We start from the raw sequence: 144,179 nt of genomic DNA, 5'->3' as shown, positions 1-144,179 counted from the left end.
TATGGTCTCTCCTGTGAGGAATAATGTGTACATACATTTACATTATCCCTCGCATAATGCAAATGTACACATTTTTCCGCAGAGGAGACACCATTGAGTGGAGCTGGATTTCACATAGAGGCCATATGTTACAAGAACTACTAACAATCAAACAAAAACAGGGGGTCTGAGGAAGAGGGAACTCCTTTGCAAATTGCAAGGCATCAGCAACTAATCTGTAAGAGACGCTCAGTGCGCATGCCCAGGCACACGGGAAGGAATGTGCGAACGCGCATGCGCCAATGCGCGAATGCGCGAAGGCACGAACGTGCGTACGCAACGTGCGCACGCAATTGGCGCCAAACGGCCTATTTATACCAAGCGGTGACAGGAGCACATTGCTGAGTGGTCTTTCAGCTTGTGTTCCTGTCTACCTGTGCCCTGACCTGCTTGTGGATTTCCCGTTATACTGACCCAGCTTGCCTTTGACTCTCCTTGGATTCCTGCCTGCCTACCTGTGACCTCAGCCTGTGTTTGACCCTGCCTTGCCTTATGCCTTTGTACCTTGCTGCCAGACTGTGTACCGACTTCGGCCTGTATCCTGACTCCGCTTTTGCCTCACGTTCCTGTACCCGTGCTGTCCGGCTGTTGACAACTCCTTGGCTTGTGTTCCGACTTCGCTCCTGCCTTCTCATCCAGCATCACCGAGTTCCAGTTCCAGGTGTTCATCCGGTGATCCACAGCCATCAGTCTTCTGCCAAGACATCACCTGCTATACCGGCCCTCGTGCCACTCTGTGTCCTACACCGCCTGTCATCTCTATCAGGGGTGTTGGACAGGAGGTGCAAGAGAAGCCCCCTCTACAGCTTGGTCTCCACCAGGTACGTGATAGTACCACTCAGCCAGATGTCGGAGACCGAGAGAGGGGCTTCACCTCTAGAGACATTATGCCAGCAACTTGCTTCGCTTACCCAAGCAGTCAAATCCTTGCAAGAGGGCTACTTCCAATTAGAGGGTCGCATCCAATCCATGGCTTCTATCCCGGCAACCCCGGCACCTGGGTCCTCCGTGCCCGAACGGGCTCTATCCACACCTGCAGTAGTTTTGCCACCACCAGAACCTCGGGTACCTGCTCCAGAACGATTTTCGGGTGACCGACACAAATTCCGGGCTTTCAGGAATTCTTGTGAGCTATACTTTGCCCTGCAGCCACGGACTTTCTCACTTGAATCCACCAAGGTGGGGTTCGTGATCTCTCTACTTCTCGGAGAGCCGCAATCCTGGGCCCACCGTCTGCTGGAACAAAATAGTATAGCCCTGAACACCATCTCATCATTCTTCGAAGCAATGGCGCAGCTTTATGACGACCCCCAGCGATCTGTTACAGCCGAAGCGACCCTACATACATTACAACAAGGCCGCCGCCCTGCTGAGGACTATGTCGCCGAATTCCGCAGATGGGCTTCCGATACAGGCTGGAATGATGCAGCCTTATGGCATCAATTCCGTCTCGGCCTATCAGAGGGCCTTAAGGATGAACTTGCCAGAGTGGGTACGCCTGATTCTCTTGATGACCTTATTAGTCTTACTATCCAGCTTGACCGCAGGCTCAGGGAACGGAGAGTGGAAAGAGCTGGAAGTTCCAGATCTACCTGGATGTTGCCTCAAGTGCCGTCACCTCCGGCTTTTCGTCCACCTGTCTCTTTCCCCACAACCTCCAGTGTGGAGCCCATGCAACTCGGACTTTTACGCTCTCCACTAACCACTGAGGAGAGATTGCGAAGACGCCGGAACAACTTATGCCTCTATTGTGGGGAGGCCGGACATTACCTTCAGACCTGCCCGGTGCGGCCTAGTAAGTCTCAGTTTGCTTTTCCTTCTTACCTTGCAAACAGTTCCAGGAGGGATATGTCCACTCACATTACTTTACCTCTCTCGCTACAGATTCTCGGAAAGACCATCCGAGTCCCAGTCATTATTGACTCCGGCGCTTGCAGCTGCTTCATGGACAGTGACTTTGCTCAGCGTCATCAAATCCCTCTGCAAGCAAAGACCCGCCAGCTATCTATCCATCTAGCTGACGGATCCCATCTCAAGTCTGGGCCTATAACCCAAGAAACCTGCCCATTACTGGCTATCTCTAATAAAGGCCACCGAGAATACTTATGTTTGGACATTATCCCATCTCCTCTGTTCCCTATCATTCTCGGTATTCCATGGCTACAAGCACACAATCCTCAGATAAACTGGAAGTCAGGAGAAGTGGCATTTCCATCCACTACTGTCAACAAAACTGCTTCCAGCCCAGTCCTGGGAAACCTGCATCACTTTTGGGCCTGCAACCTGATCCCTCTGCATCCCAACTTGTGCCCGCAGCTTACCATGAGTTCTTGGAAGTCTTTGATAAACAGAAAGCAGACATCCTACCACCTCACCGGCCGTATGACTGCCCAATTGAACTTTTACCAGGTGCTGAGATACCGTTTGAGCGTATCTTCCCCCTCTCTGAACTGGAGCTCGAGGCATTACGCCTTTACATTGATGAAAACCTGAAAAAAGGCTTCATCCGGCCCTCTACGTCCCCCGCGGGGGCTGGTATTTTCTTTGTTGAAAAGAAGGATCATTCTCTACGCCCCTGTGTTGATTATCGGGAGTTGAACAAGGTTACTGTCAAAAACAGATATCCTCTGCCCTTGGTTCCTGAACTATTCCAACTTTTCAGGGCAGCCACGGTATTCACAAAACTTGACCTACGAGGAGCATACAATCTAGTACGGATCCGCGATGGCGACGAGTGGAAGACCGCCTTTCGCACAAGATTCGGACACTTCGAGTATCTTGTCATGCCCTTTGGATTGTGCAATGCTCCAGCCACTTTTCAGCATTTTGTAAACAACATTTTCAGAGACTTTCTTGATCTATTTATGATTGTCTACCTTGATGACATTCTTATCTTTTCAGATTCCATTCAAGTACACCGTGAACATGTCAAGAAGGTTCTCGGCCGCCTAAAAGACCATGGATTATACGCGAAGGCCGAGAGATGCGAGTTCGAAAAGGAATCAATCCAATTCTTGGGACTCGTCATTTCCACTTCTGGGATCTCCATGGACCCCCAAAAGGTCAAATCGATCCTCGAATGGCCCACTCCCACAGACAGGAAGAGCACACAGAGGTTCATTGGATTCGCCAATTTCTACCGCAAGTTTATCAAGAACTTCTCCGCTATTATCCTTCCGGTCACCCAGCTAACAAGGCAAGGTACCCGTTTCCAATGGACACCGGCAGCACAAGCTGGGTTTGACCAGTTAAAGGTCCTATTTACTACTGCACCTATCTTACAACACCCAAATCCTGCATTACCCTATGTTCTTGAGGTGGATGCTTCAGAAAATGCCGTTGGTGCGATCCTGTCACAGCGTTCAGGTACGAAATCTCTTCTTCACCCTGTTGCCTTCTTTTCCAGGAAGCTCAGCCCAGCAGAAAGGAACTACGATGTTGGAGACCGGGAACTACTGGCCATCAAGGTAGCCTTGGAAGAATGGCGCTACCTGTTAGAAGGAGCATCCCACCCTATCCTGATCTTTACCGATCACAAAAATCTGGAGTACCTCCGAACAGCTAAAAGACTGAAACCACGTCAAGCCAGGTGGTGTAACGCTCCTGCGTTTCTTATATGGTGTGGATTTTCAGCTGCAGAAATAGTTCCACGTCAGTAGTCATGTAAGAGATATGCTGAGATACCATTCCCAACCTCAATGACTCATCATGTGTGGAAGGTCTTATTTCAGCCAGTAAATACACACAATTAGCAAGCTGGTTCCTAGAGTGACTTTATATATGTGATAACACAATGATGAAGGTTGAGGGATAGGTTGAGTGGAGGTGGTAGGTGATAGACACTTGAAGGTGAGACAGTAGCAGATGGATGCAGGAAGGTTTAGCAATGTTGTATGATAGCAGATGATAGAATAGCAGGTGGACATACAAAAGAGATCAACCCAGTGCAGAAAAGTAGCAGTAGTCTCAAGAGCTAGCAATCTAGTTTATGCAGATGTGATAAACAGTCTCTACTATGCAGAGCTAGATAGTGTAAGCTTAGTATAAGTTTATAGAGAATTCCCCTGCGGGGTACTTAGCACTATTAGCGATACAGCCGAAGGGTGGTTCAGGAGAGGCGGATGATCCAGTAGCGGGATACAGGGATCAGCACAGCGAGGTTCCGTCAGCGAAGTAAGCTTGCAAGCATGGAAGCTTCAAGCAAGGTTAGCATCCAGATAAGGGTGTTTGAACGAACACATGTGAGTGAGAACCGACGCCTTAAATAGCCATCTAGTCCGGCGCTGAGTGATGACAGCTCCAGTCTTAAAGGTGTATGCGCACCTTTCCAAAAGTAAATGGTAGGGCGCATACACTTGTGGAAAGTGTAATTTAGGGTACCAAAGGTACCGGAACATTACAGGTGGGCACTGTTCTTTTCTCGTTTTATCTTCCATATCACCTACAGGCCGGGCTCCAAGAATGGCAAACCTGATGCGCTATCCCGCATGTACCCAGAGGACGAAGAGTGTAGTCAAGTAGACACAATCCTGCCGGCCCAAAGTTTTCTACTGTTGCAAACAGATCTGTTAACACAGCTGAAGCAGGCGTCCACAAGGGATGTTCTACCATCAGGTATGTGCCTTCAGGAACAAGAGGGACTTTTTTTTTACAACCAAAAAGTGTTCGTACCCCCAAGTCTACGTGCCAAGGTCCTCGGCCTGTGCCATGATCACCCCTTGGCAGGGCACTTTGGAATATCTAAGACGGTTGACCTGGTACAACGGTCCTTTTGGTGGCCTGGTCTGAGGTCTGACTGCCATAATTATGTTAGCACTTGTGGAATCTGCATTCGGAACAAGAATGACAAGGCCAAAGCCTGGGGTCTACTAAGGCCCTTGCCCATTCCCAAGAGGCCTTGGGAGATGATAAATATGGATTTTATAGTTGAGCTTCCTCCTTCTGAAGGATTCACGACCATCTTTGTGGTGGTCGACAGATTAACAAAGATGGCCCACTTTATCCCTATGTCAGGAACTCCCTCAGCAATGGAAACCGCCCAAACTTTTATCAAGGAAGTGGTTCGGCTCCACGGGGTACCTAGCAACATCACCTCAGACCGGGGGGTGCAATTTACTTCCAGATTCTGGAGAGACCTCTGCAGAACTTTGAAAATCGACACGTACTTTTCCTCTGCCTATCATCCACAAACGAACGGGCAAACGGAGCGTACAAACCAGACCCTGGAGCAGTATCTCCGGTGTTTTTCTTCATTCTCACAGGATGACTGGGCATCACTTTTACCCTTGGCAGAGTTTGCATATAATGACGCAGTGCATTCGGCCACGGGTCAAGCCCCGTTTTTTGCAAACTATGGGTACTTCCCAGCTTTTATACCTGATGTGATGCCTGATTCCTTGGTTCCTGCAGTCCAGGAAAGAGCCACATTTTTGCAAACCAACAACAAGCTATTGCAAGACGCCATTGTCAAAGCACAGCAAGACAACAAAAAAATTTTTCATAGGAAGAGAAGGGGAGATCTGAACCTCAGACCGGGAGACAAGGTTTGGTTATCCACCATTAATTTGAAACTGTCATGTCCATCTAAAAAATTGGGACCTAGATATATCGGTCCATTCTCTATTAAGAGACAGATCAATCCTGCTGCCTACGAACTTTCACTGCCGGAAACATACAAGATTCACCCTGTCTTCCATGTGTCCTTACTGAAGCCTACCAGACCCAATCCATTTCCTGACCGTGAGTCGGATCCACCCCCGCCTGAAATTATTGATGGCAACGAAAAATACGAGGTTGAAGCAATATTGGACTGTAGGAAAAGAGGAGGTACTGTCCAGTACCTGATTAAATGGAAGGGCTATGGCCCGGAAGAAAATTCATGGGAACCAGAAGCCAACCTCCATGCTACGGATCTAATACAAACCTTTTTTCAGTTTATCCTGAGAAGATGTTGCAGATGGGCATCCGGAGGCCGCCCATTGGGGGGGGGCAATGTAAGAGACGCTCAGTGCGCATGCCCAGGCACACGGGAAGGAATGTGCGAACGCGCATGCGCCAATGCGCGAACGCGCGAATGCGCGAACGTGCGTACGCAACGTGCGCACGCAATTGGCGCCAAACGGCCTATTTATACCAAGCGGTGACAGGAGCACATTGCTGAGTGGTCTTTCAGCTTGTGTTCCTGTCTACCTGTGCCCTGACCTGCTTGTGGATTTCCCGTTATACTGACCCGGCTTGCCTTTGACTCTCCTTGGATTCCTGCCTGCCTACCTGTGACCTCAGCCTGTGTTTGACCCTGCCTTGCCTTATGCCTTTGTACCTTGCTGCCAGACTGTGTACCGACTTCGGCCTGTATCCTGACTCCGCTTTTGCCTCACGTTCCTGTACCCGTGCTGTCCGGCTGTTGACAACTCCTTGGCTTGTGTTCCGACTTCGCTCCTGCCTTCTCATCCAGCATCACCGAGTTCCAGTTCCAGGTGTTCATCCGGTGATCCACAGCCATCAGTCTTCTGCCAAGACATCACCTGCTATACCGGCCCTCGTGCCACTCTGTGTCCTACACCGCCTGTCATCTCTATCAGGGGTGTTGGACAGGAGGTGCAAGAGAAGCCCCCTCTACAGCTTGGTCTCCACCAGGTACGTGATAATCCAGCTCCACTCAATGGTCTCTCCTCTGAGGAATAATGTGTACATTTGCATTATCCCACACAATTTTAATAATAATATATGAATCATATATTTTTATTAAAATTGTGTGGGATAATGCAAATGTATGTACACATCATTCCTCACAGGACAGACCATTGAGTGGAGCTGGATTTCACATAGAGGTCATGCGTTACAAGAACTACTCACATCATACAGAAACCGCCAGGGATCGAGGGATGAAGCAGGGATTGAAGAAGATGAAGAGGGCACTTCTTTGCAATCGCAGGCATCCAGGAACTTGTCTCCGGTGAGGTTAGCGACCGTTACCCGTATCACGGCCTGTGGAGGCGGAGCACGTCAACGTCACATCAGTATGCGACGCCGACACGCCCCCACACACAGGACACCATGGAAATACAGCGCTAGCCTGGGCTCCTCCTCTCACTGAAGCAGCGATGGCTGCCGGGCCCCTCCCCAGCTCCCCTCCTCACACTGAAGCAGCGCTGGCCGCCGGGCCCCTCCCCTCCTCCCACTATGTATCGCCGGGTGAGTTAATTCTGTACTGGGCAGCGGGCCCCCTTGCCGGCCGGGCCCTCGGACCACGTCCAAAGTGCCCGACCGCTCAGTCCGCCCCTGCTTGGAAATATTCAGAATCTGGAACAGGCACAATAACTCCTTGTGCTAACAGGTTCTGTACTGCCCCGTAAAGACCCTGTAGTCACTCTGGAGACAGGCATAAGTTGGAAGGAAAGAACCTTGCCGAGGGCAAGGACCGAAACTCGATCTTGTAACTGAACCAAATCAGTTTGTGGACCCATGTGTCCTGAATCAGCAAGATCCACGGACCCGGAAAGAAACAAAGACATCCCCCCCACCCCAGATGAGGATGAGGGCGCCCCTTCAGGCTGAGGAAGGCTTGTCTGTGGAACCAGAAGTGCCCGCTTTGGACTTACCATTCCGGGGTCTCTTGGAGTCTCCTGCAAAGTTATGGGTGGATCTCGAACCCCTTTTCTGCGAACCAGACGGATGAAAGGGCCGATTGTGAGCCGAAAAGAAGACCCCCTTAAGGCGAGGTTCCTTGCCCTTAGTGACCTGAGGAACTAAAGTACTCTTAACTCCCGTTAGACCCTTAATGATCTCTTCCATAGAGGCACCAAACAAACAGTCACCTACAAAAAGAAGAACATCGGTCAACCAGATCATGCGGCGAAGGATCACCACCATCACAGAAACTCTGCCGGCCAACGGGGATGTGATGCATCCAGGGATGCATCACAAATATACCTTTACCCGTGGATAAACTGATCCGCCAGGTCTGTCAGTTCAGAAGGGTGTTGACTCCCCTCCAGATCCTGGTGCAAAATCTTAGCCCATTCCGTTAAGGTCTGGGATACCAAGTTGATTGCAAACACCGGTCTCAAAATGGACCCAGCCAAGGTGAAGAGGTACCAGAGCCTTTAGCACTTCTGTCTGCGGGGTTCTTAAAAATGGGGAACCCTCCATCAGAAAAAGTGTGGCCTTATTTAGCCTGGAAACTTGAGAGTCCACCGACGGTGGAACGGTTCGTTTCTTTAGAAGAGACTCCTCAAAGGGATATCTTCTAGCAATACTTAGGTATACCAACCATGCCAGTAGGAACCCCACTGACTAGTAACAATCTTGTCAAAATAGGCAGGAAAGGGAAACCCCTTGTTGACCTTGGAAGATTTGCGGGTGCCAAGTTGCACCGGTGTAGACGACTCAGCAGTAGCCGAGTTCTCCAACTTTAAAGTTTCCCGCACTGATACAATCAGGGCCTCCACCAGCGCTTTTTCATGCACGGCTGCAAAGGCGGAGAACTCATCTTCAGTATTAGAGCACTCAGCGTGCGGGGATGCAGACCCAGTGGGCTGACTCTCGTCCGCAGTGTCCAAATCCACCTCAGAATCTGAGGAAGCAGAGGATACAGGTGAAGGCGGGTGGCGCTTCTTGCCGGGTCTCCTTTGCAGGGCCATATTTACTATGGCTACTAGCAACTGCCGAGCTGCCGCCATGGCTGCCAGGGCAGAATGAGACCCAGAGGGTCCGGCAGCTTCTAGGAGTTGATCGGGTGGTGAAACATGTTTATAGGCTCCATGACAATAAAGGGTTAAACGTAACCGCGCCGCTCAAAGAAAAAAATGTTTTTAAAAAAAATAAAGATGGGAGGCCCCTTCCCCCTGTGCACTGCTGGGGCACCACAACAATCAGCGCACCCGCGGCGCTATATACAGCAGAAGAAGGAATATATACCCACAGAGACTCACTACCCTAACTGGAGAGCGCCAAAAAATTGTCTGCGACACTGCAGGAAGAGGAAGAGGAATTGCTGACCTGACACTAGAGGCCCCCACAGCTTAGCACTGCATCCGACTACAAGAAAATGGCTGCCAATGAAACTCTATGGGGAAACCAAAAACATGGCCACTGGACTACACAAACATGGCCGCCAAAGCCAAGAATACAGAGACCACGGCAAAATGGCAGCACCACACTGCGCTGCACTGGATGCTGGACCCCAGGGAAAAATTAACAGATCCCCAAGAGGTATTTAAAAAAAAAAAAACTTTAACAGAGGCCCTGGCCTGGGTGGAAAACTTTATTATCAAACCCACTCTTCCACTTAGCGAAGGTTCTGGTTCTCTTATTTACTTACAGTTTTAGCTCAATATCCTATAACAAAATTCAAAAACTTGCGCTGTATATCAATCACCTGTAGCTGCTGCTTAGCAAGTGCTAAACCACTTTTGCAAGATTCTCAAACATTACCTTAGGGCATACTGTAGGTGCTGTGGTAATCTGTGAAAAGTAGCTGACCCTTTGCAGCTATAACAGCTTTAACTCTTCTGAGAAGGATGTCCACAAGGTCTAGGAGTGTGTCTATGGGAATGCTTGACCATTCTTCTAGAAGCACATTTGTGAGGTCAGGCACTGATGTTGGATGAGAAGATCTGGCTCACAGTCTCCGCTCTAATTCATCCCAAAGGTGTTCTATTGGGTTGAGGTCAGGACTCTGTGCAGACCAGTCAAGTTCCTCTACCCCAAAGTCGCTCATCCACGTCTTTATGAACCTAGCTTTGTGCACTGGTCTAAATAATTTGGTGGAGAGGGGATTATGGTGTGGGTTTGTTTTTCGAGGGTTTTTTTTTTTTTGCATGTGATGAAATGCATGTCATGTGTCTAAAACTCATATTACAGAAATGAATATCAAACTTTCCGCCAACAATTGCCCAATGGCCCGATGCAATCAATCTTAATTTATGAAGGGAGGACATACATTGACATACAAACATAGGAAATGCCTCAAAAATTTTTGGAAAATTTGATCTCAATGGCTAGACTCCAATTTATGTATGCATTCTGTTGTACATACCTATGATGCTGTGAAAAGTTAGCGGTGGGATATGTCTCTGGTCCAGGATGAGGGTTTATGTATGCCGTCACGGCGTAGTTGCTAAACTGAGAATATTTGTTTGTTTTATATTGTTGCCAATTTTAGACAGGAAGAAGGTAATCGTCAATCCAGTTATGTCAAAAGGTTTTAAGTGACAATGATTGCACAATCTGGAAGTGACATAATCTATTTAGGTTCTCTATCTTATTTTTCTTTTCTTAATGCTTTTTTTTTTTTTTAGTTCCACATCTTGTGTCTGTTTTAGTTTTGTTGTAAATTGTAAAAAAAAGTTCAATAACTCTTGATTAAAAAAAAAAAGAAGAATTAGCTCAATATCCTGTTTGGGGAGGGCTATTTCTCCTTATACCCCCCCCCCCCCCCCCCACAAAAAAAAAAAAAGAGGGCTACACTAGTGGAAGGTACAGGTAATGCTACAGCATTTGGATATTTTGGACAACTGTACTCTACCAACCCAGCAGTTTGGAAAAGGCCCTTTTCTGTGACCCCGTTGCACAAAGCCAGCTCTATAAATACTTAGTCTGACCACTTTGATGTGAAGGATTTCGAGCAGCCTGCACAGAGCCCTGACATGAACCCTAAAAAATACATTTGAGATGAATTTGAATGCTGATTGCAAGCCAAGTCTTCTCATCCAACTTCTCATCGATACTTGACCTTACAAAAGCTCACCTGGCTGAAAGTGCAAACAATCCAATATCCAGAAGAATGGAGACTTGTAGCTGCTATTAGGGGGCTATTCATATCTGTGTTTTTGGAGTGGGATGCCCTACAAGCTCCTATAGGTGAGTTGGTTAGCTGTCCAAAAACTTTTGACCATATAGTGTACATAAGTGACAGATGCTATTGTACAGCTGATAGTTTGGTTGAAGGGTCAGTATCTATCTATGTCTGGGTCCTACAGGAAACCTGGCCTTCAGCATCATATTAAAATATGGAAAAGCTTTGTCTGCTGCTGGATTGGTTCCTGTAGGTCAAGGATCCTCAAACTACGGACCTCCAGCTGTTGCGGAACTACACATCCCATGAGGCATTGTAAAACTCTGACATTCACAGACATAACTAGGCATGATGGGAATTGTAGTTCTTGAACAACTGGAGGGCCGTAGTTTGATGACCTCTGCGGTAAATGTGGAAAAGCATGAATAAATAAATTGCCTAACGCAAAACTGTGGGCTGTATTAGGGTCTTTTTATGAAGATGAGAACTTAAAATTAGGTTTCATTTTTGTTGTTTGGCTGTCGCAATTTTCCAACGTATGTAAAAAAATTACTTATATATTGTACATTGTGCTGATTTCACTTCCACATTCAATCCCACAAATAATGTGCAGCTGCCCAATGCACTTCATGGTATAGTGGAGTAATACAACAGAACTTTTAAACAATTTGAAATAAAAGAAAATCGCCATTCTAGAATTGAAACCTGTTCCAAATTTTTGATTCACATGATATTTGCGCAACGCAAATTTTCCAGAATATATATAATAAAATGAATGTCAGTGCAAAACCACGCCATATAATACCCATTTTCAGTTAAAATATAAAAGATGAGGTTGCATCGAGTAAATAGATACCCAACATTCCGTGTTTAAAAATTGTGTGCCCAGTGCTCTGTGTATTGTGCAGTCCTGAGCCCAGTGCTCTGTGTATTATGCAGTCCTGTGCCCAGCGCTCTGTGTATTATGCAGTCCTGTGCCCGGCGCTCTGTGTATTATGCAGTCCTATACTCTGCGCTCTGTGTATTATGCAGTCCTATACTCTGCGCTCTGTGTATTATGCAGTCCTGTGCCCGGCGCTCTGTGTATTATGCAGTCCTATACTCTGCGCTCTGTGTATTATGCAGTCCTGTACTCTGCGCTCTGTGTATTATGCAGTCCTGTGCCCGGCGCTCTGTGTATTATGCAGTCCTATACTCTGCGCTCTGTGTATTATGCAGTCCTGTGCCATTTTCCAATAAAAAAATATGTTCCCAGATTTCATTTTAAAAATATGGTCACCTTACTTGAAATGGTGTTGTAACTGAACTACAGCAGTTAAAAGTGTATCGCTTGCCAAAACCTTTTTAGTTTTGGATAGAGCGAGGAAGGATTTACTCCGTTGGAGAGATTTCTTCACTTTCTGTCTGGTAAAACAGTTGTCCCCAGGACAGGAAGGGAGGGAAAAACTCTCTATGCTACCACAGACAGAAGTAAAAATGCATTTCTTTTTAACCAGTTATGCTCCAGAGCAATGTTTTTCTTTGTCGCATACATGTTAAAATCCTAATTTTTGGCAATAAAATTACATGAACCCCCAGATCATTATATGTTTTCTGAAAGCAGAGGCCCTTTAGAATATAAAGGCGATAGTTGCAAATTTTTGTTTTGGAAGATATTTGCACAACGCAAATTTTCGAGAAAAAATATAATAAAATAATTTTTAGTGCAAAACCACGCCACATAATACCCGTTTTTGGTTAAATTATAAAACACGAGGTTGCATCGAGTAAATAGATACCTAACATTCCATGTTTTAAAATTGTGTGCGCCCACGACATCACCAAAAATGATGGTGCCCAAAAATCACCATAGGTGACTCTTTAAAAGTTGTTACAGCTCGACAATTTAGAGTTAACTAGGAATTCTTGTGCTAGAATAATTGTTCTCACTGTGATTTTCGTGGCAATATGTCACATCTATGGTGTGATGGCGGTTTACATACACATACATACCCTGGGCGTGTGCTGGTGCAGGTGTGCGAGGCAACAAGGGTTTTGGCAATTTTTATTTTAATGTATTTTATTATTTTATTTTAAGTTTTTTCTCTTACTTTTTTCATGCATCACATGGGGTTAAAAAACCCTTACTTAAAGAACAGGAAGAGAAATAGTGGGAAATCTGGACTCCCTATTTTTTCTATAAAGATCAAACACGTCTTGCTTCTCAACAGCAACAGACAAGTTCTTCTAGAACAAAATGATGGGAGGGACTCTAACCTCCTTTTACCATCTTCCTCCCCCCCCTCTTTTTTTTTTTCTCCCGCCCTCTTCCTTCCCTCTTTTTCTCTCTTTGTTTGGGGTTCAACATTTACCTCTCCGTAAAAAAAATAGATCCAAAACTGGGAGGATCAGTATGACCTGGCATGGAGGCAAGATGGGCTGCCTGTCCACCACCTTTTTGGGTCTATATGGTCCGTGGATCCTTGTCCGATGTAGGATTCTTGACTATGTAATGCAATCTCGCTTCTTATACAGTGGGGATCGAAAGTGTGGGCACCCCAGGTAAAAATTTGTATTAATGTGCATAAAGAAGCCAAGGAAAGATAGAAAAATCTCCAAAAGGCATCAAATTACAGATTAGACATTCTTATAATATGTCAACAAAAGTTAGATTTTATTTCCATCATTTACACTTTCAATATAACAGAAAACAAAAAAATGGCGCATGCAAAAGTTTGGGCACCCTGCAGAGTTAATATCTTTTACTGCCCCCCTTTGGCAAGTATCACAGCTTGTAAACGCTTTTTGTAGCCAGCCAAGAGTCTTTCAATTCTTGTTTGAAGTATCTTTGCCCATTCTTCCTTTACAAAAGTCTTCCAGTTCTTTGAGATTGCTGGGCTGTCTGTCACCCACTGCTCTTTTAAGGTCTATCCATAGATTTTCAATTATGTTGAGGTCAGGAGATTGTAAAGGCCATGGCAAAACCTTCAGTTTATGCCTCTTGATGTAATCCCCCGTGGATTTCGATGTGTGTTTAGGATCATTATCCATTTGTAGAAGCCATCCCCTCTTTAACTTCATCTTTTTCACAGATGGCATCAAGTTACCATCCAAAATTTGCTGAAATTGTATTGAATCCATTTTTCCTTCTACTCGTGAGATGTTCCCTGTGCCACTGGCTACAATACAACCCCAAAGCATGATTGATCCACCCCCATGCTTAACAGTTGGACAGAGGTTATTTTCATTAAATTCTGTGCCCCTTCTTCTCCAAACGTACCTTTACTCATTCCTGCCAAAAAGTTCAATTTTAACCTCATCGGTCCACAGAACTTGTTTCCAAAATGCATCAGGCTTGTCTATATGTTCATTTGCAAAGTTCATACACTGATTTTTGTGGTGAGGACGTAGAAGAGGTTTTCTTCTGATGACTCTTCCATGAAGACCATATTTGTACAAGTATCTCTTTATAGTGGAATAGTGTACCACAACTCCAGTGTCTGCCAGATCTTTCTGGAGGGATCGTGCAGTCTAACGTGGGTTTTGAATTGTTTTTCTCACAATCCTGCGAGCTGTTCTGTCTGATATTTTTCTTGGTCTTCCAGATCTCGCTTTAACTTCCACTGTTCCTGATGACTGCCATTTCTTAATTACATTCCGAACAGAGGAAATTGACATCTGAAAACGCTTTGCTTCTTATAGCCTTCTCCAGCTTTGTGAGCGTCAACTATTTTCAGTTTCAGTTTTCTAGACAACTGCTTAGAAGATCCCATGGTGGTGATGGTGCTGATTGTTGGGACAAGGTCAGATTAGTCTGGGCATTTAAAACCTTTGAGATTGACATCACCAGGTCTTCCCAGATGATGATTGAGAACAATCCATGACACTGGCAGGTTTCAGCCTTGCAAAGGGGGCAGTGCATGCTATAAATTCTGCAGGGTGCCCAAACTTTTGCAGACGCCATTTTTTTTTGTTTTCTGTAATTTTGAAAGTGTCAATGATGGAAATAAAATCTAACTTTTGTTGACATATTATAAGAATGTCTAATCTGTAATTTGATGCCTTTTGGAGATTTTTCCATCTTTCCTTGCTTCCTTATGCACATTAATACAAATTTTTACCTGGGGTGCCCAAACTTTCGATCCCCACTGTAAGTGTTATGCCTAAATGTTTTGACTTCAGCACTGTCATGCTGATTCTTCAGAATTCTTCTGATTCTTTCTAATAAGAAATAAAAAAATAAACTGTTGTTACTGGAAGAATCCTCCAGTAAGACAACATACCTCTTGTATCTTAGATTGTAAGCTCTAACGAGCAGGGTCCTCTGATTCCTACTGTATTAAAGTGTATTGTATTTGTACTGTCTGCCCTCAAGTTGTAAAGCGCTGCGTAAACTGTTGACGCTATATAAATACTATATAATAATAATAATAATCACAAACAAATGTGTCTAATAAAATGTATTGATTGACACAACATCAAACCTACTGGAAAAAAAAAATAGAGTTAACATAAACTTGAACAATATTTTGTCCTGTTTAATTTTCTTGAACAGTGGTTCTTCAACTATGGTTTGTGACCCAAGTTGGGCTGTGGACCTGTTTTGGGTTGGTCACCACACTGGGCAGGAAGGACACATGTCAAACATCTCTTGCCTGTACCTCAGGTGCCAAGAACGATGCCACCTGCCATGTTTTTTTTTACATGCCTTCCTAATCCTAGTTGTGGAGGTGGAGCAAAATGTGATTTTTGACTTAACTGTAAAATCCCTTCCTGGGAGTACATCATAAGACACAGGAGAATTCCCAGGACCATTGGGATATGCTTCACTTCTACCTCCACTGGCAAATAGTAAAGATTGACACCACCCAACATAACTCCTTCCACTTCCAGCATTGCCTTAGTTTTATCAGCAAGCAATATTGGAGTGAAACCTTTCTTAGCCTATTGGGACATCCAAAAGCAGTCCCATGATGGACAGTCAACAGAAAACAATTGTTAACAGGACCAACATTAACAATAAGATAATCTTAAGATAACAAGAAAAGGAACAACTGAGGCCATCACAAGGCCACTTGTAGGACTTTCCAACTGAGATTGGTATCCACCAAGGCCTGAACATCCGCCTGGTAAAATTTAACAAATATATGAACAGAGTATCAGAAACCAAGGCCTGATGTTGAAAGGCCCACAAAGCATCAACACTTCTGGTAGTGGGGGCCTTCACAGGGGAAAGGGAGGAACCTTACATTTCAGGTCATGTTTCTACGCAATGACTTGCTTAATCCACCTAACAGTTGTGGATCAAAGGGCAGCCTGTCCCTTCCAGAAGCCTGCAGCCAACAAGAACAAGACATCAGATTGATGAATCTAGGCTGTGAATGCATGGTAGACTTGCACAGCCCTAACCACATCCAGGCAGTGGAGAGAAATCTTCTTAGGATGTTTTGGAAAAAAAGCAAAGGGAAGTATCATTATGTTCTAATTCAAATGAAATGCCTGGATCATCTTAGGCATGAAGAAATGATGTGGTCTCAACACAACTTGTTCTTGTGAAGCACAACAAAAGGCTCCTTACATCACAAAGCCACAAGCGCAGACACCCTCCTAATCTAGGTAATAGTCACAAGAAAGGCAACCTTGTATGATAGGAAAAGGAAAGAAATATCGCAAATGTATTTAACCAGTAGCCATAGAGCTAGAGGAGAGCACACTGGTGGAACAATGTGAGCCACTCCATGCACAAAGACTTCCCCTTGACCAGGGAATGGAATGTCAACTGTCTGGAAAAGAGCACCTCCAAAAGCATAAGCCTGACCATTTATAGTCCCTTGGGATAAGGACTTGTATAGTCCTGACTGTAAAGGATAAAATTTTTGGAGTATTCCTGTGGTGAAGCTTTCTTTTTCACACCAAGCAAAATATGCTTTCCCTGTGTGGTGGTAAACCCTACAAGAAGAGGGCTGTCTGGCTTTCAGCAAAGTAGGAGTCACGGCATCCTCAGGACTTGGAGTTCCACAGCCAAGCCATGAAAGCCAACGACCATGAAGCAGGATGCAACATGGAACTTTGAGGAAAAAGGTCCTGGACTGTTTGGTTGGACCCACGAAGAGTCTGTTAAGAGTCTGACTATGCCCAAAAACGTTGCCCTCCTGGGCCAATTCGGAGCAATGAGTATCACTGGAAAGTATTTCCTCTGTATCCTCTGAATCAGATAAGGTAAGAGCTTACGAGGGGGAGCACATAAATCAGGTTGAACTGATTCTATGGAGTGACTAGGGCATCTACTCTGAAAGCCTGAAGATCCTTGAACCTGGACATAAACCTGTCCAGAGTCTGGGCTCTAATATAGCTATGTTTGGAATCTCCCACCAAGGACAAAGTGAAACACCTCTGGGTAGAAGGACCACTCTCTGGGATCTTTCTATTAGTGAAATCTGCTTGTTCATTTTCTACACCAGGAACGTGTATCGTGAATAGAACATGTTGTTCCACCCATGTAAGACTGACCTCCATTTCTGGAAGAGCACCCTGACTTCTGGTACCGCCTTGGTGATTAATGTATGCCACAATTATGGTGTTCGAAGACTGGACCCTGACAGGCAGTCCCTGGAGCAGGTGGGGGGGGGGTCCAGTGCTGAAGCGCAAACCAAATCATCCTGAGCTCAAGGATGTTTATAGACCTCCACGCTTCCTCGGACGACCACGGTCCCTGGACAGCCAGAGTCCAGGACTCCTCCCCAACTTTAACAGGCTTGTGTTCATTGTCAGCACTTTCCACATCACGGGAGAAAGGGCATTCCAAGGATAATCTGGTTTTGGTGTTCAAAGACAAGGGGTGATCCAAGGACAGAGCCCTTTTGTTATGCACGGTCAGAATTTTGAGTTGCACAATCTTAAATGAATCTGCACATATAGGACTGGCTTGAATGAACCTCAGCACCCTCATGCAGAAGCAAATTGAAAGGGCGTTATAGGAAACTCAACTCATACACTTTGGACAAAAGGCTTTTCCTGGGGGAAGGAAATCTTGTGCCATGGCATGTCCAGGAAAAAGCCTAGGTATTCCAGGCAATGGCTCCAGGGTTGACTTTTTGAAATTAATTGTTAGGCCTGCCAGAGACCCCAATCCTGACCACTAGTCTTGTTATCCCGGTATCAGGTGGAGGAGCGGATAGGGTCCTGCAGCCAAAATATCGGGACCACAAATGAAAGTGCAACCAGCAACTAATAAGAAAATTACTCACGGTTTGGAGTAGGTTGGGAGCCAGACCCCAAGGGAGCAAAGTCCAGAAGAGTAGTCAAGAGCAAGCCAAATTCGATAGCCAGAGCCAGCACAGTCCAAAAGGGGTGATCCGAAGAGAGGTCAAGGTAAGCTGAGGTCAGCAACGACTTCTACAAAAGGTAGAAGATAGTGAGAATAAAGCCCAGGAATCACCCAGTGGCTCAGTCAGAAGGGAAACGATCCACAACACATCAGACCACAAGATCAATTCCCAGCCAAGGTGTGACATTAAGGACCCCAACTGTATTCCAGCTGAATTGAGAGAAGGCCTCAATTCCAATTTGCACCGCCTGCGGCACATTGGAATTTAAGCCTTCTCTCAATTACTTCTGCAGCAGTAGATCATCCACATACCCCAGAATGGAGGTCCCTCTGGCTCACAGAAGAGCTAAGAATGGGGCTAGAACCTTTGTGAGCACTCGTGATGCTGTGACTAGGCCAAAGTGTAAATGTTGTTCCCCCACCACCTTGGATTCCATACAGGACTTTTGAACACATAAGAACCCAGTCAAGAACCTCAGATCCAGAACTGGTCACAAGTTGCCATTTGGCTAGGCCAAATGGAAACAGGTGCGATGACCTCCTAAGAGTACAGCTGGTCCAATGCAGCAAAAAGGTTGCTCTCTTGTAGGATGCAGTGGGCACAGTTAACCGCATGAAGCGTACAAGAACAAGAAGCAAAACTCCCATCTGTTAGGGTCTGTATGCCATGTTTTGGAACCATACATCAGAGTTCTTGGATCCATACAGCTGCAAAGGCCGCCAAGTGTGTCCCATCCCCAGTTTGCAGAAGCTGGTTCTTCCCATCTTAGAAAAGATTTGATCTCTATTATCCTATTCATAGTAGGGTTTTGCCGTCGTCCCTGGGTAAATATTGTATAAAATTGTTGGTACCTCAAACCAATGTTGGGTGGGACTTTAAAGGCAAGTATAGAAAGATTCAACAAAGAATGTGTAAAGAAAATAAAAATAAAATGTAATGATAAGAAAACATGTACAAGGTAAGTACAAAGGTGATGGGGTTATAGACCCTTGTGAAGGGGTGAAATAGATAGAAAGTTGTGACACGTGGTAAAGGTGACTATTAGGATATCTCTCTGTTATTCCAGGCCTTCTGCTTGGACTTTCAGAGAGTGTCTCCTATGTTCCCAACGCGTTTTGGCTCATATAGGGCCTTTCTCAAGGGTGTCAGTCACCAGTTCTGTAGGTTTAATACAGAGGTGTTAAATAACTCAAATTTGCACCACCTGATTTTATTCAATGTGGTGAATGCTTTAAAAAAAATTATACATACATATATTTGTTTTTAAATCCTAATGTGTTGGGGTGGTTCCCTTCTTAGCACAACGAGAATCATTGCGGCTTTCTGAAAACATATATTGTAAGAACATATATCAAATGTAAGGATTTCGTTTTTCTTGTGGTGGTGTGTTTATTTAAAATTGGTCAAGCTGTACTTACATATACATATGGTTCTATGGGAGAGAAGTGGGTACTGCAAGTCTCACCAGGCGGTTGTGTAGGTCAGGTCATATTCCTGGATCTATCCCTCATAGTAGGGTTTTTACCACTCTGATTGATAGGTGAGTAGGTTCAGCCCCTTTCTGTATAAAGAGTGTGCATAATTTATGTGTCATAATTAGTATAAGTAGTGTGGCTTTCCCAGACCTTTTGCGGTGCCACAGTATATGTGTGGAAAAAGTACCTTATCTTTTCCCGGGTTGCACGTATTTCTTGGAGGGTGACCAGAAGTTTCCCTTTCAGTAAGATCGGGTTGAACGTATTTCCTGGAAGGTGACCAGAAGGTTCCCTTTCAGGAAGATCCCCGTTTTCATAAATTTGCCCTTTTGAAATGGAAGGTTCTTCCCATCTTTGGAAAAGTTTATTGTACCTCTTACTGAGTTTGAGGCTCCAGGTTTTCTTCTGAAAAGAAGTTTTCTGTTTTGCCCCTAAGTTTGAAAATAATGAAAGGACCCTTGTTAGTGTCAGGACCTCCTCTGTCAGAACATTTACCCAGAATCATTGATATAGAGAATGAGAGGCCTGGGCATTCTCACTTCGGATGAGACCGCTTCCTCAGGCCCTGCCTCCTCCATTTCCCCCTCATCCAACCCAAGAAAGGGTAGGGAGGAAAGCCACAAATCTAAGTTGGGGACAAAGAATTTGACATTTTACAGTCATCTCTCTGCAAATCCTTATGAATATAATCCATCTATTCCATCACAGTGGACAAGGCATCTAAGAATTTCTCTTTGGACACGAAGGTCCCTGAAGACCAACCCCCTGAAGGGGTTAGTGAGAAACCAGATGTTGCCTGAGAGCCAGAGATGGTTTGATGCCCCATAAATTAATTTGTAGAAGGAAGACTGACAAAAGGGAGCTCAGTCCACATGGTTCAGACCCCCCTAGAGCCAGATTTGCCATGCATGCAAGGCACACAGAGGGACACAATACTCACAATCCTGAACAACAGCATTAATAAGAGAAAGGGTAGCCTTGCAGTTTCTCACCAACTGAAGGCATTAAGGTTCCTGGTCACACAATCTAGAAAACTGCCACTGCAAAAGAGCACTAAGGCTGAACAGAGGAAGGCAGTTTAAAGAGAAATATGAGCAATAAAGCAGAATAGGCTCTCTCAGCAGAGAGAGACAGATACGGCCCTTCATCTGCATATTCTAGCAATGCTGAAGTAGGAAGGGTTATGCTAGGGAACGTTAAAGCGTTTGTTACCCCAACACTTCATATTCCTGATATATGACTGCGGTAACATGTACTTGTATGAGAAAGTGTCCTGTTCTCTTTGTATTGCTTCCTTTGTGTGAAATTCCTGGTGTTCCGGCCAGTCCCTTTGCCTTCCTATTAAAAAACTGACCACACCATGCAGGAGAACACACCATAGTCAGTTCTCTAGCTATGTTGGGAACTCAGACTGCTCTCCTCCAATGAGCAGACTCGTCCCGACATGCCCCCTGCTGCACAGCCATTCACTGGGAAGCTCAGTGTGCTGCTGCTTCTCCTTCCCGCAACTCTTATGCAGCTGAGAACAGAGGGAATGTGATGAGTTGTAAAAAAGTAAGGGGAAAAGGGTATTTACAATGTATTTTGGTATCTATATAAAAATGATTTGCCTTTCATTTCTGTTTTAAACTGAATGGTTTGTTTACAAGGTGATAATTTACAATCACTTTAAGCTTTGCTATTTGACAGCGTCTCATCCTAGAGGTGCAGCAAAGGACAATAGTCCAATAATTACCTCTCCTGTGTCCTGTGATGTACAATTAGGTAGTGTAGGGGCATAGACAGCCACACATGCCTTTTATAGAGATGGCTTTTGGGAAGGACGGGAGATAGCAGAGGTGAGTACTGGCGTAAGAGGGGTGCAGGCTGGTGGATAGGTGAGTGCCAATGTATAGCTTTTGGAGAAGAAATGCAGGATGTTTGGAGGGGATTGGCCAATGTATATCTTCTCTGCTTGCCTTCTTTATAGCTCACCATTTTTTGATAGCATAAATATTAAAGGTAATGTCTTATTTGAAAATAACTAATATTCATTTGAGTTGCCTAAGCCTGCTAGCTGTGGTGGAAGGAGGTGGCCAGTGGTGGAAGTGGGTTGAAAGGATGCAGAGGTACGCAGTCATGGAAGAGGAGTGCAGAGGTGAGTCAGAGTGATGGATGAAAAATGCAGAGCTGAGCCATGGATGAGGGTTGCAGAGGTGAGCGGTGGATAAGGGTTGCAGGAGGTGCAGAGGTGAGTTTTGAGCAAGGGGTTCAAAGGTAAGCAGGGGATAAAGTATGCAGAGATATAACATATGGGGGGGGGGACCGCTACTTTATGTTGTATGGCTCCAGACAGCCATGTGCAAAAAACAAATATGTCTGAGACTTTCATTTATGGCACAGTAATTAAAGTCTGCTTTGTGTTTACAAGGACAGTGACACATGTGCACTGTGTTTACAAGGAATAGGCCCAGGTTTTGCCTTTTTAAGCAGTATTCTCTACACTCCCTGTATCGTTGTTCTCCTTAAAGTGGACAGGGATGTCCCAGGTCTTCCACAATCCTATTGGAATAAAGCCCAGAAATATATTATGGTTTATGCACATGGCCGCCTGGAGTCATACTTGTTAGCTTGGCTCAACCAAACATATATGTTTATTTTAATGGGGGGACCTGGGGGCGATGTTAAGGAGACCAGTGTCCTTAAACAAATAAAAATTTTGATGCAGAGAAGTTTTATAATTTGTAGGTTTGTTTTGTTTCTCCCCAATATCAGCCATCCGGCATACCAAGAATGCACAAATCAACTAACTACCGTCTCATGTCTGAGGGTTAGTGTTAGGGTGAGGGATAGGGCTAGGAGGAAGGTTAGTGTGAGGGTTAATGTAAGGGACGGAGTTAGTGTCAGGGTAAGGGATAGGGTTAGTGTTTGGCATAGGGTTAGCAGGAGGATCGAATTTAGGAACTAGAATAGCAGGAGGGTCAATGTTAGGAGTGAGTGATAGCATTAGCAGGAGGGTAATGTTAGGGATAGGGTTAGCAGGAGGGTTACTGTTAGAGATAGGGTTAGCAGAAAAGTTACTTCTAGGGTGAGGGTTGGGTTAGTGGGAGGGTTAGTGTTAGGGCGAGTGACAGGGTTACCAAATAAGGTTAGTAGGAAAGGGGACCTTTAAGTAGGATGTAGAAAGCCACACCAGTCTCAGACAGGGAAAAAATTTTGAGAAGATATCATCACTTCATTTGCCCTTCAACTGTAAACAAGAGTGGTGAGACAAAAGGGGAAAAAAAACATTCACTTGTTTATTGATAGGTTAAATCTTTTAGGTAAATAAACTTTGCAATAATAATAATACTGTGTTTCCCCGAAAGTAAGACATCCCCCGAAAATAAGACCTACTAATAGTTTTGTTTTGCCTCTCGCTGAAATATAAGGCATCCCCCTGAAAATAAGACATCCCCGATAATAAGGCCTCCCCCGAACATAAGGCCACCCCAAGCTTACCAGTACCGTAACTCTGGACCGTAGCGGTGGGCGCCGCCGCGCAGCTCGCTGTAGGCCGCAGCACAGCCGGAGCAGACAGGACGATCAGAGAGTCCGCACTACCGCCTACTGCTCCCTCTGCCCTGACAGTGAGTCGCGCGGGGCACAGTGTGTGGACACACAGTCGGGCACTGGGCACTGGTGACTGAGGTAGGAAATATCTGATTAAGGTGTGGGGGGGCGATGACTGGCACAGGGGTGGGGGATCACTTACCATAAAATGACACAGGAGGATCAGAGGGGGCAATCAAAATGACACAGGAGGATCAGAGGGGTTAATCAAAAGGACACAGGAGGATCAGAGGGGGCAAATCAAAAGGACACAGGAGGATCAGAGGGGGTTATTAAAATGGTAATCCCCCCTCTGATTCTCCTGTGCCATTTTGATTCCCCCCTCTGATCCCCCCTGTATCATTTTAAGTGATCCCCCTCCCCCCACCCTGATACCCCAGTGCCAATTTTTTTTTTTGAAGAAATAGGTGCGCAAACAAAAAATTAATCTCCAGCAGCAACCGAAACTTTAACCTTGATAAAGTAAACGTGTGATGTGCAAAAAATGGGTGTGCTAGATGTGAGCAATGTGTGTTGAACCAAAAGGGAAAACATAATGAACAAAATACTGTACCTAATGAATAAATATACACAGATATTATAAATGGTGCACAATGTGAACAAAAACGTGCTATGGAAATATGAGCAGTCCAAAACAAGTCCAAAATGAAAAAAAGGCTGAAATCTTCTTGATGGTGAATAAAGGTGAAGAAGAGGATGTACAAACACCAAATCCCTCTTGGCACCCACGTTTAAAAAGAGAGGCAATACCCTTACCAGCTCAACATAATAAAACACTTGAGAATGAGAAAATGACACCAGCCAGTGTAATAGATATGAAGTCCCAACCTTTCACTCCTTCACCTGATATGTGTTATATCAATACTCTTACCAAAGGCAAGTATTTCACAGGTCAGATGGTGAGTGATAATGTTCTCCAAATCATCAGGCAAACTATCCAGACTAGCAGGCAGTGAATTTCCTTGTAAATCTTGTTCCGACTCCTGTTGCTGTATGGGGGTTGGTCTCTCTCCTATACCCCTCACACTCAGTGACAGATAGTGCCCAAAAAAGAATGGAACAGGCAATAGTGCATTACCTCTTAAGCGACTTTATTAAAAAAGGTAGAACACTTACAGTTAAGTTAAATAAATAGGCGAATGCAAATTCAAACGTGGCCGCTCTGCAGCACGGACCACGGGTGGTGATGGCGCAGGCTTCTCCCCCCGATGCGTTTCCCCTGATGAGGCATCGACTGGGAATGGGGATAGGTTTTTTTTTTTTACCCCTAGACAGGAGCGCAAAGAAAAAGCTACTCCGTGGAGTACAAGAAGGGAATCGTGGAAGACTCTTGGGGCCAAAATCTTACTGCTTTCTGCAAAGAGAAGATGTTGAGTATCCGATTGGTCCGAAAATGGCGAGCAGAGTATGGTAACCTCAATGAACAAGTGGACAAGGGAAATGCTAAAAAGCGCCAGTGTGGATCAGGACGGCAACCATTATTTTCCGAGCTGGAAGACCTGATCTGTGAATGGGTTGTTGACAGGAGAGCAAAGGTTTTGGTTGTGAATAGTGCTCAGATTCAAGAATTTGTCCTTGCAATGGCACCACAGTTTAGCATAGCCCCTGAAGACTTCAAAGCATCACAACACTGGCTGGATAAATTCCTTCAGAGAATTGAACTGTCTTTAGGAAGATCCACAACATTGTATAGGCTGGAACATGCTCAAGTTATTAAACGAGCACTTGCATTCAAGTCCTTTATTGATGATGCTGACTTCTCTAAATACACTCTTTCCAACATGATTGCTATGGATGAAACTGCAGTGTTTATGGGCCAATCATCTCAAACAACAATTGAACAGGGGGGTGCCTCCTCAGTGTACATTCCCTCCACTGCTTATGAAAGTGCACGTGTTTCTAAGGGCAAGAAGGAAAAGATTGAACGTGTTTTGGGCATTTTTATTCTTGAAACTGAAAAAGCCTGGGCCACACAAGCAGTTATAAGGAAGTGGGTCGATTTAATGCTGCTGCTTGTTATGCGAGGGAGCCAAAGAGGTCTTCTAGTGTGGGATGCAGCACACACCTCGCTAAAGACATGAAGACATTTCTTCACGAAAGAAAAATAGATCAAATAATGATTCCTGCAGGAATGACGGCCTATCTCCAGACTCTTGATATTGCAATAAACAAGCCATTCAAGGACGATTTGCACATGTACATTAATGACTACATTGAAAATAGAATGGAGAGAAATCAGTGTGGAAACTTTGTGAAACCTAAACTGCAAGAGGTTGCGACTTGTGTGAAGAATTCATGGGAGAAAATCACTGACAGTTGCATTGCAAATGCACTACGAGCAGGCTACCTTGACAAGAAGTACTCATTTAAGGACAGTGCTATTGCTTAACATGAGAGATTTGGTCCACTGATTCTGAAAGAAATGGAGTCACAAGAAATTCACCAGGAAATTCAGAGTTTGGATTGTTATGATGATGTTTCAGAAGAAGATGACATGACTGTCATTGAATAAATAAGTAAATGTTGTAGATTGTTGTACATAGAAATAATGGTACCATAGTAACAAGAAATTCTTGATAGTGTAGGATTCACAGTTTTTCTGGTTATGCAGGTTTGTGATGACAACTACTACCGTACCGTATACAGGTAATACATTTCATTTTTTTTTTGTTCAATGTACAATAAATGTGTACCCTATTCTTCTTCATGGAAATATAAGACATCCCCTGAAAATAAGACCTAACGCATCTTTGGGAGCAAAAATTAATATAAGACACTCATGGGCATCCGCAGAACTTTTTTCAGGGGGGGGCATCATTTTAAGGTCACCCATGCTCCGCTCCTTTTTAACAATGTCATAAGGAGGAGGGGCTTAGTCTTTATACTTATTATTAGTATTCTTTTTTTTTAAGCGCAAACAGCAGCATTTATTTTTAAAGCATTTGTTAACCTAAAAAAAAAATTTATCCTGTTCCCTTAAAGCATGTTATACAGCACAGTGCCCCTTCTATCACCTAAAATACCTGGTTGATTCTGCCTGGCTATGTTCTCCCCTCTGTAAACTGACCACGGTATACCATGGCTGCTGAGCCCTGACACTGTGGTCAGTTTACCTCCATCATCCGCAGCCCTCCTGTCCTCCTCTGTCCTCTCTCCCTGCTGTAGTTTAATTTAAAGTTTCATATCCTGTCTACAGTCTGTTTAATAATCCTGTGTGCCCCTGTGTCTGCGTTTTATAAAAATAAGCCATTCTTTACAAGTTTTCAAAGCGCCACTCGCCGCTCACATGACCCACCGCCTCTCTCCTCCTCCCAACTAACATCAGTGAGGAATCCTTGGCCCTGCCCACTGCAGGCAGCTGTCAGACGGGAAGAGGAGAGTGCCGACGGGTCACGTGAGCGGTGCTTGGCCCTCTGAAAACTGGTAAAGAACGGCTTATTTTTTTTAAAAACACAGACACAGGGGCACACAGGATTATTAAACAGACCAGACAGGATGGTATAAAGTGGCTTAACAATCACTTGAAAGGAGAAGTTGAGATTCCGGGGGGGGGGGGGGGGGAATTTGACCCCCCCCCCCTGCCCCTACCTGCGGATGCCCATGAAGCAAGGGCTGCTGGAAGTTGAATCCCCATTGGCTGCCCTGAACTTGCAATTACCCCCCTCCCCCCCGACACCGCTGGCACTCTGGGTTTAGACATACTTCAAGCAAACATAAAATGCAAAGACACCAATAATTATTAAGATTTGCAGGTTAACACTTTACTGGGAGATTAAGTCAACCAGACTATAAAGGTTACATGTATAACCTGATTTGAGTGATATTGCTGTAGAATGAGATCACAAGAACGCACAATTAAGTAACAATAGCAGTAAGTCAAATGGCTATAATAAAACAGGCTGAAACTGATTTATGACCCAAGTAACAGGAGGGGGAAGATAAGACTTTTAGTCAATCCACTTCCTCTAAGCCCTGACACCACAAGAATTATGAAATAAACAATGTATAAGGTTTGTGTAGAAGTTTATATCAATAAGGAGCTTGTATTTTTGCCACAGGTTCTACGTGCAGAGTCTGTTGATGAAACAATGTCCTTGATCTTCAGCTAACTATGGTGAGGCCCAGAGATGTTACATTCAGCCAATGAGGCTAAATGTAATAGATGTTGTATTTTTCCAAGCAAAGACCCTCCAACGGGTCAGGTGTAAAGGTGGCTTCATGCAGTGTCTTTAGGTAAAATTTCAGATATAATGGGCTTCTGCCCGCCCATGAGGCCACCCAGGTCAATCCAATTTATCTGCTTGCCCAGAATTCCTTTAGTCTTTCAACACCTGGAACTTGTACATTCAAACAGTATGAAGTCTAGGGTAAATCCAGACAACCTGACTACATGTCCCACAATCCTCTGCTATCAGTGAATGGCTTTTTCTCTGCATTCAGAAGTGGTGTGATTATTCCCCATGTTGAGCACTAGAGGGAAAGTGCTCCATGTATAGCACACAAAAGGAGTGTCCCCTGAGTGAAGGTAATAACACAGCCAGCACTTGGCTACATCAAGACAACAAAACATCTAGAGTGCATGTACCTTGTGGTGTCTGAAAGTTTCTGTGCTAGTCTTCAATCCATGTGTTAGACTGTACACAAGTCCTCAACCCCGAGTCAACATTAAAGCAATGTAAAGTCAGAAGGTTTTTTTTTATCTCAATGGATTCAATGCATTAGGATAAAAATCCTTCTGTGTGCAGCAGCCTCCCCAGCACCCCTAATACTTACCTGAGCCCCATCCCTATTCAGCAATGTCCATGAGTCCCTCTACCATCTGGGACTCTCCCTCCTAATTGGCTGAGACAAAGCCACCTTGAAACTGGCACCCGTGGCTGTCAATGAAAGTTAGCGAATCAGGAGAGAGAGGGGGCGGGGGTGGGGCCAGAATGGCAGCTCCAAGTCTGAATGTATGCACGGAGCTGCAGCTCGGCTCGGGTGCCCCCATAGCAAGCTGCTTTCTGTGGGGGCACTCGACAGGAGTAGCCAAGAAGAGGTTCTGGGCTGCTCTGTGCAAAACCACTACACAGAGGAGGTGTGTATAACATGTTTGTTTTTTGTTTTTTTAAACTAGACTTTACAATCACTTTAAACTCAAACCCCTAACAATGCGAAGTCCTTCTCTCGATCATTCAGCTGTCAAACTTTAGTGGGCAGTAAAGGCTCTGGCATTTGTCAGGTAGATGACAGGGCTTAGTGTTGGGACAGAGTGGAGTTTAATCTGGACTTGGTCAAAAGTTGAGGCCAAATGTACAGACTGGGCTGAAAATCCAAAGATTTTCACACAAATGAACACAGATGCTAGCGAGCACCACTAGGTGCCTACACTCCATCATTGCTGCTGCTACCTTTAGAAGTAAGGTTTCTAACCCAGTCTATCTGGTAAACCCAGATTTACTGCAGCAGGCAGCCGCTCCTAGGCAAAGCGATCTAGATCTATGTCGCTCGCTCTCAGGAGGCTAGGGGGCTAGGGCGCGCCGCCTGCGGCACGCTCCTGCCCGTTAGCGTGGATGCCGATGCGTGTGTCAGGAAGCTCCGGTTGCCACCTGACACACGCAATCGTTCCCCGCTGAGAGAGGAACACGGTGAGCTGTTGTAAACACAGCTGGCCATTCTTCTGCCTGCAATGATCATAGAGCCCATGTGATCCTTCTATATAGGATCATGTGTCTCTATGATCATTTCAGAAGCCCCACCCCCCCAGGCTTACATTTAACCCCTGGATCACCCATAAGGTTAACCCCTTCCCTGCCAGTGTCATTATTACAGTAACAGTGCATATTTTTAGCACTGATTATCGTAATAATGTCACTGGTCCCCCCAAAAGGGTCAAAAATATCAGTCAGGGGTCCGATCTGTCCACCGCAATGTCGCAGTCATGCAAAAAAAAATAAAAAATAAAAATGACAAATATTTCCTGTAGTTAGTAGACACGATAAATTTTGCGCAAACCAATCAAAATACACTTATTATTATTTTTTTTACCAAAAATATGTAGCAGAAAACAAATTGGCCTAAAATGTTAAAAATTTTGATTTTAACATTTTTTTTTGAGAATGTCATATAGCCAAATGTGAAAAATATATATTTTTTTTTCAAAATTGTCGCTCTTTCATAAAAAATAACATAGGTGATCAAATACCACCAAAAGAAAGCTCTATTTGTGTGAAAAAAGGACGTAATTTTTATATGGGTACAGAATCGCTCGACCGCACAATTGTCTGTTAAAGTAACAGTGCCGAATCGCAAAATAGGGCCTGATCATTAAGGGGGCAAATCCTTTTGGTCTTAAGTGGTTAAAAGAGTTAGAAGTGGTAATGTAACAGCAGAAGCTGTAAGCTCACACCTGTCCCTGATTTGTTTTCAACCCACAGCCCTCCCAAAGAAAGTATGAAAATAGCGACTTTCCCAGGGTCACTATTTGCATAACCATAGGCATGCCCCAATCCCCCATTGTCCATCTCCATCAAAGTGACATGGCCCACAAAGCAGTGTATAAAAATAAGTACATGTTAAAATGATCAGAATCATATAATAAATTGAGTTAAGGAATTCTGGAGTGGCATTAGAGGAAAAGGTAAAAAGTGGATTTTTAGAGTCTTAGGTTTTGTATTTGAGCCATACTATGTAGAAGGAAAGGCAAACAACAACAGCTGAAAGTGCAATAACAAGAGGATCGTGCAGGTTGCTCTCCCTGGGCTTTTCTTCTTCTTGATTTGCCTTGCTGTCACTTGTTTCCCTGGTTTCTGAGGTATTCATTGTTCTCTGTTCCGGCTCATTGTTTCCAGACAGGAGGTCCACTGATGGGTCTTCATTGAACTTAAGTCTGTAGTAACTCAAGTCGTTAGAAAGCTCAAAGCTGTTCTCTTCTGGCTCTTGTCTGTTTGGTTCCCTGCTATGCACAGACCCAGAAGCTCCTCTAGGACCTTCATTTTCCTCTGGCCTCTTTTTGGGAGTGCTGCCTGAGCTTGCATTCCTAGGTGTGCTTGTTTTTAGCACGTCATGTGGCGTGGGACTTCCCTTTCTGGCCCTTGCGTCAGGTGATTGGGAAGAATTTGAATACTGGGAACCCCCATTGCTCGATTCATCAACACTTATCTCAAGTTCAGGCACCCTTGATAATGGAGAGACCTCGTCAGTTTCTCTTGTGACATCTACAAAACCGGCAACAGACTGCAGCACTCCTGGTTTGTCGACATTTGTTGGTCTACATGATGAGGGCTGCACACTCTGCAAATGAATCACACAATTACATGAGCAGATCTTAACATTACAAAAGCCAGTTAAACCACATCTGTGCTTACATGTAACAAAGGTTTGTCAAACTTTGATGAATACAAGAAAAAAAGGCGCAACTGTTCAGAACATGACAATAACCCAAACACTGTTCAGGGCATGGGATGACAGGAATGTGTGTAAAGATACACCAAAACATAGTCCCGCATCTACTGTGGCTACTGCCAAAAGACCGCCCCGCGATCCTGTGTCCCACCCTGTCCCTGTCTCTGGGGATATGGGACCGACTGGCGAAACGACACGGTTTCAGGTCTCCTCATGCCCCATTGGCGCCCCTACTGGGCAATCCACGGTTTCCCCCGGGCTTCTGTCCCCTAGCCTTCACTTGGTGGACCAATAAGGGTCTTCTTCGTCTAGCAGACTTATGTGATAGTAGGGGTATTCTCTCCAGAACTGTAATGAAGGACAAATACTCTCTCCCGGAAGGGGAGTTGTACCGTTATACTCAAAGCTCTCACTATATTTCCTCTCGGAAGAGCCTCAGCGATATAACTACCTCAACTCCTCTAGAGTACCTTTGTACCAATATTGATAGACAGAAGGGATTTATCTCTACAATATATGCAGTGTTACATGATGATGATGTTAAATTACCATATATGGTCCGATGGGAGGCAGACCTGGGGGGAGGAGATGGAAAGGGTGGAATGGAACCAGTTGGCGGTATTGAACTCAAAATCCCTAATCAATACCTCTCTGATAGAGGCCAATTATAAGGTTCTTCTGAGATGGTACATGGTCCCTGTCAGGCTGGCAGCGGCGGTCCGAGAGGCCTCTCCCTTGTGCTTCCGGGGCTGCGGTCAGTCTGGCACGGTCATGCATATCTGGTGGACCTGCCCCAAGGTCCGCAGATTCTGGATCCGAGTATACAATTTCATATATTCTCTTACTGGTGTTAACCTGCCTAAATCCTCTATCCAAGCACTTTTGAGCTTAACTATGGCCCCGAAACACACTAAACGTTTGGTTGCTCTCATCTTTACAGCAGCCAAGATCACCATAGCTCGCTCATGGCGATCCCCAGTGATATTACTAGAACTGCTCAAAGCTAAATTAACCTGGATCATGGTGAACGAGCGAATGGTGGCGATCCTCCAGGACAAATTACCCCTATTTGAGAAAACCTGGGAACCCTGGATGAGGTATCTGGCGGGACCCCAGTAGCATGAGAGGCTCTCATGGTAAGCTCCTCTGGGAGCTGCCCTCCACGGCTAGATGGTTTCTTGTGGCAGACCTGGACACCACCCTCCCCTTGTCCCCATCCCTTACTCTTTCTCTCTACTTCCTCTATTTTCTTTCTTCCTCCCCGGACTTTCTTATTTTCTCTTTCTACTTTTCCTTTTCTTTTCTGTACCTCCGTGGATCTACACTTTCACGGATGCGGTCCCCTTGGGACCCCGTTGGGTTGGACAGTGCCGCCTGGAGCGGCCTTGCTATGCACTATAGTTCTGTCTTCTGATGCAATACTGAGACTACATGGCTATCCTGGGGCCGGGGGTTGGTGATGGGTGGGGGTCTGGACAGCCGCCCCCCTCCATTCGGCGCAGTGTGTTCCCCTGCGGGGCGCCGAGAGGGGGCGGGTCCGGGCCTGGCCCGGACCACCCGGTCGGGGACGTAGCAGACAATGTATCACCTAGAACTGTTGACTATTATTATGCATCCCTTCGGGGACGGTATCACTAGTTCTGTTTTCTAAGTTGTACCTATGTATTTCACAACGGAAGTCTTCTACACTGTTTTATTGTGTACTCTTTTCCTTTGCATTTAAACCAATAAAAACTTATTGAAAGCAAAACATAGTCCAGTATTTCATAGTCCATACATCTAAGGGCAACCATCCACTTTGTAGAATACATAATTAGAGAAATAGACAGGCTAAAATAATGGGATTTTTGACTTACCATAAAAATCCATTTCTCTGATGTTCATTGACGGATACAGCTCCTGGTATTCATAACCATTGGATTATACTGTCGCCTACAGGAGTAGGACACAAGGCAGAAAAGAATTATGGCTACACCCATGGGCAGTCCCTGGGGATATACTCTCTCTCTCTGCTATAGCAACTCAGTTTTGTTACAAGCAGTGTCAGGAGAATAACACCACCACAGAGGGGTGGGTGCTGTGTCTGTCAATGAACATCAGAGAAATGGATTTTACGGTAAGTCAAAAATCCCATTTTCTCTTTCATTCGTTGACAGACACAACTCCTGGTATTCATAACCATTGGGACATCCCAAAGCAGTGTTAAACATGAGGGGTGGGAACAACCAAAAATTTACTAAGGATAAAACATTGGCCAACCAGGCAACAGTGAACTTCTGAAAATTCAGAATACAGCCAAGCTCCCGCAGAGTTCATATTGTAATCTCCAGGATTTCCACCAGAGCAGAGGGAGACTCCGCTCGCAGAAGGAAATAGTCAAAGTAACCCAGTACCCTGATACACCATTCGCATAGCAAAGCTAACACCAGGGCTAACACTTTTGTGAAGACCCAAGGAGCAGAGGCGAGACCAAAGGGTAACGCCACAAACTGATAATGCTCCTCTCCCACAGCAAAGCGGAAAAAAAGCTGGTGACTGGCACATATTGGAATGTGAAGTTAGGCTATCGATAGGAGGCGAGGAAATATCCCTGACGCAGGGATGCCACCACCATTCGAACAGACTCCATTCTGAACTTCTGTACCCACACAAAGCAGTTGAGCGCCTTGAGGTCCAGGATTGGATGCACTTTGCCTTCCTTCCTGGGGACTGTGAACAGGTTTGAGTAAAAACCCTGAAAACGTTCCGAAGTCGGAACCAGGACAAATACCCCTTGAAGGAACAGGTCTCGTACCGCCCGAAACAGGCCCTGTAAGCGGTCTGGGGACAGGCACAAGTTGGAAGGAAAAAACCTTGCCGGGGCACAAGAGCGAAACCCGATCTTGTAGCCGGACCGAATGACTTAGTGGACCCACTTGTCTTGCACTAGGGGAAGTCCACGGGTGTAACGCTTCTGCGTTTCTTATATGGTGTGGATTTTCAGCTGCAGAAATAGTTCCACATCAGTAGTCATGTAAGAGATATGCTGAGATACCATTCCCAACCTCAATGACTCATCATGTGTGGAAGGTCTTATTTCAGCCAGTAAATACACACAATTAGCAAGCTGGTTCCTAGTGTGATTTTATGTATGTGGTAACACAATGATGAGGGTTTGAGGGATAGGTTGAGTGAAGGTGGTAGGTGATAGACACTTGAAGGTGAGACAGTAGCAGATGGATGCAGGAAGGTTTAGCAGTCATGTATGGTAGCAGATGACAGAGTAGCAGGTGGACATACAAGAGTGATCAACCCAGTGCAGGAAAGTAGCAGTAGCCTCAAGAGCTAGCAATCTAGTTATGCAGATGTGATAAACAGTCTTTACTATGCAGAGCTAGATAGTGTAAGCTTAGTATAAGTTTATAGAGAATTCCCCTGCGGGGTACTTAGCACTATTAGCGATACAGCCGAAGGGTGGTTCAGGAGAGGCGGATGATCCAGTAGCGGGATACAGGGATCAGCGCAGCGAGGTTCCGTCAGCGAGGTGAGCTTGCAAGCATGGAAGCTTCAAGCAAGGTTAGCATCCAGGTACGGGTGTTTGAACGAACACATGTGAGTGAGAACCGGCGCTTTAAATAGCCATCTAGTCCGGCGCTGGGTGATGACAGCTCCAGTCTTAAAGGTGTATGCGCACCTTTCCAAAAGTAAATGGTGGGGCGCATACACTTGTGGAAAGTGTAATTTAGGGTACCAAAGGTACCGGAACATTACAACGGGTCCGTAAACCAGCAAAGACATCCCCCTACCCCCGATATGGGTGAGGGCACACCTTCATGCTGAAGGAGCCTTGTCCACGGTTCTGGAGAAGCCCAATCTTGGCTTGCCAGACCAGGTTAGTTTGGATCCTCCTCAAGAGGCCCTAAAAGGCTTTGAGCCCTTGTCAGTCGACCCTGAGGGACAAAAAAAAAAAAACTTTTGGGAGGTGAGAAGGAAGACCCACGTTCACAACGAGGTTCCTTGCCCTTAGTAGCCTGAGGAAGAAAAGTACCATTCCCCTCAGTGAGATCTTTAATGATGTCATCCAGGGTAGCTCCATAACAAGTCACTAAAAGGTGGAACACAACATTCAGTAAATGTATGGCTATAGAAAACTGTCAGATTGCAAGCATGCTATTGGAGTTGTTGGAGATTAGGGATATACAGTACTTTAGGAGACAATTATGAAATGGAGACAAATTACATGAGACTGATCGAGATCACTAGGGCTTCTATATAACTTCTGTCACAATTGTGCATCGAACAGCTCCCTTAAAATATCAAAATTTAGAGGAAAGAAAAAAAAAAAAAAAGGGGACAGAGCTAAAAAGACAGCACTGCAAAAATGTAAGATAGTATTTAAGCACTATTAGAAGCCAGTTTAAAAAAAAAAAAAAAATACTTTTCTCACTGGCCTTAATAAACACCAAAATTAAGACTAATGGGACCCCAAGAGCGGCACAACAAGTGCCAAAAGGGCCACAGGTGGCCCATTGGTCGCAAGTTGGGCACCAGGGCTCTAAAGTGATAAAAAAGCTGGTGAAAAAATCTCCTAGTGCCCACCTAAAACCTCAAATTCTAATTCTGGGTAGGGTATGCTTTTAGGATTGCAGCAAGGATAGGCTTAATATTTCACTATAGAATAAGGGGACCATATTTTTCAAATAAAATCCGGGACATATTTTTTTTCTTGGCAAATGGCACAGGACTGCATAATACACAGAGCGCTGGGTAAAGAACTGCACAATACACAGAGCACTGGGTTCAGGACTGCATAATACACAGAGTGCTGGGCACAGAACTGCATAATACACAGAGTGCTGGGCTCAGGACTACATAATACACAGAGCACTGGGTACAGGACTACATAATACACAGATCGCTGGGTACAGGACTACATAATACACAGAGCGCTGTGTTCAGGACTAAATACACAGAGCGCTGGGCACAGGACTACATAATACACAGAGTGCTGGGCACAGTACTGCATAATACACAGGAGGGTGTTAGGCATAGAGTGCAGGGTTCAGAGGACACTTCTGCCCCCAAATCCATAGCTCACCCCTGCACCCTTCTCTCAAAGATTATTTCTGTAGCCACCTCCTGGCCCTTCCCCCACAACTGCTAAACTCTCCATCTCTCCATGCAGCTGCATCAGCTGACCCTTGCTCACCCACTGCCCTCCTGCCCTCACCTATGTACAAACTTACTCCCCCCCCCCCCATCTGCTCACCTCAGCCCCCCACACATTACATTTTTGGCTCTGCCTCTCCTCCACTGAACAGCAGCAGGAGCGTCAGAGAGATCGCCCAGCGATTTCCGAGCCACCAGGCTTTTCCTCAGTCAGCATGGGATTCCCTGCATACATTAATTCGCCCCTGAATCCATGGACAAACTTTGTCCGGGGGACAGTGTCCTCAGTCCGGGGACTGTCCCCGGAAACCAGGGACATCTGGTCACCCTACTATAGAAGGGCGTAGGTCCTTTTTTTCTAATATAGGTTTGTATATAGAAAGAAAAGAGATATTAGCAGAATGGTCTCTTACCGATTCATATGTAGGCTGCTGCCTGTGCTGGTGTCCCACTCCAGCATTAGCTCCAGACTCCGAACCCGACACGGACGGACGCTGGGATGGAGCGCTTGTCACCTTTATCACAATATGTTTAAAGTTATTACAGTATTACAGTAGAAAATAAAGTTAAAAGTCCAAATGCAGTGAGAACTCTTTTACTCCAATTTTGGATACAGTGGAAAAGGTTTTGGGAAAGTTCTGCGGTCTGCGACTACACTGGAGATATTTTCCATTAATTGTAATCTTATTGCTACCAGGACATGGATTGTGGGGTGTCACTAAGGGCTCGATCACCCCAGCCCCATTCGGCTGTATTGCCCAACACAGTCCCAAAGCATATTAAGAGCAATTAGCCTTATGTCCTTTTTCTTCTGTTCACACCAATGTGCCACATTGGTATACACTTTAAAAAAAAAAATTAGGATGTGTTTCATTTTTGCACATCACATTTCATGTTAAATGAAGTATGAAGTCAACGTTTAAAAAAAAAAAAAAATTGAAACACTGCGATGGGTATATGCACAACATAAGCCAGCATGTGCATTTTGTGCACCTTAACGTGAGCCCTCTGGTGTGAATTAGCCCTAAAACAGCAAGGTACAGACAGACCTACTCATCGGACAGAGGTTCAAACTCTTCCCATTTCCAATAAACAAAAGTGTTTTTGTTGCTCTCTCTATCCTTAAATTTGGAAAGCTATCCCAGCAGCTTTGATAAATGGCGTCAGTAGGGTTGGGTGTCACCTGGTGCAGTAAAACATGATGTCACCCTTCCACCCATGGGGGATGACACTATGTTTTACCGCACCGCCACGCCGCTCCACAGACCCCCCCCCCCCCCCCACCACCCAACCTGCCGGAGTGCTCTGTCCTGCCACTGCTTAGTGACAGCAGGACAGAGCAGTAGACACTGGGCAGGCTGGTGCATCAGGCTGTATCCTGTCTAGCTGGCCAAAGTGCACTGTCGAGCTCTGGGAAGGCTAGTTTTAAGCTGGCAGCACAAAGTCATGGTGTGCTCCCAAACCAGCCCTTGTAAATGATGCGATCGGTGCCAGCGTGCCAATCTGTGCACTGTCACGAATGGGATGGTGTCAGCCGGGTGCGGTTCACATGCCCATAGCAACGCCACTGACTTGGACTCGGTAATATCTCAAAAGTCACTTTTAATATATTGAAATCTGCCGCTTCGATGAAAAAATATCTGAAGATCCTACTTTAGGCACCTCCTGTTATTGGATGACAACCCTTTGTCTCTGTCTCCCAATTCTGCGCCTCCATTGTCATCACATGTGCTTCTGATGAACATTACAAGTATCCATTTTAAAGTGGACCTTACCCTAAAGTATATGTCATGTTGCCCTGCATCCTCCCGCCTTCCCTCTCTTACAATTGGACATCATTTTTCGAATTGTTGCCATTTAATTGCACTGTAAAAAAGCACTTTAGGATTTCTCGCATAGTAGTTGAGAATGACGTTTTTGTGCCCCATTTCAGGCATGCAAATGCACAGATATGCTGCAGAGCTTCAGGTCCTGAGTGAGCTCTATGGCAAACCTGTGCATGTTCGGGTTTCCCCAAGCATCTGTGCTTCCATGGGGTTTCTCGCGCATATGCAAAGACAGCTAAAAGGGTGGTCCCAGGACCCAAACCTGCACCATCTTTGCGCATGCACGGAAAATCACCTGCGCGTGCACAGATGTGCCGAAGGACCCAAAAGGTGGGCAGAGTCCTTCAGCATAAAGTATTTGTGCACTTGCCATAATGGTGGTGCCAAGAGGGACTGATGTTTTTCTTTAACAGACATCACTGGTGGGCTGCAAAGAAGATGCACAAGATCATAAAAACGGAAAATTTATATCAAATACTTACCGTAATTTTCCTTTCCTGATGGACTCCATGGCAGCATACGTATCGGGGGTTTGGCCCCGCCTCCAAACCTACCCATAGGACCTCACTCCCATAAATCTTTGCTCCTGTTCAGCACACGTGTTCTGTAACTATCCTCCACAGAAATCCGGGAGGGAACTCCTGCTGCCATGGAGTCCATCAGGAAAGGAAAATTACGGTAAGTATTTGATATAAATTTTCCGTTTTCCTGACAGACTCCATGGCAGCATACGTATCGGGAAATAACTCGCCGTACACACAGGGTGGGCAGGTGCTGAACAGAAAAGTTTAATGCATTTTGTCAAACAGACAGGACTTGCAAACCGAAATTCACAGAAGAAAGAGCCGCTGGCTCAACACAGTAATGGGATAAGAAAGTGTTAATAGAGGACCACGACGCTGCTCTGCAAATGACTTCAGGAGCCACATGTCTGGATACTGCCCAGGAGGTAGAGATGCTCCGCGTCGAATGAGCTGTAACTACTGCTGGAGGGGTCAAGCCCTTAGCCCTATAAGCCCACTGGATGGTCTGGATGATCCAAGAGGAAATGGATCTCGTCGAGGCTCTTGAACCTTTGTTTTTTCCATAGAAGGTAACGAAGAGATGTTCTGATTTTCTGAAAGAGGAAGTGGCATCTAAATATTTCTTAATACACACTCCAACATCCAGCGGATGAACCGAAGATTCTTCCTCTTCCTGTCTAAAGGTTGGTAATACTGTTTCTATGTTTTCATGGAAGACAGAAGTCCTTTTTGGTCTCGCATCCAGCATGGGGATGAGCACCACTCTGTCAGGAAAAAAGGTTAAGAAAGGCTCTTGTGTCCCAAAGGACCCAATTTCCGACACTCTCTTTGCTGAGGTTATAGCTACTAGAAACACTGTTATCAGTGTAAGCTCTCTTATGGTCAAGGAATCAGACATGTCCTGAATCTGACACGCCAGGAAATCCAGAACTAGTGGCAGATCCCACTTGGGAAACCTGGGTTTTCTCTGAGGTCTGATTCTCACTGCCCCTTGGAAGAACTGACGAATTAGGGCATGAGTGGCCCAGGAGATCCCTGTAAAAGCGGAAATAGCCGAGACCTGGACTCTGAGCGAACTCACTGATAGAGGCAAATCCAGTCCTGATTGGAGAAAGCTCAATACATCCTGGATCTTAATTGAAGATTGAGGATTAGGCCTTGTATTCAGTTGTGCAGAAAATTTTTCCCAAATTCTCTGATACACCCTGTTCGTTGAGCTTCTTCTAGCACTAAGTAATGTCGAGATTGCCGTTTCTGGACAGCCTAAAGCCTGTAACCTCCTCCTCTCAACATCCAGACCCTGAGATGTAAACGGTCTGGGCACGGATGGAGCACAGACCCCTGGGACAACAGATCCGGTCTGAAGGGTAGCGGAATTGGGTCTCGGACACTGAGTAGTGTCAGAAGGGGAAACCATGGCCTGTTCGGCCAGAAGGGAATCACCGCCACTACCTCCACTGGCTCCGACCTGAGTCTCCGAAGGAACTGCAACACAATCGGAATTGGTGGGAAGGCGTATGCCCTGTGGAATCTCCACTGATCCGAGAGTGCATCTATCCCTGATGCTTGTGGATCTCTGAATCTTGAGTAGTACTTCGGCAGTTTGTGATTGCAGGGGGAGGCGAAGAGGTCTACCTCTGGAGAAAACCCCAATGTTAGGATCCAGTTGAACATTTCCGTGTGAAGGGACCACTCGTTGTTGTCCAGATCCACTCTGGACAAGAAGTCTGCTTTGACATTCTGGACTCCTGGAACATAAACCGCTGAAAGATTCGAGAGATTTTTCTGTGCCCAGGACATAATCGGCTCCACTTCCCTCAATAGGGACCAGCTGCGTGTTCCCCCTTGTTTCCTGATGTATGCCACTGCTGAGGTGTTGTCCAGGCGCAGCATGACAGGTTGGTCTTTTGTCAGGTGAGCAAATGCTCGAAGAGCTTGGAATGCTGCTCGGAGTTCTAGTATGTTGGATACTATTCCTCGAGTGGAAAACTCCCACCTGCCCTGTGCCACCTCCGACAGACAGTGGGCACCCCAGCCTATGTTGCTGGCGTCCGAGGTAACCACTACCCACGGAGCTGGCTTCAGAGAGTGGCAGTTCAGCAGGTGGTCTCTGCATAACCACCAGGGGAGACTCGCTCTCATTGAAGGGGTTAAGAAGATGCGTTGATCCAGATGCCACGTATCCCATTGCTGAAGGAATCCCTTCTGAAAGGGTCTCATCCTCCACAGGGCCCACTTCACCATGGGGACTACTGCGACCATAGTCCCGATCACCTTCAGGCATTGACGTGCCTGAAGATGAGAGGATGAGAGGGCAAAGCGAATCCTGTCTCGAAGAGTCCCTATCTTTTCCTCTGGAAGAGAGATAGTCGCCTTCTCTGTATCGAACAGAGCGCCCAAGTAGATCAGGGACTGAGTTGGAATCAGGTGACTCTTCTCCTTGTTGAGTAACCAACCAAACTTCTGGAGAGTGGACACGACCTGCTCCAGATGAACTAATAGTTGATCTCTGTCTTGGGACAACAGGAGTAGATCGTCCAAATAGTGGTGAAGACGGATACCTTTCAATCTCAGTAGGGCTACCACGGCCAATAAGATTTTTGAAAAGGTCCGTGGAGATGTTGAGAGCCCGAATGGGAGACAGATAAACTGAAGATGTAATCCTCCCACTTCGAACCGGAGAAACCTTTGAAAATCTTCGTCCACAGGGACATGAAAGTAGGCGTCTTTCAAGTCGATGGACACCATCCAATCTGCCGGCTGGACTGACTGCTGTATGGACAACAGGGTCTCCATTTTGAACCTTTCTTTTTTTATGAATTTGTTCAAGAAGGTCAAATCTATTACTGGTCTCCATGATCCGTTCTTCTTTTGGACCAGAAAGAGCGGAGAATATATTCCTTGGCCTCGCTCGGACTCTGGAACGGAGATGACAGCCCCTTGAGCAATGAGAGCTTCGACGTAAGAAAACAAAATCTGACGCCTTTCTTCTAGGCATGGTATGGCAGTAGGCAGGAACCTTGAGCCTGGCCTCTCCTTGAAGACCCACTTGTGGCCTGAAGACACCGTCCTGACGGCCCAGGGGTCCTGAATCGAAGCCGCCCAGACATGTCGGAAGGAGCGTAGACGCGCACCCACCCGACATGTCTGAGCGGGCCCACCTTCAAAAGGACTTAGTGGGCTCACGGTCCCCCGAGGAGACGTTCTTTGTCGTCTTCCTGGAAGACGGTCTTGATCTCCAGTTCCGGTTGAACTCCCGACCAGGTCTATAAGAACGAGCTTCCCTGGCCCGGTCAGGCACAAATTTTCTGGTAGGCTGTCCTTTCTTGACGTTGAACTGGCGCCGATCCTGGGGAAGAAACCCAGACTTACCGCCTGTAGCCCGGGTTATGGCCTCGTCAAGTTTATTCCCAAAAAGGGAGGACCCCTCAAAGGGAATACGGCACCAAACTTGCTTTGATGCCGGATCCGCAACCCAAGGGCGGAGCCAAAGAGCTCTCTTAGCTGTGACCGAGGACAGCATAACTCTTGCCAATAGACGGATCAAGTCTATGGAAGCCTCCCCAAGGAACGACGCGCCCAGCCTAAGCTCCTGGATTGGAGCGCTTCTGGCCACCTCCTCCGAAACCGATCTGACCGATTCGTCTACCACATCAGCCCAAGACTCCATGGCTTTGGATAGAGCAGCCAAAGCCAGGACTGGTTTACAGGCCATACCTGCTGTAAGGTAGATTCTCTTCAAATCAGAGTCCATCCTTCGGTCCAACGGGTCTTTAAATGAGACCGTATCCTCTAATGGAAGGGTCACGTGCTTGACCAGTCTCATGACTGCTGCGTCAACTAGGGGAGGAGACTCAAGATGTTTCACGTCATCCTCTTTGAAGGGGTAAAGTTTAGCCATCTTGGATACTAAGGAATTCTTTCGTTCCACCTTTTTCCACTCCTCTAAGATGATTTCACCCAACTCTCCCAGGAAGGGAAAATTAACACGCTCCTTATTGAGCTGTTTAAAGTACTTCTTCTGCTTGGGAGGGGGAACAGCTGACTCTTCCCAATTTAAGGTCTCTCTGACCGCTTTAACCAGGGAAGGCACCAAGGAATATTCAAAGCCCAAGCAGGGATCTTCATCTTCAGAGTCGCTACCCGACAAGAGCATCGACTGATGGCTTGTGTGGGTCGACTCGAAATCTTCCTGTACCTGTATTGCTACAGGGGAAGGGCTTGGGGAAGCCGTTGCAGTGTCTTGAGAACGACTGACACCCAACTCTGCCAAAGAGTCCTTTACCACTCTCTTAACCAAAGCCTCAATGCGTTGATCAGAAGTATCCCTTTCTCCCGCAGCCTGGGAGAAACATCTGTCACAGAAAAGCTTCCTCTCCGGGACACTAGCGCCACAGCCTCTGCAACCTGCTTTGTCAGGTCTCTGTGCGTGGCTGGCTGAAGTGGACGCTTTATGATGATGTGAGCCCGAACGGGACTTTCCAGTAGAGTGCCGGTGGCGAGAGCTTGAGCGCCTTTCACTTCTTTGAGAAGAGTGCCTAGTCTCTGAACGAGGAGGGCTGTGAACAAGAGAAAAAACAGAAAAAACACAGACAGGAAGCTAGGAACACTTGAGTTCCTACCCCCACCCCCTATAACCCACAACCCCACCAAGAAGCCCCAAATACCTGTTAGGGGCGGGCTGACCACCGGAGGGCAAAGTAGCTTCCATTCTGATGCTGACCTACAAGAATGAGCCGGACAGCATGTCAGAAAAACCAGCAAAGCGGGGGGGGGGGGGGGGTTGCTCCCAAACTGGGGCCAGTACTCACCAGGAACCAAGGTTAGCAGGCAGAGCGGCAGCGCACAGCAAAAAGACCACAAAACGAACGATTTCCGTATGTGTAACACCCAATATCAGCAGTGTGTACAAACACAACACTGCTGACAGCTTTGGGGTTTAAATATGGCGCCTGGTGACGTCATCAGCGATCGCCACCGACGCCAGCTTACTGCGCATGCGCCGTGCTTACACGGCGCATGCGCGAGAACCAAGCCTCGATCCCGAGGCGCCGCACATGCGCAGTAGCGCGCACCGGAGGCCGGTCAGGAAGTGAATCGCTGACCGGCCCCGGACCACTAGCCACCAGGGAAGGCAGGAGAAAAACCAGGTAAGACATAACAGGCACAAGCAAGCAATATATAAACAAAATAGCTGCCATGGAGGACTTTGTACTCACGGACCGCAGATCACCAGGGATGGATGCACACACCGGACTTATCTCATTCTTAGGGTACCGGCCACCCGCAGCAGCTGGGCTTTTTGGCCAAGGCTGCATACATCTTCGCCCCTACTCCATACCCCGCAGCAGCTGGGGCTTATTGGAGAGCTCCATACCCGACTGGTAGAGCCATCCATCACCCGGAATCCATCTTCAGGTAGGATATCAGGTAATCCTTTGGAGGACAAAAAAAGAACACGTGTGCTGAACAGGAGCAAAGATTTATGGGAGTGAGGTCCTATGGGTAGGTTTGGAGGCGGGGCCAAACCCCCGATACGTATGCTGCCATGGAGTCTGTCAGGAAATATATTTAACAAGTAGGATCTACATCTCCTTAAAAAAACTATAACAAAACTTTAAATGTGGTATTAGCCATTTTGTAGTTCATGATTGCAGAACTGACAATGCTCTTACCGGATTTGGGACAGATTCCTTTGGGTGGGGTTGGCTAAAGGCATTTGCGGTATACTGCTGGCCTGGAGGAGGGTTAGAGGTAACCTGTGAATAAAACAAATCAAGTTATTTGTATACAGTAGTTATTTAATGATTGAAAAACCAAGTAGTATGAAGTAGAAGTAAAGGGCCTAAGAAAACGGGGAGAAGCACCGGGGAACATATAATGCATGGCACAGTTATGGCGCCTTGTAGAGGAAGGAAGTATTCAGAGGTTTGCAGTCTCTCTCATGTTCAATGTCTTACCTGTGAGTACCCAGGCACTTCTTTTTGCTGTGGCGCCCTCCAAGCTTTGGTCATTTCACCCATACTGCTACTAGGAGAGCTGGAGGGACTGGACGCATCACTTCGAACCACCTTATAGAAAGAGTAATGATGCCATTATCAATCGAGAGCTATGGCAAGCCACCTCTGTCCTCCTCCTGTTTGTTATGGAGCCTCCCTTCTTAGCACCATATTCATTTTTCACCATTCTGCTGTACTTATTTAATTACTTAATTTTTATTAGCACAAAAAAATACATAATGGCTTAAGGGTTTGTAAACCCTCTTTTTTTGTTTAAATAAAAACAACAAACATGTCATACTTACCTGCTCTGTGCAATGCTTTTACTGAGGTCCCCCCTGGCGGTCCAAGCCTCTCTTCTCCATTGGGTGCCCCTTGGGAAAGCCCATGCAGGCTCGCTTCCAAGTCCTGCTGCTGCGTCCATTGACTCAGACAGTGGGACTTGGCCCTGCCCCCCCCCGCTATTTTGACACAGCTTTTGATCGACAGCAGCGGGAGCCAATGGCTCCTGCTGATATCAATCTGTCCAATGAAGAAAGGGACAGTGGCTGGAGCCGATGCGCTTGTGCACATCCCTACATCCATACTAAGAAAGAAAAGGTAAGGTAGGTAAGAAAAAAGGATCTGGAGGAGGAGCTGCAGCACTGAAGGTTTTTCACCTTAACCACTTAAAGACCGCCCAGGCATCGCATACTAGCTCATTATGAAATACTTTCCTTAGAACGAGCCCCCGCCGTGCTGTCCGCTTACCTGTATGATGGGCGACATGTCCAGTCGCCCGTCTTCCGGGATCGCGGCATCCGGCCATCTGATTGGCCGGAGCCGCGGTGACGTCACTCCCGCGCGCGGGAGCCGATGATCACGGCACGGGGCTCTGAAGGAACGGCACCAGCGGCCGTTCCTTCAGAGCGCATGCGCCAGTGACATCACTGGCTGCATGTAAGGTAAATATCTCCTAAAACGGTGCATGTTTAGGAGATATTTACAGTACCTAGGCTATAGGTAAGCCTTATCATAGGCTTACCTATAGGTAAAAGTTGCAGAGAAGGGTTTACTTCCTCTTTAACACAGAAGAAAAGCTGCAGACAGCGTAAGCCTTCATCCTGGGGTAAGTAAGCTCTCTCCTGCCCCAGTATGTAATAAATGTAAGGGGGCTCTGATGTAAGGGGGGTCTGTGGGGGTCTCTGATGTAAGGGGTCTGTGGGGGGGGGGCTCTAATGTAAGGGGGGGGTCTGTGGGGGGTTCTCTGATGTAAGAGGGGTCTGTGGGGGGGGGGTCTCTGATGTAAGGGGGGGTCTGTTGGGGGTCTCTGATGTAAGGGGGGGCTCTGAGGGTCTCTGATGTAAGGGGGACTCTGTGGGAGTCTATGATGTAAAGGGGGCTCTGTGGGGGTCTCTGATGTAAGGGGAGCTCTGTGGGGGGGGGGTCTCTAATGTAAGGTGGGTCTGTAGTGATCTCTGATGTAAAGGGGGCTCTGTGGGGGGGGCTCTGTGATGTAAAGGGGGCTCTGATGTAAGCGGTGCTCTGTGGGGGTCTCTGATGTAAGGGGGGCTCTGAGGGGGTCTCTGATGTAAGGGGGGCTCTGAGGGGGTCTCTGATGTAAGGGGAGCACTGTGGGGGCTCTCTGATGTAAGGGGGCCTCTGAGGGTCTCTGATGTAAGGGGGGCTCTGTAAGGGTCTCTGATGTAAGAGGGTCTCTGATGTAAGGGGGGCTCTGTGAGGGTCTCTGATGTCAGGGGGGCTCTGTGTGGTGTCTCTGATGTAGGGAGGGCTCTGTGGGGGGTCTCTGATGTAAGGGAGGGCTCTCTGGGGGGTCTCTGATGTAAGGGAGGGCTCTGTGGGGGGTCTCTGATGTAAGGGAGGGCTCTGTGTGGGTCTCTGATGTAAGGGGGGGCTCCGTGGGGGGTCTACGATGTAAGGGGGGGCTCCGTGGGGGGTCTACGATGTAAGGGGGGGGCTCCGTGGGGGGGTCTACGATGTAAGGGGGGCTCTGTGGGGGAGTCTCTAATGTTAGGGGGGGTAAGTTATTAGTGAACATAAAAAAGTTCCAAGAAAAGTCCAATGAAGTGCCAAAAAGGTGCAAGAAAATGTGCAAAAAAGTGCAAATAAATATTTATGGTGACAAATCTTCGGAAGATGTGCACCAAAAAAGCACCCTATGTGCTGCTTCCACCAATCACCCCAAACTGACTCACCAGACCTAAATAAAAGCCTATGTATTTTATGGAATCACGCTATGTTGATTCATTTTTTGCACATTGTAGAGGTTATGAATATTTAATTATTATTTATCTAGTAGTGGTATATGATATGTATACTGTAGTAGCCATGCAGATTTAATTATTAATTTTGCACTGTGCACTTTTTACAACAGAAACAGATTTGGGTGATATATTTATATATCATTTTAGGTTAAATACTATTTTTGCGCTGATTTCTTCCCTGTTTTTATCTTGTTGCTGCACCCACTTGCAGTCAATTAGCAACAATTATACTCTTAAATAATTTTTCAATAGATACAGGCATGTTTAGGGATGCGAGAGGCGAGGATGGGGGGGGGGGGGATGCCACAGGATTAGCGCGCACAGGGCGCCTGAACACCTAAGGCCGGCCCTGATCTGACCGCCCGCCGCAGTTTTACTGCAGCAGGTCAGCTCTGTACCATGAAGCGACGCAAGTGTACATCGCTTTGCGGGACCGCTAGCAGGGGTGCACGCGTGCACCTATTTCCCACAGAGGAAGCCGATCAGCGGGTCTGGCGGCCACAATTGCCGCTGGGCACCCGCAATCGCTCCTCGTGGAGACAGAACGGTGGTCTACCATTGTATACACAGCAGACCTCTGTTCTGTCAACTATGAACACAGGGATCTTGTGTTCCTTTTATTTAGGAACACAAATCTCTGTGTTCATGCAGAAAGCCCCCCCCCCACAGTTAGAAAACACCCCCTAGGGACACATTTAACCCTTTGATTGCCTCTGATGTTAACCCCTTCCCTGTCAGTGTTATTAGTACAGTAACAATGCATATTATTAGCATTTGATTACTGTAGAAATGTCACTGGTCCCCAAAAGTGTCAAAAATGTCAGTTAGGTGTGCAATCTGTCCGCACAATGTCGCATTCCTGCTAAAAATCGCTGATCGCCGCCATTACCAGTAAAAAAATGAATACAATAGAAATGACATAAATCTTCCCCCTAGTTTTTAGATGCGGTAACTTTTGTGCAAACCAATCATACACTTATTGGGATTTTTTTTGTATGTAGCAGAATACAAATTGGCCAAAAATAAAGAAAAATTTTGATTTTTACATTTTTTTTTGATTGGGAATGTTTTATAGCAGAAAGTTATATATATATATATATATATATATATATATATATATATATATATATATATATATTGGGTTTTTTTTACAGAATTGTCACTTTTTTGGTTTATAGCACAAAACAAAAATACTAAATAAACAAACAAAAAATTAAAGAACTATTAGAAGCCAGTTCTTTTTTCACTGGCCCTAATAAACACCAAAATTAAGACTATTGGGACCCCAAGGGCCGCACAACAAGAGCCAAAAGGGCCATATGTGGCCCATTGGTCGCAAGTTGGGCACCAGGGCTCTGAAGTGATAAAAAAGCTGGTGCAAAAACCTCCTAGTGCCCACCTAGAACCTCAAATTCTAATTCTGGGTAGGGTATGCATTTAGTATTGCAGCAAGGATAGGCTTAATATTTCACTATAGAATAAGGGGACCATATTTTTCACATGAAATCCAGGGACATATTTTTTTTCTTGGCAAATGGCACAGGACTGCATAATACACAGAGCAATGGGCGTAGGACTGCATAATACACAGAGCGCTGGGCATATGACTGCATAATACACAGAGCGCTGGGCATAAGACTGCATAATACACAGAGCGCTAGGCACAGGAGTGCATAATACACAGAGCACTGGGTTCAGGACTACATAATACACAGAGCGCTGGGCACAGGACTAAATAATAAATAGCGCTGGGCACAGGACTACATAATAGAGTGCTGTGTTCAGGACTGCATAGCATACAGCGTTGGGTTCAGGACTACAAAATACACAGAGCGCTTTGCACAGGACTGCATAATACACAGAGCGCTGGGCACAGGACTACATAATATACAGGAGGGTGTTAGGCATAGAGTGCAGGGCTCAGAGGACACTTCTGCACCCAAATCCATAGCTCACCCCTGCACCCTTCTCCCACAGATTATTTCTGAAGCCACCTCCTGGCCCTTCCCCCACAACAGCTAAACTCTCCATCTCTCCATGCAGCTGCATCAGCTGACACTTGCTCCCCCACTGCCCTCACCTATGCACAAACTTACTCCCCCCCCCTCCCCCCATTTGCTCACCTCAGCCCCCCACAAATTAAATTTTTAATGCTGGTGTCCCACTCCAGCATTAGCTCTAGACTCTGAACTCAACACAGACGGACACTGGGATGGAGCGCTTGTCACCTTTATCAGAATATGTTTAAAGTTATTACAGTTATTACAGTAGAAAATAAAGTTAAAAGTCCAAATGCAGCGAGAACTCTTTTACTCCATGGGACAGTATTCACCGTCACTGGAAGTAAATAAACAGATAATTAATGGTTTGAATTGCTTCAGATGGGACAGTCATATTTGTCAGCAATATCTCCATATAGAAATATGAAGATTTATTCCCATTGCCATGAAATCTGTAAATCCTAAATAATGTGTGTATTACATATCCCTCAATGTCAGACAGGCTTTCCCTATTGTTTGTGGATTGGGATAATGTGTATTCCTGCTTCAATGTGAGAGAGACACACAGACTGTCACTGGCAGCCTTGTCCTATTGTTTGTTTGTGTATTGGGAGGGAATGTGGATTGTGCCGTCCCATTGTCTAATGTTAATGACCTCACATTGTTCTGTCCAGATGGCTAGATAATTTGTTTAGGTTAGGGGGGAGAGATTGTGCACACTGTATGGGAATGACAATTTTAAACCCTGTTTCTATTGGATTGTGAATGTCACGTCACGTTCTCCACAAGGTCCACCTGGGCGGTTACCTTGTGGGGGAAAACTGTGTAAAAGTCTGTTTCTTGTTCAATAAAGAGTTGTAGTTCACCCTCAATCTAGAGTCCTGTCTCTTATTGGGGGAATATGCTACAAGGGATTGCTATGGTCTTCCATACTCCCTTGGATAATCACTAAGCTCTTGTAAGAGCTTGTGTAAGCTTGTTCTGCTGCACTCTCTGGGGAAAGAGATTCACCCACAGGAACCTGGAGCCTTGTCGTAGGTCCAGGGTTGGTAGAGGCGGCGAGACCCGACCAAGCTGCGGAGGTTCGTGGGGTCTGAGGCGGATATGGTGTCTGGTGGAGTGCTTGGAGCCCTCGGGAAGCACTAGGTGCATCCGTCAGGGGTGCTGGTTGATCCGTTACACTCCAATTTTGGATACAGTGGAAAAGGTTTTGGGAGTTTTGCGGTCAGTGACTACACTGGAGATATTTTCCATAAATTGTAATCCTATTGCTACCAGGACATGGATTGTGGGGTGTCATTAAGTGCTCGATCACCCCAGCCCCATTCGGCTGTATTGCCCAACACAGTCCCAAAGCATATTAAGAGCAATTTGCCTTATGTCCTTTTTATCTTCTGTTCACACCAATGTGCCACATTGGTATACACTTTAGGATGCGTTTCATTTTTGCACATCACCTTTCATGTTAAATGAAGTATGAAGTCAACGTTAAAAAAAAAAAAAAATGGAAACAATGCGATGGGTATATGCACAACATAAGCCAGCATGTGCATTTTGTGCTCCTTAATGTGAGCCCTCTGGTGTGAATTAGCCCTAAAACAGCAAGGTACAGACAGACCTACTCATCGGACAGAGGTTCAAACTCTTCCCACTTCAAATAAACAAAAGTGTTTTTGTTGCTATCTCTGCCCTTAAATTTGGAAAGCTATCCCATCAGCTTTGATCAGTGGCGTCAGTAGGGTTGGGTGTCACCTGATGCAGTAAAACATGGTGTCACCCTTCCACCCATGGGGGATGACACTATGTTTTACCTCACCGCCACGCCGCTCCACAAGCCCCCCCCCCAAACCTGCCGCAGTGCTCTGTCCCGCCATTGCAGAGTGACAGCAGGACAGAGCAGTAGACTCTGGGCAGGCTGGTACAATCAGGCTGTATCCTGTCTCACCGGCCACAGTGCCCTGTAGAGCTCTGGGAAGGCTAGTTTCAAGCTGACAGTACACAGTCAGGGTGTGCTCCCAAACCAGCCCTTGTAAATGATGCGATCGGTGCCAGCGTGCCATTCTGTGCACTGTCACGATTGGGATGGTGTCAGCCGGGTGCGGTTCACACGCCCATAGCAACGCCACTGACTTGGTAATATTTCAAAAGGCATTTTTAATATTTTGAAATCTGCCGCTTAAATATCTGAAGATCCTAGTTTAGGCACTAGGATCCCTGTCCCTGTCTCCCAATTCTGCGCCTCCATTGTCATCACATGTGCTTCTGATGAACATTACAAGTATCCATTTTAAAGTGGACCTTACCCTAAAGTATATTTCATGTTGCCCTGCATCCTCCCGCATTCCCTCTCTTACAATTGGACATCATTTTTCAAATTGTTGCCATTTAATTGCACTGTAAAGAAGCACTTTAGGATTTCTCGCATAGTAGTTGAGAATGAGGTTTTTGTGCCCCATTTCAGGCATGCAAATACACAGATATGCTGCAGAGCTTCAGGTCCTGAGTGAGCTCTATGGCAAAACTGTGCATGTTTGGATTTCCCCAAGCATCTGTGCTTCCATGGCGTTTCTCGTGCATACGCAAAGACAGCTAAAAGGGTGGTCCCAGGACCCAAACCTGCACCATCTTTGCGTATGCATGGAAAATCACCTGCGCGTGCACAGATGTGCCGAAGGACCCAAAAGGTGGGCAGAGCCCTTCAGCATAAAGTATTTGTGCCCTTGCCATAATGGTGGTGCCAAGGGGGACTGGTGTTTTTTTCTTTAACAGACATCACTGGTGGGCTGCAAAGAAGATGCACAAGGTAAAAAAAAAAATATATATATATATATATATATATATATATATATATATATATATATATATATATATATATATATATATATAACAAGTAGGATCTACATCTCCTTAAAAAAAACTATAACAAAGCTATAATGTGGTATTGGCCATTTTGTAGTTAATGATTGCAGAACTGACAATGCTCTTACCGGATTTGGGACAGATTCCTTTGGGTGGGGTTGGCTAAAGGCATTTGAGGTATACTGCTGGCCTGGAGGAGGGTTAGAGGTAACCTGTGAATAAAACAAATCAAGGTATTTGTATACAGTAGTTATTTATTGATTGAAAAACCAAGTATTATGAAGCAGAAGTAAAAGGGCTAAGAAAACAGGGAGAAGCACCGGGGAACATATAATGCATGGCACAGTTATGGCGCCTTGTAGAGGAAGGAAGTATTCAGCGGTTTGCAGTCTCTCTCATGTTCAATGTCTTACCTGTGAGTACCCAGGCACTTCTCTTTGCTGTGGCGCCCTCCAAGCTTTGTTAATTTCACCCATACTGCTACTAGGAGAGCTGGAGGGACTGGACGCATCACTTCGAACCACCTTATAGAAAGAGTAATGATGCCATTATCAATCGAGAGCTATGGCAAGCCACCTCTGTCCTCCTCCTGTTTGTTATGGGGCCTCCCTTCTTAGCACCATATTCATTTTTCACCATTGTGCTGTACTTACTTAATTTTTATTTGCACAAAAAAATACATTATGGTTTAACTGGTTTTGTAAACCCTTGTTTTTTGTTTAAATAAAAACAACAAACATGTCATACTTACCTGCTCTGTGCAATGCTTTTACTGAGGTCCCCCCTGGCGGTCCAAGCCTCTCTTCTCCATTGGGTGCCCCTTGGGAAAGCCCATGCAGGCTCGCTTCCAAGTTCTGCTGATGCATCCATTGACACAGACAGCGGGACTTGGCCTTGCCCCCCCCCTATTGTGACACAGCTTTTGATCGACAGCAGCGGGAGCCAATGGCTCCTGCTGAAATCAATCTCTCCAATTAAGAAAGGGACAGTGGCTGGAGCCGCTGCGCTCGTGCACATCCCTAGATCGGATTGGGTTTAGGTAAGAAAAAGGGGGATCTGGAGGGGGAGCTGCAGCACTGAAGGTTTTTCACCTTAACCACTTAAAGACCGCCCGCCGCAGTTTTACTGCAGCAGGTTGGCTCTGTCTCATGAAACGACGCAACTGTACGTCACTTTGCGGGACCACTAGCAGGGGCGCACGCGTGCACCTATTCCCCACAGGGGAAACCTACCAGCAGGTCCGGCAGCCAATTGCCGCCGGGCACCCGCGATGGCTCCTCGTGGAGACAGAATGGTGGTCTACCATTGTATACACAGCAGACCACTGTTCTGTCAGTTATGAACACAGGGATCTTGTGTTCCTCTTATTTAGGAACACAAATCCCTGTGTTCATGCAGAAAGCCCACCCCCCCCCCCCACAGTTCGAAAACACCCCCTAGGGACACATTTAACCCTTTGATTGCCTCTGGTGTTAAACCCCTTCCCTACCAGTGTCATTAGTACAGTAACAGTGCATATTATTAGCATTGGATTACTGTAGAAATGTCACTGGTCCCCAAAAGTGTCAAAAATGTCAGTTAGGGGTCTGATCTGTCCACGTAATGTCGCATTCCTGCTAAAAATCGCTGATCGCCGCCATTACCAGTAAAAAAAATAAAAAATAAAATAGAAATTGCATAAATCTTTCCCCTAGTTTTAAGACGTGGTAACTTTTGCGCAAACCAATCAATATACACTTATTGGGATTTTTTTTGTATGTAGCAGAATACAAATTGGCCAAAAATAAAGAAAATTTTTGATTTTTACATTTATTTTTTTTATTGGAAAGGTTTTATAACAGAAAGTAATATATATATATATATATTTTTTTTTTTTTTTCCAGAATTGTCACTTTTTTGGTTTATAGCGCAAAAAATAAATAAATAAATAAATATCGCAGAGGTTATCAAATACCACCAAAAGAAAGCTTTATTCGTGGGGAAAAAAGGACATAAATTTTATTAGGATACAGCGTCGCATGACCGTACAATTGTCAGTTAGAATAACACAGTGCCGAATCGCAAAAAATGGCCATTAAGGGGGTAAATCCTTCCAGTCCAGAAGTGGTTAATGCATAGACTGGTGAAGGTGAAAAACCTTTAAGACTGTACCACCACTTTAATTTACCCTTGATGTTGAGGTAAGGGGGTAGAAACTGGTAGTTGAACTGCGTTTTTACTGCCCCCGCAGTAAAAGGTTTAATATGGTAACTGTGCATAAACAGTACCCTAAAGAAATATACCTTTTGTCCTGAATTCTTCCTAAAAATGCACTATCTGGTATGGTATAGGTACTCCTTTGCCTACAGGCTTAAAGCTGTATATCTGTATTGTGAGATCTAAGGCACTGCTTCGTCTGACTGCTAGTCCCAGGAGACCAGGATTGAGATTTGGTCACTATCCTTGCTGGAGGCTCTAAAATAAGGAAGTAAAGCCCTGCCTCTACCAAGATGGCCACTGCCACACCCATTACATCTACTGCCCATTGCAGTTAGTTATGGGGAAAGCTCAGCTGCAGGGAGACCATAGACCAGTGATAGCGAACCTTGGCACCCCAGTTGTTTTGGAACTACATTTCCCATGAGGCTCATGCACTCTGCAGTTTAGTTGAGCATCATGGGGAATGTATGTAGCACCCTCCTAGGTAGGTGCTAGGAAAGAGCATATATGTGGCCCTGTCTGCTTATCAGGGGGGCTGATCATTTAGTTAGGCTGTGACATGTTTCCAGTTGTGGTCTGTTGAGTCTGGGGAGTCTCCCCGCTGTATCCAATGAGGGTTTTTGTTGGACAGTGGAGGAAACCTGGCCAATAGCACACCAGGGCTTATATCTGTCTCAGTGGGCGGAGTTTGCCGCAATGCACTCTGGGATTGGGTATAAGCCTGAGGGGAGCATGTGACAGGGTGTCTTTGGTGGGAAGCAGAGTCCCAGGAGGAGGCTGATGGCTGTCTCTCCTCCTGTCAGAGGAAGCAAGGGTGTCCTGGGCGGTCGGCCTAGAGGCTGAACTGGGCTGCAGGAAGGATCCAGAGTGCTGTGGACCAAGTGGAGCTGCTGGGCAGAAGTTTCCTGGAAAAACAGTGTTGTGAATACTCAAAACTGCCCGGGGGTCTGCCTAGGAGAGGGGACCACTCCAGAAGGTCAAAGGGATTCAGGAGCCAGCTAGCCAGTAGTGGAGGCTTAGAAAGGGGGTGCCAGCGTCTAAGCCCTGAAGATTAGAGAGAGAAAAAGGGCGCCGGTGCGGACCCTGAAGTGTTCAGCAGTGCAGCAGTATGATTCAAGTAGCTACCTCAAGTCAGCGTTGATAGGCATTCAGCCAGCGTCAAGTCAGTGCCAAACAGCTATATTTAAGTGTCTCCGCCAAATTGTGCATAGTTTAGTTCCAGGAGTATCCCACTCGTCCCTTCTCCGATCCAAGTTACCAAATAAATACAAAAACCCAAAGATACTGGACTGGTCATTTTCTCAGTGCTCACACTTGGAGAAACATGCTCAAAGGAACTTTTGTTGCACCCGGTGACCCAGGGGGACCCAGAGCCAGCAAAACAGCTGGGTATTGGGCTACATGTAGTTCCAAAACATCTGGGGTGCCAAGGGTCGCCGTCACTGCCATAAGCAATATTTGTGATAACTCAGAATGGCATCCCCGGCAACCCTCCAGGCATGCATTTGCCTGGCTTGTCAATGTAGGCTGCCACAGCTGCTATGTTTGCACGGCATCCCCAGCGTCCCTCTAAATGGGCCCGAGCCGCATTCTAAACTCTCCCAGGCCGCAGGTTGGACACCCCCTGATGTAATGCAAGGGCCTGTCTGAGAGGCTACAGAGTGAATGAATGAATGGGTGGGTCCTCCTACTTCATAGTTTTGGCAAAACTAAAGGAAATTGTCTGCAAGGCGTGTGCGCTAATGGGATCATCTGGCGAACTGCTTCCTGTGTCTTACTGGTTTTTACATCCTAAATCTACATACCAGGAAAGGATGAACTTTTCTATGGAAAACACCAGGGGCAAAGGTAAGGCCTTGTTCTAGAAATCAAAGAAAGATTTTATTTTTCTGCAAAAGGGGTACAATAATGGCATATTGGTACATAGGGGAGCTGGAATTTAGAAAAAGAACTTAGCCTTTAAGCTAATTTATTGTAAAATACATTTAATGCCTTTATAATAAACACTGTAAATAACTGCATTCAAAAGGTTTTTATATCTGCCTGAAATTCAGCTTTAACATGTTGGTAATCAGATCTTACCTCTGGATTCTCTATCTTTTCCTGGAGTGGCTGTCTCGTTGCAATAGCCTGTCTTGCAGGGAGGGAGGATGCAACAGATGGATACTGCTCTGAAGGATTAGTAGCCTAAATTAAAATATAAGAATGACTTAAAAAGGAACACACATTCACTTAAAGGAGAACTGAAATTACTAGAAGACCATTCTAACTTGCGTTCCCGCAGAGTACTTGCTCTGTGTGTGGACGTGTTGCAGTGCTAATCATTGTGAATGGCACCCTAATGTATTGTACGGAAGGCACAAAAAATGATGCCCCACTAAGCACATACCATGCACTGTGGTGCGCTGCAATGCTGAAAAAAGGGTCACATGTGTTTCATAATGAACTGGCTGCCTGATCACAATACACATTACCACACAAAGTAACACTTGTGCAGTAACATACCAATCAGCCCTAAAAAACCCTTTGACTATGCCCTTCACCCGATTAATGAAAACTGTTTAGACAAGCAGACCTCAAATGCCAGCAAGATCTTTTTCCTGATTGATTATTCTCTAGAACCATAGTGCATGCATGAATGATAAGCTGAGCACAGACTGCAAGGAGATATGGGAAATTCATGAACCTTGAACCCTAAATGCTATGGGCAGTCACCATCAATAAAAGGTCACGCTCCAATAACGTCACAGTCCTTTCAAAAAACGTTATCAGCTCTTGCATGCTTCAAGCCAGTACCTTGAGATTGCCCCCTCTACAAGCTTTATCCTCCCTCAGGTTCTACGATTAGGCTAGAAAAAGAGGTTAAAAATACATTAGAAGGGATATTCTCAAGTTGGGGACTTTGAGCTTGCAAGAGCCGATTTAAAAAAAAAAAAAAAAACAACTTTATTACAAGACAGTGACAATAATGGAGTTCAACCTTTTGTCACTTATGTGGAGTTCAAATGGTGCAAGGGTGAGCTCCTGAGGCTGGTGTGCCCACAGTCAAGGGGAAGGACCAGAGTTTGGCGAAGCAGAGTTATACTTTAATAGCAAAATTTGAAGCCAAATATTTTCATTTAGTTTTGGATAGACCAGGGATGAGTTAGACCTTCCGTCAGGTTTTTGTGGATCTCAATGTTTCTGCTTGATGGACTCACCCTCTTTATTTGTCCTAAAGACTACTGTCATAAAACTAAAACTGAGGGAAAAATCCAAAACTCTGACTCCGTAGTAGAAATTTTTTTTTTTTTAATAGGGACCCTTGTGTAACGCTCCTGCGTTTCTTATATGGTGTGGATTTTCAGCTGCAGAAATAGATCCACGTCAGTAGTCATGTAAGAGATATGCTGAGATACCATTCCCAACCTCAATGACTCATCATGTGTGGAAGGTCTTATTTCAGCCAGTAAATACACACAATTAGCAAACTGGTTCCTAGAGTGACTTTATGTATGTGGTAACACAATGATGAAGGTTGAGGGATAGGTTGAGTGGAGGTGGTAGGTGATAGACACTTGAAGGTGAGACAGTAGCAGATGGATGCAGGAAGGTTTAGCAATGTTGTATGATAGCAGATGATAGAATAGCAGGTGGACATACAAAAGAGATCAACCCAGTGCAGAAAAGTAGCAGTAGTCTCAAGAGCTAGCAATCTAGTTATGCAGATGTGATAAACAGTCTTTACTATGCAGAGCTAGATAGTGTAAGCTTAGTATAAGTTTATAGAGAATTCCCCTGCGGGGTACTTAGCACTATTAGCGATACAGCCGAAGGGTGGTTCAGGAGAGGCGGATGATCCAGTAGCGGGATACAGGGATCAGCGCAGCGAGGTTCCGTCAGCGAAGTAAGCTTGCAAGCATGGAAGCTTCAAGCAAGGTTAGCATCCAGGTAAGGGTGTTTGAACGAACACATGTGAGTGAGAACCGGCGCTTTAAATAGCCATCTAGTCCGGCGCTGGGTGATGACAGCTCCAGTCTTAAAGGTGTATGCGCACCTTTCCAAAAGTAAATGGTGGGGCGCATACACTTGTGGAAAGTGTAATTTAGGGTACCAAAGGTACCGGAACATTACAATACCCCCCCCTTAAGGCCTGCTCCTGAAGGCCTCTGGAGCTGGTTTGTCTGGGTATCTCGCATGAAAATTGCGGATTAATCTAGGGGCATGTATGTCAGAGGTGTTTAGCCAGGTTTCGTCTTGGGGCCCATAGTTCTTCCATCTAACCAAGTACTGAAGTTTTCTTCTGTAGATACGAGAATCCAGAATCTTTTATCTCGTAATCTTCTCCACCTTCAACTTGTACAGGAGGGGGAGGTGGAATATTAGGCCTTATTCCTTGGTCCGGAACATGGGGTTTTAGTAGCGACACATGGAAAATGGGATGGATTTTTAGGTCCATTGGCAATGTAAGCTGCACTGCAGGTTTTTCAATAAGTTTCTTGATTGGGAAAGGTCCCAAGAACAGAGGTCCAAGCTTTTTGCTAGGGATCTTCAGTCTCAAGTTTTTTGTTGAGAGCCAAACGAGGTCCCCGATAGTATACTGTGGAGAAGGTCTTCTACGAAGATCATAGTACTTCTTTTGTTGACTGTGAGCGTGTGCAATGGTAGTATTTAGTAAACCCAGAGAATCCTTTATTTGGGTAAGATAGTCTGAGGCTACTGGGTTATTTGAAGGAAGGATGCGTGGAGGGAGAATAGAGGGATGGAACCCATAGTTCAAGTAGAACGGACTCTGCTTGGTTGTACTGTGAGTTGCGTTGTTTTAGGCAAATTCTGCCAGGGGGAGAAGATCCAACCAATCATCCTGTTGGTAAGAAGTGTAACAACGTAAATACTGCTCGATGCATTGGTTGACTCTTTCAGTCTGTCCGTTGGTCTGCGGATGGTAAGGAGAAGTGAGCTTCCGCTCAATCCGTAGTATGTGACATAGTTCTTGCCAGAATTTAGAAATAAATTGGGATCCACGGTCAGACAGAAGAGTTTTTGGGATACCATGTAATCTGAAGACATGTTTCATCAGGAGTTCTGCCGTTTGTTTGGACGAAGGTAGTCTGCGAATAGCAATGAAATGTGCCATCTTTGTCAGATGGTCCACTGACACCAAGATGGTATTAAATCCTTTGGAAGGAGGCAATTCTACGATGAAGTCCAATGACAAAACCTCCCATGGAGTTTGAGGTATTGGTAGACTGCATAGTAGACCGGATGGTCTCGTAGTGTCAATTTTGGACCTGGCACAGACATTGCATGAAGAGACGAATTTTTGTATAGATGTTTTCATGTCAGGCCACCAGAATTGTCGAGAAATCAAATTGAAAGTCTTTGTCATACCCATATGTCCTGCCATAGGCACATCATGCGATAATTCCAAGATCTTGGTGCGTAGGGTAGGTGGTATGTAAAGTTTGTCGTTGTAGTAGAGGAAGCCTTCTGCATCAGTATTTAGTTGTGGTGGGGGTGAATCCAAACTTATACCATGCAGAACCTCTTCCTTTAAGGAACGGACAACTCCAATAATGCGTTTGTGAGGTATTATAGGAACGGAAGGGATTTCAAAGTAGTTTTCTTCAGTTAGTCGTGATAGTGCATCCGCCTTTTTGTTCTTATCTGCAGGTGTGTAGGTCACTAGGAAGTTAAACCTTAGAAAGAATAGTGACCATCGTACCTGTCGATGCGAGAGAGTTTTGCTAGTCTGAAGATATTGGAGGTTTTTATGGTCCGTGTATATAATTATTGGTAGTTGGGTGCCTTCGAGTAAATGTCGCCAATTCTCCAGAGCCAATTTTATAGCAAGCAGTTCCTTTTCACCCACGGGGTAATTCATCTCGGGACTGCTCAGGGATTTAGAAAAAAAAGCGACTGGATGAAGTGGTGAAGTGTGGGTAGGTCGTTGGGAGAGTATTGCTCCTACTGCCATGTTTGACGCATCTACCTCCAGAATGTATTGGAGGGATGGGTCTGGATGGCGTAATATGGGAGCGGAAGTAAACCTTGTCTTTAACAAGTGGAAAGCCTTATTTGCTTCTTCTGACCATTTAAATGGTATTTTTATGCTAGTGAGCTGTGTGAGGGGTCTCACAATAGCAGAAAAGTTTTTTATGAACTTCCTGTAGAAATTTGAAAATCCCAGGAATCGCTGTAGCGCCTTGCGTGTAGTTGGTGTAGGCCAATCCTGAATGCAGGATATTTTACTCATGTCCATCTCGATTCCTGTTTTGGATATGATGTAGCCTAGGAAGAGTACCTCATCTTTATGGAACAAGCATTTCTTCAGCTTCACATAAAGATTATGTGCAAGCAATCTCGATAATACAAGTCTTACATGTCTTATGTGTTCAGACAGGGTCCGTGAATATATAAGTATATCGTCCAGATATACCACAACACAGACATCTAGTAAGTCTTTAAAAATATCGTTTATAAATCGTTGGAAAACTGCAGGGGCATTGCATAGGCCGAATGGCATCACAAGATATTCGAACAATCCGTATCTAGTTCTGAATGCAGTCTTCCACTCGTGTCCATCACGGATTCGAATGAGATTGTATGCTCCTTTCAGGTCTAATTTTGAAAAATAGGTAGCTCCACGCACCTGCTCAATGAGCTCAGGGATAAGCGGTAGAGGATAGCGATCTTTTATTGTGATAGCATTCAATTTCCTGTAGTCGATGATAGGTCTGAGACTTGAATCTTTATTGCGAACAAAAAAGAGTCCTGCTGCTGTGGAAGAAGCGGAAGGTCTAATAAAACCTTTTTCCAAGTTCTCATCCAAATAGGTTTTGAGATGGGCAAGTTCATCCTGTGAAAGAGGATAAACATGACCGAACGGCAATTTGCTATTTGGGAGTAGATCAATGCTACAATCATAGTCTCGATGAGGAGGTAATGCTTGAGCATTTTTCTCAAGAAAAACCTAAGAAAGATCCTGATAACATAGTGGTGCAATCTCATCTGTCACCACAGACAGAATCTTCCCGGAAAACGGGAGGTTACACGTTTCCTCGCAATAACAAGAAGGGAAGGTCAATGACCGTTTCTTCCAATCTATGGTTGGTTGGTGTGTGTGCAACCAGGGAAGTCCCAACACAATGGGAAAGTGGGGTGATGGTATTAAATCGAAGGTAGAAGTCTCCCTATGAGACTCGTTAATAGTGACTAGAAGTGCTTGTGTCTGATCGGTGATCGGACCAGAGGATAACGGAACACCGGTAATAAGACTTACTGAGACAGGTTTGAGTTTAGAAATAATAGGAATTTTATTTAAAGCAGCAAAACATATATCCATATAATTTCCACAAGATCCTGTGTCAATCATGGCCTTAGTAGTAATCCTGTTCTGGTCCCACTGTAATGTCAAAAAAACAGAAATGTAGGGGTTAGTGAATGAAGTGGTCAATCCTCCTAGGGAGACATGTGAACACTCACCCTTCTTTTTGTTGACTAGGGGACAGACGTTTATCTTGTGATCCGGGGATGCACAGTACAAGCAGAGATTTTCATTTCGTCTTTTGGCTTTTTCCATAGTTGATAGCGGTGGGCGTATGGTTCCTATCTCCATAGGAACGGGGTCAACGGCCAGACTCCGAGAGGAAACGGATAATGGCATTCCCATCTTTTCAGCCTTTCTTTCTCGTAGTCTTCTATCTATGGTAATACTGAGTTGTATTAGTGCATCCAGGGTTTTTGGCAGATCCGCTCGGGCGAGCTCATCCTTAACGGTTTCTGATAGGCCAAGCCTAAATTGGGTTTTCAGAGATGCATCATTCCATTCTGAATCAAGGGTCCATCTCTTGAACTCTGCGACAAAGTCTTCTACAGGCCTCCTTCCTTGTTTCAAGGATCTTAACTGAAGATCAGCAGTACTCTGCCTATTGGGGTCATCATATAGGCTAGTGAGCTCTGCCAGGAACAAGGCATAGGAGTTGAGAAGCAGGTCGTTTTTCTCAAAAAGAGAATCTGCCCAGGCTCGAGGATCGTTTGATAGGTAAGAAATAATAGTACAAACCTTAATGTGATCAGTAAGGTAGGTACGAGGTTTTAGCAAAAAAAGTAACTCACATGCGTTTTTAAATTCGCGAAATTTTTTGCGATCGCCTGTAAATACCAAAGGGGGATTTATCTTGGGTTCAGGGGACTGAGCAGAGGTAAGTTGTGTCAGTCTAATTACCTGCTGCGACAGAGCCTGATTGTCTTCTTTTAATTCAGCAAGTGCGTGTATTAACGCAGATACTTGCTGTTTTAATTGTGTCACCTGAGTGGTTATTTCTGCTGAATCCATTTTTTGGTTCGTTCAATCTGTAACGCTCCTGCGTTTCTTATATGGTGTGGATTTTCAGCTGCAGAAATAGATCCACGTCAGTAGTCATGTAAGAGATATGCTGAGATACCATTCCCAACCTCAATGACTCATCATGTGTGGAAGGTCTTATTTCAGCCAGTAAATACACACAATTAGCAAACTGGTTCCTAGAGTGACTTTATGTATGTGGTAACACAATGATGAAGGTTGAGGGATAGGTTGAGTGGAGGTGGTAGGTGATAGACACTTGAAGGTGAGACAGTAGCAGATGGATGCAGGAAGGTTTAGCAATGTTGTATGATAGCAGATGATAGAATAGCAGGTGGACATACAAAAGAGATCAACCCAGTGCAGAAAAGTAGCAGTAGTCTCAAGAGCTAGCAATCTAGTTATGCAGATGTGATAAACAGTCTTTACTATGCAGAGCTAGATAGTGTAAGCTTAGTATAAGTTTATAGAGAATTCCCCTGCGGGGTACTTAGCACTATTAGCGATACAGCCGAAGGGTGGTTCAGGAGAGGCGGATGATCCAGTAGCGGGATACAGGGATCAGCGCAGCGAGGTTCCGTCAGCGAAGTAAGCTTGCAAGCATGGAAGCTTCAAGCAAGGTTAGCATCCAGGTAAGGGTGTTTGAACGAACACATGTGAGTGAGAACAGGCGCTTTAAATAACCATCTAGTCCGGCGCTGGGTGATGACAGCTCCAGTCTTAAAGGTGTATGCGCACCTTTCCAAAAGTAAATGGTGGGGCGCATACACTTGTGGAAAGTGTAATTTAGGGTACCAAAGGTACCGGAACATTACACCTTGTTAAGGTGGCAACTGTTAAAGAGGTGATTTCTATTACGTTGGAGTACTCTCCACTTAAGCTCAGTTGTTTCTAGAGACAGGAAGTGAAGGAAAACCCCCCAATCAGACACAGAGAAAAATAAACAAAACAAGAAAAAAAAAAAACTTAAGGTTTTAACTATTTTCTACTCCAAAACTGAAGAAAGTTCTGGCTTTAGACATACTTTATTACAAAAAGAACTTGAAAAGGACTCACCTCGCTTAAAACGCCATTGTTTTCCTCAAATAGTGGAAAGGGTGACGTTTCTGGTACCGGTGTCTTAGATTTGCCATCTGCCGATGTCCTGGTGTCCACTTCATCAGGCAGTGCAACAGCATGTGGTAAAGCCGGAGATACTGCAGGACCTGGCTGTGGTTCCGGAGAACTGGGATTCAACTGAATTGGAAGACTTGCGTAAACTGGTGGACTGTCCAATTGAGGGTGGTCACAAGGATTCGGTGGCAGAGAATGAGGTGAGTAGGGAGGAAGAGGAGGTTCCCAAACTGAAAGTATACAAATATGCAAACTTAGCTGTTAAAAAAACAAAACTTTCAAACCTTTCAAAAATACATTAAAATCTTGGATGAGCCAGAGCAGCCACTCGGTATACTCTCCGACGTAAATCTTTATTAGCTACATATCAAATGACACAGGGTACAGACTGTTTGTTCACCTTATAGCACCCTATAAGGGTTTTCTATACACTTTTTAGATATAGTTGAAGCCTAAAGTGAATATATGCACTTGCTTCAGCCTGGGCTGCACATCATTGCTTTGGGCCAGCTTCCTGAGCCAATACTGGGCCATGGCTGCATAAAGTCTGCCATCGTGTCCACTTACAGTCTCTATCAGGGGTACATGTGGCATTTGAGAACAGCTGTCACCCCATCACCCCATAACAAGAAGTGCCACAAGACAGGCCTTCATGCCAGGATCATCAGGTAATATTTGAATGAACACAACTTTTGAAAGATAATAACTGGATTTCTAAAGGCATTTGGTGCTTACAAAGGGGAAATATATCCTTTGTGGTTGTGGAGGAATATCATTTAATTAACGTTTCTGTGCCCAGAGTTTAGCAAGGTAAACATTTCCACCTGGCCCTTAATAACAATAGGATAAATACATACCTCCCAACATTTTGAGATGGGAACGAGGGACACCTATTAGCAAAAGTATGTAGGCATAGGACACAGCCCATACCAAAAAATAAATATTTAAAAAAAATAGATAAACCCACAAGTGCTTTTTTTTTCTTCTACTATTCCTTTATATTGGCTTTTGAAATTTACAATTGCAGCAATTTATAAATTTTACAAAAAGTTTAGCACTGGGAAACACTATTTGAAAGATAAAAAGTGCATTTTATATACAAATATACAGATCAGACCAAAATGGAGGGACAAATGAGGAGGACAGAGGGACTTTGTTCTAAATCAGGGACAGTTGGGAACTATGTAAATATACATTTACAATAAATGCAAACAATTTTCTAAATTAAAGCGGAGTTCCGGCCACAAAATCGACATAATCGATTTTGTGGCTATCCACTTGCTTTTCGTCACCTGAAAAGGAAATAAGTTACAATTTTTTTTTTTTTTTTAACTTACCTTGTTATTGTAGAAAAGTATACTCACTTTTCTTCCACTTCCTCCCTCGGCAGCCGCGGCCCGCGCCGTCACTTCCGGTTTGCAATGATTCCTGGGAGCTTAACGTCATCGCTCCCAGGAATCAATGCGACGGCACCGGCCCCACTCGTCACTTCCGGTGCGGCGCCACAGTCCCTGCTAAACAGCTTCTGGGCATGCCGTGGAGGAAGGCGGCGCCGCACCGGAAGTGACGAGCTGGGCCAGTGCAGGCGCATTCTGGGAGAAGAGGACACGGAAGAGGACACAGAAGAGGATCGCGCTGGCTTCAGCTGCCCACATCCGAAATGGCAACGCTGGAGAAGAAATTTTCAAGGTAAGTATTTCTTCTAAAAGGTAAGTGCGACCCGGGACAGTACAGAGGCTATCCATTGTGGAAGGGACTAGCCCTGACTGTCCCGGGGGTATTTTTATTGAGAAAATGTTTTCATGGCCGGAACTCCGCTTTAATAATGATCAATGACAAAGTTGCCAGTTTTACCTATTATGGGAAACTAGTGGCGAGGAAATATGTATGCAATCCTAACCCTAAAAATGCCAGCCACCTGGCTGTCATGCTGTCTCAATTCTCGGCTTCCCTGATACAAGTACGCAGCTCAAGAGTTCGGAGTATGCTCTTTATCATAATGGCATTTGGGGGCCAGTGATTCAAAAAGGCAGATTTAGAGGGGGCAGCACATACTTTAGGACAGAGGATATTTTTTTCCTTAACTTCGCTTCTCTTTCCTGTCTGTTCTGGGCATTTTGTCCAACCACCTAAGGGTGCTTCTCTAAAGAATTTAATGTGAAAAGATAGATAGTAACAAGTGAAGGAACAGTGATGGTGGATTCCATATCCTCATGGGCCCAGAAGTATTACACCCCCTGTAATTACATATTAGCATCATATCCAGTATACCCCATAGGATAATGTTGATTGAATAGGTTTTACTCACCTCTGTTAGGTTTAAACGACCTGTAGACATCCCGAAGCCTATAATACAGTTCACGAAGCTCACAGTTCCACAGAGCTTTTAAGAAATGGTTCACCCAATCGTCTCTTCTTCTCAGGTTATTCAAAAAATTAAACAATGTGTTTGTATTGCCTCCTCTATCCAAGTCTCTCTCTAGTTGCTCCTTGAAGAGAAAGTATAATCAGACATGTTTTATTCCAAAATGCATTCTCTCTCCTACCTCTCCAAATAGCTACAAGGGGCAATCATGTGACTGTCTCACCGATGCAGTGCAGGGTGCCTCAACAAGCAATCACTAGGTGCAATTGCTGCCATGTAAGGATTGGGCCCGATGTTAGCTTCAACCAAATTAACTTGTTGCTTGCACATCGCTTCTCTGCCTTTTGGCTAAGATCAAGTGTAGTATCTGTTTTTATGAGTGATCCAGTGTGGACACTCCGCTATCATCTGACCTGATCAAGGTTGGGTGGCGGCTATGCAAACCTGCTGGAGTGATGGGGACCTGGAAGGTTAGTACTGGCAGGGATTGAAACCGGAGTGCCCATAGGTCATTGGGGGCCGGAAGTAAATTCTCCCAGAGGAAGCTGGAAGGGTCCATTACCTCCTGATTTGAACGTTCTACCTTGTCTGGCCATGGGCTGGGAAGGCAGAGAGTCCACGTTGTCTGTGCCTTCTGGGAGTGGTTGCCCCAGAGGTGCTCTTAGTAACACTTGGGTGTGGGAACCCAATGTGTGTACCGACACATGGTCACAGCTCCAAAACCCTTTTTCTGCACTGTACCTTTTAGGGCTGGGCCTTTTGGCTAAAGTCTGGGCCAATTTTTGTTACCAGGCCTCAGGGCCCAGGCCAGTGCACCATGCACGGCCATTTATTTATTTTTTTTTCTCCCATGTTTGTCACCTTTCACTTCTGCGTGTGTTTTCTTCTCACTAGGATGGAGGGTGTGAGTCCTCGGGCTTACCCTGAAGTCTGGGGGGGGGGGGGGGGAGGATGTGTGGCCCCAGGCTCCTTCCTCCTCTGTCCTGGGGGGGGGGGGTGTTTCTCTTCGGGAGAGCCCCCTCGACCAAGTATTCGGGGTCAGCTTCGGCTGCCCAGAAGAACGGGGTATGCCAGGCCTTCTGGCTAGGCGGACCATTGGAACCCTTTGTCCCTGTCAGGAGCCTTGCTCCCCGGGGATCAGGGTAGAGGTTAAAGCACACCCCTAAGTGCACTTTTTTGTGTGTGTTCACATCCACTGTTTTTTTTTTTAAATCTGCAGTGGTGCATAAACTAACACACACACCAACTTGTAGTTTGCACAGGGCATTGACTGTTTGCTCCTGCAGGACAAAATCCGGCCATACATGGATCAAAATTGCTGAACCAGCCATGATTTGATCAATGTATGGGCAGGCTAAATGACTCGATCCAGCATGTTGGATTTTTTTTTTTTTACACTCGATTACTGCCGGCGGATATAGCTGCTAACAGTAATTATTGTATTCTGCCGGCCGGGAAGGCTCCCCGTCAGCAGAACACAATGGCACTGTGGGAGGGACCCCCCAATCAACACAGGAGGGACCCCCCAATCAACACTGAGACGGACCCCCCCAATCAACACTGAGAGGGACCCCCCCCCCCCAATCAACAGTGACTAACACTGACTGTGTTGATAGGGAAATTGAACAATTTTCTTTCCTTCTACCCGTGGTGGAAGGAAAGAAAATGAAATCTATGGGGGCTGCTTTAACTGAGTATAAACAGATAGCACTTGGGACAGAATTTCAATGAACCTGTTGCTTTTCCCTGTATACACCGAGCACAGATTAATTTAAGGCCTCTTTCACTTATGGTATACTAAAGCCATACAGAGATACACAAGTGTCCCATACATCCCTGTGTAAGCAGTCCCATTGATGTCAATTGGGACTCAGAAGCTGTATGGCTGCAAATGCAGTGCTCCCAGTGGGAAGTCCGTGCGAGTGCAGTTGCATGGCCCCGAACGCACAATGGGGATAAACACTTGTCCACCCTCCCGTGCGTACACACAGCCCTCCACCGATGTACTCATTAGTACACCCCATGCGATTGAGGCCTAACCCACAAGCCAGAGATTAATGCTCTTGGGTATGGGGCCCCCATGCTGAGATCTATGTAGCATGTGAAAACTATTAGTGCTCACTTGTGCTCCCCCTGTCACAACCCATCCAGCATGACTCCTAATTTGTGACCATTATGACAGCCAATCGTGGTGATCACATGAAGTTTGTTTACATAAAAAAAAAAAAAATTCAAAAGTTGAGCTGGATATACATTAGCAAAATTTTAAAGAAATGTATACGTAAATTCTCAGAACATTCGAACGTAGTTTGAAAGATTTTGTTTGCTTTTTAACATTTCAATTTGGAAATGAATGGACTTTACCAAAAGGAAAACCACATTCTCTGTTTGAAATTTGCACATTTACAATATTTTTGCATACCTTGTTGACACCTCTATTCTTAAATGATTGGAGATTCTCATTATTTTTTTATCTATAACACCTATACAGTTCTCTCTTCCTGAAGATTTATCACAATATAATCAATCACCCACAGTGATAATTAACATAATTTTCACATAAAATTCCCCAATAGAGTTGAGCGAACGAACACCTGGATGTCTGGGTTCGGCGGGTCCGGCCAAACTTGAAAAAAAAAGTCCGGGTCCGTGACCCGGACTTACCCGAACTTGACCCGATCCCGAACCCACATTGAAGTCAATGGTGACATGAACTTTTAAGCACTAAAATGGCTCTAAAACAAACATGGAAAGGGCTAGAGGGCTGCAAATGGCGGCAAAATCTGGACAAGGCCCATATGGAGTAGGAGGTTGAGGTGGATGTGGCAGTGTAGGTGGAAGCGGCGGTAGAGGACAAGGTAGGCAACACTGGTTTTTGTTTTTAATTTTATTTCTTTTTAAATTCGGGTACACCCCAAAAGAGTGAGAAAGATCAAAAATACAACATTGGCTGGGTAAGGCCGGTATACATGTCTACAAGGTGCGGACAAGTCCTGTGGGATCCATGCCTGGTTCATTTTAACGAACGTGAGCTTGTCCACATTGGCTCTGGACAGGCGGCTGCGCTTGTCTGTGATAACGCCCCCAGCCATGCTAAATACACGTTCAGATAATACACTGGCTGCAGGGCAGGCCAGCACCTCCAAGGCGTAAATGGCAAGCTCAGGCCATGTGCCCAATTTGGAGACCCAGAAGTTGGAGGGGGCAGACCTGTCATTCAGTACGTAAGGAACTGTATATGGTAAGGAATGGTGATGGCGGCGGGGGGGCTTTTTTCCCCCTTCTGGGTTGAGTCTGGCCTTGGAAAAGGTATGTGTCCCTGGTTGTGGGCTGGGCTCTCCCAAAGCTGTCTAAGTTCGGAGGCCTTCTGGTAGGGACGGGGCTGCACTGGTCTTGCCAGGGACCGGGATTCTGAAAAGCCTGTGGTGTATGTGCCCCTGGAGTGGCAGTCCAGGGGTGCCATAATTCACGGTGGATGGCAACATTATGAGTATGGCACCAAGGACACTGCACTTCCTACACACGTTTTGCACACCTGCCTCTAGGGCCGGGCCTTTTGGTCAGGAGTCCGGACCAGAGGAATTTTTTATTCCTGGCCGAAGGGCCTGCCATAGTATTGCAACATGGCACTAACCTTGCACTTCTTCACTATCCCTTTCCCCACTTTTATGTGTTGTGTGTCTCACATTTTGTGTTTTTTATTGGGGCGATACACTTATTTTGCACAGCGTGATTAGTAGGGTGTAGGTCCTTGGGCCTGTCCCTGAAAGTCTTAGGAGGGGGTGGATATGGCCTTCTGGCTTGGTTCGCCCTCTCTCATGGGGTCTCTATTCAGGAGAGCCCCACCTAGTACTTGGGGTGGTCTGTTTCAGCAGACTTCCTAAAGAATGGGGCTGCCTGGTTTCGGCCAGTTTAGCCAGTGTAAGTACCCCAGTCCCTGTCAGGTACCTTGCACCCCGGGGGATCAGGGTCAGGGACCATGTGTACACCCTGTGCACTTTTTGTGCTTCACTTTATGCACCCACCGGGTGATAGTCTGAGTGTGTTCACACACCACGAGCTTAAAAAAAAAAAAAAAAAAAAAACAGCTGGTGGCCCTGGTTGTTGTGGCGTGCCGACAAAGCTTTTCCACATTTTATACATGCTAACCCTGCCTTCTGAGGTGCTGGCGGTGCCCTGGCTGCGTTGTCAACCTCCTCCTCCTCTGCCTTCGCCTTGTGCTTCCACTGTGCCCCCGCTGTCAGGTGGGAATGCCACTAGCATCGCTTCTCGACCTTTTGGCTAAGATCAAGTGTAGTATCTGTTGTTATCAGTTATTCAGTGGGGGTGCTGTGCTGTCATCCGGCCTGACCAAGGTTGGGTGGCGGCTATGCAAACCTGCTGGAGTGATGGGGGCTTGGAAGGAACCCACCCACGGAGCCACTTGTGAATGACTGCCCTGAAAGCCTTGCCCTGAAAGCCTTGGAAATGATCACTGTTCCGGATGTGGAGGCAGTAGAGGATGAGGAAGCAGAGTAGGAGGAGTTAGCAACAGGAGGCAAAATGAAGCGCCCTGCAATCCTCGGTGGTGGAAGGAGATGCGCCAAACAAATTTAAAGGGTGCATCTCACAGTAACATATTCAGCAAACGCTGCAAAATTATTAATTTTCCCCTAAATGGGTGTTTATTGAATAGCAGAATAGAACAACAATATCTAAAAGGGTATCTCACACGTACAGATACAGACTAAGCCGCAATTTAATATCTTTCTTTCCCCTAAATGGGTGTTTATTGAATAGCAGAATAGAACAACAGTATCCAAAGGGTGTATCTCACATGTACAGATACAGACTAAGCCGCAATTTAATATCTTTCTTTCCCCTAAATGGGTGTTTATTGAATAGCAGAATAGAACAACAGTATCTAAAAGGCTGTATCTCACACGTACAGATACAGACTAGGCCGCAGTTTAATATTTTTTCCCTAAATGGGTTTTTATTGAAAAGTGGAATAGAACACCAGTATCCAACGGGTGTATCTCACAGTAAAATATGCAGACTAGGCCGCAATTTTTCTTTTTTTCCCTAAATGGGTTTTTATTGAAAAGCGGAATAAAACAACAGTATCCAACGGGTGTATCTCACAGTAACGTATAAATGAAACATTTTTATTTTTCCCTTTAATTGGTGATTTTTGAAGTGCAGATTAGAACACAGCAGTGTCTAAAGGCTCTCTCACAGTAACATATAAAGGAAAAATTTAAAAAAAAAAAATTTCCCTTTAAATTGGTGATTTTTGAATAGCAGATTAGAACAGCACTGTGTGTAAAGGCTGTATGTCACAGTAACGTATGAATGAAAAACTGAAAAATAATTAATTTTCCCTTAAATTTGTGATTTTTGAATAGCAGATTAGAACAGCAGTGTCTAAACACTGAATGCCACAGTAAAATATGAAGGAAAAAAGGTTTTTGTTTTTTTAAATCCAGATTAAGCAGACACATATGCACTGAGCTTGCATTACATGGCTTCTACACGCCGCCTGCTTAACAGACTGATAAAAGTTTTTTTTTTCTCCCTCCTCCTCAACGGGCTCAGGTCAGGGCAAAAAGATCGTGCACTGCACCCCCACACAATAAAATCGATATACAGTACATTGCTGTCTGATTAAAGAAGATTCTCCTATTCTTTCCCTGAAAGCAATCTCCAGCCTGCCCCTACAATAATCTCCCATATCTCCCTCATATCAGCAGCAGCAGGAACCTGACCCTACAGTAGTTAGAGCAGAGTGACATAGGGCGCTACATGACTCCAGCTTATATAGAGGCTGGGTCACATGCTGCACTGGCCAATCACAGCCGTGCCATTAGTAGGCATGGCTGTGATGGCTTCTAAGGGCACACTAGTTAAACGCTTGTTGATTGGCTGCCCTGCAGCTGTTGAAACCGCGCCATTAAAACCGTGCCAAAACTACCAAACAACGGACTGTATCCCGAATATACAGTAAAATGTTCGGGTCCGTGTCCGGGTACCAAAAACCCAAAAGTCCTGTACGATCCCGAACAATACAGTCCGTGTTCGCTCAACCCTATTCCCCAAATAAACAGGAGAAAGCATTTTTACATTACAAAAAAATTCAATGCTAAGATTAATTCTATTAGAAGAAACTTACTTTATGAAAGATAACCACCCTACCTTCTTCTATAAAGCGTATAACCAATCTTTCTATACCCTTGCTCCTTCTATAACCATAGGTGTCGCAGTTTTTCTCCATCATTCCCTATGGAGGTTCAACAGGTAAATAAAATATCCCGTAGAGTCGGCATATTTTTGTTAATCTCCATGGCGGCCTGATTGGGTCAGTATTTTTTAATGTCAAAGCGGTACATTGTTTTTCATGGAAATTTGTTTTATATTGTAGGCCTGTAATTCTTAGGAATAAAAGAGTAAAAGTGAATAAAAATTAATAAATTATTAATAAAACATTAACAAAAATAAAAGGAATAAAACAGTAAAAGTGCAGGCAGGGCACCGGACAAAGCACTAGGGACAAAACTGAGGTGAAATGGGTTTGATACAGTAATATAATCCTAACAGATTACAATGTATCATCTCATGTTTTGTGTACTTTTTTAAAATTTCCCGCCCAGTTCTGCCCCCCTGTGTCGCGGCGCTCGCAGGGAAGGGAACACGGAATAACCCAGCTACGATCACCCCCCCCCCATATCTCCAACCTGATCACACTCCCTCTCATACCCCCACCTGATCACACCCCTCCTCATACTCCCCCACTCCCATCACATTCCCCACATACCTCCACTCTGATCACACCCCCCACAAACCCCCAACCTATGGCTGCTTGCACATACCCTCACATACTGCCAGCCTGATCAACCCCCCCCCCCAATAGCCCTCAACCTGATCACACCTCCCCTCACACACCTCCAACCTGATCCCACAACCTCCCATACCCCCACTCCTTTCACACACCCCACCTGATCACACCCACCCTCATACCCCCGACCTATTCACAACCTCCCCCCCATACTTCCACTCTGATCACGCCCCCCACAAACCCCCCAACCAGATCCTGATCGCACCTCCCCTCACATACTGCCAACCTGATCACACACCCCGATCCCTCCGTCCTGAGGGAGTCAGAAGATCTCCACCAGGATCTCAGGTGGCGGCCTCCTCCACCCCGCATAGCCGTGCACACAAACTGCCATCCCTGAGCTTGCCTAACAGCGGGACCCGGCCCCCTCCCTGCATGCACCTGGGATCCATCCACTGCTCCGTCCTCCTCTTCATCCTTGGATCCCTTTTGACAGCAGGGTAAGGAGGCTGCCTTGGCTGCCCTATGGTGATGCCGGTCCTGACTACAGGGTAATCCCGAGTGTGACTCGGGGTTACCACTTTTTATACTGAAAATTAACCCCGAGCCACACTCGGGATTACCACCAGGGAGGTTAAAGGATGTTTAGCTGGTCGAGAACCAACCATTGCTAATGTACTGTATACGCACCAAATGAAGCTCAGACAACCTTTTTCACCCAATTTTTTGAAATTTTGCAACGTTACCACTCACCACATATGATATTAGGTGGAGATTTTAATGCAGTCTCCCAGCCCAATCTAGATCATAGTAAACAAGCTCCAAACTCGAAATCTTTTTCCAAATCTACCTGTACACACTTAAACGCATTACAGCTTATTGATTCATGGAGCACTCTAAACATTGGAGCTCGTGTATATACAGTGCATCCGGAAAGTATTCACAGCGCTTCACTTTTTCCACATTTTGTAATGTTAAAGCCTTATTCCAAAATGGATTAAATTCATTATTTTCCCCAATATTCTACAAACAATACCCCGTAATGACAACGTGAAAGAAGTTGGTTTGAAATCTTTAAAAATTTAGTTAAAAAAAAAAAAAAAAGGGAGAAATCACTTGTATTTGTAGAGAAGTATTCACAACCTTTGCCATGACACTCAGAACTGAGCTAAGGTTCATCCTGTTTCCACTGATCATCCTTGAGATGTTTCTACAACGTGATTGGAGCCCAACTGTGGTAAATTCAGTTGTTTGAATACGATTTGAAAAAGGCGCACACCTGTCTATACAAGGTCCCACAGTTAACTGTATGTCAGAGCACAAACTAAGCCACTAAGTCCAAGGATTTGTCTGTAGACCTCTGTGACAGAATTGTATCGAGGCACAGATTTGGTGAAGGGTACAGAAAAAGGTCTTCAGTATTGAAGGTCCCAATGAGCACAGTGGCCTCCCTCCTCCATGACTATAAGAAGTTTGGAACCCCCAGGACGCTTCCTAGAGTGGGCCGCCTAGCCAAATTGAGCGATCGGGGGAGAAGGGCCTTAGTCAGGGAGGTGACCAAGAACCAGATGGTCACTCTGACAGAGCTCCAGCATTTCTCTGTGGAGAGAGGACTACAACAGCTATTTCTGCAGCATTCCACCAATCACGTCTGTATGGGGGAGTGGCCAGATGGAAGCCACTGCTCAATAAAAGAAACATGACAGCCCATCTGGAGTTTACCAAAAGGCATCTGAAGGACTTTCGGACCATGAGAAACAAAATTCTCTCGTCTGATGAAACAAAGATTGACACCTTTGGCCTGAATGGCAAGCATCATGTCTGGAGGAAACCAAGCACTGCTCATCACCTGGTCAATACCATCCCTACAGTGAAGCATGGTGGTGGCAGTATCATGCTGTGGGGATGTTCTTCAGTGGCAGGAACTAGGAGACTAGTCAGGGTGGAGGGAAAGATAAAAATGTAGCAATGTACAAGAGACATCCTTGTTGAAAACCTGCTCCAGGGCGTTCTGGTCCTCAGACTGGGGCAAAGGTTCATCTTCCAACAGGACAACAACCCTAAGCACACAGCCAAGATAACAAAGCAGCGGCTACGGGACAACTCTGTAAATGTCCTTGAGTGGCCCAGCCAGAGCCCAGACTTAAACCCCATTGAACATCTCTGGAGAGATCTATAAATGGCTGTGCACTGATGCTCCCCATCCAAGAGTCGGGCCTGGATTATATTTTTGTACACCAATAATATTGTCTAATACATGAGATGCCTTCATACACCCCTGTTCATAGTCAGATCACCACATAACAGCCCTAAGTACTCAATTTATCGGCCTTCCACCAACATCATAATCCTGGAGACTTAGTGAGTCCCTACTAACACCTCTCAACAAGAGATTGCTTCAGCAGTCAAATATTTTAGACTGAACACCTCCCCTAATACTCCAAACCCTTTGGCTTGCCCATAAAGCAGTCCTTCGCAGAAGTCTTTTAAATTAGCTGCAGATCGCAATAAGAAATCGGAAAAGATTCTCTCTTACCAAAGATCTTTTAAAGATTTATAAAACCAATGCTAATATCCATGACCCCTCAATCCCCAATATAATCTCCCAAAAACGCTCAGAATTGAAATCACTCCTCTCACATAAAACCCAGAAAGCACCTAGATGGTCTAAAACCAATTTTTTTTTTTTATCAAGCAACTCATATTCTACTATGTTTGCTTGGAAACCTAATCAATCTATTAGGCCTGCACACATTTATAAATTAAAACACAATTCTATTCAATTAGTTATACATCCTCAGGAAAAATTATCTATCTTCCAAAAATTCTACTCAGACCTCCTTCTAGTCCCCACTTCTTCTATACCATCTTCAGCACTTTCCTGGCTCGAAAAAATCCCAATTCCATCATTATCTTCTACTCAACGGGATAAATTAAACACATCCGGTACAGTTGATGAAATACTATAAATCATTAAATCCCTAGAAAGAGGTTCAGCTCCAGGCCCAGATGACTTCTCCTTGTTTTACTATACAATTTGCTCATCTTTTGATCCTAAATTTACCACCTTTATTTAATAATATCCTGAAAGGAGGTTTATTCCCAGATGAAATGTTACTCGCCAATATGTCCTTGATACCTAAACTAGATAAAGATCATACCTTACCCCAACATCATAGGCCAATATTCGTGATAAATCGTGATCTTTAAAAACATTTTTTGTAGATTACTGCTATCCCCTCATCAATCCGGATTTATCCCAGGTCGCCAAATCACAATATTCGACATGCAGCGAATGTAATCCAGGACACGAATCTCAAATCTCAAGCTGTTCTGTTTCTAAGCCTTGACATCAATAATTATTTGACAGTGTCTCGTGGAATCATCTTAATATTACTTTACAAAGAAATGGTTACCATGGTGAATTTGTTCATGCTTTTCAAGCACATTACAATAACACACATACAAGGATTATTTTACCTGGTTGGAACTCAAAGAGTTTTCCAAAGTGGGCAGGGGGACATGCCAAGGCTGTCCCCTCTTCCCCCTTTTATTTGCACTAGCTATCAAACCCCTGGCTACAGCCATCTTATAGCACCCGGAAATTAATGGATATATGTAGCACTGCCCCCTAGAGGACTGCTGAGGATTACACTTTCTGGATTCCCCTGGGTTACCTTTAGCAACTGATAGCTGACAAAAAGCATTAAATGTCCTTGGCTCAGTCAATAATCAATCCAGGGGATGTTGGTTTTTGTGGTTTTATTTAGAACTGGGATGGGAGAAGGGATGAGTGGGATACTCCAACTATGAACAATCTTGAGGACAACTCACTGTAAAATGTGGCAAGGCCGCTGCTTCACCCTGCCACTGAAGTGAAGATAGTTTTAAAGATTGCTGCTTGATTATCTTCTTCAGGGTTCTAAACTTGGCACCCCCTTTACTTTCACTGCCTGTGTGTGTTGACACCCGTCCACTGACTCTATCCAATGCAGAGGTCCCCTTCCTGGACAGACTCCTGGCAAGCTTCCTGGTACTCACGGACACGGTTTTTCCCAAGGTTGCTGTGCCTTCACCTCCACCAGTCAGCTTTCCTGGACCTCTGAATTCATCACCACACTCCTGGTCCACAAAGCCGACCTCCTGTGACCACTATCTTCAACAAACAGAAGTAGAGACAGCCATCACCTTCCTTCTGGGACCTGGCTTCCCGCCCAAAGACCCCCTGCCACATGTGTCCTTGGCTTTTATAGCCTATCCCAGGATGCACCACTCTGTGCCAACCCACTGGGACAGCTAAAAGAGCCTGTGTGTCACTGGCTGGGGTTCCTCCACTGTCCAACAGGCATCCCTATTGGATTCAGTGGGGACAATCCCTCAGCCCAGTTGAATCACACCCTGGACACATGCAACAGGCCTGACTAGAAATCCTGCTCCCTGATAAGCAGACAGAGCAACTATGTTTTACCTGCTCCTCCCCTGATAAGCAGGCAGGGCAAATTACACTCCCTACCTAGCACCTATCTAGGGAGGGTGCTACATATACATAAGGCAGAACCACATACAAACTTAGCATGACTGCTGATGACATGCTATTTCTTACCCAACCCAATATTGCATTACCAAAAACTTACTTCAAACTCAAATTATTTTCAACACTTTCAGGTTTATCGGTAACATCTCAAAGTCTATTAGAATGCCTATTAGCATACCTGTTTCACAATTTAATGCCTTACCAGATTAATTTACCTTTACGTGGTCTATGGAGTCTATTTCTTATCTGGGAATTTGTCTTACCCCAGATAAAATCTTTGTTCTCTAAAAACGACCTCCCACTAATGTTGAAATTAAGAGGGATGCTTAAACTATAGAAATCCTACCATATTTCCTTTTTAGGCAGAATCACAGCCATTAAAATGACGATACTCCCAAAATTGTTGTACCTAGAGTACTCCCCTGTAGGGAGCCTGTTGGACAATGGAGTGACACACAGGCTTTTGTGGCTGTCCCAGTGGGTTGGCACAAGCAGTGGTGCATCCTAGGATATGTTATAAAAGCCAGGGGCACAACTGGCAGGGTGTCTTTGGGTGGGAAGCCAAGTCCCAGAAGGATAGTACGGCTGTTTCTCCTTCTGCAGCTGGGAGAGGTGGTCACAGGCAGTCGGCCTGGTGAACCTGGAGGTGTTAGTGAATGCAGTGGTCCAGTGGATGCTGACAAGTGGAGTTTGGAGGCAACGGTGACTCTGGAAAAACAGTGTCCATGAGAACAGAGGAATTTGCCCAGGGGTCTGCAAGGAAGGGGACCACTCCAGAAGCTAGGGTCAGAGGACAGGTGTCAGCACACCGGTATTGAGAGTAAAGGGGGTGCCAGTTTCAAAACCCTGAAGAGAGTAATTAAAGCAGGAACCTTTCAAACTATCTTCACTTCAGTGGCAAGGTGAAGCAGCGGCCTTGCCACACACTACAGCTAGTTGCCCCAAAGATTGTGCATAGTTCATAGTAGGAGGATCCCAGCCTCCTATCTCAGTTCTCAATAAAAACACAAAAACCCACATCCCCTGGATTGATTATTGACTGAGCCAAGAACTTTCAATGCCGTTTGTCTGCTATCCGTTGCTAAAAGTAAGGGAATCCAGAAAGTGTAAATCTCAGCAGCTCTCTAGGGGGCAGTGCTACATATGGTTTGATCTTTTACACTCCTCCACACTCCCCCCATCTTAAGGGATCCTAAATTCTCTCCTGGTGTGCATGGTATTATAGAGTTTTCTTGGTGGATTAATAATGGTCTAATTACTTTGTCAAAACTTAATGAAAGTTCCACATTCACTACCTTTTCATCCCTGCAAGCAAAGCACCTATACCCCAAATAATGAACACCATAGATTCCTCCAAATTAGAAACGTTTTCACCACACACACAGATATACTGCGGCAGGGCGGCTGTTCTGTGCCAGATCATGTACCGACCCGCTCCCACTGTGATTGGATATGCTAGGGGCCAATCAGCGGGTCCAGCTACACGATGTCCGCCGGGACCCGCCGATCATTCAGTAGACAGGCACAGACTGCCGTTCTATGAGAGGTGAATGTGCTGATTCTGTGTTTCTGCTAAGCCTCCTCAGATTCTGAGGTGGATTTTGCCGCCGCGGACGCGAGTCAACCCACTGGGTCTGTTTCCGTGCACTCAGTGCGCTGACAGTGAGGATAATTCCTCTTCCACTACGGCCGTGCATGAAAAAGGTGCTTGTGGAGGAACTGATAGTATCAGTGCGGTGCGGGAAACTTTAATTGGAGGACACAGCTGCTGCTGCGACGGCTGCGCCGATGCAATTTGGCACCCATAGGCCATCCAGGGTAACAAAGGTATTCCCCTTTTCTGCCTATTTTGATGAGCATGTCGCTAGTCAGTGGGGGTCCCCGAAACACATGGTTCATAAACCTAAGCCTTTCGCTAGAAAGTATCCCTTTGAGGAGTCTCTTTTGAAGAAGCTGACGGTTCCACCCACAGTGTACTCTCAGGTTTCCAGATTGAATAAGGCCATGCTTCTTCTGGGGGAAGAATCCCATCCTTTGAAAACCCTGTGGACAAGAGAGCTGAGGCTCTGGGCCAATATCTTCACTATGGTGGGTTCAATTTTGAGGCCGGTGTTTGCCATCACTTTGGTTTCCCAGACCTTAATGGAATGGGCGAAGCTTCTATGCCAGGATCTGGAAGGGGGGGTCAACATCCTCCTGAGCTGGCGGAGAGGGGGGGGGGATTAGTGGATACAGGGGCTATAGTATATCTGTGATGCATCCTTGGATGTTGCCTCCTGGGCTTGCAGAGTATCTGTGACTGGTTGAAGTACTGGTCGGCTGACCAGGCTTTCAAAAAAAGGTGCTGACCGACCTTCCCTTTGTAGGGGACGTTTGTTTGGTGCTTCTATGGAAGAGATCATTAAAGGTCTTACAGGAGGTAATAGTACTTTGCTTCCGCAGGTTGCTAAGAGCAAGGAGCCTCGTCGTAAACGTGGCCTTTTTTTCTCATCTCAAACGGCCCTTTTCGTCCAGCAGGCTCACAGGACAGGGGATCGAGATCCACCCATGCCTTTGCAGGAGGTTCCAAGAGACCCTGGGTCAGTAAGTCAAAGGCGGATTTCGCTGGTCCCTCAAACAAGCCTTTCTCTGCCTGAAGGGGCACCCTCACCCATATCTAGGGTGGGGGGGGGGGAACGTCTTCATTTCTTACCGGACCCATGAACCTCACTCATTCAAGACAAATGGGTCCACAAGCTGATTCGGTCCGGTTACAAGATCGGGTTTCGGTCCTGGCCTCCGGCAAGGTTCTTCCTTTCTAACCTGCGCCTGTCCCCGGATCGGGTTCAGGATCTGTAATTACAGGGAGTGATTGTCCCAGTTCCAGAAGTGGAACGTTTTCAGGGATATTTTTCAAATCTGTTCAATGTTCCCAGGAAGGAGTGCAAGGTCCGTCCGATCTTGGACCTCAAGGCTCTGAACTGCTTTGTGCGGGTTCAGAAATTTCGGATGGAGTCACACAGTAGTGGCATTCCTTTATCAAGGGGATTTTCTGGCCTCTATCGATATCAAGGACGCTTATCATTGTATCCCAGTATATTTTAGGCATCAGAGTTTCCTTCGCTTTGCCGTGGGAGAGGAGCATTATTAATTTGTAGTGTTACCTTTTGGTCTCACCTCAGCTCTGCGGGTGTTCACAAAAAAGTGTTAGCCCCGGTGTTGGCCTTGCTCAGGCAGAAGGGGATTGCGGTGGTACTGGGGTACTTCGATTACCTTCTTCTGCGAGCAGAGTCTTCGTCGGCTCTAGAGATCGATCTGGATATCACTGTGCAAACTCTGCAGGAGTTCGGCTGGTTGCTGAGTTTTCAGAAATCAGCTCTGACTCCGTCCACCAAACTGGACTACCTGGGCCTGACTCTAGATTCAGCCTCAGCCCGGGTGTTTCTTCCAGAGGCGAAACTGCTGAAGTTCCAGGAGGCGATTCGGCTCCTGTTGTCTAACCATTGGCCGTCTTTCAGGACTTGCATGCAAGTGCTGGGTTTGATGGTCTCCGCCTTCGAGGCAGGTTCCGTTTGCCCAGTTTCATATTAGGCTTCTGCAGAAAGATTCTTGCCAAGCGGGACAAGAATTCTCAATCATTTGACAACCTGATTCAGTTGAGCTGGGATCTCTGATTTGGTGGCTCTGTTCCCCAGCTCTTTGGCAAGGGAAGTCCTTTCTCCCCCTGTATTGGACAGTGATTTCCACGGATGCCAGTCTGTCTGGGTGGGGCGGTGTTCTGGGCACAGACTCCGCTCAAGGTGTTTGGACTTGGGAGGAGTCCAGGAGTCCAGTCTGCCGATCAACATCCTGGAGATTCGGGCGATCAGGCTTTGCCTGTCCCAGTGGACGGATCGTCTGCAGGGTGCCCAGTAAGGGTTCAATCTGACAATGCCACGGCTGTTGCATAGGTCAATCAAGGAGGCACAAGAGGTGCCCTAGGGGCTCGGGAAGTGGACGGCATTCTAAAGGTGGGCAAATTGATATGTTCCCACCCTCTCTGTGGTGCACATTCCAGGGGTGGAAAATTGGCAGGGAGGCTACCTCAGTCGTCAGGCATTGCAGCCGGGCGAATGGTCTCTAGACCCGGAGGTGTTTCAACAACTGTGTCTCCGATGGGGGAGCGCTGATGTGGACCTGTTGGCCTCTCATTTCAACCGGAAGGTTTAGAGCATGGGTGCTCAACCTGTGGCTCTCCAGCTGTTGCGGAACTACAAGTCCCATCATGCCTCTGCCTTTGGAAGTCATGCTACTACCCGTCAGCCTTGCAATGCCTCATGGGATATGTAGCTCTGCAACAGCTGGAGAGCCACAGGTTGAGCACCCATGGTTTAGAGGTTTGTGGCAAGGTCTCTGGATCCTCTGGCCGACCCTGCCGAAGCTCTTGTGGCCCCTTGGGGTTAGTATGACCCGATTTACTCTTTTCCTCCACTACAACTTCTGCTGAAACTGTTGCGCAGAATCGAAGTGGGAGGGATTCCAGTCATTCTGGTGGCACCAGAACAGCCTCGCCGGTCTGGTATCGCAGGCCTAGTAAGACTGGTAGCTGATGCTCCCTGGAGGCTTCCTCTCAGAGAAGATATTTTGTCTCAAGGACCGATCTTCCATCCTGCTTTACAGTCGCTGGCTTTAATAGCATGGCTATTGAAAGCCAGGTGCTGAAGGACAGAGGGCTGTCGGATTTGGGGATTCCTACGCTGTTGAAAGCTAGAAAATCTACTTCCAGGAAAATTTATCATCAAGTTTTGAGGGCATACATTACTTAGTGTGGTTTCTCCCCTTTCCTTTTCTGTGTCCCGCCTGCTGGAGTTTCTACACCAAGTTGCAGATCAGCGTTTGGCTCTGGGCACCATCAGGGGCCAGATTTCTGCCTTGGCAATAATCTTTCAATGGCCGTTGGCTGCAAATTCCTTGGTTCACACACTTTCGGGCTGCGGGTTCGCCATCTGGCTCCTCCAGTGAGATCCCTGGTACCTCAGTGAGACCTCAATTTGGTACGGACGGTACTTCAAAAACCTCCTTTTGAAAATATTTGTGAACTTCCTCTGCTTACTCGGTCACAGAAGGTGGCCTTTTTGGTGGCTATTACTTCTGCGTGTAGGGTGCCGGAGGTGGCTGCGATGTCCTGTCGGTCACCTTACCTGGTGGTTCACAGGGACAAAGAGGTGTTACAACCCTGTCAGGCGTTCCTTTCTAAGGTCATCTCGGGGTTTCATTTAAATGTGGATATTATGTTGCCATATGTTGTCCTAAGCTCAAACATCCTAAGGAAATTGCCCTACATTCCCTGGATGTGGTTCGGGCAATTAGGGTGTACCTGGTGTGGACTGAGTCGATTTGAAAATCCAATTCTTTGTTTGTCCTTACGAATGGTTCTCATAAGGGGCAGGGCGCATCTGCTGCGACCATTTCCAGATGGATCAGACAGACGGTGGTGCAGGCCTATTCTATTAAGGGTCAGGTTCCTCCTATCCCTTGCATTCTACAAGGATCCTATATCTGGCACCCCCCAAACTTTAAATGTAAAAACACCCACAAAAATCTGTAATGTTTTCAAGAAAATTTATTGCACATATTTCACAGCCCCCCATCACAGTGCCCCTTGCAGTCTGCCCACCCCGCAGACATGATACAAGAGATGGTCAGAGACTGCAGACATGATGATACAAGAGATGGTCAGAGACTACGGACGTGATACAAGAGATGGTCAGAGACTGCAGACGTGATACAAGAGATGGTCAGAGACTACGGACGTGATACAAGAGATGGTCAGAGACTGCGGACATGATACAGGAGATTGTGAGAGACTGCAGACGTGATACAAGAGATGGTCAGAGACTACGGACGTGATACAAGAGATGGTCAGAGACTGCGGACATGATACAGGAGATTGTGAGAGACTGCAGACATGATGCAAGAAATGGTCAGAGACTGCAGACATGATACAAGAGATGGTCAAAGAATGCAGATATGATACAGGAGATGGGCAGAGACTGCAGACATGATAGAAGAGCACAAGGGGGGCCGAAGAGCATAGAGGAAGCAGAGAGCACTGGAGAGAATTAAGGGGGGGGGGGTTGGAAAGCATTGCAGGGGGGTTGGAAAGTGCAGGGGGTGGAGAGCACTGGGGGGGGCAGGGAAAACCAGAGGGATGGAGGGACTGGAGAGCACGGGGGGGGGGACTGGAGATGATTGAGGGGGGTAGTCAGGGTGCACAGGGGGGTGGAGAGCACTGGGGGAGCCAGAAAGCAGAGAACTGGGAGGAGGGGGGCTAAGGAGCACTGGGGGGGCTGAAGAGCACTGGGGGGTGCTTGAAAGGGGGGCTGGACAGCCCTAGGGGGGCCAGCAAAGGAAGTTGGATAGAAAGGGGCGGTGAGGCAGCTGCATAAAGAGCAATTGATCTTTCCATATTCCTCATGTGCCCGCTGAATGCCAGCAGAAGGGAGAGGAGGAGAATCAGGCATTAAGCGGGTGCAGGAGGAATATGGAAAAATCAATTCCTCTATATGCAGCTGTCCCGGCCGCTTCTCCTATCCTGCACACAGGGAGGCTGCACAGGCACTTACCTTCTTTCCGCCCCCTGTGAGCAGCGCGAACTGAAGGAGCTGCTATTGCAGCTGCCTTCACAGGGGGATGCGTGCCGGCCCGGCGGCGCCGGCGGGCACCCTTGAGCGGCCTGACACCCCCCGTGCATGGCACCAGGGGCAGCCCGCTAGTACGCCACTGCTTAGTGCCTCCTGGGCCTTCCGTCATCAGGCGTCAGTGGTTCAGGTGTGCAAGGCGGCTGCGTGGTCATCTGTACACACATTTACAAAGTTTTATGAGGTGGATGTACTTGCATCTTCTGGTGCTGCCTTCAGTCACAAAGTTTTGCAGGCTGCGGTTGCAGAGGTTCCTGCCTCTTGAGGGTGTAATTTTTCCTGGTAGTGAGCTCCAGTTGTTCCTGGTTGAGCTACTGGTTTACCTGGTTGGCTATGTTTAGCCCTTTTTGGGAATTACATGTATTGCTGTGTTTTTCCACCCCTCATATTGACACTGCTTTGGGACAAGGGTCTAAGAAGATATGGAGCGGTGTTCGTCAGTGAGCGAAAGAGAAATTTGGATTTTTGTCTTACCGTAAAATCCTTTTCTCTGAGGTTCACTGACATACACAGCACCCGCCCCTCTGTGCAGTTGGGTTAGTTATTCTTCTGACACTGCTTACAAACTGAAGTCCTAGAGCAGGAAGTGGGAGTATACCCTCTGGGACTGCCCCGGGGGGTGTACCCAAAATGGTTTCCGCCTAGTCCAACTCGTATGGAGAGAGCAGTATAAGCCCAAGGGTCTAAGAAGATATGGAGCTGTGTCTGTCAGTGGACCTCCGAGAGAAGGATTTAAAGGTAAGACAAAAATCTAGTTTTTTTTTCCAGAATCGTCTCTAATTTTTTTGTTTATAGCGCAAAAAAAAAAAAAAAAAAACACAGATGTGATCAAATACCTCCAAAAGAAAGCTCTATTTGTGGGAAAAAAAGGACATCAATTTTATTTGGGTACAGCGTTGCACGTCTGCGCAATTGTCAGTTAAAATATAGCAGTGCCGAATCACAAAAAATGCTCTGGTCATTAAGGGGGGAAATCTTCCAGTCCGGAAGTGGTTAATGTGCTATATTTACCAGAGTTAGCAAACATTACCAAAATATACCATAAAATGTTTGTAACAAAAAAAGAAATTTGTACATTCGAAAAAAAATGTTCAATCTGTTTCTTCTCTTTTTTGTTGTCACTGCAGTTAAAAACAAACATCAATTTGACCGCACTAATAATTGTAAAAACAAACTAAGGTTTTTATAGCGTTCCTAAAATGAAAAATGTGCTGACTCTGTTGCACACCCATTTGCAAAGACCGGTAATGATGGATGGTTTGTTTGTAAACTTAATATCTGATTGTCATAATTGGCTGTCGGGGAGCCAAGCCTTTTGGTTCATGATCATTAGTTGAGTTATCAGTGACAGCTGCTTATTAAACATTGATCACCATTCTCTTAGCATTCTCCCCATGTTGTATGGATGTGGTTTCATCCACTATTGAGATTTTTTTTTTTTGTCGGGATTTAAAAAAAATGCTTCAAAAAGTAGCTCTTTCTGTATGTATCTATCTTTCCCGAAACGAAGCCATCGATACAGAGAGAGAGACACCCATTACCTGGAAGCAGCACAGCCAACTATCTTGGGGGACATAGGTTTGGAGGATGCCACAAGTGTCAAAACACAGAGAGCATTGAGAGCTTGGAAGAGTATTCTAGCCTCTTGAAGTCCAGGTAAGTTAGCCACTGGAGGAGGCTCAGTGGAAGAGTATGGAGAGTAGTGCCGCTTGTTTATAAAGGAATTGTTCTCCTCATTACAGTTCCAACAGTCCAGCATGATATAAAGCAATGGCATTGGTAAAAATTAAATAAGTAGAATTGGTTCTTACCATAGTGGAGATGGTAAAGGTTGCTCTTAGTTCATTCAGCATCTCATTGACGTTTATACATTTCAGCAAATCAAGGTTATTCCTCAAGTAGTCAAAAAAATTGTCCTCAGCATACCCCATTCTTATCTAATAGGAAACACAAACATGCCATTAATATCCTCCCTGTATTTTATCTATGATAGCGTTTTATTTACCATTTACATTGTAGGCTGTGGGCATGGTTTTCCTAACCCTCCAGTATTGAATTCTATTGTAACCGTACTGTCTCTCTTATTTTGTAATCTGTTGGAGCTATAGTAATCCTGTATAGTTATAAGAATACAAAAAATTACTAAAACAGCGACTCATCTTCACTCTACACTAAGTGAATATTCTTCTACACCAGGTGTGTTGGATGCCTGCGACCATGTTGTGCACTGTACTAAACTTTGTTTGGACACATGCTCCTGCTTATGACCCGTGAGTGCCACTACAACTTTCTGGTTATCTACTGTTGTTACTTTGCTGCAATGCACCCATACAGATACTCCCTGGACAGTGTGCAGTGACTTCCATATAAAACTATGGACAATATGCAGTGAAGTGCATGAAATATTGATTGGCCAGGGTGCATTGCAGCAAAGTAACATCAGTAGGTAAATAGAAAGTAATAGAGACACTCACACATCTTGAGAAGCAGTATCTGCCCAAGCAAGAGAAGTTTACTTTGAAGGATCAACGTCCACCTTGATGACTGACATAGATGGACTGCCAAACATAGAAACTTGGACAGAATAAACTTGTAAGGGTAGGGGCTAGATGAGGTGCAGTTGGTCGTCACATCCTCCATGTTTCCCTCCTCTTTTGGTGCCAAGCAAGGGTCACATGAGAGACCTACCCAGGGGTGGGTTCTTCTGGTCCACACTAGGCACTTTGAATAGGGTCACTGCCTTACATAGGGAGTACATTTACTGAAATAACTGACTGATCTTCAATAGAGATGGCCTTGCGGTTGGCCCGGCGGTCGGTTCGCGGCGAACATTGCTCGTTCGCAGTTTGCCGATCTTACAAACATATGGCGTTGTTTGCGGTGGCCATATTAGTTTACATTGGGAAGAACTTAGACCCATGACACATCCATCAGGTGGAACAGGACAGCCAATTGAGACATTTCAGCACATGTACATACCCCCTTCCTTATAAATAGACCTGAGCTGGCTGCTATTTTACATTCTGCTTTTTGTCAATGTAGGGAGAGGTTTGCTGTGTACAGCAGGGACAGATTGTCAGTGACACAGTTCGCTCTGTTATAGGTCCACAAAAGTCCTTTTAAGGACTGGTATTTGGTATAGGTGTACTATCTATATCAGCCCTCAAAAATTCAACTCGCCTGCTCGCATTTTGCGAGTGAATTGATGAGCAGGGCGAGTAAGAACAGGGCTGTACTGTAGGGGGAATATGCAGCTGTGTGTGTGTGTTTCATAGCCCAGTGAGCAGCTTCCCCCCCCTCCAGGAATGGGAGAGGCTGAATCTGCTCTGCTTTCTCCCGCCCCTCTCTCTCTCTCTCCCTGTGCCCGGCCACACACTCAGTGCAGTCCGTGCTGTGTGAATATGTGTGGGCGGGAAAGTTTAATTAGCAGCCAGCAGCTACATGAACATCTCTGACTGAGTGAGTATAAGATGACCGGACTTTCTCCTCCCTACCCTCTCACCCCCCCCCCCCTCTGTCCCTGTCATCTTCCTCTCTGTCACATGCTATATGTGCCTGTTCCATGAAAGTGGGGAGGCATCCATTTCTGGGGAGTCTAAAATCCGGCTATATTACTCCAGGCACATTGGTGGTGGCAAGCAAGGGTGTTCCCTATAAACCTACATTAGTGACCCTTTATGTATGAACAGTTTCCTCCTGCTCCATCTACTTCAAGTTTAATTGACTTTTGATGGACTCTTATTGATTCTATTTTATTTTATTTATGCATTCATCTTATGCATTTACTTGTCTGTGAAGTTTATATCTATAATTGTTTGGTTTATTATATTTTCATTGTGGTACATCAGCACCCGTAGTGATTCAATTGAACCTATTGTATGAATGGTAAGAGGTTACCACCACTTCTGAAATTTTAGTCAGAAAGACCTAGAGTTTTTTGATGAATTTCAATTCTACATATTAACTATTAAGTAGCAGCATTTGTGATATTGATTTATCTATATATTTTTTCTTTGACCTTTAAGCGCAGAGGATTACACAACAGTCTATAATTTATAGTCTATTTATAGTGGTATTTCTACACCATCTCTATCTCTCTCTGTCACCCCCTCTCTCTCTCTCTCCCTCCGTGTCACCCCCCTTTCTCCCTCCGTGTCACCCCCTCTCTCCCTCCGTGTCACCCCCCTCTCTCCTTCCGTGTCACCCCCCTTTCTCCCTCCGTGTCACCCCCCTTTCTCCCTCCGTGTCACCCACCCTCTCTCTGTGTCACCCACCCTCTCTCTCTCTCTGTGTCACCCACCCTCTCTCTCTCTCTGTCAGCCCCCTCTCTCCCTCTCTCTCTGTCAGCCTCCTCTCTCCCTCTCTCTGTGTCAGCCCCCTCTCTCTGTGTCAGCCCCTTCTCTCCCTCTCTCTGTGTCAGCCCCCTCTCTCTGTGTCAGCCCCTTCTCTCCCTCTCTCTGTGTCAGCCCCCTCTCTCTGTGTCAGCTCCCTCTCTCTGTGTCAGCTCCCTCTCTCTGTGTCAGCTCCCTCTCTCTGTGTCAGCTCCCTCTCTCTGTGTCAGCTCCCTCTCTCTGTGTCAGCTCCCTCTCTCTGTGTCAGCTCCCTCTCTCTGTGTCAGCCCCCTCTCTCTGTGTCAGCCCCCTCTCTCTGTGTCAGCCCCCTCTCTCCCTCTCTCTGTGTCAGCCCCCTTTCTCCCTCTCTCTGTGTCAGCCCCCTCTCTCCCTCTCTCTGCGTCAGCCCCCTCTCTCTGTGTCAGCTCCCTCTCTCTGTGTCAGCTCCCTCTCTCTGTGTCAGCCCCCTCTCTCTGTGTCAGCCCCCTCTCTCTGTGTCAGCCCCCTTTCTCCCTCTCTCTGTGTCAGCCCCCTCTCTCCCTCTCTCTGTGTCAGCCCCCTCTCTCCCTCTCTCTGTGTCAGCCCCTTCTCTCCCTCTCTAAGTGTCAGCCCCCTCTCTCCGTGTCAGCCCCCTCTCTCCCTCTCTCTGTGTCAGCCCCCTCTCTATCCCTGTTACCCCCCTCTCTCTGTCAACCCCCCCCCCCTGTCTCTCTCTGTCAAACTCCCTCTCTCTCTGTTGAACCCTCTCTCGGTTGTTGTTGTTGTTGTTGTTGTTGTTGTTAATATTTATTTTTGTAACTTAATTCTGAATAAAACATTTAACAGTGTAATTTTAGGAGATATTTTACGAGGGCGTGTTTAGGGGCGGTGCAGGGTAGGGTTTGGGTAGGGCAACAAGTGGCGAGTAACTTTAAGGCCTGGCTAGTAGCTCAGGACTTAAAATTTTGAGCAGTGATCTATATTGTCTCTTGTCAGTGTAGGGAGAGGTTTGCTGTGGGGAGCAGGGACAGATTGAAAGGACTTTTGTGGAACAGAGTGATCTGTGTCACTGACAATCTGTCCCTGCTCCCCACAGCAAACCTCTCCCTACACTGACAAGAGACAATATAGATAGTACACCTACTGTATACCAAATACCAGTCCTTTGAAAGGACTTTTGTGGAACAGAGTGATCTTTGTCACTGACAAAGGACTGGTATTTGGTATAGGTGTACAATTATTTGGTGTGCACTATATATGGGTGTAATACATACTTTCTAATATAGAAAGCATATTATAGTGGATTTGTATTGTGCACTGTGCAGCATTGTGCCTGGTGTGGTGAGCATTTCTGCAGCGATACTACAACTACAGAGTAACAAAAGCACTTTTAAAAAAGTATTATAACCGGTGTGATAGTCCAGTGTCCCCCCTAAACGACAGATTGAAGAGGGGTGTTATCTAACAATATACTTTTATAACAGTGTATTTGTGTCCTGCAAAAATATTGCCTCTTTTGCTGCATTAACTCTGCTACACACAGTGACAACAGTTACTGGCCAATTTTTTGTAGAACTGGTGTGATAGACCAGTGGCCCCCCAATACCAGAGATTGAAGCGGGGTGTTATATACCTTCTTCCACATATACTGCGCTTCTCTAGAGACTTTTGTCACAGGGTAATTTAAAAAATGACAGGCAGAGGAAGAGGCAGGCCCTTACGCAGGGGTGGTAGAGGTAGGGCAGGAGTAGAAGGCCAGAGCCAAAGTGTGAAATTTCAGAAGGTGCGTTCGATTACGTCAAAGGACGCACCAGACTTGGTTGAGTGGCTCACTCAGCCTTCCTCTTCTCCACCCTCCTCATCCTCTCTATATGCACCCTCTTCACTCTCTGCTGTGTGCACCCCCAAAGACACCACCACCACCATATACACAGTATATATGGCGGCAGTGGTGTAGTGGTTAGCACTTTCACCTAGCAGCAAGAGGGTCGCTGGTTCAAATCCCAACCACGACATTACCTGCCTGGAGTTTGCATGTTCTCCCTGTGCCTGCGTGGGTTTCCTCCGGGTACTCCGGTTTCCTCCCACACTCCAAAGACATGCTGGTAGGTTGGATCCTGTATAAAAAAATTCGCCCTACTGTGTATGTATGTATGTATGTATGTATGTGAGTTAGGGACCTTAGACAATGTATATGTATACATCGCATTACCACTACCTCACTTCCAGTTACGGTATGCGATTCAGCCATACACCTAGTGTGGACGCCAGGCATGTACTTCACTTACTGTAACTCTCTGGGATTGCTGCTGAAGGAGTGGCAACAACATCTCCCTTGCTACAAGAGGTTATCTCACCTGCCACATATTATATTGCAGGATTTATATAGTGCCAACAGTTTGCACAGTGCTTTACAACATGAGGGCAGACAGTACAGTTACAATACAATTCAATACAGGCGGAATCAGAGGGCCCTGCTCATTAGGCTCCATTCACACCTGAGCGTATCATTTTCAGCAGTTTTTCTGGGTGTTTTTTTTTAGGCGTTTTTTGCAGGTGTTTGGAGGCAGTCATTGACATCTAACAAAAACGCTTGTAATCTACCAAAAAAAGAAGCTTATGTACTTTTTTTGTGCTCCAGGCATTTTGCTTCAGGGAACAAACGCTCATATCTGAACAGGGGCCCTTGAAATGAATGGGATTTTGCTTGTTGGGCATTTTGAGACTTCAGAGATGAGCATTTTACGAGATGAAAAATGCTTAGGTGTAAACAGGGCCTTAGAGCTTACAAGCTAGGAGAGAGGGTTAAGTGATACAAAAGTTAATAGCTATGGGGGGGGGGGGGGGGGGATGAGCTGATGGAGAAAACTGCAGTACAATTGTTAGGCAAAGGCAGGATAGGCTTCTCGGACAGATTGGGGAAGGGAGTTCCATTGGATGAGAAAGGCTCAGGAAAAGTTCTTGAAGCGAGAATGGGAGGCTGTGACAAGGAAGGTATTGTTGGTATTTTGAGACTAGGTTATTGATGTAGGTGGGAGTTGTGGATGGCTTAGTAAGTTGTTAGTATTTTGGGTGAGTGGGAGCCAAAGGAGGGATTGACACAGAGGAGTAGTAGACACGGAGAGGTTGGTAAGGTGGATGAGTCTGGAAGCAGCATTCATAAAGGACTGAAGGAGGGATAGCCTGTGTAAAGGAAAGCCAATGAGGAGGGAGTTGCAATAGTCGAGGCGGGAGATTACCAGGGAGTGAATTAGATGCTTTGTGGTTGGTTAGAAAGGGAAGTATTTTAGAGATGTTGCGGAGGTTGATGCGGCAAGATTTGGACAGTGATTGGACGTGGAGCCGAAAGGATAGTTTAGAGACCAGGATTACACATAGAAATTTGCATGCGGGGTCAGGCTGTTGGTTGTGCCATTGATCTTGACAGAGAGATCAGGGGAAGGGGCACGTGGGGGAGGAAAAATATGAGCTCAGTTTTATATAGAATGAGTTTAGGAAGTGGTGTTACATCTAGGCTGATATATCTGCTAGTAAATTAGGGATACGTGAGGATACATGTACACGCTTACGACAAGCTGCTAGAGAGACCTTTGTTACCCTTGGTAAACCATTTGCGTCTTCACACTATATGAAGTCTTGTGCCGTTATCTTCATACCTCACTTTGTCTAGTGATCGGAGCTGTAACTAAGTGCCAGTTACTTGCATTACACCATTTGATTAACTTCTGACCAGGCAAAGGCAAAGTTTCAAAAGCTTTATTGAAAAAATTAACATGATGACCAATACAGACAACAGTTCAAAATAAAGTGCAGTCCTTTCCCCAACATCCCTAACTTTAGGCTTGGGACTGCCATAGCATACCTGCATAGGAAAGAGTCCATTCTTGGCAGAGTCCATGGATGGTATCCTGCAGGTTCCAGCAAGCCTCCTAGGCAGTAGGAACTCTGACCGCGGCATATTACTGGGAATCCAGACTCCGGTAACGGCAGCAAAACGGGTCTGGGCAAAACAAACCGTCCGGAACTGAAACAAGAAAACCCCCTAGGTCCCTTGGGTCTAGACCTCCATACCCTTTATAGCACACAGGATTAGGGGTCGCACCCAAGAAAAATAATTAACTCCCAACTTTCCAGCTGGGGCAGTGTTAGCCACTACCTGCCTACAAACGTTTCCTGTTTGGACACATACTCCTGCTCAAGACTCCAGAGTGCATCTACTGCTTTCTATTTATCAACTGATATTTCTTGCTGTAATGCACCCAGACAAGTACTCTCTGGACAGTGTGCAGTAACCTCTATACTGTTTAAAATCCACTCATCCAGGTGCATTGCTGCAAAGTAACATCAGTAGATAAATAGAAAATAGAGGCACTCTCAGGTCTTGAAAAAAGGAGTTTGTGTCCAAACAAGAGAGGTTAATTCTGTCCAACAATTTGATGGATCGATAACCTTGACAAAGATGGACTGCAATCCATAGAAACCTGGACAGAAAAAAAACTCCCCTTCTTTGAACACATACTCCTGCTCAAGAGATGAGAGTGCCTCAAGTACTTTCTATTGATTAACAATATGGGTGTGATGGTCTGGTGTCCACATATTTTTTACTGTTACTTTGCTGTAATGCACCCAGGCCAATGGATTTTATATGGAGATCACTACATATTGTCCATAGTTTTATATGGAAGTGTCAAGGTCTTACTTTGCCTTCCTTTTGGCAGCCATCTTGGACATGTGCAGACTGCTGTCTCTTATAAACTCTGTTTGCATCATCACTTGCCTGCTGCCTGAGCATCGCTCAGTGATCACGCTGCACACCTGACTATATATCACCAGAGGGCTTGCAGTCCTTGCCCTTGTGTTTGTGCTCCATGGTGCATCACTGCTTGCAGTCTCCTGTTCTCCGTGTTTCTCTGTGCGTGTTCCCTCCTGTCTCAGCGTCAAACACCCGATGGACCCTTACTTCCTTGTGGGTTCTACTCCAAGAAGCTGTCTCCAGCTGAATGCAATTATGTGATTGGAGACAGAGAGCTCTTGGCCATTATTCTCACTCTCAAGGAGTGGAGACACTTGCTTGAGGGTTCTGTGGTTCCAGTTCTCATTCTCACCGATCATAGGAATCTGATGCATCTCTGAGGCCAAGAGGCTCACACCCAATCAGGCCAGATGGGCCTTATTCTTGTCTCGTTTTAACTATGTGGTCTCCTATTTGCCCGACTGTAAGAATGCTAAAGCTGATGCCTTGTCTCACCAGTATTCTGAGTTGTCCAAGGAGGACTCCGTACCGACACTGACCATACTTTCAGATTGTATACTGGCTGCCATCCGCGCCAACTTAACCTCTCCTCTTGGGAAACAGATCTTGGCTGCCCAACCCGATGCTCCCACAAAGAGATCTGCTGGCAAATGCTTTGTACCTGAGGGGTTGTGCATCAGACTGTTGCGCACGTACCACAATTCCAAGACTGCCGGTCATCCTGGTAAGAACCAGATGTCCTGGGCTATTTCCTGTCAGTTCTGGTGGCCATCCCTCCGCGCTGATGTTGCTGCGTATGTGGCTGCTTGTCCGGTCTGTGCCCAGAACAAATCTCTGCCGTACCTTCCCTTGGGCCTACTGCATCCCATTCCCAATGGGGAGCGTCGCTGGTCTCACCTGGCCATAGATTTTATTGTGGAACTTCCTGCATCTCAAGGTTACACAGTTTCCTCATGATTGTCGACCGGTTCTCCAAAATGTGCCACTGTTCCGTTTAAGCGGCTGCCTATCGCTCAGGAGTTTGCCTGGGTGTTTGCCAGGGAGGTTTTCCGCTTACATGGGTTGCCTAAGGAGATTGTCTCGGACCGCGGGAGCCAGTTTGTCTCCAGGTTCTGGTGCGCCATTTGCTCCCAGTTGGGTATTCGACTCTCCTTCTCCTCGGCCTACCATTCACAGTCCAATGGTGCCACTGAGAATTACAACCAAGCTCTGGAGCAATTTCTCTGCTGCTATATCTCTGACCATCAGAACAATTAGGTTGATCTGCTACCTTGGGCAGAGTTTGCAAGGAACTCTGCCATCAACTCGTCTTTCGGAATGTCTCCATTCATGGCCAATTATGGGTTCCTACCCGTTGTGTTGCCTGAGTTGTTCTCCCCACAGGACATCCTGGCTGTTTAGGATCATCTTCGTGCCCTCCGTTCCTCTAGGGTACAGATTCAAGTGCCTTTACAGGGACGCTTATCTGGCACCCTGACAGGAAGTCATTGCAAGTGTCCAAGGAGTACCTGCCTGGTACTCCTTGATTCAAAATGCATGGCCTCCAACCTCCCCTGCTCAACAGCCTCTACTTTTCTGGGAAGGATTTCCACAAGATTTTGGAGTGTGTTGTTGGGCATATGTGCCCATTCAGCCAAAATAAAAAAGGGTAAAGCCCTGTAACCATACAGGTAGCAAATTTCAGCTGGTTCCTGATGCCCTGGCTGAAATTTGATCCAAGGGTGGCCCTACGGGCCCCCTCCTGCCCGTCATCAATTTATTGAGAAATCAAAGGAATCCGATCAGACAATTGCCAGCAGAACAGTGCCTGCATTCAGTCAGATGCTGCTACTGTGTGGGTATTTTGACAGCCAGCATTCAGAATACAATAGCTGCATCGGTTGATTCTGCTCTATTGAGCATAGATAGAGGAATCTGTTCAATTAGTTTTTTCATTCAGCCTGCATCTATTTGTATGTGGCCACCTTTACAATCCTTCCCCACTATATCCAAACCAGAGAAACAGTTTTTGGCTTAAAGTGGATTTTTACCCAATAAAAATAGGTAATTTGCACCTAGCTCCCTTCTCCTCCAATTAGATAAAGTAAAGGTAAGAATGACGCTGTGCATTCTAATGCCTCCAATGCCTGGATTTCACATGTGCACAGATGTGCCAGAGAGCTTCAGGACCTGACAGAGACCTGCAGCACATCTTTGTGCATGAGCACAGGTCTCTGCCGGGTCCTGAAGGCCAGGCAAAGCCCTTTGGCCCATTTGCATACGCTGTGGATTTTTTAAGGTGGCAATGCCGGGGGGGGGGGGGGGAAGCACCATTATGGGGGCTAAAGTTCCTCTTTAGACTAAGTTTCTGTAGGTTGAACTAGATAGACTTCTGCCTTTTTTCAACCAGACACTATTTAACATACACTTCGAGAGTAACCCTCCCTGGAAACACGTGAACTAAATAAAGTGTCTGTTTGTCGCAATTCGGCCATATAGTGCATTCATTTAATTTTTTCCTGTTCCCTGGTGGGAATTACAGTAAATCTAGGACATCATTGCAACAGCATCAGTGCTAATCACCTAGCTGCCATAATGGCTATATGTCTAGATCTACTTTACCATGTGCAATGTAAAACATACATTGATTCTTACCACACCCTCCTATATGCAAGTCTCTCCTTATCTTTATGATCCTTCACATACTTGCAAACATTTATTTCCAGACTTTCACCTAAAGACTGGGCATGGGGCCAAGATCAGGAAATCGGTACTGCCGGGATGAATACACATCAGGGACTTAGGTAATAGATTGAGGAAAAGGACCTCCAAGGTGGTTTTCTCTGAAATACTGCCTGTACCTCGAGCCACACAAGAGAGGCAGAAGGAGATTAGGGAACTTAACAAGTGGCTGAGGAATTGGTGTAGGAAGGAGGGGTTTGGGTTCCTGGAGAACTGGGCTGACTTCTCAGTCGGCTACCGGCTCTTTAGTAAGGATGGGCTGCACCTTAATGGGGACGGTACAGCTCTTTTGGGGAGAAAGATGGCCACCAAGTTGGAGGGGCTTTTAAACTAGGAGACGGGGGGGAGGGCTCAGAAGTAGAGTCAGTCAGGAGGGAGCAGAGGACTGAAGGCAGCTGTAGTGTCAGCAGCGACAGTAGGTCCACAATGTCAATTGGCAGGTCTGTGCGGGAGAACCTCAGACCAAACAGGAATAAACATAACCGCCAATTGCGCTTAACTTCCTTAAAACTAAGAGGGGTATATGCTAATGCCAGGAGCCTAGCTAATAAAATGGATGAGTTGGAAATGTTAGTACATGAGGAGGACATAGACCTTGTGGGAATAACAGAGACTTGGTTCGACCCCTCACATGACTGGCTGGCCAATATCCAAGGGTATTCGGTGTACCGGAAGGACAGGGTAGGAAAAAGAGGGGGAGGGGTATGTCTCTATGTCAAGAACAATATAAAGGTGACAGAAAGGAGTGACATTACGGATGGGATGAGCATGGATTTAGAATCTGTGTGGGTTGAACTCCATAGAGAAGGAGAAAAGGGGAAAGTAATTGTGGGGGTTTGCTATAGGCCACCTAACCAAGGGGAGGAGGTAGAGCTGGAATTTTTAGCACTAATGGGTAAAGTGGCAAAATTGGGATCAGTCATCGTATTGGGGGACTTCAATTACCCCGACATTGACTGGGAAGAGGGGACTGCACACTCACAGAAGGCCCGCCTATTCACGGAAACCTTACTGGATAATTACATGTCACAGTTGGTGGATTCACCTACCAGAGAAAACGCAGTCCTGGATCTATTGCTCACTAATGACCCAGACATAATCTCGGAGGTAGGAGTCCAGGACAACCTGGGCTCTAGCGATCACAGGATGATCACATTTAGTGTAAATAACAACATAACAAGACAAGTGGGGAACATAAGAACCCTAAACTTCAGAAGGGCAAACTTTCCAAAATTGTACTCAATGATGGAAAGGGTAAACTGGGACCAAACCCTGGGATCCCTGACCACAGAGGAAAAATGGGAATGCTTTAGGAACATATTAGGCAAAGGCATCTTGCAGTGCATTCCTATGGGAAATAAATTTAGAAGAGACAAAGCCAAACCTGGCTGGCTAAACTGTAGCGTCATAAAACTTATTAGGGGGAAAAAATTGGCCTTCAAGAAGTATAAATCAGAGGGCACAGTATCGGCTTTCGAGCAATACAAGGAGGCAAATAAGAAAAGTAAACAAGAAATCAAGATGGCTAAAATCAACTTTGAGAGACAAATAGCGGAGGATAGTAAAAAAAACCCAAAGAAATTCTTTAAATATATCAACAGCAAAAAAACTAAGGCAGAGCATATTGCACACATAATTAACAATGATGGGAGGATGGTTACAGAGGACACTGAAAAAGCAACCGTGCTAAATGCTTTTTTCTCGTCAGTCTTTACACAGGAAAAGGAGGGGTACACTGACCAAGACTGTATGGTTAGTAGTAATAAACAGGACTTGCCACCATGGCTAACAGAGGGGGAAATCAGGGAAAGGCTGGATAAACTTAACACAAACAAATCACCAGGACCGGATGGCATACATCCGAGAGTACTCAAGGAACTCAGTAAAGTTATATCGAGACCACTGTTCCTGATCTTTGCTGACAGTATTAGGACAGGAGATGTACCAGGGGATTGGAAGAAAGCTAACGTGATTCCAATATTCAAAAAGGGCCAGAGGCATATCCCGGGAAATTATAGGCCTGTCAGTTTGACATCAGTAGTATGTAAACTTCTGGAGGGGATGATAAGGGACTATATTGTAGAGTTTGCTAAGGACAACAACATCATCAGCAGTAATCAGCACGGGTTTACAAATGGGCGTTCTTGTCAAACCAATCTCCTTACATTCTACGAGGAGGTGAGCTGTGAGCTAGATAGGGGGAGACTAGTGGATGTGGTGTACTTGGATTTCGCTAAGGCGTTTGATACAGTTCCCCACAAGCGCTTAATTTATAAAATAAGGTCTGCAGGTATCGATAGCAGGGTTTGCTCTTGGATACGGAACTGGCTAAAAAGGCGGGTCCAAAGGGTAGTAATAAACAGCGCATACTCAGACTGGTCTGAGGTGGTAAGCGGGGTCCCCCAAGGCTCAGTCCTGGGACCAACCTTGTTCAATTTATTCATAAACAACATTGAGGTCGGGATCAGTAGTTCGATATCAGTTTTTGCAGATGACACAAAATTGGGCAGGGCAATAACTTCACAACATGAAGCAGATATCCTGCAAAATGACCTGGACAAAATAACAGAGTGGGCAACGACATGGCAAATGAGGTTTAACGTGGAGAAGTGTAAGGTTTTGCACTTGGGGACTAAAAACATAAAAACACAATACACGTTAGGAGGGGAGCCCTTGGGGGAATCAAAAATGGAGAAGGATCTGGGAGTCTTGGTTGATGATAGATTAGGAAACAGCATGCAATGTCAAGCGGCAGCTTCCAAAGCCAACAGAATATTAGCATGCATAAAGAAAGGGATGCATTCCAGAGATAAGACTATAATCCTTCCACTTTATAAAACTCTGGTCCGACCGCATCTGGAGTATTCCGTCCAGTTCTGGTCGCCAGTCCTCAGGAGGGATGTGTTGGAGCTGGAGAGAGTCCAGAGAAGGGCAACTAAACTAATTAGGGGATTGGAGGACCTTGACTATGAAGAGCGTCTTCAATCGCTCGATTTATTCTCCCTGGAGAAGAGACGTCTGAGGGGGGACATGATAGCAATTTATAAATATCTTAATGGGGATCCCAGCTTAGAAAAAAAGCTGTTCATTCGAAGGGATTGCATGAGGACTCGAGGGCATACAATGCGATTAGAGGAGAAGCGTTTTAACCTCAGGCAACGCGGGGGGTTCTTTACTGTTAGGGCAACAAGATTGTGGAATTCTCTACCACAAGAGGTGGTTTCTGCGGGTAGTATGGTGGCTTTCAAAAGACTCTTAGACTTACATCTCAAGGATCAGAACATTCAGGGGTATGGGAGATGATTACAGCCACACATACCTACACAGGTTGAACTAGATGGACTATTGTCTTTATTCAACCTCACCTACTATGTAAAGGAAAAATGCTAATGTGCAGAGACACACCTGGGTCTGATTTACTAAAACCACATCAGCTGCAGCTGTCAACCACTCATTGGACTTTTACAAGCTACCGGCAGCAGAGCTGGGTGATGCCCCTGTACCTTCTACCTACACCTAAACCGGAGATTCATGTGCCAATGCAAAACACAATGGGGTTGATTTACTAAAACTGGAGAGTACAAAATCTGGTGTAGCTGTGCATGGTAGCCAATCAGCTTCTAACTTCAGCTTGTTCAATTTACCATTTTACGTCTGCCCTATAGCAGATTTACTGCTACAGGGTAGCAGTTGTGCACCGGATCACGTCTATATACCTGATTTGACACTTGCTATGGACATTTATAATGGCCCGAGAGGTAATGCTGAACCTTCAATGGTAACAAATGGGATGGTGACCAAAACTTACAAGACACCGTCCCTAGCTGTACAAGCCATTCAGCTCCCCTCACAGTTGGTCAACATACACTGTAGGGCACACACAATCAGAAAGGATCATGTGTCTTTGGGAAACACACTTGCAAATCAGGCTGCAAAAGAAGCAGCTTTGTCTGTTCTTAGAGTAGTAGAAATGGTTGCCCTGTCTCCCCCCAGGGATCTTTGCCAAAGACTGGAAAGAGTAGGCGTACCTCAAAGTAATGCCTATACTTTTTATCTCCCAGTATCATGGGATAGGACACAGAGGGTACAATGAAACAGCAAACGTTTTAAATATGGATTTTTGCATACAGAACTTACCTAGTCTGTGCAAAGAGTATGTACAAAGATGCACACATGTATCAGGAACAACCCTACTATTCTACAATCATGTACAACATGAACATCTACTGCCACCTAGTGCTCCTTTTACACATCTGCAAATTGACTTTACACACATGCCCAAAACAGGCAAGAAACAGAAATACCTGTTAGGGATTATGGATGCTTTTTCAAAATGGCCGGAAATATTTCCATGCAACAGGGATAATGCTAAAACAGTGGTAAGAATACTAGTGAAAGATCACACAGAGATGGGGCTGTCCATTGCAGATTAAATCAGAAAATGGGCCTGCTTTTTTCTCTAAAGTATGCCAGAAACTTGTAAAGCAGTTACAGATAGAATGGAAGTTCCATATTCCTTATCATTCACAGAGTTCAGGTACAGGATGAACAGAACAATCAAGGATAAAATTAGGAAAGCTACTGGAGGCACATTTGACAAATGGGAAACTGTTCAACCAGCAGTATTAGCAGAGATAAGAATGACACCTGCCAAAATAACTAAATTATCGTCTTTTGAAGTGATTATGGGGAGACCATTTCCAACACCTTGGGCATAAGGCCCACCTATAATAGAAACAAGTGATCTGGAATTGAATCAAGAAGAATATTGTAGGAAATGGATTCAGACTTTGAATGGCATCTATGATGATGTGGCTCTCTTTCTCTTCCTTCACAGGGGTCAACACCACCTGGAGATGTGGTCATAGTGAGACAACTAAACAAGGTCAAAGGATCTGGATTCCCCTTAGGGCCACAGACAACGGTGATCGTAGTGACCAGAACAGCAGTCCTGAGTAAACAGAGTCCCTAGTGGATCCATGTGACCAGAGTAAAGAGTAACAAAGAGGGGCGAAACAGGTGATAAAGACCCTGAAATTAAGGCAAAAGACAAGGCAGGAGAGGATACAGAAGATGTCCAGGCTACTGCCTCACCAGACTTCTGGGAAAGCACTGTGTTCCTTAAGGACCCTCAGGTGTAAGCCATCTGGTCCTGGTGACTTATTTATGTTAAGTTTTTCTAGTCTATTTTTGAGTCTGTCTTCTGTTAACCATGAGTGTGCTTCCTGTGATGTGTTAATAACATTACCATTATAGTCTAGGTTACTGTATCCCCCCATTTCTTTTGTGAAGACTGAGGAGAAGAATTTATTCAGAACCTTTGCCTTCTCTCTGTCCTTTGTAGCCAAGTTCCTCTTCATCATCCTTTATGGGGCCAATATGTTCTGGCCTCACTTTCTTACTATTTATATACTTAAATAATTTCTTAAGCTCCTCAGCCACTTGTTAACTTCCCTAATCTCCCGCTGCCTCTCTGGTGTGGCTCTAGGTACCAGTAGTACTTCTGAGAATACTACCTTGGAGGTCCTACTCCTCAATTTAGCTCCCAAGTGCCTGAAATTGTTTTTTTAGTACTCTCCATCTTCCTCTAACTGTCATTGGTACCCACGTGTACCATGACAGCTGGGTCCTCCTCCCAATATTCTGTCCACCAGATTTGTGATGTGCTGAACCCGAGTGCCTTGTAAACAACATACAGTTTAGCGCTTACGGTCTTTGTGACAGATTGCCCTCTCTGTCCTAATAATCGAGTCCCCTACCATCAGAATCTGTCTTTCCTTACCCTCGCTCTCACTGGAGGAGTTCTTCCCCTGGCAGCTAGTGACACAGGTCCCTGTGTAACATGGAGCCCGTGCATTTGGATGCATTCCCAAAGCCTTAACCTGCACCACAGAAAAACACAGGCCTGTGTGTAGAGGTGCTCTGGGCGTTATGGGGTTATTAGACTGGTGACCAGAAGGATAAGAGAGAACATGGCCTATGGCCTGCATCTGTGCACATGGTCAAGGTGTGAGTATGGCACAGGAACCAATAGATGGTCTGAAGCTCTGCGTGTAGGGGAGGAAGCTCAGATGCATGTACAATGGTAAAGAACAGCCTGCCTTTATACTTAACTAAGCCATCTCCAATGTTAGCAGCTGGGACACCAAACTCAACTGTTTGGCTTCACTGTAAATGATGTGATTGTTGCAGAACCAGCATCTGTTTTAGACTTGGATGGGGCAGGTGAAGGATTACAGTCATGTGTCCATCTGGATTTCCAATTATACAGAATCAGGCCTCTCTTTCTTTGCTTCTTGTCTGCCACCATTTGGAAGCAATATGCAAAGAAAAGGCACTTACTGTCCTTTTAATCATGAGTCCCTCACTTCTCCCCCAAGATATTTCTAGAACTTGGATAAAGTAAGGGAGGGTTATAACCCCTGTGAGATTTTTTTTTTTTTTTTTTTAATCACCATCTGTGTCCTATTGCAGAGATTTCCCTTCACTTCCTGTTCCATAGCTAAATAGGAATTGAGAGGAAATCCCTGCAAATTAAGGTAATTCATTGGGGACCTCCAGATCCTTAGAACTAGCGTCCCCGTTGGAAGATTTCCCCTCTATTACTTTTCAGGGGACAACCCTAAATTTGGAATTTTCTTTTACTTTCGATGATGATGGTAAACAGGACAAATAGAGAGGGTGAACCTCCCTAACGGGTGCATAGAAAGTGATCAAAGCTAACAGAATTAAATTCCTCTGCACTCTATCCATGTACTAAAAAATACACGTCAAGTCTAGTTGAATATGACTAATTATTCAGGGTAAGCGATGTTATGCATGATGTGATGTTTTGGGGTACTTTTACTTTTACTCCATGCAACATGTTAGGCATCATACCACAGGGTGAATGTATTTATTGTATAATAATTGGAACTGTATTGTTATGTAGTGTATTTATGCACTGCGCTGCAGTATAGGGTGGAATGTTACCCCGATTAAGCATTTGTTTTTGTTTTTTTTTATATAAAAAATAAAGTATATAATTCCAAAAAAAAAAAAGCTATTACCAGCTACCCCCCAAGACATTGTTTAGTGTGGCTATTACATTTAGAGTGGCACCAAATTTACATTTCTAGTACAAAACTGGGCAAATATATATTTTACAAAAGTAACATTTTTTATTTTTTTTTAATGTGATGCTACAAAAATGAACAAATATGAAAATAAGTTTAAGTTTAGGCCCCTTTCACACATACGGTCCGTTCAGTTCATCAGTTCAGTCACATCAAAATGTATCAGTTTTCCATCCGTTTTTCATCCATTTTTCATCAGTTGTCATCCGTTTTTCGTCAGTTGTTATACATTTTTTGTCAGTTGTCATCCGTTTTACGTCCGATCTGTTTTTTTGACGGATGAAAAATAGGGCATTCATCCGTTCAAAAAAAACAGACATTGACGGAAGCGGATGAAAACGGATGTTAACTGATGATCGTCCGTTGTCATCCGTTTTTACATAGAGATACATTGATGTCCGTTTTTCATCCGTCAACGGATGGATGAAAAACGGACAAACGGACAGCATGTGTGAAAGGGGCCTTACAACTGGTAAAAAAAAAAAAAACACAATAAGACCAATACAAAAAGAGGAGAAAATAATGGACTAGGGCTTATTATGGGTAAAAGTTAAAAAAAAAAAAAAAAAGGTTAAAGAAATTAAAAATTATACTATTATGTGTAGGTTACGAGCCCATTCACATTGAGGCGACACGACTTCGGGGAGCGATCTGTGAAGTCGCATGCACTGCTGTGCACCGCGACTTGCAGAGACTTCACATAATGGAAGTCTATGCAAGTCGCTCCGAGGTCGCCCCAAAGTAGTACAGGACCCTTTTTCTAAGTCGGAGCGACTTGTGTCGCTCCTATTAGAACGGGTCCTGTACTACTCAATGGACCGCGACATACCGCGACTTGTCAGGCTGACAAGTCGCGCTGATGTGAATGGGCTCTAAATGATCTACTCATAAAAAGGAACTAAAATAAATTTTTATAATAATAATGTTAAAACACATTTATCATTGAAGTCTGCAAACACTGCTTGCAGGCTCCCTTAACACAGGAAATGCTGCCTGTACTGAAACAGAGCCATACAATACATACAATCTCCATACCTCCATTCCCACAGCAGCCATATATGCAGCGCTCCCAGTCTCTCCCCACTATCTTAGACCCAAGGCAGCAGTACATTCAGTTTGTTCCCATTTCTACAGTTACAGAAGCCATATATCCAATTCTTTCATAACCCAGAAGCCATATTATCAGCCCCCTGATTTTCTACATCTACATAGCTGCTACAATTACAGAAGCCAGATACACAACTCCCAAGTCACATAACACACTGTAAACAAAAGCAGAAACCAAAGCACACACCAATCTGAAAAACAAGTCAGTGTGGTGAAGCTTGGAAACCAGTAACTTCTGTGTCTGGTCATTGTAAGCGACGTTTAACAGAGTGGGTAAATAATCAGACAGAGAATAACTGCAATTTTCACTTTACTAAACAGGTGCAGCATACAAAGCAATAATGCAAAACCGGTTCTGGAGGTCAAAAAACATGTATACACTGCGGAATATTTATTATGAAAGCTGCACAAATATGGACTCTTTAGAGCAAAGTCTTTGTGACTCAATCAGGTTATCCTAGCTGAGAATCACTACTTCAGTAAAACAGTTTAGACCACAGCCACATGCAATTATCCTTATGGACAGCAACCCTCACGATGAAGTCCAGGGTAGCGCCGGTAACAAAGGTGAACAGCTGAGGGGTCCATGGCACAAGACTGGAGCACTACCCCACTGAAACTGCAGTACTGGTAGCAATCATGCTCCCCACAGTAGCTAGGTCTTGTAGAGAACCTACGTGTTATTAAATGTTATGTGAATAAAGCCAGCACACGAAAAGTCTTCTTCCAAGTAAAATACTTTATTCCAACATGGATAGCGGTGACAACATGACAAATGCCGACGCGTCTTCGGCTTTACGCCTTCCTGATGAGGAAGGTGTAAAGCCGAAAACGCGTCAGTTTTGTCATGTTGTCACCGCTATCCATGTTGGAATAAAGTATTTTACTTGGAAGAAGACTTTTCGTGTGCTGGCTTTATTCACATAACATTTGGTTTGGACTTTCAACTTGAGCATCGACACTTAGCTCTTTATCTTCCCACAGTGCGGTGGAGCTAGGGTGAATTACTGTTTCTACGTGCTAGTAACCCTTGGCCAGGCTGCCCGCACACCAGTGGAGGGCCTCTCATCTGGCTGCAGATCACTTTCCCAGCTACCTCTGTCTCATCAGGTGTGGCCTTCCTGTGCTGCTGAGGGAAAGAAGTCAATAAACGTATCTTCCCTGGGTGTGCCCAGAAACCCAGGGAGTTGTGGGAAAATTAGATAGAGGGGCCTGTGCTTGCACCTGAGCATGGGCAGTAAATGGTACTCTGCTACACTCCACCCCATTTGAACTTTGTGTACCTTGAATGTCTGCAGACCATTCAAATTCATCCTATGCAAGGAATACAGAGGATCTCCCGAAAATAGGTTTCGGGAGCACCTCAGTAGTTGAGTCTCGGCTCCATCTCCTGGGAAAAGAGGTTATATGTCTCTGTCTTGAGGTGTATCTGTAGATGGTGGTTCAGAGGGCTCCACAGTAGGAACATGGACCTGAGATGGGTGGCATCTCTTGGGGTTCTTGTAGATATAATCGTGGAAGAGCAAAACGCAGCCACCATTGAGTCACTGGTGGTAGAGATGCTTGTAGCTCACAGACTTGGACAGGTTATACGAAAATCCCATTATGACCCTCTCTGTGGGCCTAAATGGATTTGAGGACTTTATGATGTAGGCATCTCAGTTTTACCTTTTCTCTGGATATTGTGGACTGGCACACCTGGGATATGTTGTTGTAGGACAAGTCCTGGGACATCTTTTCATGGCGATTTCAATTTTCTTGTCGGTGTGCGCCGGTGACTAGCCCTCTGTCCTCTTAGGTTGACAGTCAAAGTATGACGCTTCCAACTCGCTTTGCTCTACCAACAACCAGTCTTTAACACATGTGTTGAGAGAGGCATTTCCACTCCTGAATTCAGCAAGCCAGAGTTTGTTAAAAGTGGGTGTACACGCTCACATATACCCAGTGAAGTAAACAGGTTTAGATAATACATAGAGATGAGACAGATCTCCCTACATAAGTTTTACATGTGTATCTGCTGTCTTCAGCTTTATATAAACTTTAGAAAAGGGCACATTGTATTAGAGATTTTCTCTTCCTGTTCAGCAATGGGAGTGGATTCTTGGCATACAGCCCAAGGCAGCTGATTGGAGGAAAGGCAACCCCCCCCCCCCTTTGTTCACATAGGCAGAGACTTACAGAGCTGTGCTGTGACAAGACAAGCACTCTGCTAATCTATTTATAGCAACCTCCCACTACACGAATTTCAGTTGTCGGAGAATTTGTCAGAAGTTATCATGTTGATAACAGAGCAACTAAAGAGCAGAAACGCACAGGACTCAGGGCTTTGGAGAAAGATAGGAAAACACTACAGATAGATGTGCTTAGGTCAAATTTAATGAATCAGGTTTACATCTACTTTAAGCTCTTCTGTGGGCAACGCGGCCCATAGGTCTGTGGGCCCCGGAGACTACAGCAAAATATAGCATGGTAGGGTGGGTGGCCTGTCTGGGAATGTACTGTATGGCTGTACTTCCATATCACTTTTGGTAAGTATTGGGTCCATTTTCTTCTTTTCTCATAAGCTAAGCCTCTGAGTAGTTGTATCAATGTGCAACTGAACCTCTCACTTCCCCAATGCCTTGTAAAGGGTATGGTGTAGTGTGCGACTTCAGCATGCCTAGTGTGTGGCATCTCGCTTTCAAAACAGGATTTCTAAATGTATCTTCTACGGACAGCCATAAGGATGACAGAAGTTCCACCATCTGATTGGCGGTCATAGCAGCCTGCTTGGGGGTAGGTACTACCACTGCTAACTTGGTAAAGTGGTCCACCACGCTGACGATATGATAGCATTCGTTTTCCGACATGTTGTGCATATGAAAGTTGTTGGTTAGTATTTTCAGTGGGGCAGACAGGTGACATTTCAGTGTTGGAATATAGGCCCCAGCACCCAATGTGGGCCAAGTTTTCGCAAACTTGTTCAATCCTCTAGAACAGGCCCACACACATGGTTTGTCTCTTGAACCAGTTCAACGTTTTGTGGATACCCTAGTGTCCTTCTTCCACATTGACTCCCTCTGCCACAGAGAAGCCCCGGGCCCTTGACAGCTTGACCTGCTAGGTCACTGACACGTTGTGGAGAAACATCTTTCTGCAGTACAGTATACTATCCCTTAGTAGGAGACTGGACCATTCACTCAGCAGTTTGTTGGTTTCTGGTATTAGCTTAAAGCGGAGTTCCACCCTAAAATGATACTTACCTCCATCTTCTTGCTCTTGCTCTGGGTCACCTGATAAACAAATGGATAATCGCAATTTTGGTTTAGAAGAAAATATACTTACCTTACTTCCTCTTCCTCCCCTCGGAGGCCACGGTGATACGTCACTTCCTGGCTTGCAATGATTCCTGGGTGCTGAACGTCATCGCTCCCAGGAATCAATGCGCCTGCACCGGCCCCGACGTCAGTTCCGGTACAGGCGCAGTCATACCTTGCTAAACAGCTTCTGGGCATGCCCAGAAGCTGTGCCGGGATGACGCTGCGGCACCGGAAGTGACGGCGGGGCCGGTGCAGTGCATCGTGGGACCGAAGAAGACAGAAGAGGACACAGAAGAGGATCGCGCTGGCTTCAAGCTGCCCACACCTGAGATGGCAGCGCTGGACAATACTTTTTCAAGGTAAGTATTTCTTCTAAAAGGTAAGTGCAACCCGGGACAGATCAGAGGCTAACCATTGTGGAATGTACTAGCCCTGACTGTCCCGGGGGTATTTTTATTAAAAAAAGCTTTACTAGGGTGGAACTCTGCTTTAAATCTTTGCGAAGAGCTGGGTCATATCCATATCTACTTGGGGGGCAACCACTGGATCTGCTCTCTGTGTTCCTGGCCAGTTATACTTTTTCAGTACATGGATAAAGTTCACCTGCTGCCTATTCTTAGTTTGGCTATACAATGATCAATTTAGGCTGGTTTCTGATGAGCCAGACAAAATTCGAACAGTGAATGGCTTTGTACCCACAATACAACCTGACATCTGATTTAAAATTCAAAGCAACCAGGCAGATAATTCTTGGCCAAATGGCAGCAGTCGCTGTTTGGCAGCGCCCAGTGCATTCCGACAGCCACCAGCTCTAACTGTCAGAATGCCATAGCCCTTAGCAGGAGTTTCGTCCATCAGCACTGTTTAGTGTGGATAGTTCAACCCAAGTGCTTGTAGACATGACGTGGTTGTAAAGAGGCTGCAGGAGATCAGAAGCTCAGGGATGTAAAAAGGACGAAAACAAGTATTTGAAAAATAGGCAGCGGCTGCAATTGTTGATTCGCTGTGCTTTAGCTGGCCTATTGCTACTCCTTGAAAAACATAATAAAAAACAGAAGCACAGAACATATTAGCGGTTTCCTCCGGACCTTTAAAGTGGATCCACACTCTGAAAACTGGATACAACAATGCTTATCTCTAGTGGGAACTTTTAGAGCCGGTTCACACTGGGGCGACACGACTCCTTACTACTTCGGGGGCGACTTGTGCATTACCATGCACCACGACTTCGGAGCGACTTGCAGGGACTTCACATAATGGAAGTCTATGCAAGTCGCTCCGAGGTCGCCCCGAAATAGTACAGGACCCTTTTTCTAAGTCGGAGCGACTTGTGTCGCTCCTATTAGAACGGGTCCTGTAGCAGTCAATGGACCACGAGGGAGCGCGACTTGTCAGGATGTCAAGTCGCCTGATAAGTCGCGCTAGTGTGAACCGGCTCTTACATACCTATTTGTAAACGTTATTATTTGTAGCACTGCACCCATGTGAGCTGCTGAGAGTGGGTTACCCTGGGTTACCCATAGCAACAGTCTGTAAAATATTCCTCACTTTACACTTAGCTCAGTCAATGAAAAGTCCAGGGGATTTGTTTTTTTTGTGTTTGTATTTTATAATGGGATGGGAGAAGGGATGAGTGGGATACTCCTTCTAGTAACTATGCACAACATGAGGACAACTATCTGCAGAGGATGCGGCAAGGCCGCTGCTTCACTTTGCCACTGAGGTGAAGATTTTTCTGATGAACTGTACTTTAGCTTCTCTTCAGGGTCTAACTTGGCACCCCCTTTCTGACTCACTGTGTGCTGATCCTTGTCCACTGACTCTCCCTGGAATGCCCCCCTTCCTGGGCAGACCCCTGGCAAGCTCCCTGGTACTCACGGACACTGTTTTTCACAGGGACCTCTGCCACTGCTCCACCGTCAGTTTCTCCTGGACCACACAGTTCACCTCCACACTCTGGTCCACTAGGCTGACCACCCGTGACCGCTTTCCACTATGACAGGAGGAGAGACAGCCGTCACCCTCCTCCTGTGACCTGGCTTCCCACCCAAAGACCCCCTGTCACATGTGTCCCTGGCTTCCATGATCAATCCCAGGATGCACTGCGGTTGTGCCCTCCCACTGGGACTGTCACAAAAGCCTGTGTGTCACTGGCTGGGTTTCCTCCACTGTCCAACAGGCTCCCCTATTGGAAACAGTGGGAACACTCCCTCAGACCAAGTGAATCACACCTGGACACATGTAACAGGCAACTGCTCCCTGATAAGCAGAATACTCAAATGCTTTTACCTAGCACCTGACAAGGAGGGTGTTATACATTCTTTAGCATAAAAGTAACTGGTATCCTAGGTGAAGTTACCAATTTAGAACCCATGGGTGTAAGACCACTTTTTCTGAACTCTTTTCAGGGGAGATTTAGTAAAACTGGAGTGCAGAATCTGGTGCAGCTCTGCAAAGAAACCAATCAGCTTCCAGGTTTTAGCCCCCGTTCACATCTGGGTGATTTGACATGCCAAATCGCTGCCTATTGCCGGCAATAGCACCGGTTTCCAATAGTAGTTCCGGCACTACTTTTGGCAACTTCGGGGGGGGGGGGGGATTTCAATAGACATCTGTGCAGATGTCTTTCAAATCGCAACCCCCCCCCCCCCCAAACTCGTAATGAAATGCGGGTTTGAAGTCGTGCAAGTTCAGCTTTCCAATGTCAACGAGGGCTTCTGTCAAAGCTTGTAAGAGGTTGTAAACCACCAAAAAAATTTTTTTTTTCTTTTTGCAACCTGCAAGAGATACTAGCTCATTATGAAATACTTACCTTAGAACGAGCCCCCACCATGCCGTCCGCTTACCTGGATGACGGGCGACATGTCCAGTCGCCCATCTTCCGGGATCGCGGCATCCGGCCATCTGATTGGCCGGAGCCGCAGTGACATCACTCCCACGCACGCGCGAGCCGACGGTCACGGCACGGAGCTCTGAAGGAACGGCACCAGCGGCCATTCCTTCAGAGCGCATGCGCCAGTGACGTCACTGGCTGCATGTAAGGTAAATATCTCCTAAACTGTGCATGTTTAGGAGATATTTACAGTACCTATAGGTAAGCCTTATCATAGGCTGCTTACCTATAGGTACAAGTTACAGAGGAGAATTTACTTCCTCTTTAACTGAACAAGCTGAAGTTAGAAGCTGATTGGCTATCATACACAGCTGCACTAGATTCTGAGTGCTCCAGTTTTAGTAAATCTCCCCCTTTTGCGGCACTTTGGCCCTATTACAATTCAGCCTCTACTACCGAATGGCAGTCCATAAAAAGTCTTCGATCTATTTATAATGCTGGCGGTGATTAAGGTCGGTGGAAGTATGAGGAAGGGCGGCATAGAATCAGTGACGTATAACGAAAAAGTATATAGCAAAAACATTTCCTGCACCTACTTGGTTCTGGCTGAGCCGGGTCACACACCGCGCCTGCAGTCCTAACCTCCCAGTGAATCACACTCTTCCTGCTCAGCTATCTATACAACAACCATAGTCTGGAAGCTGATTGGCTAGTCTGCCATGCACGGCCAACCCTCTGTTGTATCATCTGCGTGAAATTCATCTGTTAACTCTTTATGCAGCCACCGAGGCTGATTTACCAAAGGCAAATAGGGTGTTCACTTTGCAAGGGAGGTTTCCTCGCAATGAATGAAGTGAAGCTCTGCTGACTTTCATCATCCAAATGCGCAAGCAAAAATACAGTTTTATTTTCATTTCCTTGTATGTGATTGGGTATTCTTTGCAGATTTCAATTCTTGACATACTCACTAAATCAGATACAGCACTTTGCAAAAGTTTTAGGCAGGTGTGAAAAAATGCTGTAAATTAAAGTAGAACTATAGGCACATTTTTTTTTTTAAGTTGGATGGAGTAAAGGAGGGTTATAAACTAGGTCAGATTTTTTTTTCACCATCTGTGTCCCATTGAGGAGATTTCCCTTCACTTCCTGCCCCATAGCCAAACAGGAAGTAAGGTGAAAATAAAGGGAATTCCCCATTGGAAGATTTCCTCTCTATTACATTTCTGGGGACAACACAAAATTTGGGATTTTTTTTAAGGCCCCTTTCTCACACGGAGTCCGTCAGGCGGAGTCCGTTTTTCTCAGCGGGGGATCGATCCGCCGATCCCCCGCTGAGCAGGCAGATGGCAGCTCTGTCTCCGCGCTGTGTGCAGAGACACAGCTGTCAGGTCCCCATTCTTCTCTATGGGGGAATCGGATGGAAACGGACCGTCTGTCCGTTCTCATCTGATCCGATCCGCCAGATGGATGGAAAATAGGGTTTCCATCTGTCCGGTTTTGACGGTCGGATGTCAGCGGACATGTCTCCGCTGACATCCGATGCCCCATAGAGATGCATGGGGTGTCCAAAAAACTGACAGGCGGATCTGAACGGACTCCCTGTGTGAAAGGGGCCTTACTTTCACTTTCAATGATAATATTAAAAGAGGACAAATAGAGAGGCTGAATCGCCTTACCGGGGGTGTTCTATCAAATTTCCCTACCCCGTCAGATTTCCCTACCTACGTCATTTCCGGTTGAGATCAGCTGTGGATTCCTCATGCAGCAGCTTGTAGCCGCGTCACACGTCCTATTGGGCATGCACAGAATAGGAAGGGAATTTTGATAACATCGTAAGGGGTAAGGCAATAGTCCAAGTGTGCATGCACCTGCGCATGCGCACCAACGGGTCGGGCAGCGGGATCTCTTATAACAAACATCCATCCGATCTCCATGGCCCACACTGCGCTGACCCGACACTGCGCCGAGCTGACACTGCACCGACCCAACAATCCGACCTCCATGCCCCACACTGCGCTGACCCGACAATGAGACAGTGGGCATGCGCGTGTGGGTAGGGAATAGGATTGTCCCATTGTGTGCCATGGAGATCGGATGTATGTTTGTTATAAGAGATGCCGCTGCCCGATCCGTTGGTGCGCATGCACCCACTCCTGTGCAGTAGGACTTTTGCCTCACCCCTTACGATGTTATCAAAATTCCCTACCTATTCCGCGCATGCGCAGTAGGACGTGTGACGCAGCTACAGCTGGTGCATGACGAACCCGCACCGGAAATGACGTAGGTAGGGAAATCTGACGGGGTAGGGTTTTCTGATAGAACAGGGGCACAGAAAGCAATTACAACTGACAGGGGTTCTAATCCCTCTCCACTCCATCCAACATTAGAAAAAAAAAAAAGGTTTTGCCTTTAGTTATACGTTAAGAATGCTTTCAGAGATAGAAGTGTTAATAGTTTATTATTATCAATTAACAAAATGGCAAGTAAATGAACAGAAGAGAAATCCAAATCAAATCAATATTTGCAACCGCTTCAAAACAGCAAATCAAATCAATATTTGCAATGTGCAACCGCTTCAAAACAGCATCAATTCTTCTGGGTACACTTGCACACAGGTTTTTAAGGAACTCGGCAGGTAGGTTGTTCTAAACATCTTGGAGAACTAATCCCAGATCTTCTGGGGGATGTCGGCTACCTCAAATCCTTCTGTAATCCCAGACAGGCTCAATTTTGAGATCAGGGCTCTGTGGGGGCCAAACCATCACTTCTGGGACTCCTTTTTCTTTACACGAAAGATAGTTCTTAATGACTTTGGATGCATGTTTGCGGTCATTGACCTGCTGCAGAATAAATTTGGAGCCAATCATATGCTCCCCTGATGGTATGGCAATAACGGCATGATGGATAAATATCTGCCTGTATTTCTCAGCATTGAGGACACCATTGATCCTGATGCTTATTATTGCAGCGCTCTCCAGCCCTTCGCCAACAATCTGCCTCCTGCTACAGCCAAATATTTCACATTGTGACTCATCAGGCCGGAGCACCTGCTGCCATTTTTCGGCACCTCATTTCCTATGTTTTAATGCATAGTTGAGTTGATAAGCCTTGTTTCCATGTCCTATGGCACAACAAATGCGCCAAAGAAGCTCCTGCACCTTTTCAGGCATGGAGTTTCGTATATGTTATCAGTGCATGTTTTGGTGCATTTGAAGCGTGGCAAAACACGTTTGCTTACTGTGTTTGGGGTGCCACTAACAGTTAATGGCAATGCAAGCGTGACGTGCATTTGCAGTGCGTTTCAGAAACATCCAGCAATCTAAGGGCGCTCTGGTCTGGTCATATGATCAGCTCCCAGCTCCGATTTCGGGGGAAAGGAGGGACAGCCAAAAACAGATGCCCTATAGTAAGTCTATGGGTGACTTCACCACCCAGGCTCTGCAGCCGTTTTTGCTGCATTTGCTGTAGAACTCAACTTTATCTGCAAGAAGTTTGTGTTCCGGACATTCGTCCCGGGGTGCGTAGGAGAATGCAGGGCTGTGGGCATGGTACAGGAGATGCAGGACTGCGGGCATGGTACTGGAGAATGCAGGGCTGTGGGCATGGTACAGGAGAATGCAGGGCTGTGGGCATGGTACAGGAGATGCAGGACTGCGGGCATGGTACAGGAGAATGCAGTGCTGCGGGCATGGTACAGGAGAATGCAGGGCTGCGGACATGGTACAGGAGAATGCAGGGCTGCGGACATGGTACAGGAAAATGCAGGGCTGGGGACATGGTACAGGAGAATGCAGGGCTGTGGGCATTGTACAGGAGAATGCAGGGCTGTGGGCATACTACAGGTGATGCAGTGCTGCGGGCATGGAACAGGTGTACCATGCCCGCAGCACTGCATCTCTTGTAGTATGCCTGCAGCCCCGCATAACAGCAGGTAGTGCAGCTGTGGAGGAGTCTCACTTACCTGTTCCTGAGGCCCCTTAGATTTAAAAATAACATGTCATTGCGCATGCGCCGCCGCCGCTCGGGAAAGCTCTTATAGGTGTACGGCCTTTCCTGAGTGGCGGCGGCGCATGCGCGGTGACATGTTGGCGCTGGGCGGCACCATTTTTAAATCTAAAGGGCCTCGGAGCACGTCGGGCCAGCCGGGAACATTTTTTTTTATGAATCGAGTATAAGCCGAGGGGGACATTTGCAGCACAAAAGAAATGTGCTGAAAAACTCGGCTTATACTCGAGTATATATGGTAACTACAATAATACTGTACTTAGTTAAAATAAGTAAAAAAAAAAATAAAAAATGTGAAAGTGAACAATGCCTTTAACGGCAGCTGTCCAAGAATAAACTACCCTCTGCAGGAATCCTTCTGGTCCTACAGCAAATCAGGCGGGGTCTGACTGAAAGCAATAGATCTAAGCTTTAGGGCACAGGAGAGGGCTTGAGAACAGATATTTTTTTTCCTGGAAAGATCTACTATTGTAATAGTGATGCAATGGGGTAATGCGGACATCCCCGTGAATTTCTATTCAGATTAGAGTAGTATATGAGGCAACCAGACCTTGAAGATGTGCCAGAGAAGTGACTTCGTCAGCAGGAAATTCCAGAAGAATTCCCCTTTTCTATTCTCGCCAAACCGGCTGAGTCTGCGCGCCGAGCAATCAGGAAGTGTCTCGAAAGTGAACGTCAATTATTTCCCTCACAGTTTATCAATAGAGAAATCTTTTTGCATGTTTTTAGTAAACTATAGCTGAAAGGACAGTTGAAGGTCCACAATTTACACATGCTCACTGATTCACTTTAAAGCGGAGTTCCACTAATTTTTGTGTTCATTAAAAGTCAGGCAGCTACAAAAAGTGTCGATCCAGCGATGCGGCCGCCCGAAGCCTAGATCCTCTCCCTCTCCTCTTGGTGGCATCGGCACCTCTAGTGTGGGCACCCGGCTGTAACAGCGTGTGGCTTCACAGCCGGGTGTGCACTGCGCATGCGCGAGTTGCGCTGCGCGTTGTGAATGACCAGGCAATCTTCTGGGACCTGTGATGTGTCCCAGAAGATTGCAGGGAGGGAGGGGGGAGAGGAGAACTTCAGCTCGAGCCACCTAGGAAATGGAAGCAGCTACCTGTCAAATCTAGATACCCACTCCCCCCCCCCCCCCCAAAAAAATGACATGCCAAATGTGGCATGTCAGGGCCAGGGGTCAGCAGTATTTAAAGTGGAAGTTACACTTTTGGGTGGAACTTTGCTTTAAGGCGGTATTATACTCCGCTATTAAACTTTTACCTACAGGTAAGCCTATAATAAGGCCTATAATAAGGCCTATAATAAGGCTTACCTGTAGGTAAAATTAATATCTCCTAAACCTGCAAGGTTTAGGAGATATTCGCCCTGCATGCAGCCGCTGACACCAGCGGCGCATGGACTCTGAAGGGCCGGCGGACCTTTAGAGCTCCTTGCCGGCTCCTTGCCGGAAAGTGAACTCCCGCGCTCATGCACGGGAGTGACACCATCGCGGCTCCGGCCACACACAGAGCCGCCGAACCCTGAAGAGACACCGAGGGAACATGACAGCTCCCTCAGCGGTGTTCAGACGACTGTGTCAGGGCTTCGTTCTAAGGTAAGTATTTCATAATGAGCTAGTATGCAATGCATACTAGCACATTATGCCTTTGTCTTGCAGGGGTCTTTTTTGTTTGTTTTTTGTGAGGATACAAACGCTTTAAAGTCTTTCTATGACCTTAAACAGCTTGTTTGTGTTCAAAATTAAATGATTGGCCTGCTCAACTGGGATGCACAGAACACCTTTGTATCTCCATACAGGCAAACATGGCCCTCGCACAGGCATACGCTATAGTACGCCCGTGTGGATGAGGCCTTTAACCACTTCAGCCCCAGAAGGTTTTACTCTCTTAAAACGGAGTTCCGGCTTCAGAAACGTTTTTTAGATAAAAATACCCCCGGGACAGTCAGGGCTAGTGCATTCCACAATGGATAGCCTCTGAACTGTCCCAGGTCGCACTTACCTTTTAGAAGAAATACTTACCTTGAAAATGCCTTGTCCAGCGCTGCTATCTCAGGTGTCGGCAGCTGAAGCCAGAGCGTCCTCCTCCGTGTCCTCTTCCGTGTCCTCTTCGGTCCCAGAATGCCCTGCACCGGCCCCGCTCGTCAGTTCCGAGGCCGGCGCGTCATCCCTGCACAGCTTCTGGGCATGCCCAGAAGCTGTTTAGCAGGGAATAACAAGCCTGCACCGGAACTGACGATCGGGGCCGGTGCAGGCGCATTGATTCCTGGGAGCGATGACGTTCAGCTCCCAGGAATCAATGCAAGGAGGAAGTGATGGCGCGGGCCGCGGCCGCAGAGGGAGGAAGTGGAAGAAAGGTAAGTATATTTTCTTCAATAACAAGGTAAGTAAACAAAAAACGAAATCGGGACTATCCATTTGTTTTTCAGGTGATTGTCAGCAAGCGGATGGCCCAAAGTAGTTTTTGAGGCCGGAACTCCGCTTTAATGACCAGGCCATTTTTTGCGATTTGGCACTGCATTGTTTTAAATGACAATTGCGTGGTCATGCAGCACCGTACCCAATCACAGTTGATGTCATTTTTTCCCTACAAATAGAGCTTTCACCTCTGCGGTTTTTCATTTTTGCGCTATAAACAAAAAAAAAGAGTGTCACTTTTGAAAAAAACGCCAATATTTTCTACTTTCTGCTATAAAACATTCCCAATAAAAATATTAAAAAAAAATCAAATTTTTTAATCAGTTTAGGCCAATTTGTATTCTGCTACATATTTTTGGTAAAAAAATCCCAAAAAGCGTATAATAATTAGTTTGCGCAAAAGTTATAGCGTTTACAAACTGCGGGATAGATTAATGGACCTTTTATTTATTTTTTTATTAATAATCGCAGCGATCAGCGATTTTTAGCGGGACCGCAACATTACAGCGGACAAATCTGACAGTAAGTGACACTATTTGGGGGCCAGTGACATTAATACAGTGATCAGTGCTAAATAATATGCACTGTTACTGTATAAAGGACACTGGCAGGGAAGGGGTTAACACTGGGGGTGATCAAGGGGTTAAATGTGTTTCCTATATGGGCTTTCTAACTGTGGGGGGTGGATTGAACAGAGGCAGAGAGAGAGATCGGTGATTCAGCTTAGCTTTCAGCTAAGCTGAATCACACAATCTTTCCCTGCTTCTCTGACAGGAGAGCCATCTTACAGTGGGTACGTAAAGTATTCAGACCCCCTTATATTTTTCACTCTTTGTTATATTGCAGCCATTTGCTAAAATCATTTAAGTTCATTCTTCTTCCTCATGAATGTACACATAGCACCCCATACTGACAGAAAAACACAGAATTGTTGACATTGTTGCAGATTTATTAAAAAAGAAAAACTGAAATATCACATGGTCCTAAGTATTCAGACCCTTTGCTCAGTATTTAGTAGAAGCCCCCTTTTGATCTAATACAGCCAGGAGTGTTTTTGGGAAAGATGCAACAAGTCTTTCACACCTGGATTTTGGGATCCTCTGCCATTCCTCCTTGCAGATCCTCTCCAGTTCTGTCAGGTTGGATGGTAAACGTTGGTGGACAGCCATTTTTAGGTCTCTCCAGAGATGCTCAATTGGGTTTAAGTCAGGGCTCTGGCTGGGCCATTCAAGAACAGTCACGGAGTTGTTGTGAAGCCACTCCTTCGTTATTTTAGCTGTGTGCTTAGGGTCATTGTCTTGTTGGAAGGTAAACCTTCGGCCCAGTCTGAGGTCCAGAGCACTCTGGAGAAGGGTTTTGTCCAGGATATCCCTGTACTTGGCCGCATTCATCTTTCCCTCGATTGCAACCAGTCGTCCTGTCCCTGCAGCTGAAAAACACCCCCACAGCATGATGCTGCCACCACCATGCTTCACTGTTGGGACTGTATTGGACAGGTGATGAGCAGTGCCTGGTTTTCTCCACACATACCGCTTAGAATTAAGGCCAAAAAGTTCTATTTTGGTCTCATCAGACCAGAGAATCTTATTTCTCACCATCTTGGAGTCCTTCAGGTGTTTTTTAGCAAGCTCCATGCGGGCTTTCATGTGTCTTACACTGAGGAGAGGCTTCCGTCGGGCCACTCTGCCATAAAGCCCTGACTGGTGGAGGGCTGCAGTGATGGTTGACTTTCTACAACTTTCTCCCATCTCCTGACTGCATCTCTGGAGCTCAGCCACAGTGATCTTTGGGTTCTTCTTTACCTCTCTCACCAAGGCTCTTCTCCCCCAATAACTCAGTTTGGCCTGACGGCCAGCTCTAGGAAGGGTTCTGGTCGTCCCAAACGTCTTCCATTTGAGGATTATGGAGGCCACTGTGCTCTTAGGAACCTTAAGTGCAGCAGAAATCTTTTTGTAACCTTGGCCAGATCTGTGCCTTGCCACAATTCTGTCTCTGAGCTCTTCAGGCAGTTCCTTTGACCTCATGATTCTCATTTGCTCTGACATGCATTGTGATCTGGAAGGTCTTATATAGACAGGTGTGTGGCTTTCCTAATCAAGTCCAATCAGTATAATCAAACACAGCTGGACTCAAATGAAGGTGTAGAACCATCTCAAGGATGATCAGAAGAAATGGAAAGCACCTGAGTTAAATATGAGTGTCCCAGCAAAGGGTCTGAATACTTAGCAGGGCCAGATTAAGAGGATCATGGGCCTGGTGCTGGGGATTTGGGTGGGCCTTTTTATAGAAATAAATAAAATGAAAACGCAAACAATTTTTTGTTAAAACAAATTAAATATTTTAATTACCAATAAAGTGCCATAACAGAAACATATTGAACATATTTCTTTTTTGTAAACAATAGAAAACTTAATTCAATAAAACCATTAGACCCCGTTCAAACTGGGGCGACCTGTCTGGCGACCTGGTCGCCTGACAGGTCGCCGTAGGTCGCCTGCCATAGAGAAGCTGTGGACCCGTTCTAATAGGAGCGACACAAGTCGCTCCGACTTAGAAAAAGGGTCCGGAGCTTCTTTGGGGCGACCCGGAGCGACCTGCATTGACTTCAATGTTATGAAGTCCGTGCCGGCCGCTCTGAGGTCGCGGTGCGAGCAGCGCGCCGCGACCTATGAGGTCGCCCCGGCAAGTCAGATCGCCCCAGTGTGAACGGGGCCTTATAAATACAACATTCGCAACAACCATTTTTTAAATAAATATAAACCATATAAACAATTTAAATATAAATGTATGATGTTTGACTCATACAAATATGTTTCTTAAAGTAATATTATTTAATAAAGCATCATAATCAATACAGCCTGCTGTTATGATTATGGTGCAAAGTGCAACTCTTCAAATAAATAGAATTACCAACAAAGCATTGTGTACGAAGTACTAAAAAAATTTCTGTTAGTGTGTTCAATACTTTTACCCTGTGCCATTTCATTTTATTACACATAACTTCATTTCTGAACTTATTTGTTTTGGTTTCTTGCATGGGCTATTACCAACATGTGGTGAAAAATACTTTTTTTAACCTTTGTATAAGCATTGCACAGTGCATTTGGTTGCCATAAACACATTTTTGATACAACACCTATAATGATGGACCACCAGCATCAGTGCCAGTTTACACAATAATAACCCACGTCATTGGTGTCTGTAGCAGCAATAATAACCCCCAGCATCAATGCCAGTTTTGGCAATTATATCCCCAAGCATCCATACCAGTTTAAAAATAGTAACCCCCAGCATAAATGGCAGTTTCCTTTATAATAACTGCCAGCATAAGTGCCCGTTTACACAATAATAACCCCCAGCATTAGTGCTAGTGTATGCAATTCTAACCACCCAGCATCGGTGCCAGTTTAGGAAATAACAACCCACATCATTGACATCAGCAGCAATAATAACCGTCAGCAATAACGTCAATTTGCATAATAACAACCCAAAGCATTGGTGTCAGTAGCAGCAATAAAAAAACAGCATCAGTGGCAGTTTCTGCAATTGTATCCCCCAGCATCGGTGCCAGTTTAAACATATTATCCCCATCATAAATAGCAGTTTCCATAATAAAATCCACTGGTGCCAGTTTACGCAAAAAAAAAAAAAAACTTGAGCGTTGGTGTCGCTAGCAGCAATAATAACCCCCAGCATTAGTGCCAGTTTCTGCAACAATAATACCCACCAATGTTGCCAGCTTATGTAATAACTCTAAGCACAAGCATTGATTGTATGTGAACTGCTGGAGTGGTTGGCTCTTGGTGGGGGGGGGGGGGGGGGGGTGTAAAGGATAAGTTAGGTTTTTTTTTAAATAAATAAATGCACATACACATACACAGTGAACTAATACAGGAGCACACTACCTATTTATAAAATATAATTTCCATGTGGGGACACATGTGTGAGGTGAGCACCTACCCCATAGATTAACATTCCCTCATATCCAATTATTTTCTATAACCTAAGTGATGGCGCACAGGAACTACACTATTTTTTTTTTTTTTTTTAAATAGTGACAGTAAGTTCTGGAAGAAGATCCTCTGATTGCTGTCACTAGATCCAGTGGATCGGGGAGAACCTGCAGGAGTGGGAACCTGCAGGAGTGGGATGTACTTATCCTTCAACCACTTCCCAGGCACCTTCACCCTCTTCCTGCACAGGCTTATTTTCAGCGCAGTCATGGGACACTGTACCCATCTGACATTTTTATCATTTTTTTTTTACACAAACAGAGCTTTTTTTTTTTGGGGTGGTATTTAAAACATCACTGGATTTTTAATTTTTTTTGCAAAACATCGAAAAAAGACAGACATTTTTGAAAAAAAAATGTTTTCTTAGTTTGTTATAACATTTTGCACATAAGTAATTTGTCTTCACTGATGTGCACTGATGATGCTACACTGACAGGCTTAACTAATAAGCAGCACCTAATGAGGCAGCACTGATGGGCACTGATAAGTTGGCACTAATGAGGCTGCACTGATAGGCAGCACTGATAGGTGGCAACGATTAGCTGCACTGATAGATAGGTAGGCCTCACCCCCCCCCCCATGAGTTAGCCCAATTTAAGCAATTCTGAAGGCACTGATGAGCTACACTAGTGGGCACTGAATGGGAGCTCTAATAGGTGGCACCGATGAACTGCACTGATAGGTGGCACTGGTGAGCTGCACTGTTAGGTGACACTAATTGGCACTGATAGGCAGCACTGATAAGTGACACTGATAGGCGGCACTGATGAGGGGCAGTGATAGGCAGGACTGATGAGCTGCACTGATGGGTGGAACTGGTGAGCTGCACTGATGGGCACTGATAGGTGAAACTAATTGGCACTGATAGGCAGCACTGATGAGCTGCATTGATAGGTGGCACTGGTGAGCTGCACTGATGGGCACTGATTTGGGGCATTAATAGGTGGCACTGCTGAGCTGCACTGATAGGTTGAACTGGTGAGATGCACTGATGGGCACAGATAGGCAGCCCTGATGGGCACTTAATGGGGGCACTGATAGGTGACATAGATGGACACTGATGAGCTGCACTGATAGGCAGCACTGGTGAGCTGCACTGATGAGCACTGAATGGGGGCGTTAATAGGTGGCACAGATGAGCTGCACTCATAGGTGGGACTGGTGAGGTACATTGATGAGCACCGATAGGCAGCACTGAATGGGGGCACTGATAGGTGACACTCATGGGCACTGATGATAGGTGGCACTGGTGAGCTGCACTAATAGGCGGCATTGATGAGGGGCACTGATAGGCAGCACTGATGAGGGGCACTGATAGGCAGCACTGATGAGGGGCACTGATAGGCAGCACTGATAGGCAGCACTGATGAGGGGCACTGATAGGCAGCACTGATGAGGGGCACTGATAGGCAGCACTGGTGAGGGGCACTGATGAGGGGCATTGATAGGCGGCACTGATGAGGGGCATTGATAGGCGACACTGATGAGGGGCATTGATAGGCGGCACTGGTGAGGGGCAGTGATAGGCGGCACTGATGAGGGGCACTGATAGGCGGCACTGATGAGGGGCATTGATAGGCGGCACTGATGAGGGGCATTGATAGGCAGGACTGAAGAGTGGCAGTGATGAGCTGCATGGTGGGCACTGCTAGGTGTCTAGTGGGTAGGCCTCATCAGTCATCACTAGACCACCACCACTACCCCCCATTAGACCACCCCCCCCAACTAGACCATCAACCCCCCCCCCACTAGAACACCAACCCCCCACCATTTTCCACCACCTCTCCCCTCCTAAACCAGTTACATTTCAGAATAGTCAATTCTGCAGTGCACATATTATTTTCAGCCTACCTTGAAGCTTTACAATTAACTAGCACCAGAGCGGCAGAGCCCAGACAGACAGTCACAGTGCCAGTGTCTCTGCTTGCTTCCAGGACCCAGACCTTCTTTCCTCGTTCGGTCCTTCCTCCTCACGCTGCGGCCATAGTCACTGCAGTCACTTTACCAACGCTCGGGCCGGTCTCTGGATGACGTCACATCGCGCCCGGGATGAAGCTCCGCCCAAGTGGAGGAGGAGCACGCAGCCTTGGCACACCGGGCTCCATAGACTTGTGCACTGTAGCATTGGAGTCTTGGTCACAGACAGTCACGGAGGCAGTGTCCTTTCGGGGGGGGGGGGGGCTCGGGTATGATACTGACAGGAAATGTTGTGTCTGGACTTATTAGGTAGCCGGCCTGCAGCGGCCGGCGGCCGCTGATGTAAAATGTAGCCTCCCTGCTGAGTGACTTTCCATTGGGCCTAAATAGTGGTGGGGGCCTGGAGCTGCAGCTCCAATAGCCCCTACCTTAATCCGGCCCTGATACTTAGGACCATGTGATATTTCAGTTTTTCTTTTTTAATAAATCTGCAACAATGTCAACAATTCTGTGTTTTTCTGTCAGTATGGGGTGCTATGTGTACATTCATGAGGAAGAAGAATGAACTTAAATGATTTTAGCAAATGGCTGCAATATAACAAAGAGTGAAAAATTTAAGGGGGTCTGAATACTTTCCGTACCCACTGTACATTGTTTACATACCAGACGGCTCTCCTGTCAGTTTTACCGAACATCGCGGGAGGCCGGCAGCGATCAAGCCCGCTCCTCCCGCTGTCTGCCTCCCACTGTGTCTAATCACAGTGGAAGCGCAAATCTGGCGGCGCGCACCAAACCCACGTGGGAAAAATCCTATGCTGGATATCTATACTGATATGGACTGGGTAATGTGTTAGAAATGAAAGGATGTCACATCGTTTGATGGAAATTAAAATGATCAACCTACAGAGGGGTTGAGTTCAAAGACACCCCGAAAATCCAAGTAAAAAAATGATGCGGCATGCTAGTCCATTTTGCGGAAAATTCATTGCAGCAACTCAAAATGGAAGTTTGTATGGCTCCCACATGCTTGTATGCATGCCTGACAACATTGGGATAAGCTCCTAATGAGACGATGGATGGTGTCCTGGGGCATTTCCTCCCAGAGGTCCGAAAGGTTTTCTATTGGATTTAGGTCAGGCGAGCGTGGGGGTCATTCAATGGTTTCAATTCCTTCATCCTCCAACTGGTTGCTTACTCTCACCACATGAGGCCGGGCACTGTAATGCACCAGGAGGAACCCAGGACCCACTGCACCAGCGTAGGGTCTGACAATGGGTCCAAGGATTTCATCCTGATACAGTATCTCACAAAAGTGAGTACACCCCTCACATTTTCGTAAATATTTTATTATAGGTTTTCAGGTGACAACACTGAAGAAATGACACTTTGCTACAATGTAAAGTAGTGAGTGTACAGTTTGTATAACAGTGTAAATTTGTTGTCCCCTCAAAATAACTCAACACACAGCCATTAATGTCTAATCTGCTGGTAACAAAAGTGAGTACACCTCAAAGTGAAAATGCCCAAATTGGACCCAATTAGCCATTTTTCCCTCCACGTTGTAATGTGACTCACTTTTGTGAGATACTGTACCTAATGACAGTCAAGGTGCCATTGTCTAGCCCATAGGTCGGCAACCCACGGCTCCGGAGCCGCATGCGGCTCCTTTAAACTTTTGCCGCGGCTCCGGGGCGGATGAGGGGAGGAGGCGCACTGTGCGTCACGCAGAGCCTCCGATTGGCGGCCTTCTGGGTGTCATCGGTGCGCATAGCAATGCGCCCCGACACTCCCCCACTGTGGCGCTGTCCTGGCTGTGATTGGTCCAGGCTGGACCAATCATAGAGGACATCTCGGGTGACGTCGCGTGGGGGGCGGTGCGTGCATTAGTCACGCACCGTCCCAATGTCACCTTACCGCCCGCCGTCAGAGAGGAGGGCAGCGGCGTGAATGCAGGTCGAGGAAGAAGAAGAAGACGTCCGACCGAGACCCGACTCCCGTCAGCAGCACGCCAGGCACGGTGACGGCAGGTAAGTGAAGTGATGCTTTGAAGGGGGCACGCACGCACGCTGGTCTCTGCATTGAAAGGGGCATGTACGCTGGTCACCACCATTGAAAGGGGCATGTATGCTGGTCACCACCATTGAAAGGGGCATGTACGCTGGTCACCACCATTGAAAGGGGCATGTACGCTGGTCACCACCATTGAAAGGGGCATGTACACTAGTCACCACCATTGAAAGGGACATGTACGCTGGTCACCACCATTGAAAGGGGCATGTATGCTGGTCACTACCATTGAAAGGGGCATGTACGCTGGTCACCACCATTGAAAGGGGCATGTACGCTGGTCACCACCATTGAAAGGGGCATGTACGCTGGTCACCACCATTGAAAGGGGCATGTATGCTGGTCACTACCATTGAAAGGGGCATGTACGCTGGTCACCACCATTGAAAGGGGCATGTACGCTGGTCACCACCATTGAAAGGGGCATGTACGCTGGTCACCACCATTGAAAGGGGCATGTATGCTGGTCACCACCATTGAAAGGGGCATGTACGCTGGTCACCACCATTGAAAGGGGCATGTACGCTGGTCACCACCATTGAAAGGGGCATGTACGCTGGTCACCACCATTGAAAGGGGCATGTACGCTGGTCACCACCATTGAAAGGGGCATGTACGCTGGTCACCACCATTGAAAGGGGCATGTATGCTGGTCACTACCATTAAAAGGGGCATGTACGCTGGTCACCACCATTGAAAGGGGCATGTAAGCTGGTCACCACCATTGAAAGGGGCATGTACGCTGGTCACTACCATTGCAAGGGGCATGTACGCTGGTCAATACCATTGAAAGGGGCATGTATTCTGGTCACCACCATTGAAAGGGGAATGTACGCTGGTCACTACCATTGAAAGGGGAATGTACGCTGGTCACTACCATTGAAAGGGGCATGTATGCTGGTCACCACCATTGAAAAGGGGGCATATATATACATTGAAAGGGGGCATATATGTTATATTTGTTTTAAATGTCGCAATGGTTTTGCGGCTCCCAGTTTTTTTTTCCCTTCGGAAACGGGTCCAAGTGGCTCTTTTTGTCTTAAAGGTTGCAGACACCTGGTCTAGCCTGTAGAGGTCTGTGCATCCCTCCATGGATATGCCTTCCCAGACCATCACTGACCCACCACCAAACCGGTCATGCTGAACGATGTTACAGGCAGCATAACGTTCTCCACATCTTCTCCAGACCCTTTCACATCTGTCACATGTACTCAGGGTGAACCTGCTCTCATCCGTGAAAAGCACAGGGCGCCAGTGGCAGACCTGCCAGTACTGTGGTTCAATGGCAAATGCCAATCGAGCTCCACAGTACCGGGCAGTGAGCACAGGGCCCATTAGAGGACGTCAGGCCAACCTCATGAAGTCTGCTTCTGATTGTTTGGTCAGAGACTAGTGTTGAGCGAACACGGACTGTATTATTCGTGTTCGTACCGAATAATTGGATTTTTTGTACCCGAACACGGACACGGACACTTTACTGTATGTTCGGGTAAAAATCCGTGTTCGGTCGTTTTATTTCCGGGTTTTGCATGCTTTGGCGCTCTTTTCATGGCGGGCTTTCAACAGCCAATCAACAATCGTTTAACTGGTGTGCCTTAAGCCATCCCAGCCATGCCTGCAAATGTCTCAGTAGCTGTGATTGGCCGTCTGAAGCATGTGACCAAGTCTTTATAAGTTCGAGGCAGCCGCAGCGGCGTCATTATGCTGCTTAGATTCAGGGACAGAGCACACATCAACGTGCTGGCTGCTGATTAGGGAAAGATAGGCAGGAAAAAACCATTTGTGTCCGGATAGAATTGAGGGACAGGTCGGAGTGTTTAGGCAGGGCGAGTTGTAGGCATTTTAGGGATAGAGTCTGCTGAATTATATAGGGTCAGTGTCTTCTACAAACTACAATCGATATTGCTGTGTGGGGGGTGGGGTCTGCACTCAATCCTGATCTACGATCTCTTCTCAATCCTGTTAGGGACAGAGTCTGCTGAATTTTAGGGAAACTGTGTTCTACAAACTACAATCGATATTGCTGTGTGGTGTGGGATTGGAGATAGGCAGGTGTCAGTGATCCACATCCATTTTTCTGTGTGTGAGCTGCAGTGAACACAATCTTTTTGGGCTGCAGTGAACACAATCTTTTTGGGCTGCAGTGAACACAATCTTTTTGGGCTGCAGTGAACACAATCTTTTTGGGCTGCAGTGAACACAATCTTTTTGGGGTGCAGTGAACAAAATCTTTTTGGGGTGCAGTGAACACAATCCTTTTTGGTGTGCAGTGAACACAATCTTTGTGGGGTGCAGTGAACAAAATCCTTTGTGGGGTGCAGTGAACACAATCTTTTTGGGGTGCAGTGAACAAAATCCTTTTTGGGGTGCAGTGAACAACATCCTTTTTGGGGTGCAGTGAACACAATCTTTTTGGGGTGCAGTGAACAAAATCCTTTGTGGGGTGCAGTGAACACAATCTTTTTGGGGTGCAGTGAACACAATCTTTTTGGGGTGGAGTGAACAACATCCTTTTTGGGGTGCAGTGAACAAAATCCTTTTTGGGGTGCAGTGAACAAAATCATTTTTGGGGTGCAGTGAACACAATTTTTTTGGGGTGCAGTGAACACAATCTTTGTGGGGTGCAGTGAACACAATCTTTTTGGGGTGGAGTGAACAACATCCTTTTTGGGGTGCAGTGAACAACATCCTTTTTGGGGTGCAGTGAACACAATCTTTTTGGGGTGCAGTGAACACAATCTTTGTGGGGTACAGTGAACAGAATCTTTGTGGGGTGCAGTGAACACAATCTTTGGGGGGTACAGTGAACACAATCTTTGTGAGGTGCAGTGAACACAATCTTTGTGGGGTGCAGTGAACACAATCATTGTGGGGTGCAGTGAACTCAATCTTTGTGGGGTACAGTGAACACAATCTCATACTGAAGGTTTGAGGGTGCTGCCTGTTCCATACTCCCCCTACTCCTCATCTAGCCTTTTAGGGGTACAAACAATAGTAATTGGGGCCTAGTGTGGTTGTGTACGTGTGATATACATACACTTTTTTGGGATCATATTTTCTATTCCGCTATTTAATCAAAAACCTTTGGGGATCAGTTAAATTGGGGGATAGTCTGTGTTGGTACGTGTGAGAGAGATCCACCTTTCCAAGTTGTTGGGGTTCATCTCATACTTCTGAAGGTTTGAGGGTGCTGCCTGTTCCATACTCCCCCTACTCCTAGCCTTTTAGGGGTACAAACAATAGTAATTGGGGCCTAGTGTGGTTGTGTACGTGTGATATACATACACTTTTTTGGGATCATATTTTCTATTCCGCTATTTAATCAAAAACCTCTGGGGATCAGTTAAATTGGGGGATAGTCTGTGTTGGTACGTGTGAGAGAGATCCACCTTTCCAAGTTGTTGGGGTTCATCTCATACTTCTGAAGGTTTGAGGGTGCTGCCTGTTCCATACTCCCCCTACTCCTAGCCTTTTAGGGGTACAAACAATAGTAATTGGGGCCTAGTGTGGTTGTGTACGTGTGATATACATACACTTTTTTGGGATCATATTTTCTATTCCGCTATTTAATCAAAAACCTCTGGGGATCAGTTAAATTGGGGGATAGTCTGTGTTGGTACGTGTGAGAGAGATCCACCTTTCCAAGTTGTTGGGGTTCATCTCATACTTCTGAAGGTTTGAGGGTGCTGCCTGTTCCATACTCCCCCTACTCCTAGCCTTTTAGGGGTACAAACAATAGTAATTGGGGCCTAGTGTGGTTGTGTACGTGTGATATACATACACTTTTTTGGGATCATATTTTCTATTCCGCTATTTAATCAAAAACCTTTGGGGATCAGTTAAATTGGGGGATAGTCTGTGTTGGTACGTGTGAGAGAGATCCACCTTTCCAAGTTGTTGAGGTTCATCTCATACTTCTGAAGGTTTGAGGGTGCTGCCTGTTCCATACTCCCCCTACTCCTAGCCTTTTAGGGGTACAAACAATAGTAATTGGGGCCTAGTGTGGTTGTGTACGTGTGATATACATACACTTTTTTGGGATCATATTTTCTATTCCGCTATTTAATCAAAAACCTTTGGGGATCAGTTAAATTGGGGGATAGTCTGTGTTGGTACGTGTGAGAGAGATCCACCTTTCCAAGTTGTTGGGGTTCATCTCATACTTCTGAAGGTTTGAGGGTGCTGCCTGTTACATACTCCCCCTACTCCTAGCCTTTTAGGGGTACAAACAATAGTAATTGGGGCCTAGTGTGGTTGTGTACGTGTGATATACATACACTTTTTTGGGATCATATTTTCTATTCCGCTATTTAATCAAAAACCTTTGGGGATCAGTTAAATTGGGGGATAGTCTGTGTTGGTACGTGTGAGAGAGATCCACCTTTCCAAGTTGTTGAGGTTCATCTCATACTTCTGAAGGTTTGAGGGTGCTGCCTGTTCCATACTCCCCCTACTCCTAGCCTTTTAGGGGTACAAACAATAGTAATTGGGGCCTAGTGTGGTTGTGTACGTGTGATATACATACACTTTTTTGGGATCATATTTTCTATTCCGCTATTTAATCAAAAACCTTTGGGGATCAGTTAAATTGGGGGATAGTCTGTGTTGGTACGTGTGAGAGAGATCCACCTTTCCAAGTTGTTGGGGTTCATCTCATACTTCTGAAGGTTTGAGGGTGCTGCCTGTTCCATACTCCCCCTACTCCTAGCCTTTTAGGGGTACAAACAATAGTAATTGGGGCCTAGTGTGGTTGTGTACGTGTGATATACATACACTTTTTTGGGATCATATTTTCTATTCCGCTATTTAATCAAAAACCTTTGGGGATCAGTTAAATTGGGGGATAGTCTGTGTTGGTACGTGTGAGAGAGATCCACCTTTCCAAGTTGTTGAGGTTCATCTCATACTTCTGAAGGTTTGAGGGTGCTGCCTGTTCCATACTCCCCCTACTCCTAGCCTTTTAGGGGTACAAACAATAGTAATTGGGGCCTAGTGTGGTTGTGTACGTGTGATATACATACACTTTTTTGGGATCATATTTTCTATTCCGCTATTTAATCAAAAACCTTTGGGGATCAGTTAAATTGGGGGATAGTCTGTGTTGGTACGTGTGAGAGAGATCCACCTTTCCAAGTTGTTGGGGTTCATCTCATACTTCTGAAGGTTTGAGGGTGCTGCCTGTTCCATACTCCCCCTACTCCTAGCCTTTTAGGGGTACAAACAATAGTAATTGGGGCCTAGTGTGGTTGTGTACGTGTGATATACATACACTTTTTTGGGATCATATTTTCTATTCCGCTATTTAATCAAAAACCTTTGGGGATCAGTTAAATTGGGGGATAGTCTGTGTTGGTACGTGTGAGAGAGATCCACCTTTCCAAGTTGTTGGGGTTCATCTCATACTTCTGAAGGTTTGAGGGTGCTGCCTGTTCCATACTCCCCCTACTCCTAGCCTTTTAGGGGTACAAACAATAGTAATTGGGGCCTAGTGTGGTTGTGTACGTGTGATATACATACACTTTTTTGGGATCATATTTTCTATTCCGCTATTTAATCAAAAACCTTTGGGGATCAGTTAAATTGGGGGATAGTCTGTGTTGGTACGTGTGAGAGAGATCCACCTTTCCAAGTTGTTGGGGTTCATCTCATACTTCTGAAGGTTTGAGGGTGCTGCCTGTTCCATACTCCCCCTACTCCTAGCCTTTTAGGGGTACAAACAATAGTAATTGGGGCCTAGTGTGGTTGTGTACGTGTGATATACATACACTTTTTTGGGATCATATTTTCTATTCCGCTATTTAATCAAAAACCTCTGGGGATCAGTTAAATTGGGGGATAGTCTGTGTTGGTACGTGTGAGAGAGATCCACCTTTCCAAGTTGTTGGGGTTCATCTCATACTTCTGAAGGTTTGAGGGTGCTGCCTGTTCCATACTCCCCCTACTCCTAGCCTTTTAGGGGTACAAACAATAGTAATTGGGGCCTAGTGTGGTTGTGTACGTGTGATATACATACACTTTTTTGGGATCATATTTTCTATTCCGCTATTTAATCAAAAACCTTTGGGGATCAGTTAAATTGGGGGATAGTCTGTGTTGGTACGTGTGAGAGAGATCCACCTTTCCAAGTTGTTGGGGTTCATCTCATACTTCTGAAGGTTTGAGGGTGCTGCCTGTTCCATACTCCCCCTACTCCTAGCCTTTTAGGGGTACAAACAATAGTAATTGGGGCCTAGTGTGGTTGTGTACGTGTGATATACATACACTTTTTTGGGATCATATTTTCTATTCCGCTATTTAATCAAAAACCTCTGGGGATCAGTTAAATTGGGGGATAGTCTGTGTTGGTACGTGTGAGAGAGATCCACCTTTCCAAGTTGTTGGGGTTCATCTCATACTTCTGAAGGTTTGAGGGTGCTGCCTGTTCCATACTCCCCCTACTCCTAGCCTTTTAGGGGTACAAACAATAGTAATTGGGGCCTAGTGTGGTTGTGTACGTGTGATATACATACACTTTTTTGGGATCATATTTTCTATTCCGCTATTTAATCAAAAACCTTTGGGGATCAGTTAAATTGGGGGATAGTCTGTGTTGGTACGTGTGAGAGAGATCCACCTTTCCAAGTTGTTGAGGTTCATCTCATACTTCTGAAGGTTTGAGGGTGCTGCCTGTTCCATACTCCCCCTACTCCTAGCCTTTTAGGGGTACAAACAATAGTAATTGGGGCCTAGTGTGGTTGTGTACGTGTGATATACATACACTTTTTTGGGATCATATTTTCTATTCCGCTATTTAATCAAAAACCTTTGGGGATCAGTTAAATTGGGGGATAGTCTGTGTTGGTACGTGTGAGAGAGATCCACCTTTCCAAGTTGTTGGGGTTCATCTCATACTTCTGAAGGTTTGAGGGTGCTGCCTGTTCCATACTCCCCCTACTCCTAGCCTTTTAGGGGTACAAACAATAGTAATTGGGGCCTAGTGTGGTTGTGTACGTGTGATATACATACACTTTTTTGGGATCATATTTTCTATTCCGCTATTTAATCAAAAACCTTTGGGGATCAGTTAAATTGGGGGATAGTCTGTGTTGGTACGTGTGAGAGAGATCCACCTTTCCAAGTTGTTGGGGTTCATCTCATACTTCTGAAGGTTTGAGGGTGCTGCCTGTTCCATACTCCCCCTACTCCTAGCCTTTTAGGGGTACAAACAATAGTAATTGGGGCCTAGTGTGGTTGTGTACGTGTGATATACATACACTTTTTTGGGATCATATTTTCTATTCCGCTATTTAATCAAAAACCTTTGGGGATCAGTTAAATTGGGGGATAGTCTGTGTTGGTACGTGTGAGAGAGATCCACCTTTCCAAGTTGTTGGGGTTCATCTCATACTTCTGAAGGTTTGAGGGTGCTGCCTGTTCCATACTCCCCCTACTCCTAGCCTTTTAGGGGTACAAACAATAGTAATTGGGGCCTAGTGTGGTTGTGTACGTGTGATATACATACACTTTTTTGGGATCATATTTTCTATTCCGCTATTTAATCAAAAACCTCTGGGGATCAGTTAAATTGGGGGATAGTCTGTGTTGGTACGTGTGAGAGAGATCCACCTTTCCAAGTTGTTGGGGTTCATCTCATACTTCTGAAGGTTTGAGGGTGCTGCCTGTTCCATACTCCCCCTACTCCTAGCCTTTTAGGGGTACAAACAATAGTAATTGGGGCCTAGTGTGGTTGTGTACGTGTGATATACATACACTTTTTTGGGATCATATTTTCTATTCCGCTATTTAATCAAAAACCTTTGGGGATCAGTTAAATTGGGGGATAGTCTGTGTTGGTACGTGTGAGAGAGATCCACCTTTCCAAGTTGTTGGGGTTCATCTCATACTTCTGAAGGTTTGAGGGTGCTGCCTGTTCCATACTCCCCCTACTCCTAGCCTTTTAGGGGTACAAACAATAGTAATTGGGGCCTAGTGTGGTTGTGTACGTGTGATATACATACACTTTTTTGGGATCATATTTTCTATTCCGCTATTTAATCAAAAACCTCTGGGGATCAGTTAAATTGGGGGATAGTCTGTGTTGGTACGTGTGAGAGAGATCCACCTTTCCAAGTTGTTGGGGTTCATCTCATACTTCTGAAGGTTTGAGGGTGCTGCCTGTTCCATACCCCCCCTACTCCTCATCTAGCCTTTTAGGGGTACAAACAATAGTAATTGGGGCCTAGTGTGGTTGTGTACGTGCAAGATACATACACTTTTTTTGATCATATTTCCTATTCCGCTATTCAATAAAAACCTTTGAGGATCAATTGAATTGCGGGATAGTCTGTGTCGGTACGTGTGAGAGAGATCCACCTTTCCAAGTTGTTGGGGTTCATCTCATACTTCTGAAGGTTTGAGGGTGCTGCCTGTTCCATACCCCCCCTACTCCTCATCTAGCCTTTTAGGGGTACAAACAATAGTAATTGGGGCCTAGTGTGGTTGTGTACGTGCGAGATACATACACTTTTTTTGATCATATTTCCTATTCCGCTATTCAATAAAAACCTTTGAGGATCAATTGAATTGCGGGATAGTCTGTGTCGGTACGTGTGAGAGAGATCCACCTTTCCAAGTTGTTGGGGTTCATCTCATACTTCTGAAGGTTTGAGGGTGCTGCCTGTTCCATACCCCCCCTACTCCTCATCTAGCCTTTTAGGGGTACAAACAATAGTAATTGGGGCCTAGTGTGGTTGTGTACGTGCGAGATACATACACTTTTTTTGATCATATTTCCTATTCCGCTATTCAATAAAAACCTTTGAGGATCAATTGAATTGCGGGATAGTCTGTGTCGGTACGTGTGAGAGAGATCCACCTTTCCAAGTTGTTGGGGTTCATCTCATACTTCTGAAGGTTTGAGGGTGCTGCCTGTTCCATACCCCCCCTACTCCTCATCTAGCCTTTTAGGGGTACAAACAATAGTAATTGGGGCCTAGTGTGGTTGTGTACGTGCGAGATACATACACTTTTTTTGATCATATTTCCTATTCCGCTATTCAATAAAAACCTTTGAGGATCAATTGAATTGCGGGATAGTCTGTGTCGGTACGTGTGAGAGAGATCCACCTTTCCAAGTTGTTGGGGTTCATCTCATACTTCTGAAGGTTTGAGGGTGCTGCCTGTTCCATACCCCCCCTACTCCTCATCTAGCCTTTTAGGGGTACAAACAATAGTAATTGGGGCCTAGTGTGGTTGTGTACGTGCGAGATACATACACTTTTTTTGATCATATTTCCTATTCCGCTATTCAATAAAAACCTTTGAGGATCAATTGAATTGCGGGATAGTCTGTGTCGGTACGTGTGAGAGAGATCCACCTTTCCAAGTTGTTGGGGTTCATCTCATACTTCTGAAGGTTTGAGGGTGCTGCCTGTTCCATACCCCCCCTACTCCTCATCTAGCCTTTTAGGGGTACAAACAATAGTAATTGGGGCCTAGTGTGGTTGTGTACGTGCGAGATACATACACTTTTTTTGATCATATTTCCTATTCCGCTATTCAATAAAAACCTTTGAGGATCAATTGAATTGCGGGATAGTCTGTGTCGGTACGTGTGAGAGAGATCCACCTTTCCAAGTTGTTGGGGTTCATCTCATACTTCTGAAGGTTTGAGGGTGCTGCCTGTTCCATACCCCCCCTACTCCTCATCTAGCCTTTTAGGGGTACAAACAATAGTAATTGGGGCCTAGTGTGGTTGTGTACGTGTGATATACATACACTTTTTTTGGATCATATTTTCTATTCCGCTATTTAATTTAACTGGGCCTCCATGCGAGACCTGTGTGCCTTGTTGCGCTGTTTTGAGTACTCCACCAACATGGCCAGTGGCAATGACGCCGTTCTCAGCTTAACTATCCCACTTCTATGCCTCCTTGAAAAAACAATTCGGGCGATGATGGAAGAGGATGTGGCACAGGATGAGGAGGAGGAGGAGGATGAAGAGGTAACATTTCCAAGGCTTTCAGGGCAGTCATTCGCAAGGGGCTCCGAGGGTGGGTTCCTGCACACGCAAACGCCAGGGACGCAATTGTCCAGCAGGGGCACAGTTCTGGAGGATGAGGAGGATGAGGAGGAGGAGGAGCTGGAGGAGGAGATGGAACCATGTTCACAGCAGGGTGGCACCCAGGCCAGCTCATGGCCATCACTGGTGCGTGGCTGGGGGGATACAGAGGACACGGACCATACACCTCCCACAGAGGACAGCCTTTCGTTGCCTCTGGGCAGCCTGGCACACATGAGCGATTACATGCTGCAGTGTCTCCACAACGACCGCCGAGTTGCCCACATTCTAACTTGTGCTGATTACTGGGTGGCCACGCTGCTGGATCCCCGTTACAAGGACAACGTACCGTCCTTAATTCACTCACTGGAGCGCGATCGCAAGATGCGCGAGTACAAGCGCACGCTGGTAGACGCCATGCTGCTGGCATTCCCATCTGACAGCGGGGCCACAGTGGAAGCACAAGGCAGAGGAGGAGGAGGAGGAGGTCGCCAACGCAACCAGGGCACCGCCAGCACCTCAGAAGGCAGGGTTAGCATGGCCGAAATGTGGAAAAGCTTTGTCAGCACGCCACAACAAACAGCAGCACCAGCAGCTCAGATGGAACGTCTTAGCAGGAGGCAGCATTTTACCAACATGGTGGAGCAGTATGTGTGCACACGCCTACATGTAGTGAATGACGGGTCTGCCCCCTTCAACTTCTGGGTCTCCAAATTGGGCACATGGCCTGAGCTTGCCCTTTACGCCTTGGAGGTGCTGGCGTGCCCTGCAGCCAGTGTATTATCTGAACGGGTATTTAGCACGGCTGGGGGCGTTATAACAGACAAGCGCAGCCGCCTGTCCAGAGACAATGTGGACAAGCTCACGTTCATTAAAATGAACCAGGCATGGATCCCACGGGACTTTTCCGTACCTTATGCAGAATAGCAATGGATACCGACCTTACCCACCCATTGTTCCATTTTTGCTCTTTCTCACTCTTTTGGGGTGTACCCTCATTTAAAATTTGTGAAAAGAAGCAGTGTTGGCTACCTCGTCCTCCTCCTCAGGGCCAGATTAATGTAGGGGCTATTGGAGCTGCAGCTCCAGGCCCCTACCTTTTATATAGGCCCCGGGTTGGCCATATTCACTGTTACCGCTCTTCTGTCACTTGTAAACACAGAAGTCTGGCTTCTATGCTCGCTTCCCCAGGCAGCACCCTCAGAACCTCCCCACACAGCGTGAAGGCCGGACAAGGAGGGACAGTTGGCGATGCATGGATGTGTTTATGGGCTTCAGAGACAGCATCCCATGTTGAATTAGGCATGCATGGCTGCACCCTTCCTCCTCTGGGTGCATGGCAAGGCACGGCCCTAAGGCCCTTCAAAATCCTCAGCACCAAGCCCATGATGCTGTTAATCCGGCCCTGGTCCTCCTCCACCGCCGCTTCCACCTACACCGCCCATAGGTGTGCGCAGCCTATTGCATTAAGGTGTGCACCCCAAAGTTGAAATACACATGCATGTGTTTGCCAGCAGGGAGAGTAATGTATCGGGGCCATGTACCTGTAGGCAAGGAGAAATAGAGCAGAGCAGGTCCCAGGGAGATCTTTCCCATCTCCTCACTGGCAATGCTATGTGCCCTAGGTGATTAGGGTGTGCCCAGGCACACCCAGCACACCCTGTGCGCACGCCTATGTCACCGCCACATCCACCACCACCTTAACCTCCCTCCTACTCCATATGGGCCTCGTCCTTCAGAGATGAAGAAGAACATTGTTTTATTTTTCTGTTTTTTTTTGTTGTTTTAAGTTATTTCCCTATCCACATTTGTTTGCAGAGCACTTGCCATGCTCTTAATTACGTTTTGCTGCCATTTGCAGCACTCTAGCCCTTTCCTTTGGTGTTTTAGAGCCATTTTAGTGCCTTAAAGTTCGGGTCCCCATTGACTTCAATGGGGTTCGGTGTCCGGGAAAAGTTCGGTAAAAGTCCGGGACACCGACCCGGACTTTTTTTTAAAGTTCGGCCGAACCCGTCGAACACGGACATCTAGGTGTTCGCTCAACCCTATCAGAGACATTCACACCAGTGGCCTGCTGGAGGTAATTTTGTAGGGCTCTGGCAGTTCTCATCCTGTTCCTCCTTGATCAAAGGTGGAGATACCGGTCCTGTTAATGGGTTAAGGACCTCCTACGGCCCTGTCCAGCTCTCCTAGAGTAACTGCCGGTGTTCTGGAATACGGTATCCTTCATGCTCTTGAGACTGTGCTGGGAGACACAGCAAACCTTCTGACAATTGCACATATTGATGTGCCATACTGGAGGAGTTAGACTGACTGTGCGGTTGCTATGGGGTCCAGGTATTGCCTAATGTTACCAGTAGTGACACTGACTGTAGCCAGGTGCAAAACTAGTGAAAAACTGTCAAAAAAGAGGAGTAGGGAAAAAAATGTCAGTGGCCATCACCTGCAAAACCATTCATGTTTTGGGGGTCTTCTCATTGTTGCACCTGTTGTTAATTTCATAAACACCAAATCATCTGGAACTGAATAACAACCCCCTCTGCTACTTAACTGACCAAATAAATATCCCAGGAGTTTTATTGACGCTAATTTTTTTTCAGCAGTATATATCGATTACGTTTTGGATGTATTTGCTGGCATGCATTAGAACATAAAATTAGAGAGAAACGTTTCCGGAAACACACCTTAACCACTTGCCGACCAGCTGCCATAGTTATATGGCGGCAGGTCAGCTCTGTTACAGGAAACTACGTACCTGTACTTCACTTCTTGTGACAGATGAAGGGGGTGTGCGCGCCCATACGCTGATTGGCTAGCAGGGGAGCCAATCAGCAGGTCCGGTGGACGCGATGTCTGACGGGCACCCACGATCGCTCCCCATGGAGACAGAATGGCCGTCTGCCGATGTAAACACGGCAGACCGCTGTTCTGTCAGATGAACACAGGGATCCTGTGTTCCTCCTATTTAGGAACACAGGTCTTTGTGTTCATCCAGTGAGCCCATCCCCCACAAAGCTGGAAAGCACCCCCTAAGCACACATTTAACCCTTTGATCGCCCCTGATGTTAACCCCTTCTCTGCCACTATCATCAGTACAGTGACAGTGCATATTTCCAGCACTGATTACTGTATTAGTGTCACTGGTCCCCTCAAAAGTGTCACAAATGTCAGTTAGGTGTCCGATCTGTCCGTCGTAATGTTGCAGTCCCACTAAAAAAAAAAAAAATCACTGATCGCCGCCATTACTAGTAAAAAATAAATATGACATAAATCTTTTTGGAGTTTGTAGATTCAAAAACTTTTGCGCAAACCAAACAATCTACACCTATTGTGATTTTTTTTTTTTTTTTTACCAAAAATATGTAGCAGAATACATATTGGCCTAAATTGATGAAAAAAATTTGATTTTTTTACATTTTTTTTATTGGGAATGTTTTATAGTAGAAAGTAAAAAAAATATATATTTTTTTTCAGAATTGTCGCTGTTTTTTGTTTATAGAGCAAAAAATAAAAATCGAACAGGTGATCAAATACCACCAAAAGAAAGCTCTATTTGTGGGAAAAAAGGGCATCAATTTTTTTTGGGTACAGCGTTGCAATTCTCAGTTAAAGTAACGCAGTGACAAATCGCAAAAAAAAGGCCTGGTCATTAAGGGGGTAAAACTTTCTGGTCCAGTCAGGAAGTGGTTAATCACCAGGTAGACCTCCTTTGAGACTGCAGACGGATGGCAACTGTACATTTATTGGTTAACACATGATGCTTGAAGTCTTTAGAAACATGTTGGGTATCTTTGTTACAGTATCTTGCGTGATGAGTTAAACCAACAACATATTTTAAATAATTGACTTCAAACTTACTGAGTCAGTACATAATGACTTCTTCATATCCATTACAAACAGCTGTTGTTCTGGCCAAAGAGTTGTTTATGTGCTGCTGCCACCTACTGGGCAAATATAAATTTGCACATGAAGCTGAAGACCTGTCTTGCAGTTGTACAGGCACCTCTCCTGTACTGAAATTACATCACTGCACATGAGAAGATCCTCACAATATGCATTAGAAGCTACATTAAAGTATAACTAAAAGCAAAACTTTTATTTATTTATTTATTTATTTTTGTTTAGATAGACTGCAGAGGGATTAGAATGCTTGTCAGTTTTTATTGCTGTCTGACTCCCCCGTTAAGTAAATCACCCTCTCTATTTTTCCTGTTTATCATTATCATTGAAAGTGAAAGTAACAGAAAATCCCAAATTTTGGTTTGTTCCCTGAAAAGTACTAGAGGTCAAATCTTCCAATGGGGACACTAATTCAGGTGATCTGGGGGTCCCCAAGGATTTCCTTTAAATTTCAAGAATTTTCTCTCACTTCCTCTTTGGCTATGGGACAGGAAGTGAAGGGAATTCTATGCAATTGGACACTGATGGAGAAAAAAACTCTGACCGGGGTTATAACCCTCCCTTGCTCTATCCAAAATGAAAAAAAAACATTTTTGCCTATAGTTCTACTTTAAGTCAGAAAGCACCTTCCTCATCTCCTGGCAAGAGGACATCCTTAAATGAAAAAAATTTTGGTGGCCCAAAAGAACCTGCGCAAAAATGGTGATATTCGATAATAAATTAATCAATTGAATTGTCATAAATTAATTAAATATATTAATTAAATATATATAAGAGGAATTGCTTCCATAGTGCAAGCTGCAAAAAAAACCGTATAAAACGCATAAAATGTGAAAAAAGTGGAATAAATTGCGCTCAGCACTTAAAACACAACCAAAAAGTGCTTGTGTGCATAAATATGTGAATAAATGGTTATAAATAAGTAAATATAAATCCAAAATGTGAAAAAAGTCCTTGGTCAATGAATATATCAACAGTCCTTAAAGTGCCCAGTGCAATACAGATCTCTCAGCAATGACTGAATATCACTCTAACTTCAAGTGAGGGACCTCCACCTTAAGGGACTTTCTTCACCCAGTGCTCGGGGTAAATACTTCTTACCAAAGCTGGTGGACCCCTTAATTACAGGGGGTCTAAAGCAGCGTAAAAGGTCCACAAGTGCCTCCAAGCTATCCTTCAGGTCCCTTTATATATGGCTCGGCTCGCATAAGGAACTCCAAGTATTCCAGGATGTTATGGGGAGAAAGATAAGGAAAATCCAATAGTGTAGTATGTTCTAATATTGGGGTTCATTAATGAAATTGCACTTACTGAAACATCAGAAACAAAATGCCTTCATGCGGTAAATGCAGCATGGGTTCGGTGTACGGGACGCTCCTCTGCTCCTGCGTATCACCAACCCGGAACTCCACGCTCTCTCGTGCACTGGGCACTTTAAGGACTGTTGATATATTCATTGACCAAGGACTTTTTTCACATTTTGGATTTATATTTACTTATTTATAACCATTTATTCACATATTTATGCACACAAGCACTTTTTGGTTGTGTTTTAAGTGCTGAGCGCAATTTATTCCACTTTTTTCACAAGAGGACATCCTTGAAGAGATTTTTATATTTTCCCAATCCTTCTTAAAATCTAGCTGACTGTTTGCATTAGAACTGAGGGCTCTTGAAATGAGTACTGAGGAAAGAGGCTGTGATGTTTTTAGGAAGCTCTTGTAGAGCTATCCCCATTTCTTGGGTCCCTCTGCCCTACACCTTTAATGACCTGCCGAGAACTGACTAAGAACTCACCGACATACCTGCAGTGTTGGTCATCTTACTTTAAAAAAGTAATTAGTTACAGTTACAAATTACTTCTCCCAAAAAGTAATTGAGTTACTGACTCAGTTACCACATTGAAAAAGTAATTAGTTACTCAGCAAAGTAACTGCGATTTTTTTTACTATTCTATAATGCAATTACGTTCTATGAGATCTTTAATAGTGGTGGCGGTGTGGCACACTGTGAGGGTCTGAGTCCTGAGTCCTCCTGCCTGTGAGTAGCTGTATTTTATTTTGTTTTTTGGTACCTGCTGCCTGGAGTGGCTGGCTGTTGGCGGTGTGGCACACGAGTGGTGGCAGTGTGGCACACTGGTGGTGGCGGTGTGAAACACTGGTGGTGGCGGTGTGGCACACTGGTGGTGGCGGTGTGGAACACTGGTGGTGGCGGTGTGGAACACTGGTGGTGGTGGCGGTGTGGAACACTGGTGGCGGTGTGGCACACTGGTGGTGGCGGTGTGGAACACTGGTGGTGGCGGTGTGGAACACTGGTGGTGGTGGCGGTGTGGCACACTGGTGGTGGCATGGCATAATGGTGGTGGCGTGGCACACTGGTGGTGGCATGGCACACTGGTGGTGGCGTGGGCCGTGGCACACTGGTGGTGGCGTGGGCCGTGGCACACTGGTGGTGGGGGTCTGAGTCCTCCTGACCTGACTTAAGTAACTTTTTTTTTTTTTTTTTTGGTACCTGCTGGCTGCTGCTGTCTCTGGACTGGCTGGCTGCTGGTGGTGGTGTCTGTGGCACACTGGTGGTGGGTGGTGGCTGGTGGGGGTCCTGACGTCTGTGACTGACTGAGTCTGTGAGGTTTTTTTTTTTGGTACCTGCTGTGCTTGCTGGTGGTGGTGTGGCCTGAAAGGCACTGGCACACTGTTGTCCGGGTCCCTCCGGCTCTGTCCTCCTCCAGGCCTCAGTCCTGCCTGTCTGTGCCTCTCTCCTCTCCTCTTCTGGGCTGGGGTGGAGTCGGTGGCGGTGGACTTCTTGCTGCCCTGTGGATGGGTGGAGTCCTGGACTATGTTGTTTTATATACAGGCACCCCAGGCTGGCAAAGGTAATTAATTATTAATTAGCAATGCAACAACAGCCGCTTGGCTGGGTCGGGTCGCCAATCCGCCGCCCGCCGGACACCCTGCCCTGTGCCCTATGGCGCGCTGTGCTGTGCTGTCCGAGACGTGAGTGTGACTCACTCGACAGTCTCCTCCTCTTCTCTCTCTAGCACCGCGGACAGCGGTCATAGAGCGGAGGGGGAATACAATTACATCTACTGCCATCTAGTGGCGGTAGTTGTAATTGCAGTAACGCAGCCGAAAGTAACGGCAAAGGCGTTACAGGGAGACGACGAGGAATCTGATAGATTACTCGTTACCCTGAAAAGTAACTGCGTTTACTTAAACGCAGTTACTTACAACACTGCATACCTGTAATGTAAAGTGGTGGCAACGTCTCCCACTACACTACTGGCCATTAGTACTGTCTCAGTCCTGCTGGCATTGGGGACCTTAGTCTTTGGATGGAGTTCTCTTTAACCACTTAAGCCCCGGAAGATTTTACCCCCTTCCTGACCAGGGGGTATTTTGCGATTCGGCACTGTGTGACTTTAACGGACAATTGCGCGGTCGTGCGACGCTGTACCTAAACGAATTTGACATCCTTTTTTTCCCCACTAACAGAGCTTTCTTTTGGTGGTATTTGATCACCTGTGCGATTTTTTGATCATGCCCTATAATCAAAATAGCGCGACAATTTTTCAAAAATAACAATATTTTTCACATTTTTTATATGAAATTCCTCAAAAAAAATGTAAAAATCTAAATTTTTTAAAATTTTTGGCCAACTTGTTTTCTGCTACCTATGTTTTGTAAAAAAAAATCACAATAAGCGTATTTTGATTGGTTTACGCAAAAGTTATTGCGTTTACTAACTAAGGGAAAGATTTTTGTTGTTTTTTTTTTTTAACGAGTAATGGCGGCGATCTGCGATTTTTTTTTTTTTCGGGACTGCGACATTGCGGCAGACAGATTGGGCCTCGACTGACATTTTTGACACTTATGGGGGTACCAGTGACATTACTACAGTAATCAGTGCTATACATATGCACTGTTACTGTAAAAATGACACTGGCAGTGAAGGGGTTAACTTAATTGGAGAGGGAGGGGTTAAGTGTGTCCCTAGGGGCGTGCTTCTAACTGTGCAGGGATGTGGCTGTGTGTGTAACAGCACAGATCAACGGTCCTACATAGCAGGACGGTTAGATCAGTGCTTTTACACAGGGGAGAATGACAGGCGGCTTTGTTTACATTAGCCGCCTGCCTTTCCTCCTTCACAGCGGACAATTGTGAGTGACCGGCAGACATCGGGTCCGCCGGTCACACGCATGGAGGTGTCCGTGAACCAGCCGAGGCGGGAGCGAGCCTCCGGCGGCGCACGCCCGCCCGCTATTGGCTCCCAGGCTAGTGACGTACCGATACGTCACTTTGCCTGGCCGGGGCTGACCGCCGCAGTATATGTACTTGCAACGGTAGGCAACCGGTTAACAATGTATTTTCCCGTGTTCCCAAAAGGGCAAGGAGATGCTCCCTCAGGAAAAAGTAATCATAGAGGAGAAACATGGTTTATTCACACAGACAAGCAAATGATGTATTTGGTAAAGAGTCTTCTCACTGCTGAAGTCCATCCCTGAGTCTCAGGCTGTCCTACAAGGTCAGGCCAAAGGCCCCATTCACAGAGCCCCCTTCTCAAATGGGCATTCTGCAGTAGCAACAGGTGGTCCTTTCCTCACAGGTCAGCAATCAGGAACAGCTCCCATTGCTCCCAACTTGTGGCACGCAGGTCCCAACTTCCCAGCAGCTTCTCTGAGTCTGTTTGATGCAGAGTATCTCTACATTGCGTTTGCCCGAACACTTCAAGTAATATTTGGACCAATGAGAATAAAAGCACAGCTCAATGAAAATGTCAGGATGCACTGGGCCGATCGATTCAGTATCGGTGCAATGGCATGGGGTTTGGATAGCTCCTTTTTTCTTCCCCGTCTTTCCTTAGGCTTCCAGGATGGATAAGAACAATTCCCATTGGTCAAAGTGGCCATGTCAGCATGCGACCAATCAGAATCACTCTAATCTGTCCTGGAAGCCCTAAGCAAAGACGAGGAAGAAAAGTGGGGATTTTAAATCCCCAGTCCGCAGCATTAGCTGCGTGGGCAGTGACAGCTAATCACCCATAGAGGTAATTGGAGTAGGGATAGGGGGGTGGAGAGGGTTTTTTGTTTTGTGAAAACGTGAGCTTACACTTTAAGTATGCAGCGTGTAGCTCTATGTATGGTACGGATGAGCGAACTAGGCAAAGTTCGGTTTGCAGGAGGTTCGGTGAATTTAGCAAAAAATCTAAAACAAATGTACTACCAATCCACACCGATGTCAATGGAGGCCAAATATTTTTTTCTGGCCTCTTTTAGGGCCAATTTGCAAGGTTCCGGAATCCGCTATTTCCACCCTGTAGACTCCCCTTTCCCCTTTTGGAAAAAGGATGTGGAGGCAAAATGCTGGAGGATGGAGTTTGGAAATTTGCCACTTTTCCTTGCAAAGTACTCTACCAATATTGAGGGCATGTGTCTAGTATTGTTTAGAAGAGGGTCGCATGATTGCTGCCCCACTTTTCTGGTCACCCACGCTGCGTGGGGTCAGGTTTAAGCTGTAAAGTAAATCCAATGCATTTTACACAATTTTTGTAAACAATGTGTACTGTCCCTTTAAGAAAAAAAACCCAGTGTGGGGTATCCATAAAAATCTAAATATTCATAAAAGACCTTTATTCGGGCATACAGACTGGGAGGCCATCAGAGGGAGGGGTAGTGAGTGAGGATCCCGTGTGACATCATTAGCAAAATATGATCATGTCCATATTTGCTCAGTGTTGTCACCCAGGATCCCCGGAGTATGGTTTTCCATGTCAATTGGTGGCGGTATTGCTGTGGCTATTACAAGACAGGGTTCCAGATGGTAGTTTTATACAAGCATCAGCTGAAGGTTCTGATGGGCACAATGGCCAAAACTGGGCGGTTTGATCGACTGTTCGCTGAACTGCAGATAGGCTGGGTTTTCTTGTAGTTGCTTTTAAAAAATGGAACTACACTGAATCTAGACACCACAAACCAAAAATTATATTTAAAAAAGAAGTATGTAGTTTGTAAAAAAAAAAAAAAACATTTATACTCACCTAGGTGGATGCGGTCTCCCACCGGCTCTACACCAAGAACTAAGGGATCAAACACAGCTAATCGCTCAGCTTTCCCCTCCACTCTGAGCAGAAAGTGGTGACTGTCAGTCACCAGCTCACTGCTCTGCCCCTCCAGAGCTCACTGGAGTTCCAGGCTGTGGAGGGGGTGGGAGTAGCTGGCTCAGTCTCCCAGCGGCTCGCTGAAAGGCTGAGCCGGGTGCTGGTCCAGGCATCTGGCTTAATCCCGACAATATGGTCTCAGGATCTTTTCTAAGCCTGTACCGGAGTGACGTCAGCCATTAGCAGGTTTTAGCCCACTGTCGGCTGAAAACGAGTCACAGGAGTGACCACAGAACGAACTGCACTCCTGTGATCCCCAGGCAAAGTATAGCCAAAATAGCTTTTGCTATGCTTCTCCG

The 144,179-nt window shown here is 45.8% G+C and overlaps 1 protein-coding gene across 2 annotated transcripts; it reads right to left on the bottom strand.

Moving 5' to 3' along the window:
- Window positions 1–29,554: 29,554 nt before the first annotated feature.
- Window positions 29,555–110,026, bottom strand: MAVS (mitochondrial antiviral signaling protein). 2 transcript variants are annotated; one of them, XM_082243573.1, is made up of 10 exons: window positions 109,958–110,026; window positions 85,035–85,160; window positions 65,160–65,340; window positions 62,795–63,081; window positions 55,495–55,599; window positions 51,627–51,737; window positions 44,052–44,162; window positions 43,767–43,850; window positions 36,155–36,256; window positions 29,555–30,482 (listed from the first exon to the last, which is right to left on the bottom strand). In XM_082243573.1, the coding sequence occupies exons 2-10, from the start codon at window positions 85,152–85,154 to the stop codon at window positions 29,853–29,855; spliced, it is 1,731 nt and encodes a 576-aa protein (XP_082099699.1). In that variant the 5' UTR covers window positions 85,155–85,160; window positions 109,958–110,026; the 3' UTR covers window positions 29,555–29,852. The 2 variants fall into 2 exon arrangements, with proteins under 2 accessions (XP_082099699.1, XP_082099698.1); XM_082243572.1 differs by lacking the exon at window positions 44,052–44,162.
- Between the last annotated feature and the right edge of the window lie 34,153 nt (window positions 110,027–144,179).

Source organism: Pelophylax lessonae (assembly GCF_965119305.1).
Source record: "Pelophylax lessonae genome assembly, chromosome: 1".
NCBI lineage: Eukaryota > Metazoa > Chordata > Amphibia > Anura > Ranidae > Pelophylax > Pelophylax lessonae.
This window is presented reverse-complemented; position numbering and strand designations above follow the sequence as displayed.

What these genes read in the sequence shown, in the direction of transcription:
- MAVS (XM_082243573.1), bottom strand. Translation starts at nt 85,154, where the DNA reads ATGGGGTATGCTGAGGACAATTTTTTTGACTACTTGAGGAATAACCTT. An exon ending in ACAATGGCGTTTTAAGCGAG is followed by an intron (nt 55,600 to 62,794) that starts GTGAGTCCTTTT and finishes ATTTTAATTTAG; the next exon opens with GCTACTAATCCTTCAGAGCA. An exon ending in AAGTGCCTGGGTACTCACAG is followed by an intron (nt 43,851 to 44,051) that starts GTAAGACATTGA and finishes TTTTATTCACAG; the next exon opens with GTTACCTCTAACCCTCCTCC.